The sequence below is a fragment of the Triticum urartu genome, chromosome 7 (assembly GCF_003073215.2).
Source record: "Triticum urartu cultivar G1812 chromosome 7, Tu2.1, whole genome shotgun sequence".
Classification (NCBI taxonomy): domain Eukaryota; kingdom Viridiplantae; phylum Streptophyta; class Magnoliopsida; order Poales; family Poaceae; genus Triticum; species Triticum urartu.
The window spans coordinates 523,332,284-523,476,462 of NC_053028.1; the positions used below are offsets into that span (position 1 = coordinate 523,332,284).

Here is a 144,179-nt window from a genome sequence, read left to right on the forward strand (position 1 = left end):
GGCTCAAAGCGTCCGCCGCTTCGTTCTTTCGCCGGTCCACATGATCAACCTGATAACCTTTGAAGTGACCAGCAACAATATCCACCTCTCGACGATATGCTGCGATGAGCGGGTCCTTGGAATCCCATGTACCAAACACCTCGTGGGGAAGTTAACACGACTCTAGCCCCCGAGCCCTCCAATTGCCTGGATCCATCGAAATGAATAGTCCAATAAGTATGATCCGCCTTTTCCTCCGGGGCTTGTAATTCCATCCAATCATTGATGAAATCCACAAGTGCTTGGGACTTGATTGTCGTCTGAGGCACATATTTTAACCCGTCAGGTCCAAGCTCAATGGCCCACTTCGCAACCCGGCCAGTTGCTTCCCTATTTTGGATTATATCTCCCAAAGGGGCAAAACTGACCACAATGATGGGATGACCCTGGAAATACTGCTTAAGCTTCCGGCTTGCCATGAAAACTCCATACACTAGTTTCTGCCAATGTGGGTATCTCTGTTTGGACTCAATAAGCACCTCACTGATATAATAAACCGGCCGTTGAACCGGATATTCCTTCCCAGCCTCCTTGCGCTCCACTACAATGGCCACGCTGACAGCCCGGGCATTAGTAGCCACATATAACAACAATGGCTCTTTATTGACCGGAGCAGCAAGGACAGGCGGCTCAGCTAACTGTGTCTTCAAGTCCTCAAACGCCGCATTAGCAGCATCACTCTAGAAAAAATTGGCTGTCTTTTTCATCATCTGATATAGAGGGATAGTCTTCTCTCCCAATCGGCTTTTAAACTGGCTCAGCGCTGCAGTACGACCCGCCAGACGTTGAACATCGTTGATACACGCCGGTTTAGCCAGAGACGTAATAGCTTTGATCTTCTCCGGTTTAGCTTCAATGCCCCTGTTAGACACCAGAAAACCCAAGAGCTTGCCTGCCGGTACACCAAAAACACATTTGGCCGGATTAAGCATCATCTTATAAACCCGGAGATTATTAAAAGTTTCCTTCAAATCATCTATTAACGTCTCCTCCTTCCTGGACTTCACCACAATATCATCCACATAAGCATGAACATTGCGCCCAATTTGATTATGAAGACAATTCTGCACACAGCGCTGATAAGTCGCCTGGGCACTCTCGAGCCCAAAAGGCATAGATACATAGCAGAAGGCTCCAAAGGGAGTTATAAAAGCTGTCCTTTCCTGGTCTTAACTGCCATTTTGATTTGATGATAACAAGAATAAGCATCCAGAAAACTCAAACACTCACAACCCGCCGTAGCATCAATAATTTGATCAATACGAGGGAGAGGAAAGGGATCACCCGGACAAGCCTTGTTTAAATCTGTGTAATCCACACACATACGCCAAGTGCCGTTCTTTTTAAGTACCAACACCGGATTAGCCAACCACTCAGGATGAAATACTTCAATGATAAACCCAGCCGCCAAGAGCCCGGCTACCTCCTCACCAATGGCCTTGCGTCTTTCTTCATTAAGCGGTGGAGAAACTGCTTGACCGGTTTAAACTTGGGATCGATATTAAGAGTGTGCTTAGCGAGTTCCCTCGGTACACTTGGCATGTCAGAAGGTTTCCATGCAAAGATGTCCCGGTTCTCATGGATGAACTCGATGAGCGCGCTTTCCTATTTCGGATCTAGGTTAGCGCTGATGCTAAACTGCTTGGATGAATCGCCAGGAATAAAATCAACCAGCTTAGTCTCATCAGCCGATTTAAACTTCAAGGCCGGATCATGCTCCGTAGGTGGCTTTTTCAAAGAAGTCATATCCGCCGGATCAAAATTGTCCTTGTAGAACATCAACTCCTCTGTTGCACAAACCGACTCAGCATAGGCCGCATCACCTTCTTCACATTCCAAAGCGATGTTATGGCTCCCATGTACTGTGATGGTCCCCTTATGACCCGACATCTTGAGCTGCAGATAAACATAACAGGGCCTTGCCATGAACTTAGCATAAGCCGGTCATCCAAACAAGGCATGATACAGGCTCTTGATTTTTACCACTTCAAAAGTCAAGGTCTCTGATCTTGAATCATGCTCATCTCCAAAAGAAACCTCCAGAGCTATCTTACCAACTGGATACATTGATTTACCAGGCACCACACCATGGAAAACAGTGTTTGATGGTTTAAGATTTTTATCTATTAACCCCATGCGATGGAAGGTTTCATAATAGAGGATGTTGATACTGCTCCCCCCATCCATGAGCACCTTGGTGAACTTATACCCTCTAAACTGAGGCACCACCACCAATGCCAGATGACCCAGATTATCAGCCCGGGCTGGATGATCCTCTCAACTCCACACAATGGACTGTTCAGACCAGCGCAAGTAACGGGGCACCGCCGGTTTAACGGAGTTCACTGCCCTTTTATGAAGCTTTTGATCGTGCTTGCATAGGCTAGTGGTGAAGACATGATACTGCCCACTATTCAACTGCTTCGGGTTGCTCTGGTAACCCGACTGTTACTACTGCTGACTCCCCTGATGATTATAACCACCCTAGTTGCCCTAACTGCCCTGATAGCCATACCTGCTTTGATTACCTTGAAATCCTGAACCAGAACTGCCTCCACCATAACCCGACCCATGAGTACCGGGCCCTGAACCACCGGACAGTCCGTGATCATATTGGAAAAGATCCGAATTTTTGAACTCCCGCATGATAAAGCAATCCTTCCAGAGGTGCGTAGCTGGCCTTTCTTTCGTCCCGTGCCTTGGGCAAGGCTGATTTAACAGGCGCTCCAGATTGACACCTGATCCTCCACCCTGCGGGGGAGGTTTACCCTTACGACGCTGACCATTATTCTGCGTGTTGGTGTTAGCTACAAAATCTAAACTGTTATCCGCTTTACGCTTACCATTGTTTCCATGGCCCGCCGGGTTATGTTGCTGCCCTTTAGTGCTGCTGCTCTTCTTTCCCTTTCCCGACTTTTCATCTTCAGACCCAAGGTCCTTGGTACTATCAGAGTCGGCATACTTGACCAGAGCTGCCATAAGCGCCCCCATGTCATTGCAGTGACGCTTGAGCCGTCCCAACTTCAGCTTCACAAGCGCGAACCAGCAATTGCCTTCCAATGTTAAAGCTGTTGTATCAGCGTTGATGCTGTCTGATGAATGCAAGATTTCTAAAACCCGGCGCACCCAATGGGTTGTCGATTCATCTTCCTCTTGGACACAGACATCTAAGTCCACAATTGACATGGGCTGCTTGCACGTGTCTTTGAAATTCTGGATAAACCGACTCTTTAACTCAGCCCATGACCCAATGGAGTTAGCTGGTAAATTTTTCAGCCACGTGCGAGCTGTTCCTTCCAACATCATGGTGAAGTATTTAGCACACGCTGCATCATCCACATCCAGCATCTCCATTGCCATCTCATAGCTTTCGATCCATGACTCGGGGGGTAAATCGGCAAGGTAATTGGGCACTTTACGTGGACCCTTGAAATCCTTGGGTAGCCGTACATTACGTAGGGCCGGGGGGAGACACGGCACCCCCAAAGAACTGGAGGTAACTCCTGGCTCCACCGAAGTTGTTGGACGAACCGGAGTAAGCTGACGGGCCGCGTACTGCGCCGCTAACTCAGCTTCTCGACGTGCCCTACCAGGATCCACCACATCCTGAGCATTAGCACCACCACCCGCTGGGTTATGTCTTCGAGGCGGATTACGGTTCCGTGGACTGGTCGACACAGCCGGTTCCTCAATACACCTGCTGTAACTTTGGCTAGGGAGGGGAGTAGAATGAATCCTCTCGCGGCTGTATGAATAAGCCTGCTGCTGAGTCAAGGCTGTCTAAAAGAGCTCCCTAGCCCGTCGTGTCTCAACCGCTACTGGGGAATCACCTTCTATCGGGAGAGCTGCCAATCGTGAAGCGGCAGCGACTATGTTATCCAACGGCTTAGAGTAATGACCTGGAGGCGTTGAGACGTACTGCGACAGGAAATTGTTCTGCCGAGGCGGATCCATCGGGCGCGGTTGAACCGGCGCCCCTGTTCCAGGTGCCTCCTCTCGGTTAACCACTGGCTGGTTACTGGTTCCTGCCCCTAGCATGTTAAAGAGATTCCTTCCCTCATAAACCGGAGGCAGGTGAGATCGGTACCTTCTCCTCATGACATCATTTGACGCGATCTGATCCAACATAAGTCGGTAAGCCTGTGCATCCAACTCGGCCCGCTCTGCAGCCATCCTGGTGTTTTCAGCTGCCAAGTCTGCCTTGGCTTGAGCTATCTAATCGTTTACCTTCGCCACTTCTATGTTATGCTGATCCTGATCCGCCGGATTAACCTCAGCTGCCAACAGTGCTGCCAAAGTGTCGAATAAATCGGATAAAACCTGAACTGGTGGTTGCGTAGGGCCTCCTGCCCCAGCAGCTGCCGCCGGTGTTGAACCGGAGATCATCGCCATTGCGGTCAAAGAGTGTTGCACTGACTACATACCGGCCATGAAGATCGCAACCCGACTCGGCGGATCGAGGGGGTCCGGAATACTGTCACCATCGGAACAGCCCCCAAACCGGCCATCTTGCAGTTGGTACAATGACTCAGTCTCTCCGGTGGATGACTCGTCATCAGAGTAGACGACGGTTTCCCCACCAGACGCCAATCCATCCTCAGATTCCACTCCGTGGATGACTGCCATGAAGGCACGCTTCATGACAGGCCGAACCCGGGAAGATCTCGCACGCTGAGTCGTTTCGACGATGTCGGTGCAGATGTCCGGCTCAGGGCCTGGTCTGCCAATCTTGCCAATGAAGACATGAATACCACCAAAGGGGACCCGGTACCCGTACTCAATTGAGCCGGCCTCGGGGCCCCAGCCTGCATCGTCGATGTAGAGCTTGCCGGGACGACTCTTGGTCATCTGGCCTACCGCGTATTCCTTGAGCCCTTCGAAGCTGCCCTCGAAGTACTTGAAACCATCGTCCGATAGCCACACGGTGGGCGCCAACTATCGTGGGTTTGTCTCGGCAGATGTCCAAATGTGAGGACTTAGTCGTGGAGCCATCGCAACGTAGTTATCTTAAAGGGGTTAAAGTGGACAAAGGACACAAGGAGTTTATACTGGTTCGACCCCTTGCGGTGAAGGTAAAAGCCTAATCCAGTTGTGGTGGAATTGATAGGGTTTCGATGACCAGGAAGCGAATCTGCTTGACCTGGCTCTCGAGTTGTTGTTTGTTGTCCCTAAACCACCGTCTGGTCGTCCCTTTATATACACAGGTTGACGCCCGGCAGTTCACAGAATCCCGACCGGCTCATAAACGTGTCCGGGTCGGTTTCTACCCTTTCCTATCTTACAACACAAGTTACATATCATATGGCGGTTTAAGTCTGTGGGCCCTAATCCGCCTTTGGGCCCTAGGACTTCGTGTAGATCTCCTCCGTAAAGCGCCATAGTCCTTATCTTCATGGGCTTCAATATGAATAATTCATTATGGGTATAACCCGGCCCCTCCTGGCCGGTTTATACTCAGTGGCTATATCCCTAACAGTCACCAAGGGGACCACAAGGTAAGGGGCACCCCCTAGGGCGTGCCCTCCACCCTTGTCGCTGCCTCATGGCTCCTCTGACTTGCACTCCAAGTCCCCTGGGTGTCTTCTGGTCGAAGAAAAATCATCATGAAGTTTTAGTCCGTTTGGACTCCATTTAGTATTCCTTTTCCGCGAAGCTCAAAAACAAGGAAAAAACAGAAACTAGCACCGGGCTCTTGGTTAATAGGTTAGTCCCTAAAATAATTTAAAATAGCATATTAATGCATTTAAAACATCCAAAATAGATAATATAATAGCATGGAACAATCAAAAATTATAGATACGTTGGAGACGTATTAGCGCCCCCCTCCAGCGTGATCTGGTGGGTAGTGCCCACCTCGTGGCCCCGCAGACCCTAATTCCAACTCCATAAATACCTATTTTCAGAGAAATAGTAAGAGAGGAAGTTTCATCGTGTTTTACGATATAGTGCCGCCGCCACCTACTGTTCTTCATCGGGAGGCCAGATCTGGAGCCCGTTAGGGGCTTCGGAGTGGGGAATCTTTGGTCTTCGTCATGACCAACACTCCTTCATCACCAATTCCATGATGCTCCCCACCGGGAGTGAGTAATTCCTTCATAGGCTCGCTTGTCAGTGAGGAGTTGGATTAGCTTCATCATGTAATCGAGTTAGTTTTGTTAGGGCTTAATTCCTAGTATCCAGTATGTTCTGAGATTGATGTTGTTATGACTTTGCCATGCTTAATGCTTGTCACTAGGGCCCGAGTGCCATGATTTCAGATCTGAACCGTTCATGTTTCACCATTATATCTATGTTCTAGATCCAATCTTGCAATTCATATTCACCAATTACGTGTTATCATCCGTAAACCCCAGGGTAACAGTAATTGGGATACTTTTCGGTGATGACCGTAGTTTGAGGAGTTCATGCATTCACTATGTGTTAATGCTTTCTTCCGGTTCTCTATTAAAAGGAGGCCTTAATATGCCTTTGTTTCCTTATAGACCCCACTGCCACGAGAGGGTAGGACAAAAGATGTCATGCAAGTTCTTTTCCATAAGCACGTCTGACTTTTACGGAATACATGCCTACATTATATTTATGAACTGGAGCTAGTTTTGTATCGCCCTAGGTTATGACTGTTATATGATGAAAATCATCCAATGAATTCACTGATCCAACGCCTATGAATTTCCCACATATTGCTCTTGCTAAGTTCCTATTGCTATTGCTACTGTTACACTTGCTACAAAATCATTGCTGTCACAGTTATCGCTACTACTACTATTACCACTACTATCAAAACTATCATATTACTCTTGTACTGATCACATTGCTGCAGATATTTAATCTCCAGGTGTGGTTGAATTGACAACTCAACTGCTAATACTTACAAATATTCTTTAGCTCCCCTTGTGTCGAATCTATAAATTTGGGTTGAATACTCTACCCTCAAAAACGGTTGCGGTCCCCTATACTTGTGGGTTATCAAGATCTTTTTCTGGCGCTGTTGCTGGGGAGCATTGCTATATTTCTTGAGTCACCCGGGATTATTATCTATTTATCAATATGAAGAATCTGAAGGATACAAAGACTAAGATTTTTCGACGAGGGGAGGTAAGGAACTGCCATCTAGATCTGCACTTGATTCACCTTCTATTTTGAGTACACGTGCAACACCACCACATGCTATTAATCCTGACATGTCGCAAGTTATTGATGATGCTACTTCTGCTATGGATCATGCTTGCCTTGCTTGATGATAATGTGCCACTAGGTGAATTTCTAGATGAACAAATTGCTAGAGCTAAAGATATTGAGAATGCTGAAACTGATCAAGTACTTGAAACTGAAAATATTGAAACGCCTATTAGACCTAGTTCTCCAAGATATGAAATGCCTCAGAAACCTGAAGGTTATGTTATGGATGAGGAGATAGCTAGAGATTTTCTTGTTTGCAATGATAGGAATGATCTTAAGAAATTACTATGAAAACTAAAAGAAAAATCTTTGAATGCTAGAATGAAATGTGATCCTAAGTTTCCTACTTCACCTATCTTTGTTACTAATAAGGATTATGAATTCTCTATCGACCCAGAGCTAATTACTTTGGTTGAATCTGATCCTTTCCATGGCTATGAAACTAAATTTGTAGTGGCACATCTTACTAAATTAAATGATATAGCCACCCTATTTTCTCACGATAAGAAGATTCGCTACTATTATATTCTCAAATTATATCCGTTCTTATTAAATGGTGATGCATAGATATGATACAATACTCTTGCTCCTGGTTATATGCGTAGTCCCCAGGATATGATTTATTACTTCTCTGAAAATATTTTCCTGGTTATAAGGAACGAGTTGCTTTACAGGAAATATTTAACTTTGTGCAAATTGAAGAAGAGAGTCTCCCACAAGCTTGGGGGAGGCTTCTCCAATTGCTTAACGCTTTGCCTAATCATCCTCTTCAGAAAAATGAAATACTTGATCCTCTATAATGGACTAACCGATTCTTCTAGGGACTTCCTAGATAGTTGTGCTGGTTGTGTTTTTAGGGAACAAACTGTCGAACAAGCTGAAGAATTATTGAATAATATTTTTAAGAATTATGATGATTGGACTCTTCCTGAATCACCGCCTAAACCCACTCCAAAGAAGAGGGGTATCTTATTTCTCAGTCTTGAAGATATGCAAGAGGCAAAGAAATGTATGAAGGAAAAAGGTATTAAAGCTGAGGATGTTAAAAATATACCTCCTATTGAAGAAATACATGGACTTGACACACCACCACCACCAAAGGTGGTAGAGGTAAATTCCTTATTTAAGTTTGATGAAGGTGATATCCCTTACAATAAACATCCTAGTCAATACCTTTATGAGTTTGACAATTACATTAGAAAACAAGATCACTTCAATGCAAATGTTATGAAACAATTGAAATAAAACTCTGACATGATTGCTCGCTTGAGTGTCATGTTATTTAGAATCACTAATGATGTTAGAGGTGTCGGAAAACATTCCTCTATGGTTCAAACTCAGCTAGAACAAGTTGCTAGATCTCAAAGAGAATTGCTTAGTGAAATGAAAAATAATAATATAAATGATTTTGATGTTAGAGTAGCAACTAGAGGAGGCAAAATAACTCAGGAACCACTTTATTCTCAGGGACACCCTAAAAGAATTGAACAAGACTCAAAGAATTAACACTGATGCACCTAGTCCTTATATAAGGAAGAAGAAAAATAAAAATGATAGGACTTTGCATACCTCTAGTGAACTTGAAATAGAAAAACCTCCTGAAAATAATAATGATGTTTCTATTTCTGATGCTGAAAGTCAATCTGGTAATGAACATTCACCTAGTGATAATGAAAATGATGATGATAATGTTCATGAAGACACTCAACTAGGCAATGATAAAGAACAAGATAATGATGTTGAGATAGAACCTGCTATTGATCTTGATAACCCACAACCTAAAAATAAAATATATGATAAAAGAGACTTTGTTGCTAGAAAACGTGGAAAAGAAAGAGAACCATGGGTTCAAAATCCCGCGCCCTTTCCACCTAAACCAAATAAGAAAAAAGGTAATGAAGAATTTGAATGCTTTGCTGAAATGCCTAGGCCAGTCTTCTTGCGCACTCGCTTGACTGATATTTTAAAGATGGCCCCTTATGCAAAATACATGAAAGACATCATCACTAATAAAAGATAGATAACTCAAGCCGAAATCTCCACCATGCTTGCTAATTACTCTTTTAGGGATGGAGTACCCAAAAAACTTGGAGATCCGGGATACCTTACTCCATCAAAATAAATTATGTTAAAACTACTTTGTGTGATTTAGGAGCTAGTGTTAGTGTTATGCCTTTCTGCTTATATAAAAGACATGATTTGAATAAACTCACACCTACTAAAATATCTCTGCAAGTGGTTGATAAATCAGCTTCCATACCTATTGGTATTTGTTAGGATGTGACCATTGTTGTTGCAAATGTTACTATCTTAACAGACTTTGTTATACTTGAGATGCCCGAGGACGACAACGTGTCGATTATCCTCGGTAGACCCTTTTTGAATAGCATAGGGGCTGTTTTTGATTGCAATAAAAGCAAGGTCACTTTTCATATCAATGGTAATGAACATATGGTGCACTTTCCGAAGAAACAATTCCAAGTCAATGGTATTAATATTATTGAAAAATCTCTGACACTCACTATTGGAAGTTTTCAACTACCTCTACCTACTGCCAAAAATAAAATATGAAATGCTTATTGTTGGGGACATGCATATCCCCTTTGAGGTAACTTAGTGTTTTACGAAAGTTCTTTGGCATGCTAATCGAAGGTGGTTGTTAATAAGACTTGATCAACCTTATTAATGGACCATTTTTGAGAGGTATGAAGTTGATGAATTTAGTAGGCCCAACCTTATTCTCCCAAGTTTTGTTTTCTGTTTTTCTTAGTTAAGTAAAATAAAATGCCATGTTTATCCTGTTTTCTAGATTTTTCGTGCAATAAAAAATTCACCCAAAAATAATAGTTCTTTAAAATTTAATATGATTTTTTTCCTGAATTTTTGGTATAAATAACATCAGAGGGGGTGCTGCTGGTAACCACAATACACCAGGGCGCGCGGAAACCCTAGGCGCGCCCTGGTGGGTTGTGGTCCCCACGTTGGTCCCCTCACTTACTTCTTTAGCCCATGTCATCTCCTACCTCCAAAAAAATCACCATAGCTCTCTCTCTCTCTCTCACTCGTGTTCTTGCTCTCAAACCCGCGCATTTCTATCTCTTTGCTCGAAGCTCCATTTCTGAAACTGTTTTGGCGGATTGCTACTTGGTATGTGACTCCTCCATTGCTCCAATTAGTTTTTGCTTTAGTGGTTTATATTTTGAATAATTAGCTACTCTTGGTGCAACTGTAAATGAGCTTGCATGCTGAATTCTTAGAGTTCTAAGTAGTTTGGATGATTGATATAGCCTCTATGCATCCTTATGAGTAGCTGCTATAAACCTTGTGAAGTTTTGTTGACTAAAATTTTGTGGACTAAAATTTTCAGAATTTCATCTATAGGAATAAGATGAGTTTCTTTAGGAAGTTTGCCTGCAAAAAAATGCTAAAGGAATCATTGGGGAACCATCAGACAATGACCTCAACACTACAAGATGGGCGGAGGTGCGGCGGTGCGAATGGCCGCATAATACCTTCATGGAGGGGGTCGGGATTCATCAAGAGTTCACCCAATTCGTTCCAAATGCTGGGCTGACCGACTTCATCGCAACTGAGTGTGATCAATACCAACTCCTTACAAATTCCTTTGTGCAAAATTTCCATTTTCTGAGTAGGAATAATCCTCGTGAGGTGCAGTTTAATTTATACTCTGAAACTCATCGGATAGCGCTCACTGATCCTAGACCTGCAGAGTTTGCGGACTTTTACCGCACTCTGACAGTGGGGGATGAGAGAGGTGTCTCAAATGTTATTGCCACTAGTTTGCAGTTTCCTTCTGTGCATTAATTTGGTTTATTTATGGCGAAGTGTTTAACTGCTAGGGAGAAGGTTGGTGCACTCAGTGCCCCCGACATCGCCATTTTATGTCGTGCACTATACAATGACCACACCATTAGCCTAGGGGCTATGATCGCACGTTGTCTGCACCTTAATAGAACTAAGGGCAAAATTAATGGTTGTATTTATGCTATTCGCTTAGCGAGTCATTTCAACGTTCAGATACGCCAACACGATTATCCTTTCCCCCGAGCTTATCTAGATCACCAGGCAATGGTGGCTCACCAGTTTACTAATGATGCTGAATCTCTTCATAATATTCGTTACAACCTGATTTTCAATGTGGATTCCCGTGATATTATTCCGTTGCCTGCACCTGCTTTGTTTGATTCTATTGCCAGGGGCGGATACAGGATCATGCCAACAGACATTATTGCCTACCGCCCAGGAGTGGGACGTTCAGGTGCCGCTGCCACAACACATCGACATGGGACCGGATGGCCACTACGAATGGTGATTACCAAGCTAGGCAAAAAGCCTAAGCTTGGGGGAGTATGTATTTCCACCGGCATTACATTCATGTTCACACATTTCATTCTAGTTGTCGGTGTTCACACTTTTTCATTGTATTATCCATGATAGATTTATTTTCTTGTTTTCTTCTTGTGTGTTTGAAAAACTTTGAGGACACCCAAAAATATTTATCGCCTCTTTTCGGTTTTTCTTTCTAGCTTAAATTAGTTGTAGTGTTAAAAAGAAAACCCAAAAATATTTCCATGTTCTTCTTTTGCCTGTTGGGAGCTTTCCCATGTAAATAGTTTTTCTCATTTTTGTTTTCCCTTCTTTAATTTGCTTTCTTCAAGAAAAACTAAAAACTCCAAGAATATCCTAGTGTGTTTCTCTGAGATTCTTTTCTTTTTTTTGAGTCATACCAAGGAGAAGACCACGATGAAAATGTTGAGTGGCTCTCATATGTATTACGATTGATCTAGCAAAGAGCCCAAATTACCTTGTCTTCTCCTTTTGAATAAAATGTTTGCAGATTCCATCTTAGTCCACGACACTCTTGCACTATTATTATTTTCATACCATTCGGTCATGCAAGTGAAAGGCAATAAGGACGATATTTGATGAACTGGTTGTGGTAGAGAGAAACGGCTATGAACTCAACTTGTTCTGTTTTTGTGAATATGCTTAACCTAGTATCCATGATTCAACATATCCTGTTCAAACATGTTTTCAATGACAATTAGATATTATAGTTCCTCATGCCATTCCTAAGTAGCTAGGAGTGGATAATGATTTATCTTGGATGTCTACATGCATTAAAATGATTGTGATGTAGTATGAAGATATGGTATCCTCCTCTAAATGTTTCAAGTGGCTTGACTTGGCACATGTTTATGCATGTAGTTGATTCAAAACAAACATAACATCTATGATATTTATGTTCATGGTGTTCATATCCTACTCATGCTAGTATTCAAGGTTAATTATGCATAACACATGTTCATGACCATTTTCGCTCTCTAGCTGGCCGCTTCTCAACCTATTTGCTAGCCTTTGCCTATACTAAGCGGGAATACTGCTTGTGCATCAAAATCCTAGAACCCATGTTATTCCAGATGAGTCCACCATATCTACCTATATGCTCTATTACCGTGCCATTCCAAGTAAATTTTCATGTGCCACCTCTAAAATTTCAAATGAACATCTGTTTTGTGTGCCTGGACCGCTCATGGAGTGATAGGACGCGGTCAGTATATTCCATGCTAAGTGGGTTATTCTCATGATGAGTGTTTATTCACTCGTCCTTGCACGAGAGGGGCGGTAATAGGGATGCCTTGTCCCAAAATCAAAAATTGCAAATAAATTAAACAAAACTCACCCAGGATTGTTGTTGGTATGATGATACCTGTGGATTTGGCTAGCCATGGTGTTTATTTGTTGGTGGAGGGGGAGTAAACCTTTACTATTATCGCTTGGGAACCGCCGTTAATGCGTTTAGCATGGAAGATGTTGGTAACTCTTGGTCGTAACGTTGACAGGAAGGGTGTACCTCCCAAAATTATATTTATCTCTATTTTTAAAAATTTGAGTTCTGGCACTTCTGCAAATCCCTGCTTCCCACTATGAAGGGAATATCTATTTAATTTCATGTTGAGTCATCACCTTCTCAAATGAGCGCCAGATATGAGAGCACTATTGTCATCCTCATGCATTGTGTACAGTTAATGTTGGAAGCATCATGACTGGATCTTTTCTACCATTAATTACAATGTTTAGTCGCTGCTTGAACTTTGGAGGTGCTCGGCATTTATGTTTTGCGGTCTCTGAAAGGGCTAGCGAGATACCATTATTTTCATATTATACCATGGTTGTTTTTTTTTCAAAGTGTTGTCATTTGAGATATCTTATTATTGCTCGCTAGTTGCTTATGGTATTGATATGAGTTAATACATTTTAAGCGTTATTGTTGACATGGCTAGTCATAATCATTGCAAAAAACCTGGGTGCTACTTAATCTTATTTATGTAAACAAGCAAAAGAGTTTGTAAAAGTTTTTCTTTTTCACTTTCAGTTTGTCAACTGAATTGCTTGAGGACAAGCAAAGGTTTAAGCTTGGGGGAGTTGACACGTCTCCGTCGTATCTAATTTTCCTAATGCTTTTGCTCTTGTTTTTTACTCTAATTTGCATGACTTCAATGAAACTAACCCGGACTGACGATGTTTTCAGCAGAACTACCTTGGGGTTGTTTCTATGCAAAAATAGAAGTTCTCGGATTTGGATGAAACTTTTTGGAGAATTATTTTAGAATAAATAAAAAATACTGGCACCAAGAATCACCGGAGGGGGGGGGGGCTAGGCACAAGACACCAGGGCGCCCCCCTCTGGCGCGCCCTAGTGGGTTGTGCCCACCTCGTGGCCCCGCAGACCCTAATTCCAACTCCATAAATACCTATTTTCGGAGAGAAACATAAGAAGGAAGTTTCATCGTGTTTTACGATAGGGAGCCGCCGCAACCTCCTGTTCTTCATCGGGAGGCCAGATCTGGAGCCCGTTCGGGGCTCTGGAGAGGGGAATCTTCGGTCTTCCTCATCACCAACCCTCCTTCATCACCAATTCCATGATGCTCCCCACCGGGAGTGAGTAATTCCTTCATAGGCTCGCTTGTCAGTGAGGAGTTGGATTAGCTTCATCATGTAATCGAGTTAGTTTTGTTAGGGCTTAATTCCTAGTATCCAGTATGTTCTGAGATTGATGTTGTTATGACTTTGCCATGCTTAATGCTTGTCACTAGGGCCCGAGTGCCATGATTTCAGATCTGAACCGTTCATGTTTCACCATTATATCTATGTTCTAGATCCAATCTTGCAATTCATATTCACCAATTACGTGTTATCATCCGTAAACCCCAGGGTAACAGTAATTGGGATACTTTTCGGTGATGACCGTAGTTTGAGGAGTTCATGCATTCACTATGTGTTAATGCTTTCTTCCGGTTCTCTATTAAAAGGAGGCCTTAATATGCCTTTGTTTCCTTATAGACCCCACTGCCACGAGAGGGTAGGACAAAAGATGTCATGCAAGTTCTTTTCCATAAGCACGTCTGACTTTTACGGAATACATGCCTACATTATATTTATGAACTGGAGCTAGTTTTGTATCGCCCTAGGTTATGACTGTTATATGATGAAAATCATCCAATGAATTCACTGATCCAACGCCTATGAATTTCCCACATATTGCTCTTGCTAAGTTCCTAGTTTTGTTAGGGCTTGATCCCTAGTATCCACTATGTTCTGAGATTGATGTTGTTATGACCTTGCCAGTCTTAATGCTTGTCACTAGGGCCCGAGTGCCACGATTTTAGATCTAAACCGTTCATGTTTTCACCATTATATCTATGTTCTAGATCCGATCTTGCAAGTCATATTCACCTATTACGTGTTATGATCCATAAACCCCAGGGTGACAGTAATTGGGATACTTTCCGATGATGACCGTAGTTTGAGGAGTTCATGTATTCACTATGTGTTAATGATTTGTCCCAGCTCTCTATTAAAAGGAGGCCTTAATATCCCTTAGTTTCCTTATGGACCTGATACGTCTCCAACGTATCTATAATTTATGAAGTATTCATGCTATTATATTATCCATCTTGGATGTTTTATGGGCTTCACTATGCACTTTTATATTACTTTTGGGACTAACCTATTGACCCAGAGCCCAGTGCCAGTTTCTGTTTTTCCCTTGTTTCAGTGTTTCACAGAAAAGGAATATCAAACGTAGTCCAAACGGAATGAAACCTTTGGGAAAGTTATTTTTCAACTAGAAGCAATTCGGGAGACTTGGAGTGCACGTCAGGGGATCAACGAGGAAGGCATGAGGCAGGGGGGCACACCCACCCCTGGGCACGCCCTCCACCCTCGTGGGCCCCACGTGGCTCCCCTGACGTATTTCTTCCTCCTATATATACCAATATACCCTAAAACCTTCGGGGAACAGAATAGATCGGGAGTTCCGCCGCCGCAAGCCTCTGTAGCCACCAAAAACCAATCGGGACCCTTTTCCGGCACCCTGCCGGAGGGGGGAACCCTCAACGGTAGCCATCTTCATCATCCCGGTGCTCTCCATGATGAGGAGGGAGTAGTTCACCCTCGGGGCTGAGGGTACGTACCAGTAGCTATGTGTTTGATCTCTCTCTCTCTCTCATGTTCTTGAGGTGATACGATCTTGATGTATCGCGAGCTTTGCTATTATAGTTGGATCTTATGATGCATCTCCCCCTCTACTCTCTTGTAATGGATTGAGTTTTCCCTTTGAAGTTATCTTATCGAATTCAGTCTTTAAGGATTTGAGAACACTTGATGTATGTCTTGCCGTGCTTATCTGTGGTGACAATGGGATATCACGTGATCCACTTGATGTATGTTTTGGTGATCAACTTGCGGGTTCCCTCCATGAACCAATGCATAGGGGTTGGCACACGTTTTCGTCTTGACTCTCCGGTAGAAACTTTGGGGCACTCTTTGAAGTACTTTGTGTTGGTTTGAATAGATGAATCTGAGATTGTGTGATGCATATCGTATAATCATACCCACGGATACTTGAGGTGACATTGGAGTATCTAGGTGACATTAGGGTTTTGGTTGATTTGTGTCTTAAGGTGTTATTCTAGTACGAACTCTTGAATAGATCGATCCGAAAGAATAACTTTGAGGTGGTTTCGTACCCTACCATAATCTCTTCGTTTGTTCTCCTCTATTAGTGACTTTGGAGTGACTCTTTGTTGCATGTTGAGGGATAGTTATGTGATACAAAAACCTATATCTACCATCCGTATTGCACTTGTATCACCATCTCTTCGCCGAACTAGTGCACCTATACAATTTACCATTGTATTGGGTGTGTTGGGGACACAAGAGACTCTTTTTTGTTTGGTTGCAGGGTTGCTTGAGAGAGACCATCTTCATCCTACGCCTCCCACGGATTGATAAACCTTAGGTCATCCACTTAAGGGAAATTTGCTACTGTCCTACAAACCTCTGCACCTGGAGGCCCAACAACATCTACAAGAAGAAGGTTGTGTAGTAGACATCAGGACCCCACTACCACGGGAGGGTAGGAAAAAAGATGTCATGCAAGTTCTTTTCCATAAGCATGTATGACTATTTACGGAATACATGCCTACATTATATTTATGAACTGGAGCTAGTTTTGTATCGCCCTAGGTTATGTCTGTTATATGATGAATATCATCCAACGAATTCATCGATCCATGCCTATGAATTTCCCACATATTTCTCTTGCTAATTTACTATTGCTATTGCTACTGCTACACTTGCTACAAAAGCATTGCTATCACTGTTACCATTACTGCTACTGTTACCACTACTATCAAAACTATGATATTACTATACTACTGATCACCTTTCTGCATATATTTAATCTCCAGGTGTGGTTGAATTGACAACTCAACTGCTAATACTTAAAAATATTTTTTTGACTCTCCTTGTGTCAAATCTATAAATTTGGGTTGAATACTCTACCCTTGAAAACTGCTACGATCCCCTATACTTGTGGGTTATCACCAGGACTGATCCTGGTCGTCCTTGCAATGCGCAAGATGGCAAAGGATGATTGGCCCATGAGCCTTTCGCATTTAAGATGTAGACCGGCGTGCTAGCCTCTCTGTTGAGCCTAGGTAGGACTACGGCGTGTCGACCAGACTTGCCGAGGCCAAGCATGACCCAGGAAAGTGTGTTCGGCCAGAGTTAATCGAGTGTGTTGGGTAAGTTTGTGCACCCCTACAGGGAACTTAATCTGTTCGAATAGCTGTGTCCACGGTAATGAACGATCAGAGTTGTATCCCAATCTATACAACTAGAACTAGATAATGGAGATATGAAATGGATATGATGGCTCTGGGATCACTTTCTCACAGGGAGTCGACAAAGGATCTTGGGCGATAATGCAACATACTTGCTACTTATAATATGCTAATCTATGCTACCTCTTGAGCACTGCATTGGATTTCCTTGAAGAGGAAAGGGTGATGCAGTAGAGTAGATTAAGTATTTCCCTCAGTTTTTGAGAACCAAGGTATCAATCCAGTAGGAGGCTACGCGCGAGTCCCTCGTACCTACACAAAACAAATAGCTCAATGCAACCAACATCATTAGGGGTTGTCAAGCCCTTCACGGTCACTTACGAGAGTGAGATCTGATAGAGATGATAGATAATATTTTAGGTATTTTTGGTATAAAGATGCAAAGTAAAAAGTAAAAGGTAAAGTAAAAAAGCAAAGGAATAATAAAGTGATAGGAGATTGATATGATGAGAATAGACCCGGGGGCCATAGATTTCACTAGTGGCTTCTCTCAAGAGCATAATTATTTTACGGTGGGTGAACAAATTACTGTTGAGAAATTGACAGAATTGAGCATAGTTATGAGAATATCTAGGTATGATCATGTATATAGGCATCACATCCGAGACAAGTAGACCGACTCCTACCTGCATCTACTACTATTACTCGACTCATCGACCGCTATCCAGCATGCATCTAGAGTATTAAGTTCAAGAAAACAGAGTAATGCCTTAAGCAAGATGACATGATGTAGAGGAATAAATTCATGCAATATGATAAATACCCCATCTTGTTATCCTCGATGGCAACAATACAATGCGTGCCTTGCTGCCCCTACTGTCACTGGGAAAGGACACCACAAGATTGAACCCAAAGCTAAGCACTTCTCCCATTGCAAGAAAAACCAATCTAGTAGGCCAAACCAAACTGATAATTCGAAGAGACTTGCAAAGATAACCAATCATACATGAAAGAATTCAGAGAAGATTCAAATATTGTTCATAGATAATCTTGATCATAAACCCACAATTCATCGGTCTCAACAAACACACCGCAAAAAGAAGATTACATCGAATAGATCTCCATGAGAGAGGGGGAGAACATTGTATTGAGATCCAAAAAGAGAGAAGAAGCCATCTAGCTACTAACAATGGAGCCGAAGGTCTGAGGTAAACTACTCACACTTCATCGAAGGGGCTATGGTGATGATGTAGAAGCCCTCCGCGGTGGATTCCCCTTCCGGCAGAGCTCCGGAACAGGCCCCAAGATGGGATCTCGTGGGTATAGAAGGTTGCGGCGGTGGAATTAGGTTTTTGGCTCCGTATCTGATCGTTTGGGGGTACATAGGTATATATATGAGGAAGGAGTACGTCGGTGGAGCTTCGGGGGGCCCATGAGGCAGGGGGGCGCGTCCTATGGGGGGCGCGCCCTCCACCCTTGTGACCGACTCGTGGCTTTCTTGATAGAGGGTCCAAGTCTCCTGGATCATATTTGTTGGGAAAATCACGTTCCCGAAGGTTTCATTCCATTTGGACTCCGTTTGATATTCCATTTCTTCGAAATGATGAAATAGGCAAAAAAATAGCAATTCTGGGCTGGGCCTCCGGTTAATAGGTTAGTCCCAAAAGTAATATAAAAATGGAAAATAAAGCCCAATATAGTCCAAAACAGTAGATAATATAGCATGGAGCAATCAAAAATTATAGTTACGTTGGATACGTATCAGGCATCCCCAATCTTAATTCCTGCTCGTCCTCGAGTAGGTAAATGATAAAAAGAGAATTTTTGATGCGGAGTGCTACTTGGCATAATTTCAATGTAAATGTTCTTAATTGTGGTATGAATATTCAGATCCGAAAGATTCAAGACAAAAGTTCATATTGATATAAAAATAATAATACTTCAAGCATACTAACAAAGCAATTATGTCTTCTCAAAATAACATGGCCAAAGAAAGTTATCCCTGCAAAATCATATAGTCTGACTATGCTCTATCTTCACCACACAAAGTATTTAAATCATGCACAACCCCGATGACAAGCCTAGCAATTATTTCATACTTTTGACATTCTCAAAACCTTTTCAATCTTCATGCAATACATGAGCGTGAGCCATGGATATAGCACTATATGTGGAATAGAATGGTGGTTGTGGAGAAGACAAAAAGAGGGGAAGATAGTCTCACATCAACTAGGCGTATCAACGGGCTATGGAGATGCCCATCAATAGATATCAATGTGAGTGAGTAGGGATTGCCATGTAACGGATGCACTAGAGCTATAAATATATGAAAGATCAACAAAACAAACTAAGTGGGTGTGCATCCAACTCGCTTGCTCACAAATACCTAGGGCATTTTGAGGAAGCCCATCATTGGAATATACAAGCCAAGTTCTATAATGAAAAATTCCCACTAGTATATGCAAGTGACAAAATGAGAGATTCTCTACCATGAAGACCATGGTGCTACTTTGAAGCACAAGTGTGGTAAAAGGATAGTAACATTGCCCCTTCTCTCTTTTTCTCTCATTTTTTTATTTTTTTTATTTGGGCCTTTTCTCTTTTTTTATGGCCTCTTTTTTTCCTTTCTTTTTTCTATTTTTTTATTTTTCGTCCGAAGTCTCATCCCGACTTGTGGGGGAATCATAGTCTCCATCATCCTTTCCTCACTTGGGACAATGCTCTAAAAATGATGATCATCACACTTTTATTTTTCTTACAACTCAACAATTACAACTCGATACGTAGAACAAAATATGACTCTATATGAATGCCTCCGGCGGTGTACCGGGATATGCAATGAATCAAGAGTGACATGTATGAAAGAATTATGAACGGTGGCTTTGCCACAAATACGATGTCAACTACATGATCATGCTAGCAATATGACAATGATGGAGCGTGTCATAATAAACGGGACGGTGGAAAGTTGCATGGCAATATATCTCGGAATGGCTATGGAAATGCCATGATAGGTAGGTATGGTGGCTGTTTTGAGGAAGGTATATGGTGGGTGTATGATACCGGCGAAAAGTGCGCGGTATTAGAGAGGCTACACTAGTGCAGAACCGGACAATAACACCTGTTCGTAAAGGCCTTTAGTGCCGAATCCATAACCGGCACTAAAGGGTGGGCACTAAAGCCCCCCCCCCCCCCTTTAGTACTGGTTCGGCACGAAGCGGCGCTAAAGTGCCACCACGTGGCACGAGCCAGCTCCGGGGCCAGGGAGCCCTTTAGTACCGGTTGGTGACACCAACCGGTATTAAAGGGTTGGGGGGTTTTGGGTTTATGATTTCTTTTTCATTTAATTTTGTGTTTTCCATTTAATTCTTTCTCGTTTGCTGGTATTTTATGATACTACATATTGTACACGTTATGCATATATATAAATAGAATTTTAGTAGAATCGATCATATATATATATATATCATCGAATGTCTCACAACCACCATTAATTCACACATATATACACACATGTATATATATATACAATTAGCTAGCTATATACAATTTCTCCTAATTGGTTCCTTCAGAGCCAGTGGCATTAGCCTAATTGGTGCCTTCGGAGCACGATGACAATTGGGAGTGGTTCATGGGGGCGGTAGCGGGTAATAATATTCTCCTTTGGGATCTATGACCTAGTCGAGCAAAAATCCCGCTATTTCCTCTTGAATTGCTTGTATGCGCTCCTCTGGTAGGAGCTGCTCCCGCACCTCTCTGAACTGTTAAGAAGGAGATCAATATGCATGTGTATTAGTTGTGTGAATAGATATTGATAATGGTGTAAAAATTGCGAATAGTGTTCTGACAAACGTACCCAGTCCTGTCTTTGAGATCTGCTCCTTTCGGACGCCATCATGCGAATGTTCTCGCGAACGTAGTATGCACACATATCAGTCCCCGGCGCCTGCTTTAGGGCCTTTACGAGAATGGAATTTGATCAGATAATAATTAATCAAGCATGATAATTAAAGAGATGGCAGCTAGCTAGCTAGTACTACTTAATTACTTACCTTGGGTCGATACCACTTCAGCTTTCGTTTCCATTGGCCTGCAGTGACGCTGATGAACTTTGCCCAAGCCCTGCCCGCCGACAAAGAAAATGAATAAAGGGGTTATTAAATAGTTCATATCAGGAAATGACGAACTAAATAGGCCGAGATATAGTTAATAATGATTGAAATTACCTGTTGACTATCCCAAACAAGATGGTGTAGTCGCTTTCTTTTTTAAGTAGTGAGTCCAGTACTTCAACTGTTCCTTCATCAACTTTAATGATTACCAAGATCCAATAAAATTTGCATGCACACACGTTTGCATGTCTTAATTAAGCGGGCATATGTAAGCAAAAACATGTAGCTAGCTAGTAGGCAAAAACAGAATTTGTAGTACAAGACAGTGTGACTCACTCGAAGTTGTAAGGAAGTAGTATATCTTCATTGGTATTAAGGCACTTGAAGAACTCTAGCATACTTTCCTCTACACTTTTTTCATAATATTCATCTAATTTCCATGTGTATTCATTAATGGTATTTGGGTCAATGAACCCAATGCCATAGCATCCACCTTTTTTCATTTCATACATCTTCATCCTGCATAATACCATAGAAAAGAATATAGTGAGGATAATTACAGGTAATGATTGATCAAAATGATCACTACAGCTAGCTTGAGACTTAAATTATAGAAAGAAATCACTTACAGACAATAGCAACTGACGATATATTTGTCGAGTGCATCTTGATTGTATAACTGAAATAGTTTTGAGTACTCAACGAACACAACTTTCTCATGGAAGTAATGATCCTTCTTGACATTCACCATGAGGGACTCTCGATTGGAAATCTTGGTAATGTTCATGTACCATTGATGCAATTCATACATTCTCGTTGAGAGCTTCTTGACCTCGTCTGGCTCGACCAAAGGTTGGCCCCGGACATATTTCCGTTGTATTTCCTCCTCTCTAAGAGGAGACATGGGCTCGCTCTCGAGGAGTTGTCCAACAGTGATCTTGAGGATTTCAGCCTGCCTTATATGCTCCTCGGTTATTACCACATCACCCAGCTGGGGAACGTTAACGGTTTGCCCACAATAATATTGGGCGCGCGTACTCTCATGTGTTGTTGGCACAACAAGCGGGGGGATTGATTGCGCCGCCTGTTCTCCCAGCTAGGGAACGGTTTTACCGCATTTTTTGCTAGCTGATTTGCTTGAGCTCGAGCTCGCCTCTTTCTGTAGACATGCTCGATTTAACTTCCTAAGGTGGCGCTCATAGTCTGTGTCAACAGGCTTGGGAGCTGGTGGTCTAGCCATACGAATGAAGTGGTCAATCTTTTCCTCAGGCACTTTCTCCCTTGGCGGCGGTGGCGGTTTTGGTGCAAAATGGGCTTCCACCTGGGCCTTCGCTATGGTTGTGTTTTCCTCCTCGGACTTGTCGTAAGGCCTCTGCGGAAGAGGCGCGAGGCTTCTTGGACCATATTGAAATTGCTTGCCTCCGCCTGTACCTCCCGTAGTACCTCGACTTGTACCTCTACGCACCATAGCTACGGTGGCTCTCTTCTGTGATTGCTGAGGCGGCGGAGACGGCTGACGTGGCTGAGTTGGAGGAGGAGGAGTGGCCTGAAGCTATGCTGGACTTGGCGGAGGAGTGGCCTGAAGTTGTGCTGGACTTGGAGGAGAAGTGGTCTGACATTGTGTCGGACTTGAGGAGGAGTGGCCTGGCGCTTTGCCGGACTTGGAGGAGGAGGAGTGGCCTCACGCGTTGGTGGACTTGGAGGAGCGGGAGTCTGCTGACTCGGTGGCGGACTTCGACGAGGAGTCGGCTGACGCGGTGTCGGTGGCCTTCGAAAGATATTGCAATCCTTTCTCGATAGGATGATACGATGTTTGGCCTCTCCCAGTGTGTGCTCCTCGTCACCTCCAGGAATATCAAGCTGTAGCCCCGAATATTGGTCCACCACCTCATGAACCAAGACACGAGCATAGCCCGCTGGAATCGGGTTGCAATGGAAGGTTGCCTCAGGGGGATTTGTTAAAGCAACATCATCCGCCACCTTCATGGATATGTTCTTCATTTTGAAGTGTAGCTCGCAGTTAGTGTTCTCCATGATGTCATCCACGGGGTATCTATCCAGCATTGCGTCGCCCGGGGCGGAACCCACGCTGCTTCTCGGCATGGATGGGACGGTGCTATCCAATGTTGGATCATCCGCTAGCTGCTGCAGCTGCTGAGACCCCCTTTGCTGGCTAACTGAGTCGATCTGCTCCTGCTGCCGCTGGAATTTGACTGCCAAGTCTGCGTGTGCTGATTCTAGGCCTTGAAGGCGTTCATAGTCCAGCTTCCTCTGCTCCTCCTCCATCTTCCTCTTCTTCTTCTCCGCAATCTTCTTTCTTGCATGGGTTCTGTAGTCGGCGTTCTATTCCGAAGACCCCTCATACCACGGAATTGCGCCCTTGCCTCGTGTTCTTCCCGGGTGTTCAGGATTTCCCAGGGCATGCGTAAGCTCGTCGTTCTCTCTGTTGGGCTGGAACACCCCCGATCGAGCCTCTTCTATTGCGACAAGTAGCTTATCTTCGGCTCCGTTCAAACATGCCTTCTTCGAAACTTTGCTTGTCTTTGGGTCCAACTCCCCCCATGCGCATAGAACAAAGTCCTGCACCTGGGGGCCAGCTCAATGTTTCTGGAGTGACACCTGCATCCTCCATCTCTTTCTCAGACTTATCCCACTTAGGCATTGCCACCGCATAGCCACCTGGCCCCAACTTATGGAACTTATCCTTTTTTTCGGCATTGGCCTTGTTTATTCTCGACCGTTCCTTAGATAATTCCGAATTCTTGAATTTCACGAAATCGTCCCAATGAGCACTTTGCTTCTCTAGTGTCCCCTCGAATACTAGAGTCTTCCTTCCTCCCTTGACGTACTTGTCCTGTACATGATTCTTGTGGTTGTTGAATGCAACCGCCATCTTCCTAAGAGCAGCATCCTTGAATTTCTCCACATCTGCATCTGTGAAATGATCTGGTAGGGTGAAATGTTCCATGAGAGTTTCCCAAAGCAGAACTTTTTGTCTTTCGTCGACATAAGTAAGATCTGGACGTGGCTTTGCTGGCTCTCTCCATTCTTGAAGGGAGATCAGGAGTTGGTCCTTCACAAGAACTCCACACTGATGAATGAACTTGTCCGCAATCTTCTTAGGCACTAATGGTTCGCCATTAGGTTTGATGGCCTCGATATTGTACTTTACGCCCTCCTTCAACTTTTTGTTCGGGCCTCGTGTCCTCTTTCCCGAAGATTTGCTCGATCTGGATGGGTGAAAGAAGAAAGATCGATTCGTTAATATATCTTCAAGTCATTTAAAACATGTGATGATCACCAGATGCCTGCTTATATAAATATACCTCGCCAGTCTTTGTTGTTTCAAGATCAACATTTTCTTTGTCATCATCATAATCATAGTTCATGACTTCATCAATTCGGTCGTCGCGATCGAATATCATATCACCCTCCCCGGTGTTGTTTAGATATTCGAAGCCGTCATAATCTTCTTCATTCTGATCATCATCTAGCCCGTGAGGATGGCGTATGATATCGAACGGGGCCTATTCTCCCTCTCTGCCGGTATTGTCCGCCATAGCTTTTATTTAACTAATCCAAAAGAAATAGAAAACAATTTAGTATTAAAATTACAATGCATGGATGCAATCAATTAATAAGGAAAAACTGAATCAATCATAGTACATAATAAGCATCATCGAATATAATCTCGAATACATCGTCTTGAATAATAGATATAATCTCGAATACATCGTCTTGAATAATATATATAATCTTGAATATTATATATCGAATACATCACTAGCTAGCTAGCTAGCTAATAAAGATCGAATACTACAGAAGAATTTAGGCCACTCGTAGTTCCTAGGGCGCGAGCTGGGTCATCTGCCCAAAGAACCTGCCAGGTATTCGAGAACCTGACATCCATAGCAGCCATGTAGCGATGGACGTGCTCGTCCTCCTCCCTGACATGACGACACACCACCTCCGGCGAGGTCGGCTCCCTCTGCACCAAATGTGGCCCACGTGAACGCCACCCAAGGTGATTAGGGTCGACGAAGGTACCCGAGGCTGGGTTCCTCACCAATCAGCGCGCCCCTCCAGGTAGCACCTCCCAGTGCCAGCCCGGCAGAGCCCAGTCCCGGACATGTGTCAGCAGGACGTCGTGGCGAACGGGTCGACGACGAGGATGCGGGCCGGGCATCATCGAGAACAAATACTATATGCCCGCAAAAAGTAACATTTTTTAAATGTGATTGGATTGTGATAACTAAAATTCTATATGCAAATTCTAACAATTTGACATTAATCTAATTCATATAGCTAAAACTAACTCTAAAATTTCTAACATTTCTATATATATAACTAACATTTCTAATATTTCTATAACTAAAAAACAGAAAAATTGGTAACATTTCTATAAATATTTCTATAACTAAAATACAGAAAAATTTGTAACATTTCTATATAACTAACATTTATAATATTTCTACAACTAAAAAACATTTCTAATATTTCTATAACTAAAAAACAGAAAAATTGCTAACATTTCTATAACAATGTGTGTGTGTGTGTATGTGTGTGTGTGTGTGGACATGGCGGCCGGGTCACAGGAGCTCACCGGCGAGGCGCAACGATGGGGGGTGGCGATGGGGACGGAGACGGGCGGTGAGGACGGCGATGGGGACGGGGCGGCGATGACGGGGACGGGGACGACGGGAGGCCGGGGCGAGGCGCGGCGACGGGGAGAATGGGGATGGGGACGGCGACGGCGACGGCGAGGCGACGGGACGACGACGGGGACGGCGACGGCGACGGGGGCAGCGACGAGGGGCGGCGGCGATGGGGCAGAGGAGAAGAAGTAGAGGGAGAACGAAACTGACGAATTTTTTTGAAGGGTTTTCTTATATAGAACACCCCTTTAGTACCGGTTGGAGCCACCAACTGGTACTAAAGGTCTGTTTTGGCCAGGCAAAGCGGCGGGAAGCGCTCAATTTTAGTACCAGGTGGTAGCACCAACCGGTACTAAAGACCCCCCCTTTAGTACCGGTTGGAGCCACGACCCGGTACTAAAGGGTGTGCGCTGCCAGGCGAGGGGCGCAGAAGTTTTGTCCCACCTTGCTAGTTTAGGAGCGCCAGGACCAGTTTATAAGCCCCGGCGCGGGCACTGCATTGAGCTCCTCTCAATAGCAGGCCTTCTGGGCCTACCTCTCCTACTCTGCTTGTGGGCCTACTGGGCTTGCGGGCCTGCATCCCGGCCAAACTACAGGTTGGGTTTCTAGTCGTATGCAGGCCGTTGTGGCGCAGTAGGCGGGCTTTTTTATTTTCTTATTTTTTTGCTTTATCTATTTTTGTTTTATTTATTTTGAGTTGTCTTTTGCTGTATTTAGAGTTTCTTTGTGAATATTACCGCAAAAAATTACAAACTTTCTATTAGTGCCGGTAGTTTACAAATTTGAATAGTTTACAATTTGAATTATTTGAAATTTGTGTGAACCACTAGTTTGTGAATAACTTAACTTTGAAAATAGATTTTTCAGTGATTCTTTTTTCTTATGTTTAATATTAGTGTGTTTTATCATTATATTCAATTTGGTAATGCTTAGGTTATTTAAAAAATGAAATGCCTTTGTAACGAAGTGCATCCAGTTTTTGCGGTAACCCTCTCTACTTTTTTGCACGTGCTATGTGGGTGAAATTATGATACCATGCCAACTTTCAACCTTTTCTGAGTTCATTTGAAATGCTTTTCAATTTCAGGGTCATTTAGCTGAAAAGATCAGTAAATTATGAAAAAATTTGTTTGCACATAAAATTTCTTCGCGTTTCAAATGCCAAAACACATAACTAGCTACCCTAACTATTACAGAGATTCCCTCCTGGGTGTGAAACACAGAAGAAAGTGATGATAGTGAAGCCGATCACATCCCAGATCTTTGGGTGTGAAACTTTTTCTTCGCGTGTGTCCCTTTGTGCCGTAACCATGGAAAATCTTCATCATTTAACGGGATGCTTGTGTCAATATTCACTGTGAATGGAGCAATTTCATCAAACTTTTCATAATCTCCTGACATGTTTGTCTTGTCATCCACTCCCATGATGTTTCTCTTCCCAGAAAGAACTATGTGCCGCTTTGGCTCATCGTATGATTCATTCACTTCCTTATCTTTTCTTTTTCTCAGCTTGGTAGACATGTCCTTCACATAGAAAACTTGTGCCACATCATTGGCTAGGACGAATGGTTCGTCTGCATACGCAAGATTGTTGAGATCCACTATTGCCATTCCATACTGCGGGTCTTCCGTTACCCCGCCTCGTGTCATATTGACCCATTTGCACCGAAACAAAGGGACCTTCAAACCACGTCTATAGTCAAGTTCCCATATGTCCTGTATATAACCATAATATGTTTCCTTTCCCATCTTGGTTTCTGCATCAAAGTGGACACCACTGTTTTGGTTGGTGCTCTTCTTATCTTGGGCGATCGTGTAAAATATATTACCATTTATCTCGTACCCTTTGTAAGTCATTATATTTGAAGATGGTAACTGGGACAGCAAGTACAGGTCATCTTCAATAGAGGCGTCATGCATGGTACGTGTCTGCAACCAGTTGGCGAAACTCCTGGTTTGTTCACGTGTAATCTAGTCATCAGACCGCTTCGGGTGTTTGGAGCGTAGCAAATTCTTGTGTTCGTCCATATACGGAGCCACCAAGGCGGAATTCTGTAGAACTGTGTAGTGTGCTTCGGTGAGAGAATGTCCGTCCATACATATAATTTGATCCCCTCCTAGCGTGCCTTTTCCATCTAGTCTGCCTTTATGCCGCGATTCAGGAACACCAATCGGCTTAAGGTCAGGAATAAAGTCAATACAAAACTCAATGACCTGCTCATTTTCATGGCCCTTGGAGATGCTTCCTTCTGGCCTAGCACGGTTATGAACATATTTCTTTAATACTCCCATGAATCTCTCAAAGGGGAACATATTGTGTAGAAATACAGGACCCAAAACGTTAATCTCTTCGCATAGGTGAACTAGGAAGTGCGTCATGATGTTGAAGAAGGATGGTGGGAACACCAACTCGAAACTGATAAGACATTGCACCAAATCATTCTCTAACCTTGGTATGATTTCTGGATCGATTACCTTCTGAGAGATTGCATTGAGGAATGCACATAGCTTCACAATGGCTAATCGAACGTTTTTCGATAGAAGCCCCCTCAATGAAACCGGAAGCAGTTGCGTCATAATCACGTGGCAGTCATGAGACTTTAGGTTCTGGAACTTTTTCTCTGCCATGTTTATTATTCCCTTTATATTCGACGAGAAGCCAGATGGTACCTTAATACTGAGCAGACATTCAAAGAAGATTTCCTTCTCTTCTTTGGTAAGTGCGTCGCTTGCATGACCCTGATGTATGCCGTCTTTTCCGTGCATACGTTGCTGGTCCTTCCGTGCCTCAGGTGTATCTTTTGTCTTCCCATACACGCCCAAGAAGCCAAGCAGGACCACACAAACATTCTTCGTCACGTGCATCATGTTGATTGCGGAGCGGACCTCTAGGTCTTTCCAATAGGGCAGGTCCCAAAATATAGATTTCTTCTTCCACACGGGTGCGCGTCCGTCAGCGTCATTCGGAACAGGTTGTCCACCAAGACCCTTTCCAAAGACCACCTTCAAATCCTTGATCATATCATGTACATTAGCACCAATACGGTGGCGAGGCTTTGTCCGGTGATCCGCCTCACCTTTGAAATGCTTGCCTTTCTTTCTTACGGATGTCTGCTCGGAAGAAATCGACGATGTCCCAGGTACACATTCTTCTTACAATTAGCCAAATATATACTGTCGGTATCGTCCAAACAGTGCGTGCATGCGCGGTATCCCTTGTTTGTCTGTCCTGAAAGGTTACTGAGAGTAGGCCAATCATTGATGGTCACGAACAGCAACGCCTTTAGCTCAAATTCTTCCCCCATGTGCTCATCCCACGTACGTACACCGGTTCCATTCCACAGTTGTAAGAGTTCTTCAACTAATGGCCTTAGGTACACATCAATGTCGTTGCCGGGTTGCTCAGGGCCTTGGATGAGCACTGGCATCATAATGAACTTACGCTTCATGCACAACCAAGGAGGAAGGTTATACAAACATAGAGTCACAGGCCAGGTGCTATGGTTTCTTCTCTGCTCCCCAAAAGGATTAATGCCATCTGCGCTTAGACCAAACCATACGTTCCTTGCGTCATATGCAAACTCCTTCCCGTACTTTATTTTGATTTTTCTCCACTGCGACCCGTCAGCGGGTACTCTCTACTTTCCGTCTTTCTTACGGTCTTCTCTGTGCCATCGCATCGCCTTGCCATACTCTTTGTTTTGGAACAAACGTTTCATCCGTGGTATTATAGGAGCATACCACATCACCTTGGCAGGAATCTTCTTCCTGGGGCGCTCGCCCTCGACATCACTAGGGTCATCGCGACTGATCTTATAGCGCAATGCACCGCATACCGAGCAAGCGCTCAAATCCTCGTACTCACCGCGGTAGAGGATGCAATCATTAGGGCATGCATGTATCTTCTGCACCTCTAACCCTAGAGGGCAGACAACCTTCTTTGCTTCGTACATACTCTCAGGCAATTCGTTGTCCTTTGGAAGCATATTCTTTATCATTACCAACAACTTTCCAAATCCCTTGTTAGATACATAATTCTCTGCCTTCCATTGCAGCAATTCCAGTGTGGTGCCCAGCTTTTTCTTATCACCTACGCAATTCGGGTACAACAATTTTTGGTGATCCTCTAACATGCGCTGCAACTTCTTCTTCTTCAAATCACTTGCGCAGTTTCTCTTTTCATCGGCAATGGCCCGACCTAGATCATCAATGGGCTCATCTGATGCCTCTTCTTCATCTTCTTCCCGCATTGCCGGCTCAGGTTCTTCCCGCATTACCGGCTCATCTTCTTCCCCCATTGTTGTATCATCGTATTCAGGGAACCCATGGCCAGGATAGCTGTCGTCGTCCTCTTCTTCTTCATTGTCTTCCATCATAACCCCTCTTTCTCCGTGCTTAGTCCAAACATTATAGTGGGGCATGAAACCGGACTCAAACAGGTGGACATGAATGGTTCTTGACATAGAGTAATTGTGACCATTCTTACAGCTAGCACATGGACAAGGCATAAGACCATCCGCCCGCTTGTTTGCCTCAGCCGCAAGCAGAAAAGTATGCACACCATTAATGTACTCGGGAGAGCATCGGTCATCGTACATCCATTGCTGGCTCATCTCCAATACACAGCACCGAAAACACCAAATTAATACAATACATAATGTTCATACATAAAGTTCATACAACACTTAAATGCAACAAATAAATAACTCTCTAGCTAAAGCATTTAAATGCAACAACAAATGCGATCAAGATCGCAACTAAGGTAACAATTGATCCAACAGCATAATGACACCAAGCCTCACTATCAATGGCATATTTTCTAATCTTTCTCATCTTCAAGCGCATTTTCTACATCTTGATCTTGTGATCACCGACGACACCGGCAACATGAAACTCCAATTCCATCTTCTCCCCCTCAATTCTTTTCAATTTTTCTTTCAAATACTCATTTTCTCTTTCAACTAAATTTAACCTCTCAACAATAGGGTCGGTTGGAATTTCCGGTTCACATACCTCCTAGATAAAAATATCTATGTCAACTTGATGGGCATAATTTGTCATAAACACGAAATGCAACAAATAGTTTTAAAAGAGAATATACCACATTCGAATCATAACAAGGACGAGGGCCGACGGGGACGGATATCAAAACCATGGCACTATGTATAACAAACAACGTACGGGTAAGATAATTATACGAGTAACTATATATCCAAATCACACAAACATCAATTTTTTATATAAAATTTCATGAACAAGAGGCTCACCACATGGTGGTGTCGGTGACGGGACGGTGCGGGCGATCGACGGTGGTTACGATGGAGATTTAGAAGGCACTGAGTAAACCACACCTACATATGCAAACTAAGTGTTATTTTGACCTCAATTTGCATATAAATCAAATACTACCACATATAATTCTTCCCAAATTAATAAAACCCACAATTAATCACTATATGAACCAATGCAAGAGCTATTCTAGAAATGAGAGATGAAAGGACAAAGTTGCAAACCTTTGTGATCATTTGAATGGATGGGGGCCTGCAAATCTTGACAAATTTTGGGACAAATTTGTGATGAACTCGAGAGGAAGAAGGGAAGAACAGAGGAGAGGGAGAGGGGAAAGGGGGAAGAACAGAGTGCGGGTGGACGAAGGGTTTATATAGGACGACCTTTAGTATCGGTTCGTGCCACGAACCGTTACTAAAGGTGCTTGAGGGGCCCCAGTCTGACAACATCCTGCCACCACTTTCTTTAGTACCGGTTCGTGGCACGAACCGATGCTAAAGGTTCGCCACAAACCGGTGCTAAAGAGCTCCTCCCGCCTAGCCATTGGAACCGGCACTAATGGACACATTAGTGTCGGTTCTGTTACAAACCGGGACTAATGTGTCTCACATTTGACCATTTTTCTATTAGTGCTAGCAATGGTGGAAGGAAAAAAAGTGCATATAATCCATGGACTCAACATTAGTCACAAAGAACTCATATACTTATTGCGAAAGTCTAGAAGTTATCAAAGCAAAGTATTACGCGCATGCTCCTAGGGGGATAGATTGGTAGGAAAAGACCATCGCTCATCCCGGCCGCCACTCATAAGGAAGACAATCAATAAATAAATCATGCTCCGACTTCATCACATAACGGTTCACCATACGTGCATGCTACGGGAATCAAAAACTTTAACACAAGTATTTCTCAAATTCACAACTACTCAACTAGCATGACTCTAATATCACCATCTTCATATCTCAAAACAATTATCAAGCATCAATCTTTTCTGTATTCAACGCACTCAAAAGAAAGTTTTACAAATCTTGAATACCAAGCTTATTATTATTATTAATCAATTTACCATGCTATTTAAGACTCTAAAAATAATCTAAGTGAAGCATGAGAGATCAATAGTTTCTTTAAAACAAATCCACCACCGTGCTCTAAAAGATATAAGTGAAGCACTAGAGCAAAAACTATATAGCTCAAAAGATATAAGTGAAGCACATAGAGTATTCTATCAAAATCCAATTCATGTATGGCTATCTCAAAAGGTGTGTACAGCAAGTATGATTGTGTTAAACTAAAAAGCAAAGACTCTAATCATACAAGACGCTCCAAGCAAAACACATATCATGTGGTGAATAAAAATATAGTTCCAAGTAAAATTACCGATGGAAGTAGACGAAAGAGGGGTTGCCTTCCGGGGGCATCCCCAAGCTTTGACTTTTTGGTTTCCTTGGATTATCTTGGGGGTGCCATGGGCATCCCCAAGCTTAGGCTCTTGCCACTCCTTGTTCCATAACCCATCAAAAGATTTCACCAAAAACTTAAAAACTTCACAACACAAAACTCAACAGAAATCTCGTGAGCTCTGTTAGCAAAAGAAAACAAAAGACCACTTCAAGGTCCTGTAATGAACTCATTCTTTATTTATATTGGTGTTAAACCTACTGTATTCGAACTTCTCTATGGATTATAAACTATTTTACTAGCCATAGATTCATCAAAATAGGCAAACAACACACGGAAAACAGAATCTGTCAAAAATAGAACACTCTGTAGTAATCTGTAATTAACACACACTACTGCAACTCCAAAAAATCAGCCAAAATAGGACGACCTAGGCAATTTGTTTATTGATCAGTAGCAATTGGAATAAGTATTTTATCACGTACTGGTAATTTTTAATAATTGTTTTCGTGAACAAAAAGTTTCTGAAAATTACAGCAAGATCAAATAACTATCATCCAAGAAGAACCTATGTCAGCACCCCGATTCCAAGTCACTTCGATCTAGCCGGTAACACCTCATATCACATTGCGGCCTCACGCATGGTATCCCACGAGTGTCACCTTACCATGGCCCGGGACCATTTGCGCCTTTTGGCTCACATATATGATAGTGTCGCTAGCATCCATATGACAGAGAACCCGGGCCGACATGGCTAGTCATGAACCAAAAGCGGCACAGACCTATGGAGACAGGCATACATGAATCACATCGAACATGTCGGTCATCAGCGAGTGAATCCGGGCTGTAGCACTGGGCTAACAGGACTCCGGGGAACCCGGGCTGTAGCAGGCTAGGCAGGACTCCGGATGTCACCGCGTGACATTTCCCCGAAGGGACAGACATAGGAACAAAGTGAAACACATGCCGGCCAGTCAAGTGTCCAGAGCAGTAGTTCCGGGCTAGCAGGACTCCGGTGAACCGGTCTGTAGCGGACTACTATCGCTCAGGAAGCACTAGACTACATTTCCCCATATGAGAGGCTGGCAAGGATAAACAACTAGATTGTCGGATCCCGCTCATACCGAGCATTTCAATCATACACACAATATGCCCGATATGAGTGCATACAACATGGCATCACAACAAAACTCTACAACTCAAGTACTTTATTTAAAAGCTCCAGAGAGCCATACATAACATGTTCATACAGGTAGGGGTCACACGACCCGACACTCAAGTCATACAATCATACAAGCACATGCGGAAGCAACTAGTCTGAGTACAGACACTAGAAAGAAAGAAGGCTTCTCGAAGCCTGTCTATCTACATAGGGCCCTCCATGGCCAGGATCACCACCTGGGTGGCTAGTCACTCGTCGACATAAAGTTCTACGTAGAACCCATCGGAGGGGGCGGTGTTGTTGTCTGAAAACAGTAATTAAGCAAACATGAGTACAAAGGTACTCAGCAAGTCTTACAACAGAACCTACTATACATGCTCATTCTCAAGAAGGTGGTGGAGTTATTGCAACAAGCCAGCTTTGACTCTTGGCTAAGCTATCCTATGAGACTCCACTAGTAAAATAGTTTTCGCACACGAGTCCACTAATCACCAACACAATACTCCACCGGGGATCCTCCCTCGTCATCCTACGAGAGGGCCATCCTCGGTACTCACACTTACCTTGAGTCTTTTAGTAGTATCCATTAACTTGTCTATGAACTGTATAGGCAACCAAGTAGTTCTTTACCGTCGACATGGCTATTCAAATAGTTTTATACCCTGCAGGGGAGTACTTCATCACACATGTTTCCACCACTTAGCGTCTGCACACGACATGTGCTTGGCAGACTTTAAGCGAAAACCGACGTGGGTGTAGACCACGACCTGACTAACTGCACAAGTCTCTAGTCCAAGTTTATCGCCTATTCAGGTTTCATCCGCAAGGAAATCCGGCTGGGGTGTCCTCAACGGCCCCAAACGATGTGTACAGGGTCTCGAGATGCCAAACGGGTGCCCGGCATACCCGGCCACAGTGTATCTACCGCATCATAGCCCACCCCTAGGGCCAACGCTACGCACGGCCGCCAACACATAACCTACAAACACCAGAAACTAGTTGCAACTCCTGGACAGAGGGCGAGAGGGGTCAGTAAGTCGAGCGCGGTCATATTTCAGGGCCCAATGTGTGGTAGTAGCTGAATCTTAAATCACGCATACAGATCTCAGTTCCTACGAACGGTCTCAATGAAACAACCCACCATGTACTCCTACATGGCCTCTCATCGATACCTTTACCAAAACATGTTCAACACATCCCTCACATTACCGACATAATCATTTCACTCTAGCCCATCACCTAGATGAACCAGACCTGACACAACTCTAATCATAGCAGGCACAGCAAGGTAGGAATCACACACATGGCTCAATCAACTCCTACACATGCTAGTGGGTTTCATCTAGTTACTGTGGCAATGACAGGTCATGCAGGGGATAAGGGTTCAACTACCGTAGCACACAGTAGTTTAAATCGCGTTGTCTTAATGCAGTAAACAAGAGCAGAAGCGAGAACATGGGATTGTATCAGAATGATCAATGGGTTGCTTGCCTGATGTAGTGGTAGTAGGGTACTGCCCTTCAGACGGATACTCGGGGTTATCCTCGGAGGCAAAACCTACCACGAAAGACACACCGAACATAATCAACACAAGACAATATGCAACAATATGATGCATGCTATGACATGGCAAAATGAATGTGTCTTGGCCTAATGCAAGCTAAAACAGAAAGGAATGAACCCATTTGAATCAAGATTCAAATGATAGTTCATTTAACTTAGCCTTATTGGTGCATTATCTTATTTTTCTTAAACAGCAAGGTTATCTTGTTTTGTCATGCATGAAACCATTACAGATGGATAGATTGAATTTTTCTGATCATTTTTTCATATATAAAACTTTGCATTTGGAGTTATGGTTGATTTTCTATTATTTTTAGAAGTTTTGGCTATTTTCTGGAATTTCCTATTAAAGAATAAATCCAGTAATTGAATTAATGCGTCAGCATGACATAAGTGTGACGTCAGCGGGTCAACTGGGTCGGCCAGGTTAAACCTGACTGGTGGGCCCTGTCTATCAGTGACTCAGCTAACTAACATGATTAAATTAACACTAACTAATTGTCAGTGGGGCCTCAGCCCACATGTTAGTGACTAAACTAATTAATATTAGTTAGTATTAATACTAAACTAATTAACAGGCCGGCCCCACCTGTCATAGACTCAGGGGAAAGTCAACTTGGGCCCACACGGGGTCAAACAAGGTCAAACTCGCCGGCGTTTAGCCGCCGGCGAGGCCAGACGCGGCGGAGCAGCGCGGGTTTTGCACTCCGGTGACCAAATGGACGGCGGAGACCATCTACGTGATGCGGGGAGTGAGCCGCATCGAGTGGTGGCAGTGGGTGGAGCTGGGGTGGCCGGAAACGACGCCGACGACGAGTTTGGCGGTGGCCGGAGCTCGGGTGAGGTCGAACTAGTCGCTAGGGGCATAGAGAGGCGCATGGTTTAGTGCGTTGAGCTCCTGGGGGTGCGGTAGGGCTAGTGGATAGGGTGGCGCGGCCATTGGGTGGCCGGAGCCTCGTCGGCGACGAGCTCCACGGCGGCGCGTGCGGGTGAGCTACGTGCAGTCGCTACGGGGCTCGAGAGAGGGAACAGAGAGGTTGGGGCGGTGGCTGAGCTCACGGGGGTCACGTTGAGGCAGTCGGTGAGGTCGGGGATGAGCTGATGCGGCGGGGACGGCGAAGGGGATCTCCGGTGGCCGGAGTTGAAGACGAGCTCGGTGCAGCGTCTCCGGGGCGAGCGAGCACTCAGGGATGGGTCGGGGCGAAGCAGTGGACGACGGCGGAGCTCGTGGACACGATGGCGCGGCGCGAGGACGACGGAGGGTGCGGCTACGACGACGGTGCGGCGGCAGGGGCGTCGGCCATGGTGGGGAACGGCAAGGGAGAGAGGCACGGGGGAATGGCGTGTCCAGGGGCTTCGGTGCGCGACGTGGAGGCGTCCAGGCGTCCAGGGGCGCGGGCGGCAAGCAGGTGGCGCCGTGGAGAGCTCAGGCACGCCGGCGTCACCTCCCTGCCTGCCTGGCGGGGAAGAAGAAGCTGGCTGGCGCGTGCCAGCACAGTGCTGGGCCGCCAGGTGGGCCGGCTGGTGAGCTAGGTGGGCTGCGCCAGGTAAGTTCCTCCCTCTCTCTCTCTTTTTGTTTTTTTATTTATTCTATTATTTCTGTATCTTCAGGGCTTTATTAAAAATGCCAGGGCATTTCCAAAAATCATAAAACTAATCATGGCTACTGCTTAGAATATATCCAACAGCAAACATTTTAGTTTATGATTATTTGAGCATTTAAAATATTTTATAGTATTTAAATGCCCAAATGCAAATACTATAAGAATTAATCCAATGACCTTAAGATGTCCTAGAAAAATGTGCACCATTTTTGTCAAAGGTTTTAACCCAGAACAAAAAGGGTGGGCTTTTTAGAAGGGCATTTCAGGTTCATTGAAAAAGTTTTCAGTAAACCCTAGTTGTTCCAAGGGGGGGTGCTGGGGGTTCTGTCATCCCCATTTCAGTTTTCTGGGAATTTAAACATTATGCACATGTTCAACCAATCCTAATGCATGACTAACACAGGGATGTGACAACTCACCCCCACTCAAAAGAATCTCGTCCCGAGATTTAGGATCCTCCGGGAAGAAGGTGGGGTACTCGAGTCGAAGACGATCCTCCCTTTCCCAAGTGGCTTCTTTCTCGGAATGGTGTGACCATTGAACCTTGAGAAACTTGATATTATGGCGTCGAGTGGTACGTTCGGCTTGATCAAGGATACGAATAGGATATTCCCGATATGAGATTTTATCTTGTAGATCAAGCGTTTCGTGGTCCACTCCATGGATAGGATCCGTGAAGCAACACCTGAGTTGAGAAACGTGGAAGACATCATGAACTCTGGAAAGATGTGAAGGTAATTCCAATTGGTAGGCAACTTCTCCTCATTTGGCAAGAATGCGAAAGGGTCCGATGTAACGAGGAGCCAATTTGCCTTTGATACCGAAACGATGGGTTCCCTTTAACGGAGTAACCCGAAGGTAAGCCTTCTCGCCGACTTCATAAGTCATGAGCTTATGTTTACGATCATATTGGCTCTTTTGACGAGATTGGGCTGTTTTCAATTTCTCACGAATAACAAGAACCTGCTCCTCTGCTTCCTGAATCATATCCGGGCCAAAGAGTTGTCTTTCCCCAGTTTCTGACCAGTTAAGAGGCGTTCGACATTTTCGTCCATAGAGAACTTCGAAAGGAGCTTTGCCCAAGCTAGCTTGATAACTATTGTTATAAGCAAACTCCGCGAATGGAAGGCATTTCTCCCAACCCATTCCGAATGAGATGACAGAAGCTCGGAGCGTATCTTCTAGAATTTGATTGACTCGCTCTACTTGACCACTTCATTGAGGATGGAAGGCGGTGCTAAAAGAGAGACGAGTTCCCATAGCATTTTGGAAACTTTCCCAAAATCGAGAGGTGAAGAGACTCCCATGGTCTGAGTTAATTTCCAATGGAACACCATGAAGAGACACTATTCGGGAGATGTATAAGTTAGCTAGCTGGCTAGCGGTGATACTCTCACGAACAGGTAGAAAGTGGGCTACTTTGGAAAGACGGTCGATCACGATGAAGATGGCATTATTCCCTCTCTTGGTCCTGGGAAACCCAGTAATGAAATCCATACTGATTTTTTCCCATTTCCACTCAGGAATATCCAAAGGTTGAAGGGTGCCAGCAGGCCGTTGATGCTCTGCTTTAACACGACGACAGACGTCGCAGCTAGCAATGTATTGAGCAATTTCTTTCTTCATCGTAGTCCACCAAAACCTCTGGCGTAGGTCTGGATACATCTTGGTACTACCGGGATGAATGGTGAGAGGGGAGTCATGAGCTTCCTTGAGAATCAACTAGCGTAGATGTTGTTTCTTGGGAACCACCAAGCGGTTCTCGAAGAAGACATCACCTCGCTCATCCATGGAAAAACATTTAGCAACTTCACTAGCAATCTTTTCCTTAATCCGGAATATGCCCTTATCACGCTTCTGGGCAGCTATGATTTGATCCGTAAGGGTAGGTTTCGCCACCAGGGTGGATAGGAATCGTCAAGGAACAATGTGAAGATTAAGCTTACGAAATTCCTCATGGAGAAGTGGTTGACTTTGTTGTAACATCAGATTGTTACAATAGGACTTACGACTTAGTGCATCAGCCATGACATTGGCTTTGCCCGGGGTGTAAGTTATTCCTAAGTCGTAATCCGAGATCAACTCGACCCAACGTCATTGCCTGAGATTCAAATCCGGTTGGGTGAATATATATTTCAAACTTTGGTGATCGGTGAAGATCTCGCGACGATTACTGAGAAGGTATTGTCGCCACGTTTTGTGTGGATGGACTACAGCTGCAAGCTCTAGATCATGTGTGGGATAGTTTTCCTCATGTGGGTGTAATTGCCGTGAAGCATAGGAAATTACCTGACGATCTTGCATGAGTATGCAACCTAGTCCTTGTCGCGAGGCATCGCAATAGATAATAAAGTCCTTGGAGAAATCTGGTGGTACCAGTACGGGAGCAGATGGCAGGCGTCTTTTCAGTTCCTGAAAGCTGAACTCGCACCGTGGAGTCCACTCGAACTTTTTATCTTTCTTAAGGAGTTCAGTTAGAGGTTTAGCAACCTTGGAGAAATTCTCGACGAAGCGGCGGCGGCAACCTTGGTTGTTTTTCCTCCTTTATTTAGATTAGCTTGATTACCCCTTGTAATCCCCCTTGTACTTGTACTTGTCTTGCCTTTTAATAAAGTTTTGATATGCTGTGGGTGTTTTTCCCTACAGTCCCTAGTCAAAAAAAGAAGCTCCGAACTTGCTTGACCATCTCAGGTGGAGTCCAATCAAGGACGGCTTGAACTTGCTCGGGATTGACAGCAATACCCTTACCAGAGATTACATGGCCTAGATAGGTCACTTCTCGCAACCAAAATTCACACTTGGAGAATTTGGCATAAAGGCGATGCTCTCAAAGTTTCGTCAATACCAGCCTTAGATGTTCGGCATGTTCCTCTTCATTCTTGGAGTAGATGAGTATGTCATCGAGGTATACTACGACGAATTTATCCAAATACTCCATAAAGACCGAGTTCATTAACCGAGAGAAGGTGGCTAGGGCATTGGTTAGACCTAAGGACATAACAGTGTACTCATATTGGCCATAGCGAGTAACAAAGGCCGTTTTTGGAATGTCCCCGTTTCTGATTTTGATTTGATGGTAGCCCAATCTCAAATCCATCTTGGAAAAGACTGAGGATCCAGCGAGCTGATCATACAGATCGTTGATCCTGGGAAGCGGATACTTGTTCTTGATGGTGACCAAGTTGACAAGTCGGTAATCTACAACCATCCGATCCGTTCCATCCTTCTTCTTGACAAAGAGGACGGGGCAAGCCCAAGGAGAGGAACTAGGACGGATGAAACCCTTTTTCAAGGACTCATCGAGTTGGTTCTTAAGCTCGGCTAGTTCTAAGGGTGCCTTCTTATAGGGTCTTCTAGAAATTGGAACGGTTCCTGGAACAAGGTCTATCACAAACTCGACATCCCTGTCAGGTGGAACACCTGGCAGTTCTTCTGGAAAGACATCCGGAAAGTCTCAGACTATCGGAACATCCTCAAGGTCTGGAACGGGGTTGGCATTTAGGGAGTAAAGCTGGCGCTTGGCCACTCGAGTTAAGACATTGACTGTCTTGCCCAATGGGTGAGTAAGTTGAACGGTTCTAGTGGCACAATCAACCTTAGCATAATGAGCTGACATCTAGTCCATACCCAAGATGATGTTTATGTCCAAGGACTTGAGAGCTATTAAGGATGCAAGGAAGACAAGTCTATCGACAAGAATTTCGTTCCCATGGCTTACTCTAGAAGTTTGCCATCTAGAGCCAGGGGTTTGAATTTCCATGGTAGCGGGCATGTCACAGAATGTCGTGTTATGCAATCGAGCATAGTTCTCGGATATGAATGAATGAGATGCTCCAGTATCGAAAAGAACAGATGCTGGATGGAAATTAACAAGGAGGGTACCAAGGACGACGTTAGGATCCGCATGAGCCTCCTCGGCTGAAACATAGTTGACATGGCCACGTGCAGTGGTGACCGTCTTGGCGTAGATTGTCTTTCCCGCTATCTTACCACGACCAACGGACTTTCCAGACTGATTGGGGTTGTTGTTCTGAGGACACTCTCGACTATAGTGACCCAGCTCTCCACACTTGAAACATGTCACAACATTGGGGCGTGGAGCAGCATTAGCAGCGGGGCCACCATAGGGCTTTGATGGTGCAAACTGCTGGTTGGGACGAGGTGCCTCAAAGGATGGCCTCGGAATGAACCTGGGTGGCAGTGCCGTGCTTGGAATCCACACCCGGCGCTTCTGAGATCCAGAGCCGGATGAAGAGCCAAAATCACGAGAGTGCTTGCGTGAAGCGTCATAATCAGACTGGCCTGTCTCAGCACTGATGGCTTTATTGACCAACTTCTGAAAGGAGGTGCACTCGTGCAGACGAAGATCATGGCGAAGCTCAGGGCTAAGTCCCTTGCGGAACCTTGCCCGCTTCTTAGCGTCGGTGGATACGTCTTCAGGAGCATATCGTGCCAGATTCCCAAATTCACGACTATATGCATCCACAGTCAGTCTTCCTTGGGTGAAATTGCAGAACTCTTCTCTCTTGCGATCTATGAGACCTTACGGAATGTGATGCTCACGGAAAGCCTCACTGAATTCAGCCCAAGTAGTGATTTGGCCGACCGGGCGCATAGCTTCAAAATTTTCCCACCAAAGGCTAGCAGGGCCTTCGAGGTGATAGGCAGCATAAGTAACCTTATCAGCTTCAGCTACGTTGGCAGAACGTAGCTTGTGGGTGATGCTGCGGAGCCAGTCATCCGCGTCGAGGGGCTCGACGGAATGGTTAAACTTTGGTGGGTACAGCTTGATAAAGTCATTGATTGACACCAAGTCATTTCGCTGATGGCGTGCAGTGTTCTGCTCAATCTGCTCTAGCAAGCGGTTAGTCTCACGCTTGTGTCTTTCCGCCTCCAGCATCACTTCGGCCAGAGAAGGCGGGTGAGGCAGATTTTCACCCCTAACTGCACTGGCTTCCCCCTGCTCCGGGGCAGCAGGGTTGCTGCGGGTGTTGACCATCCTAGGGGAAAACAAGACAACGGTTTAGATAAGGATGGCACAAACTTAGCAAGGAAGTGCAGAATGTAATGGATAACACGGAATTTAGAGATGTTCATCCTGTTGGGGAACGTAGCAATAATTCAAAATTTTCCTACGTGTCACCAAGATCAATCTAGGAGATGCTAGAAACGAGAGAGAGTTGCCCCCCAAGCCAAGCAGGTGGAGGCTTGCCTCCCAAGCCTGGTGGAGCGCCCCACCTCCCCAAGTAACGTGGGAAAGGGTGTGGGGGGCGCACCACCCCTTAGTGGGCTGGTTTGCCCCTTCCCCTTTGGCCCATGAGGCCCTCCAACACTTGCCGGGGCTCCCGAAACACCTTTCGGTCATGCTCGCCATAGCCTGGTACCTCCAGAACACTTCCGGACTCCAATACCCTTCGTCCAATATATCAATCTTCACCGCCGGACCATTCCGGAACTCCTCGTGACGTCCGAGATCTCATCCAGGACTCCGAACTACCTTCGGTAACCACATACTATTTCCCATAACAACTCTAGCGTCACCGAACCTTAAGTGTGTAGACCCTACGGGTTCGGGAACCATGCAGACATGACCGAGACACCTCTCCGGCCAATAACCAATAGCGGGATCTGGATACCCATATTGGCTCCCACATGTTCCACGATGATCTCATCGGATGAACCACGATGTCGGGGATTCGATCAATCCCGTATTCAAATCCCTTTGTCAATCGGTATGTTACTTGCCCGAGATTCGATCGTCGGTATCCCAATACCTTGTTCAATCTCGTTACCGGCAAGTCACTCTACTCGTTCTGTAACGCATGATCCCGTGACTAACTTCTTAGTCACATTGAGCTCATTATGATGATGCATTACCGAGTGGGCCCAAAGATACCTCTCCGTCATACGGAGTGACAAATCCCAGTCTCGATTCATACCAACCCAATAGACACTTTCGGAGATACCTGTAGTGCACCTTTATAGCCACCCAGTTATGTTGTGACGTTTGGTACACCCAAAGCACTCCTATGGTATCCGGGAGTTGCACAATCTCATGGTCTAAGGAAATGATACTTGACATTAGAAAAGCTTTAGCATACGAACTACATGATCTTGTGCTAGGCTTAGGATTGGGTCTTGTCCATCACATCATTCTCCTAATGATGTGATCCCGTTATCAATGACATCCAATGTCCATGTTCGGGAAACCGTAACCATCTATTGATCAATGAGCTAGTCAACTAGAGGCTTACTAGGGACATGGTGTTGTCTATGTATCCACACATGTATCTGATTTCCTATCAATACAATTCTAGCATGGATAATAAACGATTATCATGAACAATGAAATATAATATAATAATAACCAATTTATTATTGCCTCTAGGGCATATTTCCAACAGTCTCCCACTTGCACTAGAGTTAATAATCTAGTTCACATCGCCATGTGATTAACACTCACAGGTCACATCACCATGTGACCAACATCCAAAGAGTTTACTAGAGTCACTAATCTAGTTCACATCACTATGTGATTAACACTCAATGAGTTCTGGGTTTGATCATGTTATGCTTGTGAGAGAGGTTGTAGTCAACGTGTCTACCTTATTCAGATCCCTATGTATTTCGCAAAACTTTATGTCATATCGTAGATGCTGCTACCATGTTCCACTTGGAGCTATTCCAAATTTTTGCTCCATTATAGGTATCCGGTATCTCTACTCAGAGCTATCCGGATAGGTGTTAAGCTTGCATCGACGTAACTCTTTACGTCGAACTCTTTATCACCTCCATAACCGAGAAACATTTCCTTATTCCTCTAAGGATAATTTTGACCGCTATCTGGTGATCCACTCCTAGATCACCTTTGTACCCTCTTTCCAGACATGTGGCAAGGCACACATCTAGTGCGATACTCAGCATGGCATACCGTATAGAGCCTATGACAAAAGCATAGGGGACGACCTTCGTCCTTCCTCTTTCTTCTGCTGTGGTCAATCTTTGAGTCTTACTCAACTTCACACCTTACAACTCAGGTAAGAACCCCTTCTTTGACTGATCTATTTTGAACTCCTTCAAAAACATGTCAAGGTGTGCGTTCTTTGAAAGTATCATTAGGCGTTTTGATCTATCTCTATAGATCTTGATGCCCAATATGTAAGCAGCTTTATCCAGGTCTTCCTTTGAAAATCACTCTTCAAACAACCGTTTATGCTTTCCAGAAATTCTACATTATTTCGAATCAACAATATGTCATCCACATATACTTATCAAAAATGTTGTAGTGCTCCCACTCACTTTCTTGTAAATACAAGTTTCTAGCAAACATTGTATAAACCTAAAAGCTTTGATCACTCCATCAAAGCATATATTCCGACTCCGAGATGCTTGCTCTAGTCCATAGAAGGATTGTTGGAGCCAGCATACCTTTTAGCATCCTTAGGATCGACAAAACCTTTTATTGTATCACATACAACTTTTTCTTACGGAAACTGGTAAGAAAACTTGTTTTGACATCCATCTGTCAGATTTCATAATCGAAAAATACAGCTAATCCTAACATGATTCCGACGGACTTAAGCATCACTACGGGTGAGAAATTCTCATTGTAGTCAACTCCTTGAACTTGTGAAAAGACTCTTTCCCACAAGTCGAGCTTCATAGACGGTAAAATTACCGCCCACGTCCGTCTTCTTCTTAAAGATCCATTTATCTCAATGGCTTGCCGATCATTGGGCAAGTCCATCAAAGTCCATACTTTGTTCTGATACATGGATCCTATCTCGGATTTCATGGCTTCTAATCATTTGTCGGGACACGGGCCCACCATCGCTTCTCCATAGCTCGTAGGTTCATTGTTGTCTAACAACATGATATCTAAGACAGGATTACCGTACCACTCAGGAGTAGTACATATCCTTGTCGACCTACGAGGTTCGATAGCAACCTGATCCGAAGCTTCATGATCACTATCATTAACTTCCTATTCAACAGAGGTAGGCGCCACAGAAAACATCTTTCTGTGTTGCATCACTCTCTGGTTGAAGTAAAGGTTCAACAACCTCATCAAGTTCTATCTCCCTCCCACTCAATTCTTTCGAGAGAAACTCCTTCTCGAGAAAGGACCCGTTCTTAGTGACAAACAATTTGCCCTCGGATCTGAGATAGAAGGTGTACCGAACTGTCACCTTTGGGTATCCTATGAAGATGTGTTTGTCTGCTTTGGGTTCGAGCTTCTCCGGCTGAAGCCTTAAGCATCGCAGCCCCAAACATTAAGAAATGACAACTTTGGTTTCTTGCCAAACCAATGTTCGACATCGTCTCAATGGACTTAGATGGTGCCCTATCTAAAGTGAATGCAGTTGTCTCTAACGCATAACCTCAAAATGAAAACGGTAGATCGTCAAGAGACATCATAGATCGCACCATATCTCATAGGGTTTGATTACGACGTCCGGACACACCATTACCCTGTGGTGTTCCAGGTGGCTTCAACTGTGAAACAATTCCACAATGTCTTAAGTGTTTGCCAAACTCATAACTCAGAAATTCTCATTGATCAGATCGTAGGAATTTGATCTTCTTGTTATGATGATTCTTAACTTCACTCTGAAATCGCTTGAACTTTTCAAACGTTTCAGACTTGTGCTTCATTAAGTAAATATACCTATATCTACTCAAATCGTCAGTGAAGATGAGAAAATAGTGATATCCACCGCACGCTTCAATTCTCATTGGATCACACGCATCAGCATGTATGATTTCCAACAAGTCACTTGCCCATTTCATTGTACCTGAAAACGGGGTCTTAGTCATCTTGCCCATGAGGCATGGCTCGCATGTGTCAAGCGATTCAAAATCAAGTGACTCCAAACATCCATCGACATGGAGTTTCTTCATGCATCTTATGCCAATATGACCTAAGCGGAAGTGCCACAAGAAAGTGGTACTATCATTAATAACTCTACATCTTTTGGCATGAACATGTGTATTACCACGACCGAGATTCAATGACTGATTCACATAGGGTGCATGACCATGAAAGGTATTATTCATGTAAACAGAATAACCATTATTCTCTAACTTAAATGAATAACCGTATTGCAATGAACATGATCTAATCATATTCATGCTCAACGTAGACACCTGATAACATTTATCTAGGTTCAATACTAATCCTGAAGGCAGATGGAGCGTGCAATGGTGCTCATCAACTTTGGAAACACTTCCAACACACATTGTCACCTCGCCCTTAGCCAGTCTCCGTTTGTCCGTAGCTTTTGCTTCAAGTCACCAATAATAGCAACTGAACCGGTATCCAATACCCAGGTGCTACCAGGAGTACTAGTGAGGTACACATTAATAACACGTATATACTTTGTTGAAGTTGCCAGCCTTCTTGTCTACCATGCATTTGGGGTAATTCCGCTACTAGTGACCGTTCCCCTTACAATAGAAGCACTTAATCTCGGGTTTGGGTTCAACCTTGGGTTCCTTCACTTGAGCGGCAACTGGTTTGCCATCCATGAAATTTTCCTTCTAGCCCTTGCCCTTCTTGAAACCAGTGGTCTTGTTAAACCATCAACACTTGATGCTCCTTCTTGATTTCTACCTTTTGCGGTCTTAAGCACCGCGAACAGCTCCGGGATCAACTCCATCCCTTGCATGTCATAGTTCATCACGAAGATCTAGTAGCTTAGTGATAGTGGCTAGAGAACTCTATCAATCAATATCTTATCTGGAAGTTTAACTCCCACTTGATTTAAGTGATTGTAGCACCCGGACATTCTGAGCACATGCTCACTAGCTGAGCTATTCTCCTCCATCTTGTTGGCAAAAGAACTTGTCAGAGGTCTCATACCTCTCAACACGGGCATGAGCCTGAAATCCCCATTTCAGCTCTTGAAACATCTCATATGTCTTATGGCGTTCAAAACGTCATTGGAATCCCGATTCTAAGCCGTAAAGTATGGTGCACTAAACTATTAAGTAGTCATCAGGATGTGTCTGTCAGGTGTTCACAACATCCACAGACGACGTTGTACGGGTTTGCACATCGAGCGGTGGATCAAAGACGTAAGCCTTCTGTGTAGCAGTGATGACACTCCTCGGACTACGGTCCCAGTCCGCATCATTGCTTATAATATCTTTCAACTTGGTCTTTCTCTACGAACGTATTGAAACAGGGAGCTACAACGTGAGCTATTTATCTACAACATATTTGCAAAGACAATTTAGACTATGTTCATGATAATTAAGTTCATCTAATCAAATTATTTAATGAACTCCCACTCAGATAGACATCCCACTAGTCATCTAAGTGAAACATGATCCGAGTCAACTAGGCCATGTCCGATCATCACGTGAGACGGACCAGTCAACATCGGTGAACATCTTCATGTTGATCGTATCTTCTATATGACTCATGCTCGACCTTTCGGTCTTCCGTGTTCCAAGGCCATGTCTGTACATGCTAGGCTCGTCAAGTCAACCTAAGTGTATTGCGTGTGTAAATCTGGCTTACACCCGTTGTATTCGAACGTTAGAATCTATCACACCCGATCATCACGTGGTGCTTGGAAACAACGAACCTTCGCAATGGTGCACAGTTAGGGGGAACACTTTCTTGAAATTATTACGAGGGATCATCTTATTTAAGCTACCATCATTCTAAGAAAATAAGATGTAAAACATGATAAACATCACATGCAATCAAATAGTGACATGATATGGCCAATATCATTTGCTCCTTTTGATCTCCATCTTTGGGGCTCCATGATCATCGTTGTCACCGGCATGACACCATGATCTCCATCATCATGATCTCCATTATCGTGTCTTCTTGAAGTTGTCTCGTCATCTATTACTTCTACTACTATGGCTAACGCTTTAGCAATAAAGTATAGTAATTACATGACGTTTAAGTTGACACGCAGGTCATAAATAAATTAAGACAACTCCTATGGCTCCTGCCGGTTGTCATACTCATCGACATGCAAGTCATGATTCCTATTACAAGAACATGATCAATCTCATATATCACATATATCATTCATCACATCCTTTTGGCCATATCACATCACAAGGCATATGCTGCAAAAACAAGTTAGACGTCCTCTAATTGTTGTTGCCAGTTTTTACGTGGCTGCTATAGGTTTCTAGCAAGAACGTTTCTTACCTACGCCAAAACCACAACGTGATATGCCAATTTCTATTACCCTTCATAAGGACCCTTTTCATCGAATCCGATCCGACTAAAGTGGGAGAGACAGATACCCGCTACCCACCTTATGCAACTAGTGCATGTCAGTCGGTGGAACCAGTCTCACGTAAGCGTACGTGTAAGGTCGGACCGGGCCGCTTCATCCCACGATGCCGCCGAATCAAGATAAGACTAGTAATGGCAAGTAAATTGACAATATCGACGCCCACAACTTCTTTGTGTTCTACTCGTGCATAGAAACTACGCATAGACCTAGCTCATGATGCCACTGTTGGGGAACGTAGCAATAATTCAAAATTTTCCTACGTGTCACCAAGATCAATCTAGGAGATGCTAGCAATGAGAGAGAGGGAGTGCATCTTCATACCCTTGAAGATTGCTAAGCGGAAGCGTTACAAGAACGCGGTTGACGGAGTCGTAATCGTGGCGATTCAAATCGCGGAAGATCCGATCTAGCGCCGAACGGACGGCGCCTCCGCGTTCAACACACGTACAGCACGGGGACGTCTCCTCCTTCTTGATCCAGCAAGGGGAGAGGAGAAGTTGAGGGATAACTCTAGCAGCACGACGGCATGGTGGCAATGGAGCTCGTGGTTCTCCAGCAGGGCTTCGCCAAGCACTATGGAGGAGGAGGAGGTGTAGGAGGAGGGAGGGCTGCGCCAGGGAAGAGGTGTGGCTGCCCTCCCACCCCTCCACTATATATAGGGGCAAGGGGAGAGGGGGAGGCGCCCTAGGGTTTCCCCTAGGGGGCGGCGGCCAAGCAGATTGGATCTCCCTAGGGAAAATCCTAGGGAGACTTGCCCCCCAAGCCAAGCAGGTGGAGGCTTGCCAAGCCTGGTGGAGGCGCCCCACCTCCCCAAGTAACGTGGGAAAGGGTGTGGGGGGCGCACCACCCCATAGTGGGCTGGTTTGCCCCTTCCCCTTTGGCCCCTGAGGCCCTCCAACACTTGCCGGGGCTCCCGAAACACCTTCCGGTCATGCTCGCCATAGCCTGGTACCTCCAGAACACTTCCGGACTCCAATACCCTTCGTCCAATATATCAATCTTCACCGCCGGACCATTCCGGAACTCCTCGTGACGTCTGAGATCTCATCCAGGACTCCGAACTACCTTCGGTAACCACATACTATTTACCATAACAACTCTAGCGTCACCGAACCTTAAGTGTGTAGACCCTACGGGTTCGGGAACCATGCAGACATGACCGAGACACCTCTCCGGCTAATAACCAATAGAGGGATCTGGATACACATATTGGCTCCCACATGTTCCACGATGATCTCATCGGATGAACCACGATGTCGGGGATTCGATCAATCCCGTATTCAATTCCCTTTGTCAATCGGTATGTTACTTGCCCGAGATTCGATCGTCGGTATCCCAATACCTTGTTCAATCTCGTTACCGGCAAGTCACTTTACTTGTTCCGTAACGCATGATCCCGTGACTAACTGCTTAGTCACATTGAGCTCATTATGATGATGCATTACCGAGTGGGCCCAGAGATACCTCTCCGTCATACGGAGTGACAAATCCCAGTCTCGATTCGTACCAACCCAACAGACACTTTTGGAGATACCTGTAGTGCACCTTTATAGCCACCCAGTTACGTTGTGATGTTTGGTACACCCAAAGCACTCCTACGGTATCCGGGAGTTGCAAAATCTCATGGTCTAAGGAAATGATACTTGACATTAGAAAAGTTTTAGCATACGAACTACACAATCTTGTGCTAGGCTTAGGATTGGGTCTTGTCCATCACATCATTCTCCTCATGATGTGATCCCGTTATCAACGACATCCAATGTCCATGGTCACGAAACCGTAACCATCTATTGATCAATGAGCTAGTCAACTAGAGGCTTACTAGGGACATGGTGTTGTCTATGTATCCACACATGTATCTGAGTTTCCTATCAATACAATTCTAGCATGGATAATAAACGATTATCATGAACAATGAAATATAATATTATAATAACCAATTTATTATTTCCTCTAGGGCATATTTCCGACACATCCGTATGTCATGGTAATATAGAACTGCCATATATATACCAACGGTCTTACATACCATACATAGTTTAGTACAAGCCCGGGCTACAGTACAACTATGATGAAAGACGTTACATCTCATCGGAGGCATTCCAAGCTCCTATACATTATTTGTCTACACCTCCGGGATTGATTACACACAAAGTCATATTCCACAAATCACGCAGGACAGTGGAGATACAACTATTACAATGCTAGTGATACTACTACTAACTCAGACAGCTCCGTAGTAGTCCTCATAGAAGTCACCTCCATAGCCTGGAAGTTCAACGTGATCATCTGGGAACAGACGGTCCTGAGGAGCTTGTGGACCAAAGGGGCTAGTATGAGGTCTTGGACCAACCACTACTAGGGAAAAGGCTAGCAGCAGCGTGGGTTTTAGGCCTATCAGCAACGCGAGTACCCGCGCTACCAATAAGGCGCTACAGCTAACTCTTAGTAGTAGCGCTGCCTGTACCCGCACTACCACTATTGACTATAGAAGCAACGCTTTTCAGGAACGCGCTGCTATTACTTAGTTGTAGCGATTTCCCGGTCCAGCGCTACTATTATATCTTTCACCATTTCCCCATTCCGGCTTCGATAAACTGCAATTTCCAGATACTAGGTACTACTAGATATCAATTTCATAAAGCATTATAGGTACTAGGTAGTACTCCCTCGGTTTGAAATTACTCGTCGTGGTTTTAGTTCAAATTTGAACTCAAACCACGACGAGTAATTTGGAACCGAGTGAGTACTAGATAACAATTTCATATATACTCAACATGCATCCTCAAGCAGTACAAGGTGACATCGACGACAATCATCATATTTAGTTCTAGATGATATCGACGATGATCATCATATGTAGTTCTACATGATATCGACGACGATCATCATATGTAGTTCTAGTTGATATAGCCACATACACATATGTAGTTCTAGATGATATCGACGACGATCATCATCCTCAAGCCTGGGCGGTGGGTGTTCCTGATAGTAATTAGGATGGCCTGTCCAGCACGAAGATTCTTGCCAACGAGGAATCTCTTCCACCCAACCGAGTTCAAGTGTGTGCGACCATCTGTGCCCATGCGGTAAGTACATGTGGTGACGGAGCCCCTTGCGGTAAGGCGTAGTCCAACTGAGCCTTCCTCATCAGGCTCGATACCACAACTCACAGATAGGTTCTTTGGCAATCTCTGAATAAGAAAAACATATCAATTAATAAAATAGCCTAAGCATGTGATCAGACTCTACACTAAAGTATATCATCGACTAGATTCCACAAAGCATATCATTGGACTCTACACTAAGCATATCGTCAGATTCACTAAGCATACAATCGGATAATTTGCATTTGTAAGTATAACAATAAAGCATATATATATATATCATCAAATTACTACATGCACTACATATAACATACCATTTCATGCCGATCGACCATGGTGCTTGTTAGGCGGGTCACGAATGGCACCCCGACAAAGTCATCACGTGGCGGAATTATGTCCCATAGGTTGCACACCTCCTCCTCGCTCAGCCTCATTCTTTTGAGCTCTGACGGCTTCATGAAGTGGGTTCTCATCATCTTCATTGAGTGGGTCCTCATTATCTTCATCATCTTCGTCATCTTCATCATCTTCCACTAGGTTGATATAAATGACAACCAACTTGGGTCTTTCTGCTATGAAGGAGAATCGGATCAACTGACCACCAGTAAGACGCATGCGAGCGAGGAAATGGGCCCATCCATCTCCTCCAATATGCGACATATTGCGTCCTTTCTCGACCTCCATAGTGTACGGCCCCACAGGAGCCTCAAATGTCACAGTGTCTCCTGTCAGCTTGTTGAATTTCCACCTCACATTGCATGGGACGATCTGTGTAAGAAAAGCAAAATGACACAATGCAGTAATGCCAACACTAAAAATAAAATAGTTGTTACATTTCATCTAATTTCTTACCGCCGCATGACGAAAACTCGGATGGAAGTAGATGCCGAATAGCTTGCCAGTTGCAAGGCTGCTGGCGCACCTTGACTTGCATAGTCGACATAGTGGTGCTGGTGGTGGCGCCATTTTACTAAATCAACTAAATCAAAATGTTCTAAATCAACTAGCCTAGTAAATCAACTAAATCAACTAGCCTACTAAATAAACTAAATCAAAATGTTCTAAATCAACTAAATCAACTAGCCTACTAAATCAAAATGTATCAGGGAGGAGGGACAAGGAGGGGCGACTCGAGGAGGGAGAAGATAGTAGGACGGAGGAGGAAGGCGGAGCGAGGAGGGGCCGGCCGGCGGCGAGTGGAGGGAGGACGGATCGAGGAGGAAGGCGGAGCGAGGAGGGGGCAGCCAACGGTGAGTGGAGGGAGGACGGAGGAGGAGGCCGGTACCGAGTCCAGCGAGGAGGATGAGGCGACAGCGGCACAGATCGGGGGAGGGGCGACGGGGGAGGGGCGACGGGGGAGGACCGGCGGCGCGGGGGGTGAGGAGGAGACCGTGATCGAGTGTGTGTGAGTGTGATCTGTGGATGAGGCTAGTGAGATCTATAGTTAATTTAGCAGTAGCGATTATTGCCTGAATGCGCTGCTGCTACGTTACGTAGCAGTAGCGCTGTCTATTTTAATGCGCTACTGCTATAACTGGCCTCACGGCGGCAGCGTGGGAATTTTAGCCGTAGCGCCGCTTGGAGTGCGCGCGCTACTGATAAACTTGTTTCAGCAGCGAGTTTCCACAGCCCGCGCTACTGCTACTTAGCAGCAGCGCCTGATTTTATAGCACGCTGCTGGTAAGATTTTGTGTATAGGATTTTCCCTAGTAGTGAACAAACGGTGGCCTGCGGGGACCACGGGGTGGGGTGATGCCTCCCACATCACGCAAATCCACCATTTTTATCAAAGCAGATCTCACAGGATACAGATCCCTTGTATCCATACATCCAGCTTGCACCGCAGGTGCAAACCGAGTCAAAGTGGCCCAATGATCAGCACGGGTGTTGAAAAGCTCCAGTCTCAAGGCCCAATTCACTCGGTCTTTATCCTCGAGCATCTCGGTAGTGGTACGCGTTAGTGAGTCCTCCTGAGTGGAGTCAGCATAGATAGCCTAGAGATACCCTTGCGCTCCCGGAAGTGAAGCTGGCATATAACGGAAGTTGGTGTTCCGAAGCAGGCCAGTCCGAACACGCATGATGCTCAGCATGGAATAGGCAACATCCTGCACAGCCATCTCAATAGTAACCCCGAGTCCATAGGAACAGTGGAGGGGCTCGGTAGATCCAGGATAAGAAGGAAATACCCTGACGGTGCATAAATATTGGCTTTGATTAAAGTCTCGGAATTGCTCTTCGACAGTGTATTCGGGATACCAACGGTATGACCGGGCACATCGAGGCACCGGGTCAGGCGAACCACTTGGTTTTGAGCACGAGTGGCCATCTGAAAGCAAAACCACAATGCAAGACATTAGAATTTCTAGGGAAAATTGGACTGCATAACGGCTGTAAATGCTCAGAGAAAGATTTGAGACATCCACAACAGTTTGCAATACCACTCAACAACATCATATCAAGGTTCTGATTCAACTGGCAACATACTAAAAGTGGTAGAAACTGTACTGAGGCTTGTAACAACAATCCTATAAGCTATTATGGATTAGTAACACGTGAACCTGATAGAAGAAGAGAGCCTAGTCCTTAACCCACGTTGAATGAGAAGAGAATGACTCAGATCAGAGGGCATAAGGTAAAGGAGTAAAAGAGCCTTAAGTTCCCTCCCACAATCAATTCCCCTACATATAACTAAAGCATTTCTAGACTCGACATCGACCATTTTGGCTCAACGAAACTACAGGCAGTCCGGCTCTGATGCCAACACTGTCAGCACCCCGATTCCAAGTCACATCGATCTAGCCGGTAACACCTCATATCACACTACGGCCTCACGCATGGTATCCCACGGGTGTCGCCTTACCATGGCCCGGGACCGTTTGCGCCTTTTGGCTCACATATATGATAGTGTCGCTAGCATCCATATGACAAAGAACCCGGGCCGACATGGCTAGTCGTGAACCCAAAGTGGCATAGACCTATGGAGATAAGCATACGTGAATCACATCGAACATGTCGGTGATCAGCGAGTGAATCCGGGCTGTAGCACTGGGCTAACAGGACTCCGGGGAACCCGAGCTGTAGTAGGCTAGGCAGGACTCTGGATGTCACCGCGTGACATTTCCCCGAAGGGACAGACATAGGAACAAAGTGAAACACATGCCGGCCAGTCAAGTGTCCAGAGCAGTAGTGCTGGGCTAGCAGGACTCCGGTGAACCGGGCTGTAGCGGACTACTATCGCTCAGGAAGCACTAGACTACATTTCCCCATATGAGAGGCTGGCAAGGATAAACAACTAGATTGTCGGATCCCGCTCATACCGAGCATTTCAATCATACACACAATATGCCCGATATGAGTGCATACAACATGGCATCACAACAAAACTCTACCACTCAAGTACTTTATTTAAAAGCTCCAGAGAGCCATACATAACATGTTCATACAGGTAGGGGTCACACGACCCGACACTCAAGTCATACAATCATACAAGCACATGCGGAAGCAACTAGTCTGAGTACAGACACTAGAAAGAAAGAAGGCTTCTCGAAGCCTGTCTATCTACATAGGGCCCTCCATGGCCAGGATCACCACCTGGGTGGCTAGTCACTCGTCGACATAAAGGTCTACGTAGAACCCATCGGAGGGGGTGGTGTTGTCGTCTGAAAACAGTAATTAAGCAAACATGAGTACAAAGGTACTCAGCAAGTCTTACAACAGAACCTACTATACATGCTCATTCTCAAGAAGGTGGTGGAGTTATTGCAACAAGCCAGCTTTGACTCTTGGCTAAGCTATCCTACGAGACTCCACTAGTAAAATAATTTTCGCACACGAGTCCACTAATCACCAACACAATATTACACCGGGGATCCTCCCTCGTCATCCTACGAGAGGGCCATCCTCGGTACTCACACTTACCTTGAGTCTTTTAGTAGTATCCATTAACTTGTCTATGAACTGTATAGGCAACCAAGTAGTCCTTTACCGCGGACACAGCTATTCGAATAGTTTTATACCCTGCAGGGGTGTACTTCATCACACATGTTTCCACCACTTAGTGTCTGCACACGACATGTGCTCGGCAGACTTCAAGCGAAAACCGACGTGGGTGTAGACCACGATCTGACTAACCGCACAAGTCTCTAGTCCAGGTTTATTGCCTATTCAGGTTCCATCCGCAAGGAAATCCGGCCAGGGTGTCCTCAACGGCCCCAAACGATGTGTACAAGGTCCTGAGACGCCAAACGGGCGCCCAGCATACCCGGCCACAGTGTATCTACCGCATCATAGCCCACCCCTAGGGTCAGCGCTACGCACGGCCGCCAACACATAACCTACAAACACTAGAAACTTGTTGCAACTCCTGGACAGAGGGCGAGAGGGGTCAGTAAGTCGAGCGGGGTCATATTTCAGGGCCCAATGTGTGGTAGTAGCGGAATCTTAAATCACGCATACAGATCTCAGTTCCTACGGACGGTCTCAATGAAACAACCCACCATGTACTCCTACATGGCCTCTCATCGATACCTTTACCAAAACATGTTCAACACATCCCTCACATTACCGACATAATCATTTCTCTCTAGCCCATCACCCAGATGAACGAGACCTGACACAACTCTAAGCATAGCAGGCATAGCAAGGTAGGAATCACACACATGGCTCAATCAACTCCTACACATGCTAGTGGGTTTCATCTAGTTACTGTGGCAATGATAGGTCATGCAGAGGATAAGGGTTCAACTACCGTAGCACACAGCAGTTTGAATCGCATTGTCTTAATGCAGTAAACAAGAGCAGAAGCGAGAACATGGGATTGTATCGGAATGATCGATGGGTTGCTTGCCTGATGTAGTGGTAGTAGGGTACTGCCCTTTAGACGGATACTCGGGGTTATCCTCGGAGGCAAAACCTACCACGAAAGACACACCGAACATAATCAACACATGACAATATGCAACAATATGATGCATGCTATGACATGGCAAAATGAATGTGTCTTGGCCTAATGCAAGCTAAAACAGAAAGGAATGAACCCATTTGAATCAAAGATTCAAATCATAGTTCATTTAACTTAGCCTTATTAGTGCATTATCTTATTTTGCTTAAACAGCAAGGTTATTTTCTGGAATTTCCTATTAAAGAATAAATCCAGTAATTGAATTAATGCATCAGCATGACATAAGTGTGACGTCAGCGGGTCAACTGGGTCGGCCAGGTTAAACCTGACTGGTGGACCCTGTCTGTAAGTGACTTAGCTAACTAACAGGATTAAATTAACACTAACTAACTGTCACTTGGGCCTGGGCCCACATGTCAGTGACTAAACTAATTAAAATTAGTTAGTATTAATCCTAAACTAATTAACAGGCCGGCCCCACCTATCATAGACTCAGGGGAAAGTCAACCTGGGCCCACACGGGGTCAAACAGGGTCAAATTCGCCGGCGTTTAGCCGCCGGCGAGTCCAGACGCGGCGGAGCAGCGCGGGTTTTGCACTCCGACGACCAAAAGGATGGCAGAGACCATCTACGTGACGCGGGGAGTGAGCTGCGTTGAGTGGTGGCAGTGGGTGGAGCTGGGGTGGCCGGAAACGACGTCGGCGACGAGTTTGGCGGTGGCCGGAGCTCGGGTGAGGTCGAACTAGTCGCTAGGGGGCATGGAGAGGCACGTGGTTTAGTGCGTTGAGCTGCTGGGGGTGCGGTAGGGCTAGTGGACAGGGTGGCGCGGCCATTGGGTGGCCGGAGCCTCGTTGGCAATGAGCTCCGCGGCGGCGCGTGCGGGTGAGCTACGTGCAATCGCTACGGGGCTCAAGAGAGGGAACAGAGAGGTTGGGGAGGTGGCTGAGCTCACGGGGGTCACGTCGAGGCAGTCGGCGAGGTTGGGGACGAGCTGATGCGGTGGGGACGGCGAAGGGGATCTCCGGTGGCCAGAGTTGAAGATGAGCTTGGTGCAGCGTTTCCGGGGCGAGCGAGCGCTCGGGGATGGGTCGGGGCGTAGCAGTGGACGACGGCAGAGCTCGTGGACACGATGGCGCGGCGCGAGGACGACGGAGGGCGCAGCTACGACGACGGTGCGGCGGCAGGGGCGTCGGCCATGGTGGGGAACGGCGAGGGAGAGGCAGGGGGAATGGTGTGTCCAGGGGCTTCGGTGCGCGACGTGGAGGCGTCCAGGCGTCCAGGGGCACGTGCGGCAAGAAGGTGGTGCCGTGGCGAGCTCAGGCACGCCGGCGTCACCTCCCTGCCTGCCTGGCGGGGAAGAAGCAGCTGGCTGGCGCGGGCCAGCACACTGCTGGGCCGCCAGGTGGGCCGGCTGGTGGGCTGCGCCACGTAAGTTCCTCTCTCTCTCTCTCTCTCTCTCTCTTTTTCTGTTTTTTATTTATTCTATTATTTCTGTATCTTCAGGGCTTTATTAAAAATGCCAGGGCATTTCCAAAAATCGTAAACTAATCATGGCTACTGCTTAGAATATATCCAACAGCAAACATTTTAGTTTATGATTATTTGAGCATTTAAATGCCCAAATGCAAATACTATAAGAATTAATCCAATGACCTTAAGATGTCCTAGAAAAATGTGCACCATTTTTGTCAAAGGTTTTAGCCCAAAACAAAAAGGGTGGGCTTTTTAGAAGGGCATTTCAGGTTCATTGAAAAAGTTTTTAGTAAACCCCAGTTTTTCTAGGGGGGTGCTGGGGGTTCTGTCATCCCCATTTCAGTTTTCTGGGAATTTAAACATGATGCACATGTTCAACCAATCCTAATGCATGACTAACACAGGGATGTGACAATCTATAAGTTTAACTTGGCACAAACACTAATAAAAACATAAAACCACATCTAAACAAAAGCTAGATGGATTATTTATTGGATAACAGCAAGTAAAAATATTGGGTTGTCTCCCAACAATCGCTTTTCTTTAAAGCCTTTTAGCTAGGCATTGATAATTTTAATGATGCTCACATGAAAGACAAGAATTGAAGCGCAAAAGGAGCATCATAAAACACATGACAAACACATCTAAGTCTAACATACTTCCTATGCATAGGCATTTTATAAGCAAGAAAATTATCATAGCAAGGAAAAATTGGCATATGCAAGGAAGAAGAAAGAGATGATAGCAATCTCAACATGACGAGAGGTAATTTAGTAACATGAAAATTCCTACAACGTTATTTTCCTCTCTCATAATAATTACATGAAGGATCAAAAGCAAATTCAACAAAATAGCTATCACAAAGTATATTCTCAATACGATCCACATGCATGCAAAGTTGACACTCTTCCAAACTAGTGGGATTATCATTAACTAAAGTCATGATCTCTCCAAACCCACTTTTATCAAAAACTTCATAAGATTGAACATTCTCCAAATATGTGGGATCTAAAGTTGACACTCTTCCGAACCCACTTTCAATATTATTGCAAACAATATTATCAATCTCATATTCATCATGGGGCTTAAATAAATTTTCAATATCATAAGAAGAATCACCCCAATCATGATCATTGCAACAAGTAGTAGACATAGCAAAACTAGCATCCCCAAGCTTAGGGTTTTGCATATTATTAGCACAATTGACATCAAGAGAATTTATAGTAACATCATTGCAATCATGCTTTTCATCAAAGGAACTACCTAGTATGGGTGTAATAGCAACGAGCTCATGTTTAACATAAGGAACTATAGCAAATTCATCTTCATAAATATTGGCATCATGGCCACAAGAATAGCAAGCATCATGTTCATCAAGGGATATTTCAATCAAATCATCGGAATCATTATTATCTATAGATTCATGCATATCATTATTTTATTCCAAAGGAACGGTCATTCTTTCAATAAATTCTTGGACATAGACATTGTGAGCAAGGTTTTCATTGCCATATTTAAGTATGACGGAATTTTCAGATTTGTTGAGAGTAAAATCATATTTTTCAATCAAATAAGCAACTTCATGAGCACCTTTAAAAATGACAAATTCTTCAATTTGTTCGATATCATAGTAACTATAAACACCTTTTGCATAAGAAGATAAGATTTCATTATCATTGAACTCACATCGGTAGGGAAGGTGTTTGTTAGGGTTCTTAGAGCAACAAGTAAAATCACACATTTCACAAAGATTCCAAGCATAGCATAGCAAACTATTTATGTGATACCTTAAGAGCTTCCCTTTTTCAGACAAACGATGACGCACAAAATGAGCATGCTCATCTAAAGATTTCCCATCAACTAGGCTAGTTGGGGTTTCAGCACGAGCACATAAGGATCGAAGATGATCCAGGTAGAACACTTTAAGTGGATCCATATCAATAGATTTTCAGCAAGCGAAGATGCAAGCATATAGAAGGCACGAGGAAACACAAACAAAGATACATACGGGAAGAAGGCGAACGGAAAAGAGAGGGCGAATAAAACGGCAAGGGTGAAGTGGGGGAGAGGAAAACGAGAGGAAAATGGCAAATAATGTAATGCGAGAGATAAGGAATTGTGATGGGTACTTGGTATGTTGACTTTTGCATAGACTCCCCGGCAACGGCGCCAGAAATCTGCCTGCTACCTCTTGAGCACTACATTGGATTTCCTTGAAGAGGAAAGGGTGATGCAGCAGAGTAGAGTAAGTATTTCCCTTAGTTTTTGAGAACCAAGGTATTAATCCAGTAGGAGGCTACGCGCGAGTCCCTAGTACCTACACAAAAAAATAGCTCAACGCAACCAACACGATTAGGGGTTTTGTCAAGACCTTCACGGTCACTTATGAGAGTGAGATCTGATAGAGATGATAGACAATATTTTTGGTATTTTTGGTATAAAGATGCAAAGTAAAAAGTAAAAGGTAAAGTAAAAAAGCAAAGCAATAATAAAGTGATAGGAGATTGATATGATGAGAATAGACCTGAGGGACATAGATTTCACTAGTGGCTTCTCTCAAGAGCATAATTATTTTACGGTGGGTGAACAAATTACTGTTGAGCAATTGACAGAATTGAGCATAATTATGAGAATATCTAGGTATGATCATGTATATAGGCATCATGTCCGAGACAAGTAGACCGACTCCTGCCTGCATCTACTACTATTACTCCACTCATCGACCACTATCCAGCATGCATCTAGATTATTAAGTTCAAGAAAACAGAGTAACGCCTTAAGCAATATGACATGATGTAGAGGAATAAATTCATGCAACATTATAAATACCCCATCTTGTTATCCTCGATGGCAACAATACAATGCATGCCGTGCCGCCCCTACTATCACCGAGAAAGGACACCGCAAGATTGAACCCAAAGCTAAGCACCTCTCGCATTGCAAGAAAAACCAATATATTAGGCCAAACCAGACTGATAATTCGAAGATACTTGCAAATATAACCAATCATACATGAAAGAATACAGAGAAGATTCAAATATTGTTCATAGATAATCTTGATCATAAACCCACAATTCATCGATCTCAACAAACACACCGCAAAAAGAAGATTACATCGGATAGATCTCCACGAGAGAGGGGGAGAACATTGTATTGAGATCCAAAAAGAGAGAAGAAGCCATATAGCTACTAACTATGGACCCGAAGGTCTGAGGTCAACTACTCACACTTCATCGGAGGGGCTATGGTGATGATGTAGAAGCCCTCCATGGTGGATTCCCCTTCCGGCGGAGCTCCGGAACAGGCCCCAAGATGGGATCTCGTGGGTACAGAAGGTTGCGGCGGTGGAATTAGGTTTTTGGCTCCGTATCTAATCGTTTGGGGGTACGTAGGTATATATAGGAGGAAGGAGTACGTCGGTGGAGCTTCAAGGGGCCCACAAGGCAGGGGGCGCGCCCTAGGGGGGCGCCCTCCACCCTCGTGACCGCCTCGTGGCTTTCTTGACGGATGTTCCAAGTCTCCTGGATCATATTTGTTGAGAAAATCACGTTCCCGAAGGTTTCATTCCGTTTGGACTCCGTTTGATATTCCGTTTCTTCGAAACACTAAAACAGGCAAAACACAGCAAGTGTGGGCTGGGCCTCCGGTTAATAGGTTAGTCCCAAAAGTAATATAAAAGTGGAAAATAAAGCCCAATATAGTCCAAAACAGTAGATAATATAGCATGGAGCTATCAAAAATCATAGATACGTTGGAGACGCATCAATCTACACTCTTCTAATGCTGCAAGATACTTCAAGATGCTAGTCTTTGTTAGGTTTGTCTTTCCCTTCTCTTCTGGCATTTCTGTAGTTTAGTCCAAACATTTAACCCCATTCCTTTGATACTGATTCATACTTAGTTTAGTTCTGATGTAAGTCTTGCAAGTACTTTGGATGAGTACGCATGCTTACTTTGCTACCCCCTTTTCCTCTATACCCGATTGCTGCGATTAGATGATGGATCCCAAGAGCCAGATGCCACCATCGATAACTTCTACTACCCTGAGGTTGCCTAATACTACGTGGAGGCCGCCAACCACCAGGAGTAGTTAGGAGGGTCCCAGGCAGGAGGCCTTGTTTTGCAATCGTTGTTATCATTTGTGCTAGCCTACTTAAGGCAGACTTGTTTACCTTATGTCTATACTCAGATATTGTTTCTTCCGCTGACTCATTTCTATTCAAGCTTATGTATTTGAGCCCTTGAGGCCCATGGCTTGTAATATAAAGCCTGTATGACTTAAATTTGTGTCTAGAGTTGTGTTGTGATATCTTCCCGTGAGTCTCTGATCTTGATCGTGTGCATTTCCTTGTATGATTAGTGCATGATTAAGTCGGGGCATCACAAGTTGGCATCAGAGCTGACTGCATGTAGGTAGCCCCCTTTCCAACACCTTGGCCGAAGTTGAGTCAAGTCTTTGGAAAAGCTATTTTTACTAACATTATTGTGTGGCTTACAGGCCCACATCACAAATGGGTGGTATTAGGATATTTTATTCCTCTCCTTTACTCTGGGATTTTGATGTCTCCTCTATTTAGGCTAAAGATTTTACTAACTCTAACTCTAGGTTCCTGTAACTACTTACTCTCGAAGAGCCCTTCATTCCAGATGATCGCCTGCTTCATCAGAAGATTTTGAAGATACTATTCGATGTCTTCCTGAGACCCTTGTGCCACTGCCTTTGCAATTCCTAAAGGAAATATGCCCTAGAGGCAATAATAATGTTATTATTTTATTTCCTTATATCATGATAAATGTTTATTATTCATGCTAGAATTTTATTATCCGGAAACATAATACTTGTGTGAATACATAGACAAACCAAACGTCACTAGTATGCCTCTACTTGACTAGCTCGTTAATCAAAGATGGTTATGTTTCCTAACCATAAACAAAGAGTAGTTATTTGATTAACGGGATCATATCATTAGACGAATGATGTGATTGACTTGACCCATTCCGTTAGCTTAGCACTCGGTCGTTTAGTATGTTGCTATTGCTTTCTTCATGACTTATACATGTTCCTATGACTATGAGATTATGCAACTCCCGTTTACCGGAGGAACACTTTGTGTGCTACCAAACGTCACAACTTAACTGGTGATTATAAAGGAGCTCTACAGGTGTCTCCAAAGGTGAATGTTGGGTTGGCGTATTTCGAGATTAGGATTTGTCACTCCGATTGTCAGAGAGGTATCTCTGGGCCCTCTCGGTAATGCACATCACATAAGCCTTGCAAGCATTGCAACTAATGAGTTAGTTGCGAGATGATGTACTATGGAACGAGTAAAGAGACTTGCCGGTAACGAGATTGAACTAGGTATTGAGATACCGACGATCGAATCTCGGGCAACTAACATACCGATGACAAAGGGAACAACATATGTTATTATGCGGTCTGACCGATAAAGATCTTTGTAGAATATGTAGGAGCCAATATGGGCATCCAGGTCCCGCTATTGGTTATTGACCAGAGAGGTGTCTCGGTCAAGTCTACATAGTTCTCGAACCCGTAGGGTCCGCATGCTTAAACGTTCGTTGACGATATAGTACTATGTGAGTTATGTATGTTGGTGACCGAATGTTGTTCGGAGTCCGGGATGAGATCACGGACATGACGAGGAACTCCGGAATGGTCCGGAGATAAAGTTTGATATATGGGATAATAGTGTTTGGTCACCGGAAGGGTTTCGGAAATCACCGGAAGGGGTTCCGGATATTTCCCGAAATGTTTGGGTATGATCACACTTTATTTGGGCCAAAGGGGAAAGCCCACAAGGTTTTTGGAAAGTGCAAAAGGAAGTTTTGCGGAGTCCAGGGGCCAGACGCCAGGGTCTCTGAAGTCTGGGTCCAGACGCCGGGAACCCTGGCGTCTGGCCCTGGAGTCCGAGAAGGACTCTTGCCTTTCGGGTGAAACCGACTTTGTGGAGGATTTTACTCCAAGTTTCGACCCCAGGGCTCAACATATAAATAGAGGGGCAGGGCTAGCACCAAAGACACATCAAGAAACACCAAGCCGTGTGCCGGCAACCCCGTCTCCTCTAGTTTATCCTCCGTCATAGTTTTCGTAGTGCTTAGGCGAAGCCCTGCGGAGATTGTTCTTCACCAACACCGTCACCACGCCGTCGTGCTGCCGGAACTCATCTACTACTTCGCCCCTCTTGCTGGATCGAGAAGGCGAGGACGTCACCGAGCCGAACGTGTGCAGAACTCGGAGGTGCCGTGCTTTGGGTACTTGGATCGGTCGGACGTGAAGACGTGCGACTACATCAACCGCGTTGATATAACGCTTCCGCGAACGGTCTACGAGGGTACATAGACAACACTCTCCCCTCTCGTTGCTATGCATCACCATGATCTTGCATGTGCGTAGGAAATTTTTGGAAATTACTACGTTACCCAACAGTGGTATCAGAGCCAGGTTTTATATTTTGATATTATATGCACGAGTAGAACACAAGTGAGTTGTGGGCGACATAAGTCATACTGCTTACTAGCATCTCATACTTTGGTTCGGCGGTATTGTTGGATGAAGCGGCCCGGACCGACATTACGCGTAAGCTTACGCGAGACTGGTTCTACCGACGTGCTTTGCACACAGGTGGCTGGCGGGTGTCAGTTTCTCCAACTTTAGTTGAACCGAGTGTGGCTACGCCCAGTCCTTGCGAAGGTTAAAACAGCACCAACTTGACAAACTATCGTTGTGGTTTTGATGCGTAGGTAAGATTGGTTCTTGCTTAAGCCCGTAGCAGCCACGTAAAACTTGCAACAACAAAGTAGAGGATGTCTAACTTGTTTTTGCAGGGCATGTTGTGATGTGATATGGTCAAGACATGATGCTAAATTTTATTGTATGAGATGATCATGTTTTGTAACCGAGTTATCGGCAACTGGCAGGAGCCATATGGTTGCCGCTTTATTGTATGCAATGCAATCGCGCTGTAATGCTTTACTTTATCACTAAGCGGTAGCGATAGTCGTGGAAGCATAAGATTGGCGAGACGACAACGATGCTATGATGGAGATCAAGGTGTCGCGCCAGTGACGATGGTGATCACAACGGTGCTTCAAAGATGGAGATCACAAGCACAAGATGATGATGGCCATATCATATCACTTATATTGATTGCATGTGATGTTTATCATTTATGCATCTTATCTTGCTTTGATTGACGGTAGCATTATAAGATGATCTCTCACTAAATTTCAAGATAAAAGTGTTCTCCCTGAGTATGCACCATTGCCAAAGTTCGTCGTGCCCAGACACCACGTGATGATCGGGTGTGATAAGCTCTACATCCATCTACAACGGGTGCAAGCCAGTTTTTGCACACGCATAATACTCAGGTTAAACTTGACGAGCCTAGCATATAGAGATGTGGCCTCAGAACACGGAGACCGAAAGGTCAAGCATGAATCATATAGTAGATATGATCAACATAGTGATGTTCACCAATGAAACTACTCCATCTCACGTGATGATCGGACATGGTTTAATTGATTTGGATCATGTGATCACTTAGAGGATTAGAGGGATGTCTATCTAAGTGGGAGTTCTTAAAGTAATATGATTAATTGAACTTAAATTTATCATGAACTTAGTCCTGGTAGTATTTTGTAAATCATGTTGTAGATCAATAGCTCGCGTTGTTGCTTCCCTGTGTTTAGTTTGATATGTTCCTAGAGAAAATTGTATTGAAAGATGTTAGTAGCAATGATGCGGATTGGATCCGTGATCTGAGGTTTATCCTCATTGCTGCACAGAAGAATTATGTCCTTGATACACCGCTAGGTGACAGACCTATTGCAGGAGCAGATGCAGACGTTATGAACGTTTGGCTAGCTAAATATGATGACTACTTGATAGTTTAGTGCACCATGCTTAACGGCTTAAAATCGGGACTTCAAAGACGTTTTGAACGTCATGGAACATATGAGATGTGCCAGGAATTGAAGTTAATATTTCAAGCAAATACCCGAGTTGAGAGATATGAAGTTTCCAACAAGTTCTATAGCTAAAAGATGGAGGAGAATCGCTCAACTAGTGAGCATGTGCTCAGATTGTCTGGGTACTACAATTGCTTGAATCAAGTGGGAGTTAATCTTCCAGATAAGATAGTGATTGGCAGAATTCTCTAGGCACCATTACCAAGTTAGTAGAACTTCGTGATGAACTATGATATGCAAGGGATAACGGAAACAACTCCCAAGATCTTCGTGATGCTGAAATCAACGAAGGAAGAAATCAAGAAAAACATCAAGTGTTGATGGTTGACAAGACCACTAGTTTCAAGAAAAGGGCAAAGGGAAGAAGGGGAACTTCAAGAAGAACGGCAAGCAAGTTGCTACTCAAGTGAAGAAGCCCAAGTCTGATCCTAAGCCTGAGACTGAGTGCTTCTACTGCAAAGGGACTGGTCACTGGAAGCGGAGCTACCCCAAGTGATTGGCGGATAAGAAAGATGGCAAAGTGAACATAAGTATATTTGATATACATGTTATTGATGTGTACTTTACTAGTGTTTATAGCAACCCCTCAGTATTTGATACTAGTTCAGTTGCTAAGATTAGTAACTCGAAACGGGAGTTGCAGAATAAACAGAGACTAGTTAAGGGTGAAGTGACGATATGTGTTGGAAGTGGTTCCAAGATTGATATGATCATCATCGCACACTCCCTATAATTTCGGGATTAGTGTTGAACCTAAATAAGTGTTATTTGGTGTTTGCGTTGAGCATGAATATGATTTGATCATGTTTATTGTAATACGGTTATTCATTTAAGTAAGAGAATAAATTGTTGTTCTGTTTACATGAATAAAACCTTATATGGTTACACACCCAATGAAAATAGTTCGTTGGATCTCGATCATAGTGATACACATAATCATAATATTGAAACCAAAAGATGCAAAGTTAATAATGATAGTGCAACTTATTTGTGGCACTGCCATTTAGGTCATATTGGTGTAAAGCGCATGAAGAAACTCCATGCTGATGGGATTTTGGAATCACTTGATTATGAATCACTTGGTGCTTGCGAACCATGCCTTATGGGCAAGATGACTAGAGACACCGTTCTCCGAAATAATGGAGCGAGCAATATATTTGTTAGAAATCATACATACTGATGTATGTGGTCCGATGAATATTAAAGCTCGCGACAAGTATCATTATTTTCTGACCTTCACAGATGATTTAAGCAGATATGAGTATATCTACTTGATGAAACATAAGTCTGAAAAGTTCAAAGTATTTCAGAGTGAAGTAGAAAATCATCATGAAAAGAAAATAAAGTTTCAATGATCTGATCGCAGAGACAAATATTTGAGTTACGAGTTTGGTCTTCAATTAAAACAATGTGGAATAGTTTCACAAACTCATGCCACCTGGAACACCACAGCATAATGGTGTGTCCGAACGTCATAACCGTACTTTATTGGATATAGTACAATCTATGATGTTTCTTACCGATTTACCAATATCGTTTTGGGCTCATGCATTAGAGACAGCTGCATTCACGTTAAAAAAAATGGGGCACCATCTAAGTCCGTTGAGATGACACAATCTGAACTGTGGTTTGGCAAGAAACCAAAGTTGTCGTTTCTTAAAGTATGGGATTGTGATGCTTATATGAAAAAGTTTCATCTTGATAAGCTCAAACCCAAATCGGAGAAATATGTCTTCATAGGATACCCAAAGGAGACTGTTGGGTACACCTTCTATCACAGATCCGAAGGCAAGACATTCGTTGCTAAGAATGGATCCTTTCTAGAGAAGGAGTTTCTCTCGAAAGAAGTGAGTGGGAGGAAACTAGAAAACTTGATAAGGTAATTGTACCTTCTCCCTTATTGGAAAGTAGTTCATCACAGAAATCTGTTCCTGTGACTACTAGACCGATTAATGAGGAAGCTAATGATGATGATCATGTAACTTCGGATCAAGTTACTACCGAACCTCGTAGGTAAAACCATAGTGAGCTCCGCACCAGAGTGGTACGGTAATCGAGTTCTGGAGGTCATGCTACTTGACCATGACGAGCCTACGAACTATGGAGAAGCGATGGTGAGCCCAGATTCCGCGAAATGGTTGGAGGCCATGAAATCTGAGATATGATCCATGTATGAGAACAAAGTATGGACTTTGATGGATTTGCCCGATGATCGGCAAGCCATAGAAATAAATGGATCTTCAAGAGGAAGACGGATGCTGATAGTAGTGTTACTATCTACAAAGCTAGACTTGTCGAAAAGGTTTTTGACAAAGTTCAAGGTGTTGACTACGATGAAATTTTCTAACTCGTAGCGATGCTTAAGTCTGTCCAAATCATGTTAGCAATTGCCGCATTTTTATGAAATCTGGCAAATGGATAAACAAAACTACATTCCTTAACGGATTTAAAGAAGAGTTTTATATGATGCAACCAGAAGGTTTTGTCAATCCTAAAGGTGCTAACAAAATATGCAAGCTCCAGCGATCCATCTATGGACTGGTGCAAGCATCTCGGAGTTGGAATATACGCTTTGATAAGTTGATCAAAGCATATAGTTTTATACAGACTTGCGGTGAAGCCTGTATTTACAAGAAAGTGAGTGCGAGCACTACAGCATTTCTGATACGTATATTTGTATGACATATTGTTGATCGGAAATAATGTAGAATTATTCTGCAAAGCATAAAGGAGTGTTTGAAAGGATTTATCAAAGAAAACCTTGGTGAAGCTGCTTACATATTGAGCATCAAGATCTATAGAGATAGATCAAGAAGCTTGATAAGTTTTTTTCAATGAGTACATACCTTGACAAGATTTTGAAGTAGTTCAAAATGGAACAAGCAAAGAAAGAATTCTTGCCTGTGTTACAAGGTGTGAAATTGAGTAAGACTCAAAGCGTGACCACGGTAGAAAATAGAATGAGAATGAAAGTCATTCCCTATGCCCTGGCCATAGGTTCTATAAAGTATGCCATGCTGTGTACCAGACCTATTGTATACCCTACACTAATTTTGGTAAGGGAGTACAATAGTGATCTAGGAGTAGATCACTGGACAGCGGTCAAAATTATCCTTAGTGGAATAAGGATATGTTTCTTGATTATGGAGGTGACAAAAGGTTCATCGTAAAAGGGTTACATCGATACAAGTTTTGGCACTGATCCGGATGACTCTTAGTCTTCATCTGGATACATATTCAAAGTGGGAGCAATTAGCTAAAGTAGCTCCATGCAGAGCATTGTAGACATAGAAAATTGCAAAATACTTGCGGATCTGAATATGGCAGACCCATTGACTAAACTTCTCTCACAGGCAAAACATGATCACACCTTAGTACTCTTTGGGTGTTAATCACATAGCAATGTGAACTAGATTACTGACTCTAGTAAACCCTTTGGGTGTTGGTCACATATCGATGTGAACTATGGGTGTTAACCACATAAAGATGTGAACTATTAGTGTTGAATCACAAGGCGATGTGAACTAGATTATTGACTCTAGTGCAAGTGGGAGACTGAAGGAAATATGCCCTAGAGGCAATAATAATGTTATTATTTTATTTCCTTATATCATGATAAATGTTTATTATTCATGCTAGAATTGTATTATCCGGAAACATAATACTTGTGTGAATACATAGACAAACCAAACGTCACTAGTATGCCTCTACTTGACTAGCTCGTTGATCAAAGATGGTTATGTTTCCTAACCATAAACAAAGAGTTGTTATTTGATTAACGGGATCACATCATTAGAAGAATGATGTGATTGACTTGACCCATTCCGTTAGCTTAGCACTCGATCGTTTAGTATGTTGCTATTGCTTTCTTCATGACTTATACATGTTCCTATGACTATGAGATTATGCAACTCCCGTTTACCGGAGGAACACTTTGTGTGCTACCAAACGTCACAACGTAACTGGGTGATTATAAAGGAGCTCTACAGGTGTCTCCAAAGGTGAATGTTGGGTTGGCGTATTTCGAGATTAGGATTTGTCACTCCGATTGTCGGAGAGGTATCTCTGGGCCCTCTCGGTAATGCACATCACATAAGCCTTGCAAGCATTGCAACTAATGAGTTAGTTGCGAGATGATGTATTACGGAACGAGTAAAGAGACTTGCTAGTAACGAGATTGAACTAGGTATTGAGATACCGACGATCGAATCTCGGGCAAGTAACATACCGATGACAAAGGGAACAACATATGTTGTTATGCGGTCTGACCAATAAAGATCTTCGTAGAATATGTAGGAGCCAATATGGGCATCCAGGTCCCGCTATTGGTTATTGACCAGAGAGGTGTCTCGGTCATGTCTACATAGTTCTCGAACCCGTAGGGTCCGCACGCTTAAACGTTCGTTGACGATATAGTACTATGTGAGTTATGTATGTTGGTGACCGAATGTTGTTCGGAGTCCGGGATGAGATCACGGACATGACGAGGAACTCAGAAATGGTCCGGAGATAAAGTTTGATATATGGGATAATAGTGTTTGGTCACCGGAAGGGGTTCCGGATGGTTCTCGAAATGTTTGGGTACGAGAACACTTTATTTGGGCCAAAGGGGAAAGCCCACAAGGTTTTTGGAAAGTGCAAAAGGAAATTTTGCGGAGTCCAGGGGCCAGACGCCAGGGTCCCTGGCGTCTGGGTCCAGACGCCGGGAACCCTAGCGTCTGGCCCTGGAGTCCGAGAAGGACTCTTGCCTTTCGGGTGAAACTGACTTTGTGGAGGCTTTTACTCCAAGTTTTGACCCCAGGGCTCAACATATAAATAGAGGGGCAGGGCTAGCACCAAAGACACATCAAGAAACACCAAGCCGTGTGCCGGCAACCCCGTCTCCTCTAGTTTATCCTCCGTCATAGTTTTCGTAGTGCTTAGGCGAAGCCCTGCGGAGATTGTTCTTCACCAACACCGTCACCACGCCGTCGTGCTGTCGGAACTCATCTACTACTTCGCCCCTCTTGCTGGATCGAGAAGGCGAGGATGTCACCAAGCCGAACGTGTGCAGAACTCGGAGGTGTTGTGCCTTCGGTACTTGGATCGGGCGGACGTGAAGACGTACGACTACATCAACCGCGTTGATATAACGCTTCCGCGAACTGTCTACGAGGGTACGTAGACAACACTCTCCCCTCTCGTTGCTATGCATCACCATGATCTTGCGTGTGCGTAGGAAATTTTTTGAAATTACTACGTTCCCCAACAATTCCCTACCACTGATATATCCATCTAGATAAGGACATACACTTGTCATACATACAATCATACCTAGTTGTTGTTGTTAATACAAGATACATTGAAATATTCTCTGACTTTTTAAGAATCCTTTGTGCCACTGCCTTGCAGTTCTTTACCACATGAATACCCCTACGGATAATTCCTCGCACTAATCGACTATCCTTTCATCCCCAGTTGCTCATATGTTTGATAAGATACTTTGAAATACTATCCGATCTTCCGACAATCCTTTGCAACCTATTGCTCTGGAAAGTCTTGCCTTCCCACATAATGGGTACATCCAGATGTGTAGCAATATTCATTAGCATCCTTTGTCATCATAATTTTGTGCATTTGATTAGATATGTTTTTGAATGCTCGCAATCATCAGTTGCAATTAGAATTCTTCCCTTCGGCTCAGACGTCACTCTGGACATGAGCTGGTGTTCGACAAATCAAACCCTGATTGATTGTTGTTCTGATTCTATCCAACTTACATATCTTTTGATCAGAGCATCCTCTCCTGCCCCCATTTGAAAATCTTAATTCCTTTAATTTGATGCCTTTGCATTCTTTCTTCTTTTTGGTTGAGCACCATTACTCTCACGAGATCCTTTGGTGGATTATTATCCTATAGTTCTACATATTCAAAATCCTTGTGAGTTCTTCGCTGTTACAAATGCCTTCGGCAATAATGTGGTATCATTTAATTCTTTCCATCTGTATTCTATTTTGAGATGTTATCTGTCACTTCCATAAGTGTGTGGTATAGGTTCGTAAAATGTCCTATGGGTTGTCTCTACGCCTTCGCTATCTGTGCAAACCCAAAAATCTTAATGGGACATACCCTTCTGGTATCCCACCAGTTAAACTTTAGGTTCATGCCCATTGACACGATGTAGATCTTAACGTGGAAGCTTTTCGTAAAAATAATTACCCCCTTTTTTAAGTTCATCTTGTATCTGTGGTTTGGTCATTTGCAACTGTGGTTCCGATCAAATTTTTCATCTTTGATCCCATTTCTCGGACAAGTTAAAGTACTTGTGTTTTGTAGATCAATACATTTGTCCAACCTCAATCATGCTCCACCTTCTAGTATTACCCTCTGTTATCTCGATTATATCACAGGACAATGTTGTTTATTATGAGTCTTCATCAAGTATTATTCCTCACCGATTCCAATTTTTCCTGGGTCATGAGTTGTACTCACTCGAGGACACCGATAAGTGAATTGAGACTACACCGCGATTAAACAACTCTTGGTGATCTTCATTACTTTTGAGATTGTACTCGACCATTTTCCTAGTCAATTGTGTGTATCATCATTGTCATGCTGAAGCTTGACCATGCTCTCTATGTCCATCATCCCCGGAACACAATTTCAATAGTACACTAAGCTTACATCTAGCTTTCAACATCTTATTGCTTATCTTGAAAAGCAAATTTGACGCTGAGCTTGCAATCCTATGTGTGGTTCCGATAACCTTTCACTTCACCATTTCTTTAGCTTGATGTCATCGCCAATCGATTAAATCTTCAAGAAACCTCTCAACAAATGAGTTGTGATCATCATCAAAATTTTGAGCTCTTCAGGATATCAATCGAATTCATGATGAGAAATACCATCCTTGCCCCCTCGATGATTTGTGTTAACATCGACAACATTCTTGCATTCCCTCCAACACAAACTTGTCCATGTTATCGGTGCTCCTTGCTATCTAGCTTATGCTATGTTCTACCTTGGAGTATTTCCATCTTTTATGTCAAGGATGTTGTGAGAATTGCTCCACCTCTTAAGAATTCTTGATATAGTGATACTTCTCACCATCACCATTCTTTTCTTGGTCCCCGTGTTGTTTCTAACTAGAATGACGACAAATGGACTGTGATGTGTAAATTCAAAACATGCAGCAACCCTATTGCTGGTAAGTTAATGAATGATAGATTCATTCTTCGTGTGTTGGTTTTTCACTCATCATCCTAACATTGATCGTGCTACTTAGTCCATATTTCCTGTGAAACTTTCAATCACTAGTGCAAAATCGGGCTATTGTCCCGGTTCGTAAGGACCTTTAGTGCCGGTTCTGCAACCAGCACTAAAGGGTGGGCACTAAAGGCCCCCCACTACAAAAAAAGACACATCCGTGAAATTTTGGGCTGAACAAATTTTTTTCTGTCATGCTTATGACACTTCTATGACGATAATTGTGACAAAACCCGGTATCATCATAGATGTGGTGAGCTCCTACTTCTATGACAAAAAATCATGACAAAAAATGGGCTTTTCGTCCTAGGAGGGCCGGAGACCAGCCGCATGACATTCTTTGGGCCGTCCATGACGGAAAAAACCGTGGTAGAAGCGAGGGTGAGGAAAATACCGGGGTGTGCCCGGTTACGGTGGGTGGTCAGGGCCAAGCGATGCACGGAGGTTTGCGCGTTTCTCTCATACACGTACGCGCATGTGTGCGAGGCGTTGTGCTCTAACTGAACCCGAGCGATGCGTTGGTATCTAATTGAACCCGAGCGATTGCACTAGCTACGTTACTAAACCCGAGCAATCGATCCTTGTTGTTAACTGAACCTGAGTGATTCCTTCACTACTGCTGCTAACTGAAGCCGATCGATGCTGCCTCTGGATGAACACTGAGTGTTGTTGGTGGGTTTGGATGAACAGTTCCCGTCGGGGGGTTGGATGAAAAGGACCCCGTGGTAGTAGAGGCCGTTGCCGCAGGATGAACCGGACTCCGATCGAGCCAGTTGGGGGTGGATGAACAGGACCACGTGGAGGGCTGGATGAACAGGACCCCGTGGAGGGCTGGTTGAACAGTAGCCGGTGGAGGGCTGGATGAATAGTAGCCCGTGCAGGGGTGGTTGAACAGGACCCCGTGGAGAGGGCTGGTTGAACAATAGCCGGTGGAGGAGCGGTGGAGGCTGAATGAACAGGAGCCTGTGGATGAACAGTCGTAGGTGGAGGACGGAGGAGGTCGACGGTGGATGAACAGTAGCTCATGCAGGCTGGAGGAGGTCGACGGTGGATGAATAGTAGCTCATGCAGGCTGGAGGAGGTCGACGGTGGAGATGAACAGTATCCCATTGAGTCCCTTTTTGCGGTACCCCACACCCCTCCCGATGAACAGGACCCCCGTTTCGACCGTAGCGCTCCAACACAAGTCCGTTTCCTCTGTCTTGCGGTATGCCACACCCCTCCCGATCAACAGGACCCCATTTCGACCGTAGGAGGTCCAAGAGAAGTCCGTCTCCTCCGTTTTGCGGTACGCCAGCCCCCTCCTAATGAACAGGATCCCGTTTCAACCGTGGCCGGTCGAACACAAGGCAGTTTCCTCCGTTCTGCGGTACGCCAGGCCTCGTTTCGATCGGCTGTTCCTTCCAAGCCGGTTGGCTCCCGATGAACATGACGTATTCCGTTGCCTCCCCAAGAACACAACGCATTCCATTGTCTCGCCATGAACACGACGACGCAGTTTCTCCGTTCGAACCCAGCCATGTACACAAGCCCTGGTCGTACGTATGCGCGAGTAGGAGTTCGAGACCCCGCCCGTATGTACGTATGTGGCCGTATTTACTTTCTTGCACCCTGGCCGCTGTACATACGTGTGCACGATATTAACGGGACTACGTGACATGCTACGTGCGCGCCTCTACTACGACACGTGCGCACTTCTACTACGACATGTGCCCTTCCTTGAATGGCCATGGTTCATCGCTGCAGCCTGCAGACAGACCGATCGACCAGTATGTACGTACACGTTCGCGACCAGAATGACAACGCTACGTACGCTTCGACTAGGTGGGTCCCGACTGTGTGCGAAGATGTAGTTGGTGGGTCCCAGCAGCTAGGGGCGAATCATTTTTTCCTCGTAATATGGACGCACTTCCTCGCATGCAAAGATGTAGTTGGTGGGTCCCACCAGTCACGGGGGAAATATTTTTTTGCGAAATACGGTGGCCCGTCCGGTGGGTCCCTGTAGTCAGGTGGAGGAATAATTATTTTGCACATAATCAGGAGGCACTTCCTTGCTGTGGCCGTGGACCCAGCTCTTAGCCTCTGTATGTACAGTACTCTTCCGATGGAAGTCGTTCCTTGACCACGTTGACCACGCCGCGCCGAGAGCACCAGGGCGGTGGACGACGGTGAGGCCTAGGAAGGGGACGACGCGGAGCCGGGGAAGACGCGACAGTGGATGCCCACGCGGAGAGGAGTATGAGGGTTCACTGGTTTGGCTGAAGTGTGAGGCTGCTGTCGCCGCAGAATAACAGGGGGTGTGTGTGAGTAGAGGGATGGCCTGGCCAGCGGTGGGAGTAGTAGGGGGTGGTGAGGCCTCCGTAGCAGCACAGCCGGCCACAGGAGGCAGGAGCAGGCGACACGACCGATGCTGCTTTGGGCGGATGGAGCAAGAAGACAAGAGGTTGAAGAAGCACGATGGCTGTTGGATGGACATCGTATGGTCACTGCAGCTAGAATCGTTTATATTCACTAAGTTGACAAAGCCCTTGGTATGCGTCAAGTTAGTAGGCTCACAGGTCAGCCTCCAAAACGATGCGCCCCAGATGTCAGGGGGAGGAATCATTTTTGGGCGGCTGAAGCTAAAATATCCGAGATTAAAGAAGAAGCACGACATTCGTTGGATGGACATCCAACGGCCACAGCTGCTAGAACCGTGTGTTGACTATAAGTTTACAAAGCCTTGCATACGTGTCAACTTACTTTTTTTAGAGGACACGTCAACTTAGTAGGCCCACAAGTGTGTGGCAGAGAACTTATAGCCCATTTGCGATTTGTAAGAATGTACAGCCCATTGTTGAATTGTAATGGAATTTACTATAGCCCATTTATAGTTTGTTAAAAGTACAACCCATTTTCTAGCTAGGACAACGATTAATAATTTCAACCAACTGTTCAAAACAGAATTCAATAAAATTTCCCACATTTTGATGGGATCGAAATATTTTTATCCCCAAATTTCTAGTCAGATTAAATACAATTTCAATATAAATTTGTATTACCACTACAAGAGATTAGGCCTACTATGATGAGTCAAAATATGTCATCGAATTGCTAATAACGTGACAAATTACCCCCGGGTGACGTTTTATGGGCATCACAAGCATCGTCACAGAATCCCCGTCACAGATTACTCCTCGTGACGGCGTGCGCAAAATAATGTCACCGAATATGGGACGTTCGGTGACATTTTCTAGAACGTCAACAACTTGCTATTTCTATGACGGGCAATTAATGTCACGTGTTAGGAGCAAATATGCCATATTATACCATATTCAGCAAATATGCCATTTATACCATATTCAGTGACGGGGCATCAACACCCACACATATTCCCACTACTAGCATCACTACTTCCATTATTGATGAAGACTACATCATTAAATTTCAAATAATTTGCAATGAATTATCGAATCCACTATATTGCAAATGCATATCACATAAAGTATTCAATTCACATCACATCACATTATACAAATAAGTTAAGAGACAAATTTCATTATAATTGCAATTAAAGACAAATCATAGTATTATTTATTCCATCTGTCAGCCTAATCATCTTCTAAATAGAAATGACAATAAAAAATATCACAGACTCAAGTTTGACACAAGAATCAATAAGATAAAAAGTAGTATTTAGATAACTAAAAGACCACTTATGTTGTCCTGATGATTGCAATGTATGATTAAATAACGATCTTTCTTTCACAAAATGATGGCCTTCATGCACCATTAGGCTGGACTGATTTGCTTGTTGAGTTGCTTGAGCCCTTAAAAGAAATCCAATCAGGTTATCCATCTCATGTTGCTTCTTTTGCCAGACTTATTCTTCTCTTGGTTGTTCTTCTTTGCATCTCTTCAAATTCTCTATCTTGTGCTTCATGTCTCGCGGCTAAATCCTCATGGTGCCTATAAATTGATGAAACATAACAACGTATTGCACCTTAATGAGATGAAAACATATATATAACAAGGTATAAGAGTACCACTAAGAAACATACAATCTATCGAATTATGAATCTAAGTACATTATTAACAAAATCTGCTTGTATGTGGATGGGTCAATAAAACATTAAGTTAGTTTAGCGGAACAAGAAGACACAAACTTGTATAAAAAATTGTCAGTCAAAATATTTTACATGGATCACTGCTGCACTTTTAACTAGATTGCCACTTATAGTTTAGGTAGCATTTGAATGGCTAGTGGGGCACTAGGGCAGCTGATGGTAATGCACTGTAGTGATCTGCTAAAGATATTTCGTACTTAGTTGCATAAGTATAGTTGTTTAACGCTTTGGTTACCACAGAAGTTTAGATCAGCAAATCACAAAAAAAAGATCATTAATGTACTACAAAATCAAGAGCAAAACACAAAAATGTTTCTTTAGCAAGGAGTGACATCCATTCATCCATTCAATATATTGAACAATCTCAAAACGATGCAATATCCAAAGGTCATCACCCAACCATAGTAGGCAACCGTATTCTTATTAAATGTGCGTTTCTCATCTCTGAATTGATTCAAACATGCTATGAATTTGGTAGATCATCACCATATGTACAACTAAGTGCCATAAGCAACTAGTACTAGTACTGTAAACTACACTATTTGAATCGGTTGTGTGCTTACACATCTTCTTCTACAGCTACAGCTAATTGTGTACTCGCACTGCTGATGTATGATGCTTCCTCAATATAAATATAAGAAATAAAAATATAATTTATGGGCAAAGGAAGTACACGATGAGCTTAAATGTTAGGCATACACAACCAGGTAAGGAATTATCCCGTATTGCAAATTGTATGCAAATAGAAAGTGGAGAAGCAAGTAGTACTAAGAACAAGCTCCAGACTATACCAACATAGCAAGGCCAATAAGATTATCTTGATATTGTAAACCCAATCTGCTACCTACAGTAAGAAATCGGCTAATGCACTTACGTTTACAGAATAAAACAGAGAAGACAAAAAATATACTGACAAGTGTTCACATGGAGAAAAAATATTATAGAATAACAAAATTATTTTCTCTTTCACCGAGCAGTATTAGCCCATGATAGGGTCCCTCAACATATCTTTAGCTTGTTAACTTTTATCACAGAATATGAATGTATTGTCCATAAATACTAATAAAAGGAAATTCCTAGTACAGTTTCATTGTTAAATGTTAATACTCTGAACGTAGAGTCTAGTCACATATTAAATGTTCTGGAGTCTGCATGATCTTGCAGCTTAAAGGGGAAACGTGAGTTGAAATTATTCATTGTAGAAATTTAGAGACAGAGAGGAACATATACGTATCAACCATACCTTTGAGAAGAGCAAAGGGCATTGATCTTACTCCTTATCTAGATGAACTGCAACTAGGAAAAGGAGATCTTAAATAGGTGGTTAGAAGAATCAAATTACAGATCACAAATCTTACATCCAGAAATTATGGAAGAAATAAGGAAGCAGCGATATATACCCTCGAATAGTTGGAAGGGGACCAGATCTAATGGTATTGCAGCTGGGTTCCTCGCAGAGTTTCTCACCCATCCCCTAGCCTCACTGCATCATCGGGTTGCCTCTTCCAAACATGTTGTCTCCAGCCGCCGCCATCTTGTTGGTCACTGGACGAAACCAAACTTCTAAATCAGAATCTAATCTCAAGTAGTGGGTGATGGAGGGGTGGTGAGGTAACGTCCAGATCTTGGTAAAGCACGAGGTGAGAAAGAAAGCTGGGGAAGGCGTTGGAGTGGGCGATGGTGAGGATGAGGCGAGCGGCTATGATGTTGCCCATCGAGGCTGGCGACTTCGACGTCGCGGGTTGGCGGATCCGATCTTGGTCGGCGAGGGGCGTGGCGGCCGTTCCTTGTGGAGAGCGAGCGCGGCGGCCGGGGCTTGATGGGAGGGCGAGCGAGCAGCCGTCATTGGAGAAGGATTAAGCGGCTAGTGCTGCAGGGTGCATCGGCGGCGTGATCCTGAAATTTTGCCGCTGGATGCAGTCGTGGGGGAGAGGGGGTGGAGATGGGGATAGAAATTGGAGGGAGTTGGTTCCGCGCAGCTAAAAAACAAGTTCGTAATTAATTGGATGCGGCAAAAATTTAGAAAAGTGGAGCGAAACATGTTTTTTAGTGGACTTATAGAGACATTTGTATGACACAGATATAGGCTAATGCTGAAATATATGAGATAAATGGCCTGAAATTCATCAAATTTGAAATTTTGAGATAAAACGAAACAACTGATGAGCCATATGCATCATCTCACGAACATCCACACCACAAAAATTCATCCACTCTTATTTTCCATTTTCTTGAGATAGAACGAAACAACTATAGCGCCATGGGCACCAGTTCACGAAAACACAAAATAACTTTCTTCCCGACCACTATTTACTTCCATTAGACAGAATAAAATAAGTTAAGTGTTCAAAAACATATGAAGAAACTGGGACAAGTCCCATTACACACACCATCACGTGGGTCCTATCACTCAATAACTCGTGACGCAGTTATGGTAGGCCCCACTGCTAGACATTACATGATGAAATAAAGAACGGCACACATTCGTTAATATTCGTGACTCTAGTGGACCAATCATGAAAATTACCGAACCGTCACAGAAATTGGTAGCCATGTGAGGCTCAACGGCTGCGTGATTTAGTGACATTAAACGTCACCGATTTGCTGTAATAAGTGACGCCACTTACAAAATGTCACATATTAAGAATTTCCGTGTTGTTCTCAACCAACGTCATCAGGAATTTCGTCACAGTATCTCAATGTTCTTGTAGTGTACGTAAAAATCCAAGAAAACATTTCGCGCGCAACAATTAATGAAATTAAACTTTTCAAAATCGAAAATATTTTATAAACTAATTACATGTTTGGTGCATTTTTTTATAGTTACTGCTCCGTTTTTATAGCTACATCCCATTTATTATTTCCTAAAGCCCATTTTCTTGTTAAGCCTAATGCATACCTCCTAGGAAAGATTTGCAGCCCAGCGGGGCGGATAATAACAAGTTAACCTTGCCTGGGTATTCCTCAAAAAAAGTATAGCTGCGCTAGCCATTTTCAGCTTGAAAAAAATTAATATCTGGCCTGGGCTAGACGGGCCACAGCCTGCGCAGTTAATACCCTGCTCTCCTCTGAACAACAATGAAAACACCGCTCAAGAAAAACTCTGCAGCCTCACACCTCAAAAACACAAATACTGCTTGAGCTTCTTGGTCTCAGCTTTCGGCTGCTCCTTGTGCAATTCTCTCATTTATTGACTACATAGGTTGACAATGGTGTGGGAACGTGATGTCAGGAAACCAGGAGGAAGCAAAAAAATTATAGTTGTATATAATAAGGAGGCACTTGCGTATGTGCGGCTATGGCCCTGGTGGGTCCCCACTGTCATCCTCGCCAAGTAAAGTCATCTCCTCATCTCCTCATGTCCGTTGACTGTGTTGACAACACGAGACACTGGCGCCACGGCAAGTGCAACTACTCGAAGGACGACGGAGAGGGCCTCACGGGCCCTACGGATGGTCTGATACAGCGCCCGCTGCTCATTCGGGAAGCCAGGATCATAGGGCCACATGTTCGCGACGGCATTATCGCTCGCTTGTTCATCGTTGCTCGTTGAGGAGACGGAGGTTGCAACACAGGTCCTCCTGTGCTGGTAGCTCTTCCGCCATTAGGGCGTCGTAGTGCGGCCGCACCTGCTCTATGGCGAACATGGCATGAACCGGCATGGACAGTGGCGCCGGCTCCTGGCCAGAAGCTTCGTCCATCGTCTGATTGTCGTCGCTTAGCTTGGCGAGCTTGCCAGCAAGCCAGCATGTCCGGCTACTGGACCGACCCGCTGTCAAGCACGAGTCTGACTGCCTTGGCTCACCCAGACCGCCTCCCTCGCCCATGCGCTCTCCGCCCGAAACGGTCAGTGCCGCCCACCTTGAAACGGTCGGTGTCGGCGATTGCTCTACCTTCAAATGACACAAGTGCCGTCCGTCCAGCTGTCTGCCGCCCACATTAATGATACGCAGTTGCAGAGGCGGCTACTCCGGCACCATACGCCCGTCCCTCCGCCGCCCACCATTGCTATATAAACTGCTGCACCGGCCATAGCCGCAGCCATCCGCCTCCGTTCCCTTTCTCTTGTCCACACACTACTGCCCACCATGGCTTCCTTGCGCTCCAGCGCTCTTCAAGACGGGCGGACGACGGACCACAAGGAGATGGCGGCCATTGCTGCTGACTAGCTGGCCGGCAGGCATCTGGAGGACGATGACGTCCCAATGGAGAACATGGTAGTCGACGATCCGGCGCCAACCCCCTCCTCCGCGCCATCCTCGCCGGTGCATTGCACCATGACCATCGGCGAGGTCCGTGCCCAATACATGGACATGGTGAGGCAGAAGCGTCAGGAACAATTTCGGGAGGCACAGGATGATGCTGCCTACAACCAACATCTCCTCCAGGAGCACCTGTAGGTGGAGGAGTAGATCGCCGCGGAGCGGCCGGAGCAGGAGGTGCTGCTCGACTCATACCGCTCGACCCGCGAGGGCCGCCTCAAGCGCTGGCGGTACCGCATGCGGGTGGCGAGTCTACGGCCCCCTACAAAGAGGGCGATGAAGCGGTCGAGGAGCTGTTTAGCGAGACTGAGGACGAGGCAGAGGAAAATACCGGCTCTGACGAGTCCCCGCTCCGCTGGCGTCGACGAGGCCCTGCTCCGCCGAGGCCCCACGGTGCCAATAAGGAGGAAGAGGAAACCGCCGGCTCCGCCGAGGCCCCGCCCCGCCGGCACCGAGGCGGAGGACCTTGCCGGCTTCAGCGAGGCCCTACTCTGCCGAGGCCTCTCCCCGCCAACAACGAGGCAGAGGACATCGTCGGCTCAGCCGAGGCCCCACCCTGCCGGTGATGTCTACTGCGCAACTTTATTCTCGTAGACTTGTGTTGGGCCTCCAAGCGCAGAGTTTTGTAGGACAGTAGCAAATTTCCCTCAAGTGGATGACCTAAGGTTTATCAATCCGTGGGAGGTGTAGGATGAAGATGGTCTCTCTCGAACAACCCTGCAACCAAATACAAGAAATCTCTTGTGTCCCCAACACACCCAATACAATGGCAAATTGTAAACAACGTATGTTGTTATCCGGTTTGACCGATAAAGATCTTCGTAGAATATGTGGGAGCCAATATGAGCATCCAGGTTCCGCTATTGGTTATTTACCGGAGACGTGTCGCGTTCATGTCTACATAGTTCTCGAACCCGTAGGGTCCGCACGCTTAATGTTTGGTGACGATCGGTATTATGAGTTTTTGTGTTTTGATGTACCGAAGGTAGTTCGGAGTCCCGGATATGATCACGGACATGACGAGGAGTCTCGAAATGGTTGAGACATAAAGATCGATATATTGGATGACTATGTTTGAACACCGACAGTGTTTCGGGAGGTTTCAGACATTTACCGGAGTACGGGGGGTTATCGGAACCCCCCAGGGAGTATATTGGGCCGAATGGGCCTTAGTGGGAGAAGAGGAGGGGTAGCCAGGGCAGCCGCGCGCCCCCTCCCCCTCTAGTCTGAATTGGACAAGGAGGGGGCGACGCCCCCCTTTTTCTTTCTCCTCCTCTCTCTTCCGTCCCTTCTCCTACTCCAACAAGGAAATGAGGAGTCCTACTCCCGGTCTCCTCTCCCCCTTTCTCCTTTATATATTGGGGCAGGGGGCACCTCTAGACACACAAGTGGATCAGTTGATCTCTCCCATCCTTGTGTGGTGCCCCCCTCCACCATATTCGACCTTGGTCATATCGTAGTGGTGCTTAGGCGAAGCCCTGCGTTGGTAGCATCATCATCACCGTATTCACGCTGTCGTGCTGACGGAACTCTCATGTGAAGCTCTGCTGGATCGGAGTACGTAGGACGTCATCGAGCTGAACGTGTGCTGAACCCGGAGGTGTCATACGCTCGGTACTTGGATCGGTCGGATCGTGAAGACTTATGACTACATCAACCGCGTTGTGCTAACACTTCCGCTTTCGGTCTACAAGGGTACGTGGACAACACTCTCCCCTCTCGTTGCTGTGCATCACCATGATCTTGCGTGTGCGTAGGAATTTTTTTGAAATTACCACGTTCCCCATCAGTGGTATCAGAGCCTGGTTTTATGCGTAGATCTTATATGCACGAGTAGAACACAAGTGAGTTTTTGGCGAAACAAGTCATACTGCTTACCAGCATGTCATACTTTGGTTCGGCGGTATTGTTGGATGAAGCGGCTCGGACCAACATTACACGTACGCTTACGCGAGACTGGTTCTACCAACGTGCTTTGCACATAGGTGGCTGGCGCATGTTAGTTTCTCCAAAATTAGTTGAACCGAGTGTGGCTACGCCCGGTCCTTGAGAAGGTTAAAACAACACTAACTTGAGAAACTATCGTTGTGGTTTTGATGTGTAGGTAAGAACAGTTCTTGCTTAGCCCGTAGCAGCCACATAAAACTTGCAACAACAAAGTAGAGGACGTCTAACTTGTTTTTGTAGGGCATGTTGTGATGTGATATGGTCAAGGCATGATGCTATATTTTATTGTATGAGATGATCATGTTTTCTAACCGAGTTATCGGCAACTTGCAGGAGCCATATGGTTGTCGCTTTATTGTATGCAAATTGCCCTGTAATTGCTTTACTTTATCACTAAGCGGTAGCGATAGTCGTAGAAGCAATAGTTGGCGAGACGACAACGATGCTACAATGGAGATCAAGGTGTCGCGCCGGTGACGATGGTGATCATGACGGTGCTTCGAAGATGGAGATCACAAGCACAAGACGACGATGGCCATATCATATCACTTATATTGATTGCATGTGATGTTTATCCTTTATGCATATTATTTTGCTTTGATTGACGGTAGCATTATAAGATGATCTCTCACTAAATTTCAAGATAAAAGTGTTCTCCCTGAGTATGCACCGTTGCCAAAGTTCGTCGTGCCGAGACACCACATGATGATTGGGTGTGATAAGCTCTACGTTCATCTACAACGGGTGCAAGCCAGTTTTGCACATGCAGAATACTCGGGTTAAACTTGACGAGCCTAGCATATGCAGATATGGCCTCGGAACACTGAGACCGAAAGGTCGAGTGTGAATCATATAGTAGATATGATCAACATAGTGATGTTCACCATTGAAAACTACTCCATCTCACGTGATGATCGGACATGGTTTAGTTGATTTGGATCACGTGATCACTTAGATGATTAGAGGGATGTCTATCTAAGTGGGAGTTCTTAAGTAATATGATTAATTGAACTTAAATTTATCATGAACTTAGTACCTAATAGTATTTTGCTTCTCTATGTTGTTGTAGATAGATGGCTCGTGCTGTTGTTCCGTTGAATTTCAATGTGTTCCTTGAGAAAGCAAAGTTGAAAGATGATGGTAGCAATTACACAGACTGGGTCCGTAACTTCAGGATTATCCTCATTGCTGCACAGAAGAATCACGTCCTGGAAGCACCGCTGGGTGCCAGGCCTGCTGCAGATGCAACTAACGACGTTAAGAACATCTGGCAGAGCAGAGCTGATCACTACTCGATAGTTCAGTGTGCCATGCTTTACGGCTTAGAACCGGGACTTCAACGCTGTTTTGAATGTCATGGAGCATATGAGATGTTCCAGGAGTTGAAGTTAATATTTCAAGCAAATGCCCGGATTGAGAGATATGAAGTCTCCAATAAGTTCTACAGCTGCAAGATGGAGGAGAATAGTTCTGTCAGTGAACATATTCTCAAAATGTCTGGGTATAACAATCACTTGATTCAACTGGGAGTTAATCTTCTGTATGATAGTGTCATTGACAGAATTCTTCAGTCACTGCCACCAAGCTACAAGAGCTTCGTGATGAACTATATGAAAGGAAATATGCCCTAGAGGCAATAATAAAGTTATTATTTATTTCCTTATATCATGATAAATGTTTATTATTCATGCTAGAATTGTATTAACCAGAAACATAATACATGTGTGAATACATAGACAAACAGAGTGTCACTAGTATGCCTCTACTTGACTAGCTCGTTAATCAAGATGGTTATGTTTCCTAACCATGGACAAAGAGTTGTTATTTGATTAACGGGATCACATCATTACTTGAATGATCTGATTCACATGACCCATTCCATTAGCTTAGCACCCGATCGTTTAGTATGTTGCTATTGCTTTCTTCATGACTTATACATGTTCCTATGACTATGAGATTATGCAACTCCCGTTTGTTGGAGGAACACTTTGTGTGCTACCAAACATCACAACGTAACTGGGTGATTATATAGGAGCTCTACAGGTGTCTCCAAAGGTACATGTTGGGTTGGCGTATTTCGAGATTAGGATTTGTCACTCCGAATGTCGGAGAGGTATCTCTGGGCCCTCTCGGTAATGCACATCACTTAAGCCTTGCAAGCATTGCAACTAATAAGTTAGTTGCGAGATGATGTATTACAGAACGAGTAAAGAGACTTGCCGGTAACGAGATTGAACTAGGTATTAATTGGATACCGACGATGACAAAGGGAACAACGTATGTTGTTATGCGGTCTGATCGATAAAGATCTTCGTAGAATATGTAGGAGCCAATATGGGCATCTAGGTCCCGCTATTGGTTATTGACCGGAGACATGTCTCGGTCATGTCTACATTGTTCTCGAACCCGTAGGGTCCGCACGCTTAAGGTTTCGATGATAGTTATATTATGAGTTTATACGTTTTGATGTACCGAAAGTTGTTCGGAGTCCCGGATGTGATCACGGACATGACGAGGAGTCTCAAAATGGTCGAGACATAAAGATTGATATATTGGAAGCCTATGTTTGGATATCGGAAGTGTTCCGGGTGAAATTGGGATTTTACCGGAGTACCGGGAGGTTACCGGAACCCCCAGGAGCTATATGGGCCTTAGTGGGCCTTAGTGGAAAGGAGAAGAGGCAGACTGAGATGGGCCGCGCGCCCCTCCCCTCCCTTGGTCCGAATAGGACAAGGAGAGGGGGCCGGCCCCCCTTTCTCTTTTCCCCCCTACGCGAATCCTATTCCAACTAGGATTGGGGGGGAATCCTACTCCCGGAGGGAGTAGGACTCCTCCTGGCGCGCCACCTCTAGGTCGGCCGCACCCCCCCTTGAGCCTTTATATACGGAGGCAAGGGGCACCCCAGAGGAACACAAGTTGATCCACATGATCATATTCTTAGCCGTGTGTGCGGCGCCCCCTGCCACCATAGTCCTCGATAATATTGTAGCGGTGCTTAGGCGAAGCCCTGCTACAGTAGTACATTAAGATCGGCACCACGTTGTCGTGCTGACGGAACTCTTCCCCGACACTTTGCTGGATCGAAGTCCGGGGATCGTCATCGAGCTGAACATGTGCTAAAACTCGGAGGTGCCGTAGTTTCGGTGCTTGATCGGTCGGGCCATGGAGATGTACGACTACATCAACCAAACGCTTCCATTGTCGATCTACAAGGGTACGTAGATCACACTCTCCCCTCTCGTTGCTATGAATCACCATGATCTTGCGTGTGCGTAGGAAATTTTTTGAAAATTACTACGTTCCCCAACACTGGCATCCGAGCCTAGGTTTTATGTGTTGATGTTATATGCACGAGTAGAACACAAGTGAGTTGTGGGCGATATAAGTCATACTGCTTACCAACATGTCATACTTTGGTTCGGCGGTATTGTTGGACGAAGCGGCCCGGACCAACATTACGCGTACGCTTATGCGAGACCGGTTCTCCCGACATGCTTTGCACATAGGTGGCTTCGGGTGACAGTTTCTCCAACTTTAGTTGAACCGAGTGTGGCTACGCCCGGTCCTTGCGAAGGTTAAAACAGCACCAACTTGACAAACTATCGTTGTGGTTTTGATGCGTAGGAAAGATTGGTTCTTGCTTAAGCCCGTAGCAGCCACGTAAAACTTGCAACAACAAAGTAGAGGACGTCTAACTCTTTTTTGCAGGCCATGTTGTGATGTGATATGGTCAAGACATGATGCTGAATTTTTGTATGAGATGATCATGTTTTGTAACCGAGTTATCGGCAACTGGCAGGAGCCATATGGTTGTCGCTTTATTGTATGCAATGCAATCGCGTTGTAATGCTTTACTTTATCACTAAACGGTAGCGATAGTCGTGGAAGCATAAGATTGGCGAGACGACAACGATGCTATGATGGAGATCAAGGTGTCACGCCGGTGACGATGGTGATCATGACGGTGCTTCGGAGATGGAGATCACAGGCACAAGATGATGATGGCCATATCATATCACTTATATTGATTGCATGTGATGTTTATCTTTTATGCATCTTATCTTGCTTTGATTGACAGTAGCATTATAAGATGATCTCTCACTAAAATTATCAAGAAGTGTTCTCCCTGAGTATGCACCGTTGCAAAAGTTCTTCGTGCTGAGACACCATGTGATGATCGGGTGTGATAGGCTCTACGTTCAAATACAACGGGTGCAAAACAGTTGCACACGCGGAATACTCAGGTTATACTTGACGAGCCAAACATATACAGATATGGCCTCGGAACACGGAGACCGAAAGGTCGAGCGTGAATCATATAGTAGATATGATCAACATAGTGATGTTCACCAATGAAACTGCTCCATCTCGCGTGATGATCGGACATGGTTTAGTTGATTTGGATCACGTGATCACTTAGAGGATTAGAGGGATGTCTATCTAAGTGGGAGTACTTAAGTAATATGATTAATTGAACTTAAATTTATCATGAACTTAGTCCTGGTAGTATTTTGCAAATTATGTTGTAGATTAATAGCTCGCGTTGTTGCTTCCCTATGTTTATTTTGATATGTTCCTAGAGAAAATTGTGTTGAAAGATGTTAGTAGCAATGATGCGGATTGGATCCGTGGTCTGAGGTTTATCCTCATTGCTGCACAGAAGAATTATGTCCTTGATGCACTGCTAGGTGACAGACCTATTGCAGGAGCAGATGCAGACATTATGAACGTTTGGCTAGCTCATTATGATGACTACTTGATAGTTTAGTGCACCATGCTTAATGGCTTAGAATCGGGACTTCAAAGACGTTTTGAACGTCATGGACCATATGAGATGTTCCAGGAGTTGAAGTTAATATTTCAAGCAAAATACCCGATTGAGAGATATGATGTCTCCAACAAGTTCTATAGCTAAAAGATGGAGGAGAATCGCTCAACTAGTGTGCATGTGCTTAGATTGTCTGGGTACTACAATCGCTTGAATCAAGTGGGAGTTAATCTTCCAGATAAAATAGTGATTGACAGAATTCTCTAGTCACCATCACCAAGTTAAAAGAACTTCGTGATGAACTATAATATGCAAGGGATAACAAAAGTAATTCCCAAGCTCTTCGTGATGCTGAAATCGACGAAGGAAGAAATCAAGAAAAACATCAAGTGTTGATGGTTGACAAGACCACTAGTTTCAAGAAAAGGGCAAAGGGAAGAAGGGGAACTTCAAGAAGAACGGCAAGCAAGTTGCTACTCAAGTGAAGAAGCCCAAGTCTGATCCTAAGCCTGAGACTGAGTGCTTCTACTGCAAAGGGACTGGTCACTGGAAGCGGAACTACCCCAAGTGATTGGGGGATAAGAAAGATGGCAAAGTGAACATAAGTATATTTGATATACATGTTATTGATGTGTACTTTACTAGTGTTTATAGCAACCCCTCAGTATTTGATACTAGTTCATTTGCTAAGATTAGTAACTCGAAACGGGAGTTGCAGAATAAACAGAGACTAGTTAAGGGTGAAGTGACGATGTGTGTTGGAAGTGGTTCCAAGATTGATATGATCATCATCGCACACTCCCTATAATTTCGGGATTAGTGTTGAACCTAAATAAGTGTTATTTGGTGTTTGCGTTGAGCATGAATATGATTTGATCATGTTTATTGTAATACGGTTATTCATTTAAGTAAGAGAATAAATTGTTGTTCTGTTTACATGAATAAAACCTTATATGGTTACACACCCAATGAAAATAGTTCGTTGGATCTCGATCGTAGTGATACACATAATCATAATATTAAAACCAAAAGATGCAAAGTTAATAATGATAGTGCAACTTATTTGTGGCACTGCCGTTTAGGTCATATTGGTGTAAAGCGCATGAAGAAACTCCATGCTGATGGGCTTTTGGAATCACTTGATTATGAATCAGTTGATGCTTGCGAACCATGCCTCATGGGCAAGATGACTAAGACTCTGTTCTTCGGAACAATGAAGCAAGCAACAGATTTGTTGGAAATCATACATACTGATGTATGTGGTCCGATGAATATTAAGGCTTGCAGTAGGTATCATTATTTTCTGACCTTCACAGATGATTTTAGCAGATATGGGGATATCTACTTGATGAAACATAAGTCTGAAACATTTGAACAGTTCAAAGAATTTCAGAGTGAAGTGGAAAATCATCGTGACAAGAAAATAAATGTTTCTACGATATGATCGCAGAGGTAAAATATTTGAGTTACGAGTTTGGACTTCAATTAAAACAATGTGAAATAGTTTCACTACTCACGCCACCTAGAACACCATAGTGTAATGGTGTGTCCGAACATCATAACCGTACTTTATTAAATATAGTGCGATCTATGATGTCTCTTACCGATCTACCACTATCGTTTTGGCTTTATGCATTAGAGAAAGCTGCATTCACGTTAAATAGGGCACCATCTAAATCCGTTGAGACGACACCGTGTGAACTATGGTTTGGCAAGAAACCTAAGCTGTCGTTTCTTAAAGTTTGGAGTTGCGATGCTTATGCGAAAAAGTTTCATCTCGATAAGCTCAAACTCAAATCGGAGAAATATGTCTTCATAGGATACCCAAAGGAGACAGTTGGGTACACCTTCTATCACAAATCCGAAGGCAAGACGTTCGTTGCTAAGAATGGATCCTTTCTAGAGAAGGAGTTTCTCTCGAAAGAAGTGAGTGGGAGGAAAGTAGAAAACTTGATAAGGTAATTGTACCTTCTCCCTTATTGGAAAGTAGTTCATCACAGAAATCTGTTCCTGTGACTACTAGACCGATTAGTGAGGAAGCTAATGATGATGATCATGTAACTTTAGATCAAGTTACTACCGAACCTCGTAGGTAAAAACCAGAGTGAGATCCGCACCAGAGTGGTATGGTAATCCAGTTCTGGAAGTCATGTTACTTGACCATGACGAGCCTACGAACTATGAGGAAGCGATGATGAGCCCAGATTCCGCGAAATGGCTTGAGGCCATGAAATCTGAGATGAGATCCATGTATGAAAACAAAGTATGGACTTTAATTGACTTGCCCAATGATCGGCGAGCCATTGAGATTAAATGGATATTCAAGAGGAAGACGGACGCTGGTAGTAGTGTTACTATCTACAAAAGCTAGAATTGTCGCAAAAAGGTTTTTGACAAGTTTAAGATGTTGACTACGATGAGAGTTTCTCACTCGTATCTATGCTTAAGTCTTTCCAAATCATGTTAGCAATTGCCGTATTTTATGAAATTTGGCAAATGGATAAACAAAACTACATTCCTTAATGGATTTAAAGAAGAGTTGTATATGATGCAACAAGATGGTTTTGTCAATCCTAAAGGTGCTAACAAAATATGCAAGCTCCAGCGATCCATTTATGTACTGGTGCAAGCATCTCGGAGTTGGAATATACGCTTTGATAAGTTGATCAAAGCATATAGTTTTATACAGACTTGCGGTGAAGCCTGTATTTACAAGAAAGTGAGTGGGAGCACTACAACATTTCTGATAAGTATATGTGAATGACATATTGTTGCTCGGAAATAATGTAGAATTATTCTGCAAAGCATAAAGGAGTGTTTGAAAGGAGTTTTTCAAAGAAAGACCTCGGTGAAGCTGCTTACATATTGAGTATCAAGATCTATAGAAATAGATCAAGACGCTTGATAAGTTTTTTCAATGAGCACATACCTTGACAAGATTTTGAAGTAGTTCAAAATGGAACAGTCAAGGAAAAAGTTTCTTGCCTGTGTTACAAGGTGTGAAGTTGAGTAAGACTCAAAGCCCGACCATGGCAGAAGATAGAAAGAGAATGAAAGTCATTCCCTATGCCTTAGTCATAGGTTCTATAAAGTATGCCATGCTGTGTACCAGATCTATTGTATACCATACACTGTGTTAAGAGAGGGATTACAATAGTGATCTAGGAGTAGATCAATGGACAGCGGTCAAAATTATCCTTACTGGAATAAGGATATGTTTCTCGATTACGGAGGTGGCAAAAGTTTCGTCGTAAAGGGTTACGTTGATGCAAGTTTTGACACTGATCCAGATGACTCTAAGTCTCAATCTGGATACATATTGAAAGTGGGAGCAATTAGCTAGAGTAGCTCCATGAAGAGCATTGTTGACATAGAAATTTGCAAAATACATGCGGATCTGAATGTGGCAGACCCGTTGACTAAACTTCTCTCACAAGCAAAACAAGATCACTTTTTGGGTCTTAATCACATAGCAATGTGAACTAGGTTATTGAATCTAGTAAACCCTTTGGGTGTTAGTCACATGGAGATGTGAACCAATCAAATAAAGATGTGAACTATTGATGTTAAATCACATGGCGATGTGATCTAGATTATTGACTCTAGTGCAAGTGCGAGACTGAAGGAAATATCCCCTAGAGGCAATAATAAAGTTATTATTTATTTCCTTATATCATGACAAATGTTTATTATTCATGCTAGAATTGTATTAACCGGAAACATAATACATGTGTGAATACATAGACAAACAGAGTGTCACTAGTATGCCTCTACTTGACTAGCTCGTTAATCAAAGATGGTTATGTTTCCTAACCATGGACAAAGAGTTGTTATTTGATTAATGGGATCACATCATTAGTTTAATGATCTGATTGACATGACCCATTCCATTATGTTAGCACCCGATCGTTTAGTATGTTGCTATTGCTTTCTTCATGACTTATACATGTTCCTATGACTATGATATTATGCAACTCCCGTGTGCCGGAGGAACGGTTTGTGTGCTACCAAACGTCACAACGTAACTGGGTGATTATAAAGGAGCTCTACAGGTGTCTCCAAAGGTACATGTTGGGTTGGCGTATTTCGAGATTAGGATTTGTCACTCCGAATGTCGGAGAAGTATCTCTGGGCCCTCTCGGTAATGCACATCACTTAAGCCTTGCAAGCATTGCAACCAATGAGTTAGTTGCGAGACGATGTATTACAGAACGAGTAAAGAGACTTGCCGGTAACGAGATTGAACTAGGTATTGGATACCGATGATCGAATCTCGGGCAAGTAACATACCGATGACAAAGGAAACAACGTATGTTGTTATGCGGTCTGACCGATAAAGATCTTCGTAGAATATGTAGGATCCAATATGGGCATCCAGGTCCCGCTATTGGTTATTGACCGGAGACATGTCTCGGTCATGTCTACATTGTTCTGGAACCCGTAGGGTCCGCACGCTTAAGGTTTCGATGACAGTTATATAATGAGTTTATACGTTTTGATGTACCGAAGGTTGTTCGGAGTCCCGGATGTGATCACGGACATGACGAGGAGTCTCAAAATGGTCGAGACATAAAGATTGATATAATGGAAGCCTATGTTTGGATATCAGAAGTGTTCCGGGTGAAATCGGGATTTTACCGGAGTACCGGGAGGTTACCAGAACCCCCCGGGAGCTATATGGGCCTTAGTGGGCCTTAGTGGAAAGGAGAAGAGGCAGCCTGAGATGGGCCGCGCGCCCCTCCCCTCCCTTGGTCCGAATAGGACAAGGAGAGGGGGCCGGCCCCCCTTTCTCTTTTCCCGCCTCCGCGAATCCTATTCCAACTAGGATTCGGGGGGGGGGGAATCCTACTCCCGGAGGGAGTAGGACTCCTCCTGGCGCGCCACCTCTAGGCCGGCCGCACCCCCCCCCCTTGAGCCTTTATATACGGAGGCAAGGGGCACCCCAGAGGAACACAAGTTGATCCACGTGATCATATTCTTAGCCGTGTGCGGCGCCCCCTGCCACCATAGTCCTCGATAATATTGTAGCGGTGCTTAGGCGAAGCCCTACGACAGTAGTACATCAAGATCGTCACCACGCCGTTGTGCTGACGGAACTCTTCCCCGACACGTTGCTGGATCGGAGTCCGGGGATCGTCATCGAGTTGAACGTGTGCTAAAACTCGGAGGTGCTGTAGTTTTGGTGCTTGATCGGTCGGGCCGTGGAGATGTACGACTACATCAACCAAACGCTTCCGTTATCGATCTACAAGGGTACGTAGATCACACTCTCCCGTCTCGTTGCTATGCATCACCATGATCTTGCATGTGCGTAGGAATTTTTTTGAAATTACTACGTTCCCCAACACTATAATATGCGAGGGATGGATAAGACAATTCCCGAGCTCTTCGCAATGCTAAAGGCTGCGGAGGTAGAAATCAAGAAGGAGCATCATGTTTTGATGCACTAGTAGAAAACAGGGCTTTGGTCACGGGGCAGTTTTCACATTAGTCCCGGTTCAGTCAAGAACCGAGACTAACGTGAGCATTTATCCTGGTTCGTGCAGCTAAGGCATTAGTCCCGGTTCACCTGGGCCCTTTAGTCCCGGTTCGTGCCATGAACCGGGACTAAAGGGTGCGATGCGCATTAGTCCCGGTTAGTGGCACCAACCGGGACTAAAGGTTAGACCTTTAGTACCGGTTGGTGCCACCAACCCCGGTACTAATGGGTTTTGAGGCATTAGTACCAGTTCATGGCATGAACCGGTACTAAAGGTCCCATTTTCAAACTCCCCCCCCCCCCGTGGACCGCCTTTTCAGTTTTAGAAAAAACAAAAGAAAATGATGGAAATGTCAAAAAAAAAAATAAGTTTCCCATGTGATATGTGGTCTACTTGTTGGGAAAACTTATAAATATGAATTTCGACTTTATTTGCAAAATCTCTCTGGAATTTGTAAAATGGGCATAACTTTTGCATACGAACTTGGATTAAAAAGTTTTTTATATGAAAAATCATCTACTCGAAAAGTTACATCCGAATTTAAAGTGTTACTAAATAATTATTTCAGTTATTTTGAATTTTGGTCAAATCTGGTCAAACTATGGTCAAACAATGGTCAAACTAATTATTCAAGAAATATTAGTGTTACTAAATAATTACTGTATTTTAAAACAATAGTTTCAAACTCAAACAGTGAAATGTGTCACTTCATGGTCAAGCAAAATTCATGAAGGTTAATAGGATTGACATCTTACTATTGTCAAGAAAACAACAAGTGCAGACTTGGAAACGAGAGAGAATAGAACCCGGAAGTTAAGCGTGCTCAGGCTGGGGGAGTGGGAGGATGGGTGACCGTTCGGGAAGTTAGATGATTTGGAATGATGAGGGGTGATTAGAGGATAAATTGAGCAGTGATGAGGGGTGGTGATTACACACTAGAGGTTAAAATAATTCAAAAATTTGAAAATCAAAAAAAAATTCAAAAAAAATTTTCAAAAAAAATCATAAAATTTCCTTTAGTCCCGGTTGGTGTTACCAACCGGGACTAAATGTGGAGCTCCACGTGGCCGTGCCCTTTAGTCCTGGTTCGTGTAAGAACCGGGACTAAAGGGGAGAGGCATTAGTACCGACCCTTTAGTCCCGGTTCGAAAACCGGGACTGAAGGGGACTTACCAACCGGGACAAAAGCCCCCTTCTTCTACTAGTGATGGTCAGCAAGACCACCAGTTTCAAGAAAAAGGGTAAAGGGAAGAAGAAGGTGAACTTCAAGAAGAACGGAAAACAAGTTGCTGCTCAAGAGAAGAAACCCAAGTCTGGACCTAAGCTTGATACTGAGTGCTTCTACTGCAAGCAAACTAGTCACTAGAAGCGGAACTGCCCCAAGTATTTGGCGGATAAGAAGGATGGCAAGGTGAACAAAGGTATATGTGATATACATGTTATTCATGTGTACCTTACTAGAGCTCGCAGTAGAGCACCTGGGTATTTGATACTGGTTATGTTGCTAATATTTGCAACTTGAAACAGGGACTATGGATTAAGCGAATACTGGCTAAGGATGAGGTGACGATGCGCGTGGGAAATGGTTCCAAAGTTGATGTGATCGCCGTCGGCACGCTACCTATACATCTACCTTCGGGATTAGTTTTAGACCTAAATAATTGTTATTTGGTGCCAACGTTGAGCATGAACATTATATCTGGATCTTGTTTAATGCGAGACGGTTATTCATTTAAATCTGAGAATAATGGTTGTTCTATTTATATGAGTAATATCTTTTATGGTCATGCAGCCTTGAAGAGTGGTCTATTTTTGTTGAGTCTCAATAGTAGTGATACACATATTCATAATGTTGAAGCCAAAAGATGCAGAGTTGACAATGATAGTGCAACTTATTTGTGGCACTGCCGTTTGGGTCATATTGGTGTAAAGCGCATGAAGAAACTCCATACTGATGGACTTTTGGAATCACTTGATTATGAATCACTTGGTACTTGTGAACCATGCCTTATGGGCAAGATGACTAAAACGCCGTTCTCCGGAACAATGGAGCGAGCAACATATTTGTTGGAGATCATACATACTGATGTATGTGGTCCGATGAATATTGAGGCTCCCGGCGGGTATCGTTATTTTCTCACCTTCACAGATGATTTGAGCAGATATGGGTATATCTACTTAATGAAACATAAGTCTCAAACATTCGAAAAGTTCAAAGAATTTCAGAGTGAAGTGGAAAATCATCGTAATAAGAAAATAAAGTTTCTATGAGCGGATCGTGGAGGAGAATATTTGAGTTACGATTTTGGTCTACATTTGAAAAATGCGGAATAGTTTCGCAACTTACGCCACCCGGAACACCACAGCGTAATGGTGTGTCTGAATATCGTAATCGTACTTTACTAGATATGGTGCGATCTATGATGTCCCTTACTGATTTACCGCTATCGTTTTGGGGTTATGCTTTAGAGACAACTGCATTCACGTTAAATAGGGCACCATCGAAATCCGTTGAGACGACACCTTATGAACTGTGGTTTGGCAAGAAACCAAAGTTGTCATTTCTTAAAGTTTGGGGTTTCGATGCTTATGTGAAAAAGATTCAACCTGAGAAACTCGAACCCAAATCAGAGATATGTGTCTTCATAGGATACCCAAAGGAAACTGTTGGGTACACCTTCTATCACAGATCCGAAGGCAAGACATTCGTTGCTCAGAATGGATCCATTCTAGAGAAGGAGTTTCTCTCGAAAGAAGTGTGTGGGAGGAAAGTAGAACTTGATGAGGTAACTATATCTGCTCCCTAATTGGAAAGTAGTTCATCACAGAATTCTGTTTCTGTGACTCCTGATAATCCCCAAGTGCAGGGAATCATCGTACCAATTTCCAAAGGTGGAAGTGATAAGTATGGAGTGTTGAACCCACAAGGAGCTAAAGGTAAGACCAATATTCTCTCAAGCCCTATCTGCCACTGATACGACTCTACATACACCGAAAGTTTGCTTCCAACTAGCAACGAGAAATAAAAGTAGGTTGTGGGTATGAAGTGGATAACTTTGTATGGTATCGGAGAGCTAAAATATCAAAGTAGGTATTGTTATCATAAAGTTAGAATATATTACTAAATATTATAAATAGCGAGTGTGGAATAATGATGGGTCGGTATGCGGAATTATCCTAGGCAATCGTTAACAAGACCGGTAGTCGTCATTGCAATTTCATATGAGGGAGAGGCATAAGCTAACATACTTTCTCTACTTGGATCATATGCACTTATGATTGGAACTCTAGCAAGCATCCGCAACTACTAAAGATCATTAAGGTAAAACCCAACCATAGCATTAAAGCATCAAGTCCTCTTTATTCCCATACGCAACAACCCCCTTACTCGGGTTTGTGTTTCAGTCACTCACCAACCCACTATAAGCGAATCGTGAACGTATTGCAACACCCTAGAGCGGGAATCCCTCACGCTTGCGTGACACGGAGGGCACAATAGGACAGCACCAAAATAAAACATACAACTCGTACCAATCTAGATCATCAATCAACCCAAAGACAAAGGATATCTACTCAAAACATCATAAGATGGCAACACATCATTGGATCATAATATGTGGCATAAAGCACCATGTTCAAGTAGGGATTACAGCGGGGTGCGGGAGAGTGGAGCGCGTAAAAGAGATGAGGATGGTGATGATGGTGGTGATATTGATGAAGACGATCACCGCGGCGATGATTCCCCTCCCGATGGCACTTCGACGCCACCAAGAGAGAGGAGGAGAGGTTCTTCCCCTTGTTCTTCCTCCTCCATGGCCTCCCCCTAGATGGGGAGAGGTTCTCCCTCTGGTCCTTGGCCTTCATGGCGATGATGGCACCTCCGGGATCCTCCTCCATGGCCACCCGTGATGATGGCCCCCTCCGGCAGGGTGCCAGAGAGGGACTAGATTGATTTCTCCTGGCTACAGAGGCTTGCGGCGGCGGAACTTTCGATCTAGGTTAATTTTCCGAGGTTTCTGTACTTATAGGAATTTTTTACGTCGGTCTCACGTCAAGGAGGTGCCAGAGGCGTCCACGAGGCAGGCCCATGCGCCTGGGGGGTGGGCGCGCCCCCACCCACATGGGCGCCCTGGGACTCTCCTAGCCCAACTCTTTTACTCCGGGGTCTTCTTTTGGTCCATAAAAAATCGTCAAAAATTGGCACGTCAATTGGACTCCATTTGATATTCTTTTTCTGTAAAACTCAAGAACAAGGAAAAAACAGGAACTGGCATTGGGCTCTAGGTTAATAGGTTAGTCCCAAAAATCATATAAAATAGCATATAAATGCATATAAAACATCTAAGATGGATAATATAATAGCATGAATACATCATAAATTATAGATACGTTGAAGACGTATCAGCATCCCCAAGCTTAATTCCTGCTCGTCCTCAAGTAGGTAAATGATAAAAGAAATAATTTATGAAGTATGAATGCTAGCAAGTGCACAAGTTTGATCAATGTTAGTTACAACCACTTTTTCTAGCATCATTATATGGATCTTCATAAAACTTTTCATGATCAAGTAACAAGCTATTCACATGTTAAAGTATAGATCATAAACTTTCTTGAAAACTAACAAACAGTGCCCTTAGTCATCCAACAATTGCAATTCATCTTATTTTCAGGAAGGGTCTATGTTAGAGCTTTGATTCAGCAAACTCCACATACTCAACTATCATTTAATCTTTCATAGTTGCGAACACTCATGTGATATTTATGGTTCAAAGTTTTAATCGGACACAGAGAAAGATAGGGGCTTATAGTTTCGCCTCCCAACCTTTTACCTCAGGGGTAGTGTCAACAATAATAACTCATGAAAACCTACATCCAGGTAGATATATATATCCGGATCGCTCCAACACAAAGTGCTTGCCAAAGGAAAAAGTGTAAAAAGGAAAGGTGATGTTCACCATGACTCTTGCATAAGGTAGAAGATAAAAGTAAAATATAGGCCCTTCGCAGAGGGAAGCAGAGCTTGTCATGCGCTTTTAAGGTTGGATGCACAAAATACTAATGCGAAAGAACATCACTTTATATTGCCTCTTGTGATAGAGACCTTTATTATGCAGTCCGTCGCTTTTATTTCTTCCCTATCACAAGTTCGTATAAAGCTTATTTTCTTCGCACTAATAGATCATACATATTTAGAGAGCAATTTTTATTGCATGCACCGATGACAACTTACTAGGTAGTATCTCTACTTGGTGCAAAGAATTTGGCTAGCATGAGGGGGAAAGGCAAGCTCAGCATGTTGGATGATCCAAGACAATATACTTTATTTCGGATATAAGAAAGCATAACCCATTATGTTGTCTTCCTTGTCCAACATCAACCTTTTAGCATGTCATATTTTAGTGAGTGCTCACAATTACTCCCTCCGTTCCTTGATATAAGGTGTATAGATTTTTGAGAAAAAAACCCAAAATATAAGGTGTATTGCGTTGCATCACTCGTTTGGATAATTTTTTTAGGGATTTGATTACATTTACCTATATTAGGCAATATCCTCTATTTTATCATGCCAATTAGTCAGTTGTAATATCGCCCAAAACTTGTGAAATTTTCCCTCCATGTGCGTTCTTTAATTTCCGTGCCAGAAACTATACACCCTATATTTAGGAATGGAGTGAGTACAAAAGATGTCCAAGATAGTATATTCATATGTGAAACCTCTCTTCCTTCAATATTCTTTCATGAATTGTTTAAGTGACCAATTCTACGTTTGCTAACTTTCAGTGAGTTTACTACCTATGCTTATTATGTGTGAAGTCATTACTCCCCATGTTGTAAGCATATGAAACATATATAAATTCAGGTTTATGACATTCAATTCATTCAACCATTTACTCATAGGATATACATGAAGCACGTGAGTTATTAACAAACTGCTCCAAAAAGATACGAGTGAAGAACACTGAGTAGTCAAATAAATAGCTAGCCTTAGGAGGATTCTTTTCATTCAATAATTCAGAGCCAATGATTTTATTCAAACAACAAGTAAAATTGAAAATACGCTCCAAGCAAAAGACAAATCAGGGGACGAATAAAAATATAGCTCCGAGTAAGGTATACAAAGCTTAGTGTATTTCCACTCCTTATTCTCCTCATATCGATATTTCACCCAAAGCTTGAAAACTTCAATCACACAAAACTTAACAAAACTTCGTGAGATAGGTTAGTATGATAAAGAGTAAACCATTCACTTTGGTACTGTCAAGGACAAGTTTCATAATTGTTCTCACACAACGCCTACTGTACCATATCATTTCTACAATTTATATTGAGAAATATAAGTCATGGAAACCAGAAAACAAGCAAACTATGCAATGAAAACAGAATCTATCAGAAACAGAACAGTCTGTAATGATCTGAACATAAACCATACTTCTGCTACTCCAAAAATTATGAAATCAATTGGTAGACGTGAGGAATTTGTCTATTAATCTTCTGCAAAAAGAATCAACTCAAAATCACTCTTCTTTAAAAAATGACAGCTAATCTCATGAGCGCAAAGTTTCTGTTTTTTACAGCAAGATCACAATAACTTTCTCCCGAGTCTCCCCAAAGGTCTTACTTGGCACTTTATTGAAACAAAAGCTATAAAACATGATTAATACAGTAGCTTAATCATGTAAACACACGAAAACAGTAAGGGTAAATATTGGGTTGTCTCCCAACAAGCGCTTTTTTTTAATGCCTTTTAGCTAGGCATGATTATTTCAATGATGTCGCATAATAGAGAAGCATTGAAACACAAAGAGAGCATCTTGAAGAATATGAATAGCACATTTAAATCTAACCCACTTGCTATGCCTAGGGATTTTGTGAGCACACAACTTATGGGAACAAGAATCAACTAGCATAGGTAGGCAAAACAAGTATAACTTCAAAACTTTAAGCACAGAGAGAGGAAACTTGATATTATTGCATCTCCTACAAGCATTTATTCCTCCCTCATAATATTTTCCAGTAGCATCATGAGTGAATTAAACAATATAACCATCACATAAAGCATTCTTTTCATGATCTACAAGCATAGAAATTTTTCTACTCTCCATATAAGCAAAATTCTTCTTATTCGGAATAGCGGGATCACTAGTTCCCAAAGTTGACACTCTTCCAAACCCGCTTTAGATGATAGTATTATTCATACTCCAAAAGATATAAGTGAATTTCATGGAGCATTCTACAATTAATATAGACTAACCAATATCCAAGCTCAAAATGTATAAGTGAAGCACACGAAGCATTCTATAAAACCATACTCAAAAGATTTAAATGAAGCACAAAGAGCAATTCTATAAGATCATACTTAAAAGATATAAGTGAAGCACATGAAGTATTCTATAAATTTATGAAGGGAAATCTCATACTAGCAGGGTTCTTAAAGAAAAAGAAAAACACAAAGGACACAAATCATGTGAACAAAACAAAAACCAAGGTATACCGATAATTGTTGAAGAAGAAAGATGGGATGCCAACTGGGGCGTCCCCAAGCTTAGATGCTTGAGTATCCTTGGAATATTTACTTGGGGTGCTGAGGGGGTCCTGGATTAGGGGGTCTCCGGACTGCCGGACTATATCCTTTGGCCGGACTGTTGGACTGTAAAGATACAAGATTGAAGACTTCGTCCCGTGTCTGGATGGGACTCTCCTTGGCATGGAAGGCAATCTTGGCAATAGGGATATGTAGATCTCTTCCCTTGTAACCGACTCTGTGTAACCCTAGCCCCCTCCGGTGTCTATATAAACCGGAGGGTTTAGTCCGTAGGACAACAACAATCATACCATAGGCTAGCTTCTAGGGTTTAGCCTCTACGATCTCGTGGTAGATCAACTCTTGTAATACTCATATCATCAAGATCAATCAAGCAGGAAGTAGGGTTTTACCTCCATCGAGAGGGACCGAACTTGGGTAAACATTGTGTCCCCCGCCTCTTGTTACCATCCGCCTTAGACGCACAGTTCGGAACCCCCTTCCCGAGATCCACCGGCTTTGACACCGACATTGGTGCTTTCATTGAGAGTTCCACCGTGTTGTCACCGTAAGGCTTGATGGCTCCTTCGATCATCGATAACGATGTAGTCCAGGGTGAGGTTTTCCTCCCCAGACAGATCTTCGTATTTGGCGGCTTCGCACTGGGGGCCAACTCGCTTGGCCGTCTGGAGCAGATCGAGAGCTACGACCCTGGCCACCAGGTCAGGTTCGGAAACTTGAACTACACTGCCGACATCCGCGGAGACTTGATCTTTGACGGATTCGAGCCCATGCCAGGTGCACCGCACGATCACGACGAGCATGATTTAGCTCTGTCGTCGGACAGTGTTCGGGAAATCACACCTGCAGCTACTCCGGCCCTCGAACCGGAGCAAATTGCGCCATCCGAGGACGGGTGGATAGACCCCGCCATGGTGATAGAGCCGGATACTGACTTCACCCCTCACGAGAGCCGTGTTGCCGAACCACTAGATTCATCCCCGGCCATGGACTCCGAGCCGCCTGCGTCCGTGCCTATCAAATCTGATTGGGCGCCGATCATGGAGTTTACCTCCATGGATATCTTTCAACACTCGCCTTTCGGTGATGTGCTTAATTCATTAAGGTCTCTCTCCTTGTCAGGGGAACCTTGTCCGAACTATGTCCGGCTAGAATGGGATGCAGACGATGAAGAAATTCACTCCCCACCCACCACCCACTTAGTAGCCACTGTCGACGATTTAACCGACATGCTCGACTTCGACTCCGAAGACATCGACGGTATGGAGGACGATGTATGAGACGAATTGGAACCACCGCCTATAGGGCACTAGACCGCTACCTCATCATATGATATATACATGGTGGATACCCCCAAAGAAGGCAATGGCGATGAGACAGCGAAGGATGACCCCTCCAAGAAGCAACCTAAGCGCCGACGTCAGCGGCGCCGCTCTAAGTCCCGCCATAGCAAAAGTAGCGATACCGGCACAAGAGACAATGACACTCCGGATAGTGCCGAAGATGAAGACAATCCCCTCCAGCAAAATTTAAAGCGGGAGGACGAACTAGCTAACCCTCCAGAACGCACAGCAGATGATGAGGCGCAGGACAACAATTACATGCCTCCCTCTGAAGACGAGGTGAGCCTCGGCGACGAAGAATTTATCGTTCCTGAGGATCCCATCGATCAGGAGCGCTTCAAGCGCCGGCTTATAGCCACAGCAAATAGTCTGATGAAAAAGCAACAACAGCTTCGAGCTGATCAAGATTTGCTAGCAGACAGATGGACCGAATTCCTTGCGGCTGAGGAATACGAACTCGAATGCCCAACAAAAAGTTATCCAAAGCGCAGGTAGCTACCTCAACTAGAGGAGGAAGCATTGAAACCTACATCACCAACGTATGATGCGGCTGATCAGCCACCTCGTGGCCGAGACAGAGAGGCATTCCAGCCAGAAGTCCAGCCCGCACCCCGCGCCAATCAAACAAAAATACCAAGGCCCGGGGTAATACGCGGGACCTGCGAGGTGTATTGGAAAACAAAGCAAAACATGCAAGATCAATCTATGGATCACGGGGCGCGCACCAACACATGACGATGATCGTCACGCCGGATACACTACTAGTAAATCCGGCCGAGCCAAACACGGCAGACAAGATTCGTATGAACTGCGTCATGACATAGCCCGGCACAGAGGCGCCGCACACCCCCTATGCTTCAGTGATGAAGTAATGGACCATGAATTCCCAGAAGGGTTTAAACCCGTAAACATTGAATCATACGACGGTACTACAGACCCCGCGGTATGGATCTAAGATTTCTTCCTCCACATTCACATGGCCCGCGGGGATGACCTACATGCCATCAAGTATCTCCCGTTAAAACTCAAAGGGCCGGCTCGGCATTGGCTCAATAGCTTGGCGGCAAAATCCATCGGAAGCTGGGAGAACCTGGCAGAGGCATTCTTGGACAATTTCCAGGGCACTTATGTGCGGCCGCCGGACGCTGACGATTTAAGTCATATAACTCAGCAGCCAGGGGAATCGGTCAGGAAATTCTTGACCCGGTTCCTAACCAAGAAGAACCAAATAGTCGATTGTCCGGATGCAGAGGCCTTAGCGGTATTTAAGCATATTATCCGTGACGAATGGCTCGCCCGGCACCTCGGCCAAGAGAAGCCAAAATCCATGGCGGCCCTCACGACACTTATGACCCGCTTTTGTGCGGGTGAAGATAGTTGGTTGGCTCGTAGTACCAATACAGCAAGCAAACCTGGCATATCAGAAGCCAGGGATAGCAACGGCAAACCACGAAGCAACAAACACAAGCGCCACAAATATGGTGAAAACGCCGAAAATATGGCAGTTAATGTCGGGTTCAGGGGCTCAAAGTCCAGTCAGCGGAAAGGGCCACACAAAAATAAAAATCCAGGTCCATCCAGTTTGGACTGCATACTCGATCGTCAATGCCAAATTCATGGAACCCCAGAAATGCCAGCCACCCATACAAACAGAGAATGCTGGGTCTTCAAACAAGCCGGCAGGGCAGGCGCTAAAGACGAAAGGGGGTCTCAAAGCGACGATAGCGACGAAGAGCCCAGACCACCGAACACAGGAGGGCAAAAGAAATTTCCCCCGCATATTCAATCGGTGAATGTGGTAAATACCACCCAAATTACCAACTCGGACCAGATATGCATCCTTAGGGATAGCGACTCAATGGAACTAGTCACCCCATAATATAAACTGGGGCCGGTTACCTTCAACCGCACGGATCGCCCGGTTAGCGCCCATCAGGGCAATCCAGCCGCATTAGTCCTCGACCCAATAATAGACGGGTTCCACCTCACTCGAGTCCTCATGGACGGTGGCAGCAGTCTAAATCTACTTTACCATGAGACAGTGCACAAGATAGGCATCGATCATTCGGCGATCAAACCCACTAAAGCCACCTTCAGAGGAACTATACCAGTGATTATCAAGCACTGCTCGGACGAACCGCATTCGCTCGATTCAACGCGGTGCCACATTATGCCTACCGTAAGCTCAAGAAGCCCAGTCCACGCGGCGTCATCACGGTTAATGGCAAGGCCGAACCTTCTCTCGGCACCAACATATACACCACTGCCTTAGCAGGAAAAACAACGAGCAACAGCTTGCAGCCGAACCTTGAGTGGATGCCCAGGCCTTCGGACACCGCCAAGGGACTCCGAACTACTTTGCGGAAGGATAGCCCGGCCCGTCTAGGGCTCAACTAAAACACTCCGGCGAAGGCCAGGACAGGCCGAACTCAGCGGCTCAACCGCCCTCCGGCACAAAAATATTTCTTACATTTCCTTCGCAGGTTCACCTTTGTGCCGACCAGGACGGGCTACACGAAGGCAGCTTGAACGCGTAAGGGAATCCTTAGACATCCCCGGAAGTGACCGTCTGGCTATACTACGGATCCACACTCAGCCTCTTCCCCCTGGTCTCAGTAGTGGCATCCGTACACAGTGATATGCCTTAAAATATGCTAGAGGCTTCGTTTTACCCATAATACGGCAGTAAAGTCCGAACACCTTCATGGAAGTTCGGCACCCCGAACTTATAGCATTATATGCATCAGCTCCGAATCATGTCTTGGGTCAATAGTTGGGTTTGCCCGGCCCATGTTTTGGTACCTTACGTTCCGCTATATCGGCTAAGGTAGCACTGGGAGAACTACTGCGATTGTGTCCCGGTTCTTCCGGATGAGCACCTCAGTAGAGAAAGCCGAAAACTAACTGTCATGACACGGCGAGAGCTGGTCAGCTGTTCGAGAGGTCATAAAATCTTTAAGGATTTCGCCCGCATAATGCCATAACCAATGCAGCGTGCGATGGATCGGTTTTTTCTCCGATGAGGTGCTTATAGAGCCCCCAGTACGGTATTCCGAACACCAGGGGTTGCGCCGACCATACTAAAGCTCCTATGGCTAAGTGAGAGCGATAAAGCCCTACAGTCCGAATGGCTGGTTCATTGTGCTGAGCACCTCCTTTGAAGGACCCAAAACTGGGATAAAGAGTGCTCAGGTTCGTCCCGAACACCCCCGTACTTCATATGTGGGGGCAGAGGCCGATGACTGGCCAACTCTCAGATTTAATATATAAAACAGCCGCACAGGAGGGTAAACTTTCATATAATAGGCAATAAATAATATAATTGACCTTGTTTAAGCATTACAAAGGACAACATGATTTGCATTCATGGAAATATAAAGTCCTTGGTGCATAGCTCTGCGGCAAGGTAGGATCCTTTCAGGACACTCTCATAATATAACTCGGGCTTGTGGTGATCCTTCCCCTCCGGCGGTCCTTCGGTCATCAGCTTTTCAGCATCCATCTTCCCCCAGTGCACCTTTGCGCGGGCGAAGGCCATTCATGCACCCTCTATATAGAACGACCGCTTGATGACGTCAAGTCGAGGACAGGCACTCACAAGCCGCTTCACGAGCCCGAAGTAGCTAGTTGGAATCGGCTTAGCAGGCCATATCCGAATAACCAAATCCTTCATGGCTAGTTTCGCTGCCTTCTGTAGTTCGATCAGCTCTTTCAGTTGATCGGGAAAAGGCACCGGATAATTCGGTGCCAAATACTGCGACCAGAAGAGCTTATCCGCAGTATTCCTTTCTTTGGCTCGGTAGAATTGCGCGGCATCTGATATGCTGCGAGGCAGCTCGGCAAATACCCCTGAGAAATCCGGATTCAAAATAAGACACATAAGTCTCCACCCCCAAATACTTACTCTACAAGGGAAAAGCCTTACCAGCCGCGATCTCTCTCGCCTCTTGGATCTCCTGCAGGGCGCTTCGGGTCTTCCCCCGGGCATCGCTCGTGGCCTGATGAGCTTTGGTAAGTTCGGATTTTTTTCTCCATTAAACTCTGCTCCAAGGTCTCGCATTTCCTTACGACCTCTTTTAGCTCCCGCTCAGCTTCAATAACCCTGGCCTCGTGCTTCTCACGAAGAGCCTGCTCAGTGGCTGCCTTTTTCTTGGCCTCGGCCATAGCCTTCTTGAGGGCTTCGACTTCGGTCGCAATTCCTACCGCAATGACATACAGCTCAGTTCATACTGAAAATTCATTCGCAATAAACGCGAACAAGAATTGTGCATACCCTATTTATCCCTCAACTGCATTTTCAACTGGCCAAGTTCTTCTTTGGCCTGCTCATAAGAGAAGGGAAATATCTGTCATTCAATGAGTCTTCCTACGAACATATATATTTGATCCTCTGTCCGGTTTCTTCTTTCACCGGACAGTGTATCAGGGGCTATTGTCCATACTATTACACTCTTCGAATAACATACCTCATAACCTTTTATAAGGCTGATACAGGCTCCACTCAGTCCACTCTCGGTAGACTGAATCTTCTCAATCATCGAAAAATATGGCTTAGGTTAAAATACTAAGCCGCGATGATTCTGGACGCCTAAAATATCCTTCTCTTGGACGGTAGAGTTCACCAGGGGCTGGGCCCTGGGATCCCATGCCGGGCCGCTGTCGGCGGCGGCAGTGGACTCCTCCGAAAGAGGAGCCTTTCCCCTTTTGGGCAGCTCAGCCTCCAAGTGTACGGAGGCCGTCCTCTTCTTTCTTCCCCCCACAGGGGGTTCATCCTCCTCCTCGTCATCCTCTTCAGAGGCGAGATGGGCATTGGAGCCTTCAGATACTGCGTCCGAAGCGCCGCGGCGACGAAGGCCGCCCCGGGTCTTTTTTGCCTCCTTCTCGGCCATCTTCTTCGGCACCTTGTAAGGCATCGGGACCAACATCTTCGTCAGAAGTGGGATGGCCAGTTCTTTGAGCAACGGGGCCGGACAATGGATCCGCTCCACCTTCTTCATCCAGCCCTAGGAGAATCGTATAAAACACGTTAAGCGTTTCTTTTGGGTTACGCGGATAGACAAGTTCAATAACTCAACGAACTTGCCGGGCGGGACAGTTGGTACGCACGGTCTTCGGTGCAGTCCGGCCACGATTTGCTGGACTTGAAAAGCACCTTCCAGATGTCGTTGTGCGAGGAGCCAAAAAGCTCCCGCAAGGTTTGGTGCCTGGCCGGATCAAACTCCCATAAATTGCAAGTCCGGTGCTGACAAGGCAAGATCCGGCGAATTAACATCACCTGGACCACATTGACAAGCTCAATGTTCTTGTCTCCCATATCTTTAACGCGCGTATGGAGCGTCGATAGTTCATCGGATGAGGACCAGTCCAGGCCTTTCTTGACCCAGGATGTAAGCCGCAGGGGGGCGCCGGATCGGAACTCGGGAGAGGCGCCCCACTCTGTGCCGCGCGGCTTAGTGATATAAAACCACTGTTGTTGCCACTCCTTGACAGAATCATTAAAGGTTCCCGTTAGCCATATGACGTTGGGCATCTTGCTCACCATGGCGCCCCCCGCACTCGGCATGCTCGCCGCCCACCACCTTGGGCTTCACGTTAAAAATCTTCAGCCATAAACCAAAGTGCGGCGAAATGCGGGGAAAATCCTCACACACGACAATGAATGTCAAGATGTTGAGGAAGGAATGAGGGGACAGGTCATGAAGATCGGTCCCATAATAGTACATGATGCCGCGAACGAATGGGTGGATGGGAAATCCTAGCCCGCGGACAAAATGAGGAAGGAATACAACCCTCTCGTGGGGTTCCGGAGTAGGAACGATTTGTCCCGCCGTTGGAAGACGGTGGCTGATTTTCTTGGCCAGGTACCCGGCCTTCCGAAGCTTTTTAATATCCTTCTCTTGGATGGTAGAGGCCATCCATTTGCCTCCCGCTCTGGATCCGGACATCTTCAGAGGACCTTGTGTGAGCGGAGAAGAGGAACGCTTGAGCGTTGGATCTCGAGAAAAAGGGAATGAGCCGGGAAGAAGGCGTGGGTGAGAAGAGTAGATCCTTGTCCCTTTATAAGGACGGAAGAGGCGGTGCGCCTCCCCACTTACCTGGTAAAACCTCTTATTCCACAAATGTCGTATTTTATGGCGCGGTTGGGTTACCCACACCCGTATTGATGAGAATCCCGTGATAAGGGGACACGATCTCTGCTTCGACAAGACGTGCCAGGAAAACCACCTCGTGATATGTACGGGGGTTAGTTGTGAAAACGGTTCGAATGATGACCGGGCCGTGGTTTGATGTCATACTGTGAAGTACGTCAGAAGATTAGATTTGTGGAAATATCATTCTCTCTACGATGTTATGTGGAACATGTTTTGTAGAGATGGACACTATCCTTGTGTTCAAGATCTTCTATGGAATATTCGGAGGAAGAACACGCCTTGCAATGCCAAAGACAAATCTGCGCGCCGGACTCATTGTCATTGAAGCCTGGTTCAGGGGCTACTGAGGGAGTCCTGGATTAGGGGGTCTCCGGACTGCCGGACTATATCCTTTGGTTGGACTGTTGGACTATAAAGATACAAGATTGAAGACTTCGTCCCATGTCCGGATGGGACTCTCCTTGGTGTGGAAGGCAAGCTTGCCAATACGGATATGTAGATCTCCTCCCTTGTAACCGACTCTGTGTAACCCTAGCCCCCTCCGGTGTCTATATAAACCGGAGGGTTTAGTCCGTAGGACAACAACAATCATACCATAGGCTAGCTTCTAGGGTTTAGCCTCTACGATCTCGTGGTAGATCAACTCTTGTAATACTCATATCATCAAGATCAATCAAGCAGGAAGTAGGGTTTTACCTCCATCGAGAGGGCCCGAACCTGGGTAAACATTGTGTCCCCCGCCTCCTGTTACCATCCGCCTTAGATGCATAGTTTGGGACCCCCTACCCGAGATCTGCCGGTTTTGACACTGACAGGTGCCTTGGGCACCCCCAAGCTTGAACTCTTGCCTCTCTTTATGCTTCTCACATCGGTAACTCCTCGTTCTTCGAACACTTCATCCACACAAAACTTTAACAAAAACTTTGTGAGATCTGTTAGTGTAATAAAGCAAACTACCACTTTAAGGTACTGCTTTGAACTAATTCTTTATTTATATTGGCGTTACAACTACTGTATTCCAACTTCTCTATGGTTCATACGCCCCGATACTAGCCATAAATTCATCAAAATAAGCAAACAACACGTGAAAAACAGAATCTGTCAAAAACAGGACAGTCTAGTAATCTGGAAGTTTAGTAAACTTCTATAATTTATAAAATTATGAAATAAATTTGAAAATTTGAACAATTTGTACAGAAGTAATGTGCAAAAGTTTCAGACCCATTTGACCTTCCAGTAAAAAATGTAAATTCATGCACTACAGCCAAAGTTTCTGTTTTTGTTCTGCACATAGTAAACAAGAATCTAATCATCCTAAAACCAAAGCTTGGCACATTATTTTTATAGTACAATGGATATATACAAGGGGATAATTATTTACAGAGAAACTTCCATGACAAATTCTACATTGTTTCTGTGAGCATGAACACAAGTGCTCAAGGTCGACCCTCACTTCTTCAATGCATAACTTTCCAATCACTTCTCTTTTTGAAAAACCTTTTAGGCATGAGAGGCAATTAATAATTTTTTGTATTTTAATTCTTAAAAAAAATTATATGTTTCACCCACAGCTAAACAGAAACAAAAAGTAAAAACAAAATCTACTTAGTGAAGAAATCAAACAAGCACACACGAGAATAGCAACCCCACGCTATTGCTCCCCGGCAACGGCGCCAGAAAAGAGCTTGATAATCCCCAAGTGGAGGGAATCATCGTAGCAATTTCCAAAGGTGGAAGTGATAAGTATGGAGTGTAGAACCCACAAGGAGCTAAAGGTAAGATCAATATTCTCTCAAGCCCTATCTGCCACTGATACGACTCTACGTACATCGAACGTTTGCTTCCAACTAGCAAGGAGAAATAAAACTAGGTTGTGGGTATGAAGTGGATAACTTTGTATGGTATCGGAGAGCTAAAATATCAAAGTAGGTATTGTTATCATAAAGTTAGAATCTATTACTAAATATTATAAATAGCGAGTGTGGAATAATGATGGGTCGGTGTGCGGAATTATCCTAGGCAATCGTTAACAAGACCGGTAGTCGTCATTGCAATTTCATATGAGGGAGAGGCATAAGCTAACATACTTTCTCTACTTGGATCATATGCACTTATGATTGGAACTCTAGCAAGCATCCGCAACTACTAAAGATCATTAAGGTAAAACCCAACCATAGCATTAAAGCATCAAGTCCTCTTTATTCCCATACGCAACAACCCCCTTACTCGGGTTTGTGTTTCAGTCACTCACCAACCCACTATAAGCGAATCGTGAACGTATTGCAACACTCTACAGCAGGAATCCCTCACGCTTGCGCGACACAGAGGGCACAATAGGACAGCACCAAAATAAAACATACAACTCGTACCAATCTAGATCATCAATCAACCCAAAGACAAAGGATATCTACTCAAAACATCATAAGATGGCAACACATCATTGGATCATAATATGTGGCATAAAGCACCATGTTCAAGTAGGGATTATAGCGGGGTGCGGGAGAGTGGAGCGCGTAAAAGAGATGAGGATGGTGATGATGGTGGTGATATTGATGAAGACGATCACCGCGGCGATGATTCCCCTCCCGATGGCACTTCAACGCCACCAAGAGAGAGGAGGAGAGGTTCTTCCCCTTGTTCTTCCTCCTCCATGGCCTCCCCCCTAGATGGGGAGAGGTTCTCCCTCTAGTCCTTGGCCTTCATGGCGATGATGGCACCTCCGGGATCCTCCTCCATGGCCTCCGGTGATGATGGCCCCCTCCGGCAGGGTGCTAGAGAGGGACTAGATTGATTTCTCGTGGCTACCGAGGCTTGCGGCGGTGGAACTTCCGATTTAGGTTAATTTTTCGAGGTTCCTATATTTATAGGAATTTTTGGTATCGGTCTCACGTCAAGGAGGCGCCAGAAGCGTCCACGACGCAGGCCCATGCGCCTGGGGGGGGGGGCGCCCCCACCCTCGTGGGCGCCCCGGGACTCTCCTCGCCCAACTCTTTTACTCCGGGGTCTTCTTTTGTTCAATAAAAAACCGTCAAAAATTGGCACGTCAATTGGACTCTGTATGATATTCCTTTTCTATAAAACTCAAAAACAAGGAAAAAACAGGAACTTGCACTGGGCTCTAGGTTAATAGGCTAGTCCCAAAAATCATATAAAATAGCACATAAATGCATATAAAACATGTAAGATGGATCATATAATAGCATGAATACTTCATAAATTATATATACGTTGAAGACGTATCAACTCCTACAACAATTAGTGAGGAAGCTAATGATGATGATCTTATGACTTCAGATCAAGTTACTACTGAACCTCGTAGGTCAACCGGAGTAAGATCAGCACCAGAGTGGTACGGTAATCCTATTTTGGAGGTCATGTTACTTGACCAAGGCGAACCTACGAACTATGAAGAAGCGATGGTGAGCCCAGATTCCGCAAAATGGCTTGAGGCCATGAAATCTGAGATGGGATCCATGTATGAGAACAAAGTGTGGAATTTGGTTGACTTGCCGATGATTGGCAAGCCATAGAGAATAAATGGATCTTCAAGAAGAAGACTGACGCCAACGGTAATGTTATTGTCCACAAAGCTCAACATGTTGCAAAAGGTTTTTGACAAGTTCAAGGAGTTGACTACGATGAGACTTTCTCACCCGTAGCGATGCTTAAGTCTGTCTGAATCATGTTAGCAATTGCCGCATTTTATGATTATGAAATTTGGCAAATGGATGTCAAAACTGTATTCCTGAGTGGATTTCTGGAAGAAGAGTTGTATATGATGCAACTGAAAGGTTTTTTCGATCCAAAGGGAGCTAACAAAGTGTGCAAGCTGCAGCGATCCATTTATAGACTGGTGCAAGCCTCTCGGAGCTGGAATAAATGTTTTGATAGTGTGATCAAAGCATATGGTTTTATACAGACTTTTGGAGAAGCCTGTATTTACAAGAAAGTGAGTGGGAGCTCTGTAGCATTTCTAATATTATATGTGGATGACATATTACTGATTCGAAACGATATAGAATTTCTGGATAGCATAAAAGGATACTTCAATAAGAGTTTTTCAATGAAAGACCTCGGTGAAGCTGCTTACATATTGGGCATCAAGATCTATAGATATAGATCAAGACGCTTGATAGGACTTTCACAAAGCACATACCTTGACAAAGTTTTGAAAAAGTTCAAAATGGATCAAGCAAAGAAAGGGTTCTAGCCTGTGTTAAAGGTGTGAAGTTGAGTGAGACTCAATGCTCGACCACTGCAGAAGATAGAGAGAAAATGAAAGATGTTCCCTTTGCTTCAGCCATAGGCTCTATCATGTATGCAATGTTGTGTACCAGACCTGATGTGTGCCTTGCTATTAGCTTAGCAGGGAGGTACCAGAGTAATCCAGGAGTGGATCACTAGACATCGGTCAAGAACATCCTAAAATACCTGAAAAGGACTAAGGATATGTTTCTCGTTTATGGAGGTGACAAAGAGCTAGTCGTAAATGGTTACGTTGATGCAAGCTTTGACACTGATCTAGATGATTCTAAATCGCAAACTGGATATGAGTTCACATTGAACAGTGGAGCTGTTAGTTGGTGCAGTTCTAAACAAAGCGTCGTGGCGGGATCTACGTGTGAAGCGGAGTACATAGCTTCTTCGGAAGCAGCAAATGAAGGAGTCTGGATGAAGGAGTTCATATCCGATCTAGGCGTCATACTAGTGCATCGGGTCCAATGAAAATCTTTTGTGACAATACTGGTGCAATTGCCTTGGCAAAGGAATCCAGATTTCACAAGAGAACCAAGCACATCAAGAGACGCTTCAATCCCATCCGGGACCAAGTCCAGGTGGGAGACATATAGATTTGCAAGATACGTACGGATCTGAATGTTGCAGACCTGTTTACTAAGCCTCTTCCACGAGCAAAACATGATCAGCACCAAAACATAGATTATTGACTCTAGTGCAAGTGGGAGACTGAAGGAAATATGCCCTAGAGGCAATAATAAAGTTATTATTTATTTCCTCATACCATGATAAATGTTTATTATTCATGCTAGGATTGTATTAACCGGAAACATAATACATGTGTGAATACATAGAATAACATAGTGTCACTAGTATGCCTCTACTTGACTAGCTCGTTAATCGAAGATGGTTGAGTTTCCTAGCCATGAACATGAGTTGTCATTTGATTAACAAGATCACATCATTATGAGAATGATGTGATTGACTTGACCCATTCCGTTAGCTTAGCACTTGATCGTTTAGTATGTTGCTATTGCTTTCTTCATGACTTATACATGTTCCTATGACTATGGGATTATGCAACTCCCGTTTACTGGAGGAACACTTTGTGTGCTACCAAACATCACAACGTAACTGGGTGATTATAAAGGTGCTCTACAGGTGTCTCCGAAGGTACTTGTTGAGTTGGGGTATTACGAGATTAGGATTTGTCACTCCGATTGTCAGAGAGGTATCTCCGGGCCCTCTCGGTAATGCACATCAATATAAGCCTTGCAAGAAATGACACTAATGAGTTAGTTGCGGGAGGTTGCATTACGGAACGAGTAAACGGACTTGCCGATAACGAGATTGAACTAGGTATTGAGATACCGACGATCGAATCTCGGGCAAGTAACACACCGATGACAAAGGGAACAACGTAGGTTGTTATGCGGTTTGACCGATAAAGATCTTCGTAGAATATGTGGGAGCCAATATGAGCATCCAGGTTCCGCTATTGGTTATTGACCGGAGACCTGTCTCGGTCTTGTCTACATAGTTCTTGAACCCATAGGGTCCGCACGCTTAAAGTTTGGTGACGATCGGTATTATGTGTTTTTGTGTTTTGACATACCGAAGGTAGTTCGGAGTCCCGGATATGATCACTAACATGACGAGGAGTCTCTAAATGGTCGAGACGTAAAGATCGATATATTGGATGACTATGTTCGGACACCGAAAGTGTTTCGGGAGGTTTCAGACATTTACAGGAGTACCGGGGGGTTACCGGAACCCCCGGGAAGTATATTGGGCCTAATGGGCCTTAGTGGGAGAAGAGGAGGGGCGGCCAGGGCAGCCGCGCGCCCCCTCCCCCTCTAGTCCGAATTGGACAAGGAGGGGGCGGCGCCCCCCTTTTTCCTTCTCCTCCTCCTTCCCTTCCTTCCCTTCTCCTACTCCAACAAGGAAAGTAGGAGTCCTACTCCCGGTGGGAGTAGGACCCCCCATTGGCGCGCTCTCCTTGGCTGGCCGCCTCTACCCCCTTGCTCCTTTATATACGGGGGCAGGGGGCACCTCTAGACACACAAGTTGATCTGTTGATCTCTCCCAACCGTGTGTGGTGCCCCCCTCCACCATATTCCACCTCGGTCATATCGTAGCGGTGGTTAGGCGAAGCCCTGCGTCGGTAGCATCATCATCACCATCATCACGCTGTCGTGCTGATGGAAATCTCCCGTGAAGCTCTGCTGGATCGGAGTTCGCAGGACGTCATCGAGCTGAACGTGTGCTGAACTCGGAGGTGCCGTACATTCGGTACTTGGATCGGTCGGATTGTGAAGACGTACGACTACATCAACCGCGTTGTGCTAACGCTTCCACTTTCGGTCTACAAGGGTACGTGGACAACACTCTCCCCTCTCGTTGCTATGCATCACCATGATCTTGCATGTGCGTAGGAATTTTTTTGAAATTACTACGTTCCCCAACAACTTTGGGGCAGGCGGAGATGACCAGTGATCCCATCGCCCCGTCTCGAGGACTTACGGCAAGGGACATACCCATCCCTCTCTAGTGTAGTCTTCCTGCGTGGCCGTGCCTCATAATTATCTCATCGGTACCCTCCCGGTCGGCCCGACTTCGGTAACTCTCGCGGGTACCCCTCAGGGCCAACCCAAGTTCAACAAAGGACTGAGGTATAGTCAAGGTATCCATGTGTCCATAACATCAAGGTGAAATCTGAGGAATCACCCTCGATGGATTCCCACTAGATGTAACCGTCAAGGTGAACTTCGAGGACTCACCCTTGATAGGTTCACACTTGAGGGGCTGCACGACAGAGGCATCACCAGAGGTGGTGAAAGAGGAATCACCCTCGATAACCCATAACTTACTAGCTACGCTACAAAGGTATCGTCAGGAGATATCACCCTCGACACTCGCTAGTAGCTCAGTGTGCGGTGATGTGTCGGTCTCTGCACATCGATCACGTTAATCGAATCACCGGTAACATAGCGGGGCAGCAAGGACACGGATGAGGGGTCACTGATGGATCACTAACCAACCTATACTAAGCTTATAGAAAACATGTAAGATATATAACAACAACAGGTTACAAAAGTAGGCTATGCTTTAGAATAGGAGCTATCGAACAACAGTAGAAAAATCTAATGCAAGCATGAGAGAGAAAGAATGGGCGATATAGGAATGATCAAGGGGGTTTTGCTTGCCTGGAAGCTCTTCTGAAATGGGCTGGTCGTCAGGAGTGTAGTCGTACTCGGAGCAGCGTTGTTTTCAGGGTCTGCCGGAGAGAAGAGGGGGAAGAAACAATAAATACAAAGCAAACAACTGCATCATTATGTATGACATGTCAATGGGTTGTGCTAGGGTGACCTATCGTAGTGCTACGTATTACAGACGGGGCGAGAAAATATCTGGGGATGTTTTCCCGTCTTTGGGCACTTATTGGATAGATGAACCAGAGGAGAAGGTTCCATGTTTCCTAGGTCAGAGGCATTTGACAGGTATGTGGACAACATATTCGGATTCCTAATATTTTTCTGAGCAACTTTCATATATAAATTATTCTCATCTGAGTTATAGATTATTTTATATGATTTTTCAAAGATTTAAACAATTTCTGAAATTTTCTTGAATTTATTATTAATTCGAAATTAATAGCAAAATGCTATATGTACAAAGAAGTGTACCCAACCAGGCCAGTCAGGGGCTCACCAGTGGGCCCTGTTGACTGGGTCAATAGCCCAGTCAGCAAAGGCTAACTAGTGAGCCAGCTACCCAATGAGTAGGCTGACTGGGTCACCCTTATCCACTAAAACAGTGGAGGGACCCACATGTTAGTGTCTAGGGCTAATCCCTCTTTTTAAATATAAACTTTGATTAATTAGGGGGGCAGGACCCACCTGTCAGTGACACATTAAATTAAATTAATTAATTTAATTAGCAGTTTAGTTGATTAGTTAGCAGGGCCTACGTGTCAGTGACTGTGGGCTGCCCAGTCAGCATTGTTAACTGGGTCAACGCAATCAACGGGGCCATGGGACCCACTAGTTGTGACCCAGGGTAGGCCCAGCGGTCGGCCACGTCAGCGGCTCCGGAGCTTCACCGCTGGCGACCGAAAATGTGGCAGAGGGCACTGGAGGCGATTGGGATTCGGTTGTGGTGGACTAAATCGAGCGCGGTTGGGCTCGTTCGAACGAGGGCTCAAGGCCAATTCCATTGGTGGCAGTAGCGTGGTTGGAGATGGTCGAAGTCGATGGCGGCGATGAGCTAGGGTGGCGGCCAAAGCACGGGGTGGACGGGGCCGATGCTAGGGAGCACGGCAAGCGACGTTGGGGGCAGCATAGGCCTCCTGGAAGCGTGCTGAGCACGACGCGGGGCTCGGACGCGAATTGCGCGTGCGGTGGCCACGACGGTGAAGCAAAGCAACGGCTGCGAGCTCACGGTAAGGCGGGGAAGGAGCTAGGGGCACGAGGAATGAAGCGAAAGGGGCGAGGGGGAGCGTGTGCTCACTGTGAATCGGTAGGGGAGGGCAGCAGGCTCGGGGAGGATCAACGGCGCCGGAGTTTGCCGGAGTTTTCCGGATCAACGTCGCCGGACCTGCGTACCTTTGTATTGATAGAAGAAGAGTACATGCATGGGGTTACAACGCATACAAGGCCATGTACGCACTAGGCATGGTGTACAAGCGAAGGAGCACAAGAGAAGGGGGTATGCTCAGCCCCGCTACAGAACTAGAGACTAAGCGCCGGGGATGATGTGTTGCAGTCCGATGGCGCCTGCCTTGGCCCATAGGCGTGCCTCATCCTTGATGGTCTCAGAGGTGAAGGTGATCGATGGTGTTGCTCCTTCGAAAATGCAGGCGTTGCGGTGCATCCAAATCCACCAAGCAGAAAGGATGATGAGGGAGGATAGACCCTTGCACATAGAAGCGGGCGCGAGGTCGACAGAGGATTGCCACAATAGCTGGAATGGTGTGTCAGGGGAGGGGAGGTCGATGGGCACACGTGCCCAACCGAGGATCTCGTGCCAAACTTGTCGCGAGAAGGAACATCCGGCAAGGAGATGGTGCATGGTCTCCTCCTCTTGGTCGCAGAGGGCGCATGCATCGTCATGTGGCAGCCCACAGCGTGCAAGGCGCTCCGCGGTCCGGCAGCGGTCTTGCATGGCCAGCCATAAGAAAAACTTCATGCGGAGAGGGGCCCAGGTTCCCAAGTGAGCCGCCAGAAAGGATCTTCACAAACTCCAATGAAAAGAGCCTTGTAGCAGGAACTTGCAGAGTATGTAGTGGAAGAAGTCCAACGCCAACGTAGCGTGTCCGGCTCACTTGTGAGATCATTGTGCTGTACCAGGCACCAAAGCTCGATGTACTGCACCATGGCCGTCGGCCCAAGCGCGCCTCTGATGTCCCGCACCCAAGAGCGCTGGTGCAGGCCGTCACGCACACAACGATCCTTCCGAATGTGCCTGGGGACAAGAGCGAGTGGAGAGATCTCGGCCACGGACCTGCCATCGATCCAGTGGACGGTCCAAAATCTGCAAGCATCTCTAGCAACGAGCTGCCAAGTCGTGGAGGCTCTGAAAATTGCACTCGCATCCGCGTCATGGGGGATATGGAGGTGGCTCCAGGGGCAAAAAGCATCGGTACGTTGCAGCCAAAGCCAACGAACACGGAGAGAAATTCCCGTATGTTGAATATCACGGATACCTAGGCCACCGAGAGAGATGGGCCGTCAGACACGCTGCCAGTTGAGAAGGCACTGGCCACCGTTGGCCTTGTCGGATCCTGCCGATAGAAATCCTGGGATGATCCGGTTCACCTTCTTGATGGCAGTGCCGTTGAAGGCAATGGTGGTGAGGAAGTGCGTGGGGATGGCAGTGAGAACATGGCGCACAAGGGAAAGGCGGTCTCCCTTGGAAAGCATGGATGCCCGCCATGTGGAGAGCTTGCGTCCATGCTTGTCGATGATCGGTTGCAAGCTCGTGGAAGAAGCCTTGCGAACGGAGAGGGGCAGCCCAAGGTAGGTGATAGGGAAGTGAGCGACGGGGCACTACATCTCCGCGGCGATCGCAACAATGTGGTCGTCAGAGCATTGGATCGGAGTGGCCGAACACTTGTTGAAGTTGGTTTGCAGCCCAGAAGCGAGGCCAAAGACATGAAGGAGCCTGCGAACCGTGGCGAGGTCGTGGGAGTCTAGGTGGCAGAAAATGACCACATCGTCCGCATAAAGGGATATGCTCGAAGCCGCATGACGGGTGGTCAGACGATATAAGAGCCCGAGATCCACTGCACGAAGCAAGATGGAGTTCAACACATCGATGACCAGGGTGAAGAGCATTGGAGAGACCGGGTCTCCCTGTCGAAGGCCGGGATCGTGTTCGATCGGAGGCCCTGGGTGGCCATTGATGAGAACTCTCGTCGAGGCCGTGGAAAGGAGCATGGAGATCCACTCGCTCCAACATGGGCCAAACCCAAGGTGCTGCAGCAGTTGGAGAAGAAAGGGCTAGGACACGCTGTCGAATGCTCTAGCAATGTCCAACTTGAGAAGAATGCGTGGCGCCTTGAGGTTATGCAAGAGGCAAGCCGTCTGCTGCACAAGGAGGTAGTTGTTGTGGATACAACGTCCCACGATGAACGCACTCTGGATGGTGGAGACCATGTTGCTCAGACGTGGAGCAAGGCGGAGGGAGAGAAGCTTCGCAACCAACTTGGCGAAGATGTGAATGAGACTGATGGGTCTATAGTCGAATAGGGAGTGCGCATCTGCACGCTTGGGGAGTAACGTGAGGAGGGCTTCATTGAGTTTTTGCAGGCCTCTACCATTCATGGCATAGAAGTTGTCAAACTCCGCGAGGAATTCAGGCTTGATCGTGTCCCAACAAGCAACTAGAAACTCGGAGGTAAAACCATCGGGGCCAGGCGCCCTCCCAGTTGGCAGACACTTGACGGCATTCCAAATCTCCTCCTCGGTGAATGGCGCGTCGAGCGCGAGCAAATCAAACTGCGGCACACGAAGGGCGTGAAGATCGAGCGTGATATCACGTTCGGAGGTGCTGCCAAGGACATTGGAGAAGTGGGCAAAGGCGGCCTCGGTCATCTCATCGTGGTCAGAGATAGTGCGGGTGCCGACGTGCAAACTCGTCATGAGGTTTCTTTGCTTGCGATGAGCGGCAGGCACTTTGAGGTAGGAGACAGCCGCGTCGTCGCTCCGGAGCCAGGAGAGGCGCACCCGCTGCCTAGCGATAGACCTCTCAAGGGAGGCAAGCACAAGGTAAGAAGCCTTGAGCTCTCGACGGAGCCAGGTCTTGAGGAGTGATAGTGGCCGCGAATCTTGAGCAGCGTCAAGCCTAGAAATGAGCTCGCGGGATACCTTAAGCTGCAAGGACACGTTGCCGATCGAGCACGCACTCCAGCTTTGCAGCCTCCTTCCCGTCGCCTTAAGACGTGCCACGATCCGCCGGAATGGATCGGCGTCAGGCGGAATAGAAACCCAGGCCTCAGAAACCACCTGGTAGAAGCCTTCCAACTTCGGCCAAAATCTCTCAAAATGGAAACGCCACGCTCCCGCAGGGCGGGCCACGCAGTCCACTAGGAGCGGGCAATGGTCGGAGGCTGCGGAGGAGAGGCAGAGGAGTAAGAAGTGCGGGTGGGCGATCTCCCATCCAGAGGTGCAAAGGATGCGGTCATTACGGACCAGCGTCGGGGAATCTCGTTCGTTAGACCAAGTGTACCGCCGGCCATGCATATAGAGATCACGAAGCTCCTCATCGGCTGTGAAGCGCCTAAATCTGTTCATGGTGCTACGGTTGATGTTCGAGTTGCTCTTCTCCAAGGCCGAAGCGATTATATTGAAGTCTCCACCAATAAAACAAGGGCCAATGCAGGACTCAGGCACATCATGTAACTCAGCAAGGAACTCAAGCTTGGCGTCATCGTCTTGCGGCCAGTACACCCCGGTAAGCCACCAATGACCATCGCCGGCCAAGGAAGAGACCAAGGTCGTAACATGGTGCTCACCGATGAGGGGATTAGAGAGGGAGATGGTAGAGCGTTGCCAAGCAAGGAGGATGCCACCGCGTGTGCCATCCGCGGGGAGGAAGAAGTAGTCCTCGAAGGACGAACTAAGCGTGTCCAAGACAATGGCGTTGGAGACGTGAGCGAGCTTTGTTTCTTGAAGACACACGATGGTAGGAGCGGCAGCGGTGATTACGCTGCAGACGGTCGTGCGTTTAGCGCCAGAGTTAAGACCACGGACATTCCAAAAAAAATTTTGAGGTTACAATCCATAGGGAAGGGGGCACGTTAGAGACGTCGCAAGGCAGCCAACTAGGCCTCAATGATCTGCCCCTGGGTAGAAGGCAGCATAGTGGGGAGGTGCCATCCGAAGAAGTCGGCGAACGCCTGCAGCACGTCTAAAGCCAGGGGCTGCTCGAAGAGGAAGGCATATTTGCTAAGCACCTCGTCGGAGATTGGCGCATCATCACTAGAGATGAGGCCGAGACGTCGAAGCAAAACTCTTTTGGCTTTCATCTCGGAGTTGAGCCCCTAGTCCGCGCGCGCGATGCGGAAGCTGCGGCGAGGCGTGAAGTTGGCTGGCAGCTCCTTCCCGCGTCATCGAGGCTTAGGCGCAGGTGTCGGTGTCAAAACCGGCGGATCTCGGGTAGGGGGTCCCGAACTGTGCGTCTAAGGCGGATGGTAACAGGAGGCGGGGGACACGATGTTTACCCAGGTTTGGGCCCTCTCGATGGAGGTAATACCCTACTTCCTGCTTGATTGATCTTGATGATATGAGTATTACAAGAGTTGATCTACCACGAGATCGTAGAGGCTAAACCATAGAAGCTAGCCTATGGTATGATTGTTGTTTTCCGACGGACTAAACATTTCGGTTTACATAGACACCGGAGGGGGCTAGGGTTACACAGAGTCGGTTACAAGGGAGGAGATCTACATATCCGTATTGCCAAGCTTGCCTTTCACGCCAAGGAGAGTCCCATCCGGACACGGGACGAAGTATTCAATCTTGTATCTGCATAGTCCAACAGTCTGGCTAAAGTATATAGTCCGGCCATCCGAGGACCCCCTAATCTAGGACTCCCTTAGTAGCCCCTGAACCAGGCTTCAATGACGATGAATCCGGCGTGCAGATTGTCTTCGGCATTGCAAGGCGCGTTCTTCCTCCGAATACTCCATAGAAGATTTTGAACACAAGGATAGTGTCCGGCTCTGCAAAACAAGTTCCACATACTACCGTAGAGAGAATAATATTTCCACAAATCAAATTTGCTGACGACTTTTCATAACGTGACATCACACCATGGCCTGATCATTATTCGAACCGTTTTTCTCAATCAGCCTGCCACTGCACGTTTTGCGAGGTGATTTTATTGGCACGTCTTGTCGAAGCGGAGATCGTGTCCCCCTTATTACAGGATTCTCATCAATACAGATGTGGATAACCCAATCGTGCCCGTTGGTATGACTCCTCGATTTTAGGCAAGTCCCAAACGGCCACGAGGAGGACGCTTGATATTCACCCTCTTTATAAAGAGGCCAAGGTCTGTCCTTTTTCTTCTTGTACTCAATCGAATCCTCCCCCTGCCTCGAGTTCCAACACCCAAGGCTCAGGTCAGGTGCTTCGGACCTTCAACCACGTCCAGATCCAACCTTCAAGGTCGGTGGATTCCCTCCTCTATCACAGAGTAAGACATCAAGAAGCGAAGAGAGGCTAGGTATTTGACCGCCGAAATCTCGCACAGGAAACCTGCTCGAGGGCAGGTCATTCCCACTCCCGAACCCGGCGAGAGCGTTGTATTCATCTCTCACTTCCTCTGAGGGCTAGGCCTTGTTCTAGATCCCTTTGTTAGGGGGCTCATGTTCTATTAGGGGCTGGATTTCCATGACCTGGCCCCAGATTCCATCCTTCACATCTCGTCGTTCATCGTCGTGTGTGAAGCCTTCCTCCGCATTACCCCACACTTTGGCTTATGGCTCAAGACCTTCAATGTGAAGCCGAAGATGATTGAGGGGCGACACGCAGAGTGCGGAGGTGCCGTAATAAGCAAAGGCGCCGACGTTCCATGGCCAAAGGGTTCCTTCCCGGAGGTGTCCAGTTTATGACAACGGGAGTGGTTTTACATCATAGCCCCCCGTGGTACTAAGTGGGTGGCCTCCCCTGCCTTTTGCTCGGGCCCCCCGCCACAACTGATGTCATGGATCAACAAGGGGCTGGAGTGGGGGCCAGTAAATGATGTGCCGATATTGCAGAGTCGCATCCGAGATCTCTTCGAGAGAGATGTCAGTCTGGTCACGGTAATGCAAGTCATGCTAGTTCGTCGAGTCCCGCCTTGCAAACGTCGACCCCTCCGTATGTGGGAGTTCAACCCGGAAGGACCGCGAGCTATTCAGCACTTCCTCGGCATGACGCTCGAAGAGATGCACAAATTGTTCTTTGGACCACAAATAAGGTGTCCGGATACCACCAAGGATGCGGGTCTGAGCTACAATCGTCCAGATACCCAAGTAAGTAGTCCCTCGGCCGAACACGTTGTCTCTTTATTTATCACAACAACATTTTGAAAAGTCGCTCTTTGACCAAGACTGAGTAAAAAAGGCGAAGATGATCAGGTGTTCGGCCCCCCTTCCCGATGGCTCGGCAGATCCAGTACTGGTCAGAATGCTTGAGCTTGCACCTTATCAAGCACCCTCCGGGGAAGATAAAGGGGGGAATAAAGAGGCTGAAAGCGGGCCTCGCTCATTATTCATCAAAACCGGGGGAATTAGCGCCTCCGCGAAGGAGGATAACCGGGGGAGAAGAATCTGAAATTCCCTTTCCCCAGGGAAGGAAGAGGACCGCCTCTGAAGACTTGGAAACAATGGTTTCCAAACGAGGGAAGAAATCTTCGCCAAAGGGTCCTGCCCGGGGGGGGTACCCTTACCGCACAATGCCCGCAAGCGGATCAGCCCTCCACCGAGTTGTAAGTAAACAAAAATTACTTAATAGTAAAAATATCCTGCTTTACTTCCGAGGACAATAACCGAAGCATATATCTTGTAGTTCGGATCATAGCCTTTCTCGATAGAGTTCGTCTTCGGGGAATTTGCTTCCGGAGATGATGGAGAGCGAAACACCTCCCCATGCCTCCCCGCCTCATGAGGCGGGCGACCCTGAGGTGTCGTCACAGAGGATTTCTCTTGATCCGCCAAGGCCAGAGGGTAATCCTTCGGCCACCCAAAGTCCGGAGTATTCGGCTCCTAAGGAGGGCAACAAAAAGAGGCCGGGACCGTCCGGTGCGTGACCTCACGCACTAAAGGATCTTCTGGAGCAAGAGGCTATCTCAGAAGCGCATCGTACGCTAATGGGTACGGTGGTTGAGAGGATTTTATCCGCCGAAAGCGGGCTGCATGAAGCTTTTATGAGCCTGTTGAGAGGCTTCGAGGTACGCAAAGTAGTATATGCTTTTGATGGTACTGCACACGCTAGGTGTGCTATATGCAGATAGTAGCCCCTGAGACTCTGGTTGCTGTCGAAAACGGCGGCAAACAGAGGATCATAGTCCCAGGTAATAATCATGCTGCCCTCATGTGCAGGTGGCGAAAGGTCTGGTGGGTAGCCCGACTAGTGACTTTGCCGAGCTGAAGTGGCAACTTGATGCGACAGATGCCGACATCATGCTTGTAAACAAGCGGCTCGACAAGGCACACGGTATGTGATTTCTCCGGTGATCAATACATAGTAAGAGGAGCATGATGCTAGTATCTTTAATATGTTGTGACTGCAGATGGAGCTGCCGCCGTGGAGACCCTTCGGGCGGAACTTGCCCGAACCAAGGAACAAGCCAGGAAGAGTGACGCGGCCTCTCTAAAGGCGGTAGAAGAGCTGAGAGCCGAACAGGCTACGCATTGCCAAAGCAAGGATAGAATAGCCAAGATGGCCGTTGAGTTGAAAGATGCCACCGATCGTTACGAGCTTCTTGAAAAGGAAAGTCGAGGGAAGGCGGCGGACCTGGAGAAGGCCATGGTAGCAGCCCAGGAAGCCCGCTCTAAAATCAGAGCGGCGAAGGAGGAGATGCGTCAAGCTGGAGATATCGCCGCTGGGAAGCCCTTTTTGTTGCGGACGAAGTTCGGATATCAGAAGTATGCCCTTCTAAATCAATTATGGAGTACTGCGGATGCATACGTGGATTTGGCAGCGAGTGCTGCTAATACGGCCGAGTTTTTCAAAGATAAAAAAGATCGTGAAGTGGAAAAGCTGTTCTGGTCACAGTTCAATGTTCCGGTGCGGCCGCTGTTGTTAAATGAGCGAATGACCGAGTGGGCCGAGCTCCATAGGTTGTCCAGGCTTGCCATGAGGTCCGTTGTGGATCATATTTAGCCGGAAGGACCAAGGCCGAATAGTTATTTTGTCTTAGTGCAACGACTCCTTGGTGTTGTGCCGCATATCGACGCCATGAAGAGGTCGGTGTGCATAGAGGGTGCGGATGGCCCTTGCCCGTGTCAAGACATACTGGGCAGAGATGGAGGCCACCGCTATTACAACCCAGAGTTCGGCCGTAGGCCGAGTATCGATCGAGCACTACTTTGAAGAAGTTCTCGAAGGCGCTCGTTTAATAGAGGCTCAGTGCTCTAAGAGTATCATGTTCTAGTGACATGTAAGGACGATGTTATTTGAATTGTAAAGGCTGTGTTTATACTTTTGCCTAAAAGTATTATTATGCCTCATGTGCGGTCGTTTATGCATACATATATATATATATATATGTGTGTATATATATATATATATATCCCTAATAATAAAGCACGGATTAAGTCTCCGGGTTCACCGTCGCGGCAATTTTGTGAAACAATCCCTATGTTATTAAGGAATTTACCCCCCTCTAGTAAACAAGTGAAAAACGTTTCGTATTTGATAGAAAAAGAAAAAGGAACCCCACCCCGAGTCAAGCAACCCCTCCTGTCACCCCCATCTGGATCCGCCGCCGGCCCGGATACTCCGCCGCGCCGTCCTCCCCAAACCCTGGACTGCCTACTCTCCACCTCGCCCTCCTTCCCGCGCCATCTGAGTCCTTCGCGCATGGTTTGCCAATGCCGAGGCCCAGGCCGCCGCACTCCAGGCTCGAGCGCGCGCCGCCAACCGTGACGGGCTGCTCAACACGCTACTCGCCGTCAGGGGCAAAAGACGGGAGGAGGAGGAGGAGGCGTGGGAGGAGGTGCAACGTCAGAATCAGCGCACCTCGGATCCGACCGAGGTTTACGGCGACACGGACGCGGAAGCTCTGGCCGCGGCCGCCCCGCTCTATGCCCAGCTCCTTCCAGATCAGGGCTGCACGTCAGAGCTGGAGGATGAGTCCCGTCCTACAGGATCAACAGCGGCCAAGATGAGGACAGAATCAGCCTGGTTCCCGACGACCGCATCCTCGTAATCATCCAGTGCCCTCATCCTCATCTTCAATGTGCTCCATGCCACCAGCGAAGAATAGTTGCAACCAAAGAATTGGCGATCTGTAGGCTACATACAATTGTTGACTACAAACTAGATCTCCTCCAGAGCAATATTTCAACACCATATGCAAAGGTATGATGCATGTGCCTGGAATCAACATTTATTTTCTTTGAAACCGTCTTCATAATTCATACTGTATTGGAAAGATCCAAATTAGGCCATTAATTTCCCTTTATGTCCATAGAAACATACTTTAGAAGTTAGTTTCCATCATTTTGATGATTCAGAGTTGATTTGAGATATAGCGATTGAAGACCAACATATCCAAATTGTAATGTTTGAAGATGACATATATGCAATTCAATGCTCTGTACACAATGACGTGGCACAAAATCAGGACTGCAAGCATCCCAATGCGATAAACAACTCGGTAATTTTCCTTTTAGTTTATTTTCATGTTAATCCGTTCTAAAAATGATGTTAGATTAAGAGCAAGTGGAATTTTTATGGCAAAGCTGAGATATCTGCACAACGGGTCTTTGATGCATATTGTAGGCTGATAAAATCAAAACCTTTTCGATACACTATAGAGTAGCTAGATAATTGTTTTGGTAACTGAATAATAAAGAATAGAAAATTGTTTCGGTTACTGGATAATACAAAGTAGTTTAGTTCTCATGGTAACAGAAAAGGCCTCAGTTGTATTTTATTTGAGTTTTCATTTTCATTATATGTTTGGTCAAGATTGAGCTTACTTTTTGTCCATGTTTTGCTGGTATAATGCATCATCAAGCTTTAATTTTTATAAGATGATATTGTGTAATTCAGCATATGGATAAGGAATATGGTGTATTGTCTCGGAATAGTAAAACACCATCTGTAATCAACTGTAATGGTCTTTGTTTCATTTTTTGCCAAAAATAGGTGCCGAAAGTGGGAGATGGCTCGCAGAAGAAAATTGTTGGTTGTGCTAAACGAATAGCAGACAGCGTCATGGTGTTGTGCTGTGGTGCTAGAACCCTAGGACAACACTGGTACGAGGCTATTCCTATTTAACATTGTTACTTGGATCATATAATTGTCTTCTGTAGTAGTGCACACGAACATATAATTGGGGATTTATTCTAGCTTAAAATTTCTAACCAGGAATGGTTTGCTTCACATTTCAACTGGCAGTACTGCTGCCATGGGAATACGCGAACCTGGGAGTGAGCCGACGTTCTACTCCAAGTGGTTCAAGGCGGCGACCCCGCTGTCTACAGCTATATCTATGACAACCTAGGAGCATATTCACCCACGACCAGTCACCCGACTAAACCATCACCTTCTGCTCCAACAAGTTGTAGTCTTATATTCTTATCCTCTCTAAAATTCCTTCATGTTTGTGTATCTTGTGGTCAAAGAATTCAATTCTTAACACAATCATATGTGTGTATGGTCCATCGGTGAGCTTGTCCAGATTCTGGATCCCAAACAAAAAGAACAATTTTTTGAATCAGAATAAAACTGCAGCAATCATATACACTATCAATGTTCTTCCCTATGCTGTCAATTCTGAATGGCTTCCTGCTGAAATTTTCTTATGTGATTGTTCAGATCTGTAAGGGCATGTTTATTCCATTTTCTATGGGTGCTATGGTGTTAACTATTAAGTTTCCAAGGATGGCCCTAATCAACAATTTATGAAGTTGTCTTCTCCCTTCATCGATTGTGCTTTCTTTTGTTTGTCATGGATTACCTGCAAAAACATGTGAAATACAATTCACTATTTGTCATTATAGTTGGCATGTGATATATTTTCTCAAGTTTATGACTTTTTTTAAGAAATGTTTTGGGTATACATGCATTTTTATCTTTGGTCAATTTAATTATTTTACCCTTTTTCTTAAAACAGATTAATGTTGTACATGGTGACCATGTCACCACAGGTAGTTCTCACCTTTATTGTATTTATGTGTTATTTCTTATGAAATTCCATCTTAATGCTTATGTTGTATCTTAACTATGCGATAATAGTCCAATGCACCAAATAGTATGTTGTGATTCTCCAAGCATGGTTGACATACTTGCTTTGTCCATTGCCCAGGTGACAATTTTATATGCAATGTGTAGGTCAAGCTCCCCGAAGAAGAATTTGGTGGCCTTGTTAGACTAGAATTTTGGAACCATTGGTCGTGTATTGTTCAGTTTCATTTATCTAGTGTCATTTGTGAGCCTCATGGGTTGTACATACCAGAACTACATTTTTTAACTCATATATACCAAATTATGTTTTGTACAGTTTCATATTTTATCTTTTATTAGTACTTCCAAGCCATCAACAGAAAAAGCCTTGATGTACATTGTGGGCAATCATGGAGAGCTGATATAGATGTTGTTAGATAACAGTTATTCATGTGATCCTCTTTTGCCATATTTTCCATTCCCACTAAATTATGTATGTCAGTTGGTAGAGAAAATAGACCAATATCTACGGGTTACTCCTACACATGCTTCGCTATTTGGGAACGACTTGACTAACCATCCAGGTTGATTTAGTTTCCAGTGACATGTAATCCTTTTTGCATAATAGTCACTATAGCGCTCTTTTACATGTTTCTTTCCACACCCTGCTTTTATTTCTAACTATCTTCTGACATAGGGACGAATCACATCACAAGCGATACAAGACTGGTTCCTAACTTACGAAAGACAAAACTTATACGGGTACATAACTGGGCAGTGTGTTTAACTTCGCTATTTCATATACATGGAAAATTTCATTCAGATCTGAGTTGCAATCATGCCATGTATGCAAAGTGGGTTTTTTCTTCAAACTTCGAAGCACACACATGTATTTATTTTGTACCCGTTGCAAGGCACGGGCATTTTTCCTATATATATATATATATATATATGTATATATATGTCCTGAAAGTTTGCAGTCGTCGGCTTCAGCCCCCACGCATATAATGCGGGGGTGTTCGCAAAAGCGCGTCTTCACACTTGATCCAACGTCTTGGTCCATGAAGGAGGTGGTAGCGCGGCGAACGAGGCAATCAGACTATATTGCTTTAACACTTTCACTTGAACATAGGAGTTTGACAGTGGGGCTACTATATAGCCCCTGGTATTTCCGCACTCATCCGAATTCAGGGCGCGTACGTACATGACCAGGAAAACCGGCCCTTCGTTAATGTGGAGGAATCCCGAAGATTGCGTAAAGTCATCGAGTGGTTGACCAGGGCACAATCAGGATGAACCGGCTTTATCATGACAGTCAGTTTTCGGCTTTCTCTACTGAGGTGCTCGTCAGGATGAACCAGGGCACAATCGCAGTAGTTCTCCCGGTGCCACCTTAGCCGATAGAGCGGAACATAAGGTAGCAAAAGAGGGAGCCTGTCAAACCCAACATTTGACCAAAGACATGATTCGGAGCTAATGCATATAAGGCCAAACTCGTGACGCCGAACACTCCCTAAGGTATTCTGTCTTTCTAACATATACCGGGCTGAGCAATGCCCTTGATAATGAACCCCAAGTGTCCAGGTACGTGCAATGTTCTGACGTGGCGAAATGCCAATAACGTCAGCATCCTTCTCGGTTATACTGAGTATACGGAGGATGTGAAGTAACAAAAGACAGTAAAAAAAGGTTTAAACAGGGTCTTAATCTAAAAAGAAACCTTTGAGCGGGTCCCTGCTGCACGTCTGCGCCAGTGTCTCCGTTGTGCCGTATCCTGGAAGGGTGTAGCACGGTTGTCATCTATAAAAGTGAAGAACTTAGGTGAAAGTTGTCGTGCGAAAAATTGGTTATTCTCAATAAACCATTAAAATTCAAGGTAAGTAAAATTGAGCCGAACTAGTCCTTTTTACACGCAGGAAGCCCCTGGTACCGCCTATGGGACAATAATCAGCAAACCGATCTCAGGTATATCTAGGATGTTACCACTAGTGATGCGCCGGACTCGTCTAGCCGGGTCCACGGTCTTGACGACCGATCATTTATTCTGGTTGGGGAGGCCGTCTAGTGTTCGGCTGTTAAAGTCGTCGCACGTTCTTCTGCACATAAGGAACGCTCAATATTTCCACTAATTATGATGGTGCCACGTGGACCGGGCATCTTAATCTTAAGAGAAGCGTAATGCGGCACTGCATTAAAACAAGCGAAAGCTGTTCTTCCAAGTAGTGCTTGATAGCCGCTTCGGAATGGAGCGATGTCGAAGGTTAACTTTTCACTTCGGAAGTTGTCAGGTGAACCGAATACAACCTCTAGTACTAGAGAGCCCGTACAACGGGCCTCTGGGCCTGGTATTACCCCTTTAAAGGTAGTGGTACTTTGGCAGATTCTTGTCGGGTCTATCCCTATTGTGTGGACTGCGTCCTGATAAATCAGATTCAGGCTACTGCCGCCGTCCATGTGGACTTGGGTGAGATGGTATCCGTCGATAATTGGGTCTAGCACCAAGGCAGCCAATCCTCCCTGCCGGATACTTGTCAGGTGATCCCTGCAATCAAAGGTGATTGGGCGGGCCGACCAAGGGTTGAAATTGGTGGAGACGGGCTCTACGACGCATTTGTCTTGGAGTGCATGTTTGCCCTTTCTTTCTGTTAGGTGAATCATGTTCACTATTTTGACCTCTGGTGGGAATTTTTTCTTTCCTCTAGTGTTTTGCTGATGAGGCACATCCTCGTCTTCACTTGATGTCTCCCTCCCCTTGTGTTCAGCGTTTAGCTTACCGGCCTCCTTGATGACCCAGCATTCTCTGTGGGTGTGATTTGCAGGCTTGTCGGAGGTGCCGTGAATCTGACATAATTTGCCTAGAATCTTGTTGAGGCTGGATGGTCCATCTCTGTTGCCTTTGAAAGGCTTCTTCCGCTAACCGGGTAGAGAGCCCCTGAATCCGGCGTTTACTGCCATGTTGGCTGGGCTGTCTTCGTTATTTCGACGCTTACTTTTATTGCGTCGTGGTTTTCCATTACCGTCCCTGACTTCAGATGTGCCTGGGTCGTTGGTGCTACTACGAGCCAGCCAGCTATCTTCGCCCCCGCAGAAGCGGGTCATGAGGCTTGTTAAGGCTGCCATTGTCCTTGGTTTTTCTTGACTGAGGTGTCTGGCAAGCCATTCATCGCGAACGCTGTGTTTGAAAGCTTCTAGGGCTTTGGCGTCCGGGCAGTCGACGATTTGATTCTTCTTAGTGGAAATTTGTTCCAAAGTTTTCGGGCTGACTCTTCGGGCTGTCGAATTATGTGACTCAAATCATGTGCCTCCGGAGGTCGGACATAAGTCCCTTGAAAATTGGCCCTAAAAGCATCCTCAAGCTCCTCCCAACTTCCTATTGAATTTTCGGGGAGGCACTTCAGCCTGTGCCGAGCTGGTCCTTTCAGCGTGAGGGGTAGGTATTTAATGGCATGGAGATTGTCTCCGCAAGCCATATGGATATGGAGGATGAAGTCCTCAATCCAGACCCCAGGGTCTGTCGTTCCGTTGTACGCCTCTATGTTCACGGGCTTGAATCCCTCTGGAAATTCATGATCCAGTACCTCATTGGTAAAGCATAGGGGGTGTGCGGCACCCCTATATTTGGATGTATTGTGGCGTTCGGACGGTTTTAGTGTTTGGTTTTGATTTTGTGCCAGAGCGCGCTTCCTAGCACTACTAGGGAAAAGCCTAGCAGTAGCGCCGGTTTTTGGCCTATCAGTAGCGCGGGTAGGCGCGCTACTGATAAGGCGCTACAGCTAATGCTTAGCAGTAGTGCCTACAGGCAGTCGCTACTGCTATATCTACTTAGTAGTAGAGCTTGCCTAGTCAAGCGCTACTGCTAATTACTAGTAGCGCTTTCGAAAACAATCGCTACTACTATCATTCCCTATTCCATTTCTCTTGAATTTTAGGTCGTATTCATATACCTGTATACAATTTTTCATACAATAGCAACTTAGAGATTGTTTTTACATCATAATGAGTTATTAAATCACTAGGTGAAAGAACCTTGGATTAGTTTCAAGTGCATGGATCCAAAGTAACCAATGGTCACTTTGGATCCATCCATTTGAAACTAATCGGCGGTTCTTTCACCCAATGACATAATAACTTATCATCATCATCATCATAATATCATTAACAACTTATCATAATAATACATCATTGTCACATAACTCCTCATAATCATCATTTTCATCCAATGTCATATAACAACTTCGTCACTAGTTATAATAACAACTCTTCCTCATCATCATCATAGTAATCATAATCACTACTCCTACTCAGCATCACCATCAAGTCTAAGACATTGTAGTCCTATATAATCAACACTAACTAATTGTTCTTAATACTTAGGACCTACTCCTCTCTCCTAGCTAAAATACCATAAAACAGATAAACCGGTCCTTCACCATAATGGATAATGGACATAAACCTATCTCTAACTTGTGGCTTGCGCACATTCATTTTGTCTCCAATTATTTGCGTGTGCGCATTCATCACTTTGCTCCATTCTTTTATTTTGAGGCTTCCATCATTTTAAGAAGTCGAGTATGCAGTATGGTAAGCCTCCGAAGGAGTTGGTCGTAAGCTAACCATATGCATATCACCTTCAGTAAATAGCATATCAGGCACAACCTGCTTCGGGAGCCTCTGTGTATGTGTTGTCTACTACCTTCCGAGTATTTCTTGAAGATAAGAAATAAGCTGAAAATTATAAATAAATAAGTTTAGTACGGACGAACACCAAATAGTTTTAAATTAACAACATAAATTACTGAACTTAACAAATTAGTTTGGCAAACTCACATCTAGGCAAAACTGGAGGCATATCCCCATCCACCCAGATGTCGATATTATCATCATCATCATCATAATCTTCGGGACGAATATCAAATCTTATTCGCATTCCCTCCTCAAATCCATATGACTTGCAGAGAGCTTCCCAATTAGAGCAACCAAAATCGGAGCGATCGACTGCATTGTAGAACTTAACCAGAAACTCATAACCATGTTTAGTTCTTAAGTGAGCCCTCCTCGTCTCCACATTCTCAAAGTCATCTAAACCAAAACCAAGCTTCTCCAATACATCTGGTCTAGCATGGCACGGGATGTACTAATAGAATTGAAAAAAATCCATAAATTACACGTTGAACAAAAGAAGCACAAGTGATGATATTAATTACGATGAAATGCTTGTCGTTGCGTACCGTACAAACATCGAAGGTCTCTTCCAGCTTCACGGTGAAAAACCTATCGTTTTGCAGGTGAGGAAACCTATCGCACACACTTCGGTCATCGTAGCAGTACACACACTCCAGGATCCCATCGTCATCAAACATCTCCTGTGTTCAAAATTCAAAGATTATAACTCGACGGGAAAACCCAAAAAATCCGGCATGACCTTTGCTAAAAAAGGACATATCATGCGCCTGAAATTTGCCGGAAGGGAAATTAATCAACACTCCGGCAAAACATAGGCCACTTATTGATGGTCATTGCATTTCAATGGTTCAAAATATGAAAAAAAACATTTGAAAATATCTTATATATAATCCTAACACTAAATAAACTAGTTTTATTAACTACTTACTAAATAAACTACTTCTATTAAGCACTTACTAAATAAACTAGTTCTATTAAGCACTTAATATAAATAAACTAGTTATAATAATCACTTACTAAATAAACTAGTTACCTATGATTTGCAAAAACAGAGACAAGGGAGGGAGGGAGGGAGGAGAAGGGGAGGGGCGGCCAGAGGAGGAGGAGGAGGGGCCGACCGGAGGAGGAGGAGGGAGGGGAAGTCGGAGGAGGAGGGAGGGGTTGTGGGAGGAGGGGGTGGCCGCAGGCGGAGGGAGGAGGGGGTGGCCGCAGGCGGAGGGAGGAGGGGGAGGAGGGCACAGTGCGAGGAGGAGGGACGGAAGGAGGGAGTACCTCGGTGGCGAACGGACGACGGCGGCCGGCGGTGGCGACGAACGACGACGGTTATCGGCGCGGGCGGGAGTGACTGAGAGAGGGAGAGTGAGTGAGAGAGACAGGATCGACCGTACGTGTGGGGATTAGGTAGGCTTAGTAGTAGCGCGGGCATGAGAAAGAGCTACAGCTAAGGAGAGTAGCAGCAGCACCATAAGGCATAAGGCGCTACTGCTATAACTAGCTGGACGGCGAGGTCATGGCAATGGGAGCAGCAGCGCGGTTTAGAGATGACACGCTAGTGCTATTTTCTATTCAGCAGCGTGTTTTCAGGGAACGCGCTGTTGCTAAATAGCAGTAGTGTCGTATTTTGAAGAGCGCTGCTGGTAATATTCTGTGTATAAGGTTTTTCCTAGTAGTGTAGATCCATAGATGGATCTGGTCAAACCGGATTTTTGGCGCGAGTCCTCACGTAAATCGTGTGTCGACTTATGTGCGGCCCCATTAGCTGCCCTATCGCGGCCACGAGGTGGTCGATCCGGCTGATCGGTCGTTTTATTCTTTGGCTGTATAGGCTCTACAGCCTCATCGTCAAACTCAGGCAACAGCTTGCGCTTTGGATAGCTCTTTGTATGGCAGCTACCACCATACTTTTCTTCAGTGTCGAGCACTTTGTTCCATCTACTGTTGAGTGTATTCTGCGCGGCCTTAAGCCTTTGCTTCTGCTTCTTCAGACTCCTCGTGGTGGCATTCAGCCTTCTACGGAGGTTCTCTTGTTCCAAGTGTCTTTCCGGGATGACGTGTGCATCCTCGTCCGAACTGTTTTCCTCTCCGGAGGGAGGTTGATGAGCTTTATCCTAGGGGTCTGTCGGTGTCAAAACCGGCGGATCTCGGGTAGGGGGTCCCGAACTGTGCGTCTAAGGCGGATGGTACGTAACAGGAGGCGGGGGACACAATGTTTACCCAGGTTCGGGCCCTCTCGACGGAGGTAATACCCTACTTCCTGCTTGATTGATCTTGATGATATGAGTATTACAAGAGTTGATCTACCACGAGATCATAGAGTCTAAACCCTAGAAGCTAGCCTATGATATGATTGTCGTTGTCCTACGAACTAAACCCTCCGGTTTATATAGACAACGGAGGGGGCTAGGGTTACACAGAGTCGATTACAAGGGAAGAGATCTGCATATACGTATTGCCAAGCTTGCCTTCCACGCCAGGGAGCGTCCCATACGGACACGGGACGAAGTCTTCAATCTTGTATCTTCATAGTCCAACAGTCTGGCCAAAGGATATAGTCCGGCTGTCCAGAGACCCCCTAATCCATGACTCCCTCGGTAGCCCCTGAACCAGGCTTCAATGACGATGAGTCCGGCGCGTAGATTTGTCTTCGGCATTGCAAGGCGGGTTCTTCCTCCGAATACTCCATAGAAGATCTTGAACACAAGGATAGTGTCCGGCTCTGCAAAACAAGTTCCACATACCACCGTAGAGAGAATAATATTTCCACAAATCTGATCTGCTGACGTCTTTTCATAACGTGACATCACACCACGGCCTGACCATTACTCGAACCGTTTTTCTCAATTATCCTGCCATCACACGTTTCGCAAGGCGATTCCATTGGCACGTCTTGTCGGAGCCGAGATCGTGTTCCCCTTATTATGGGATTCTCATCAATACGGACGTGGGTAACCCAATCGTTCCCGTTGGTATGACTCCTCGATTTTAGGCAAGTCCCAAACGGACACGAGGAGGACGCTTGATATTCACCCTCTTTATAAAGAGACCAAGGCCCGTCCTTTTTTCCTCCAGCACTCCATCGAATCCTTCCCCTCCACCTCGAGTTTCAATACCCAAGGCTCAAGTCAGGTGCCTCGGACCTTCAACCATGTCCGGATCCAACCTTCAAGGTCGGTGGATGCCTTCCTCTGTCACAAAGGAAGACGTCAAGAAGCTAAGAGAGGCAAGGTATTTGACCAGCGAAATCTCGCATAGGTTGCCCGCTCGAGGGCAGGTCATTCCCACTCCTGAACCCAGCGAAAGCGTTTTAGTCGTCTCTCTTTTCCTCCGAGGGCTAGGCCTCGCTCTGGATCCCTTCGTCAGGGGGCTCATGTTCTATTATGGGCTGGATTTTCATGACCTGGCCCCGGATTCTATTCTTCACATCTCGTTGTTCATCGTCGTGTGTGAGGCCTTCCTCCGCGTTACTCCACACTTCGGCCTGTGGCTCAAAACTTTCAATGTGAAGCCGAAGATGATTGAGGGGCGACACGCAGAATGCGGAGGTGTCGTAATAAGCAAGAGCGCTGATGTTCCGTGGTCGGAGGGTTCCTTCCCGGAGGTGTCCAGCCTATGGCAACGAGAGTGGTTTTATATCACAGCTCCCCGGGGTAACAAGTGGGTGGCCGCCCCTGCCTTTCGCTCGGGCCCCCCACCACAACTGACGTCATGGATCAACAGGGGGCTGGACTAGGGGGTAGTAAGTGATGCGCCGATATTGCAAAGTCGTATCCGAGATCTCCTTGAGAGAGACTTCAGCCTGGTCACGGTAATGCAAGTCATGCTAGTTCGTCGAGTCCCGCCTTGCAAACGTCGACCCCTCCGAATGTGGGAATTCAACCCAAAAGGACCGCGAACTATTCAGCACTTCCTCGGCATGACGCTCAAAGAGATGTACAAATTGTTCTTCGGACCACAAATAAGGTGTCCGGACACCACCGAGGATGCGGGTCTGAGCTGCAATCGTCCAGATACCCAAGTAAGTAATCCCATGGCCGAATACGCTGCCTTTTTATTTATCACAACCTCATTCTGAAAAGTCGCTCTTTGACCAGGACTGGGTAGCAAAGGCGAAGATGATCAGGTGTTCGGCTCCCCTTCCCGAAGGCTCAGTAGATCCAGTACTGGTCAGAATGCTCGAGCCGGCACCTTATGAGGCGCCCTCAGGGGAAGATAAAGGGGGGGATAAAGAGGCTGAAAGCGGGCCTCACTCATTACTCATCCAACCCGGGGGAATTAGCGCCTCCACGAAGGAGGATAACCGGGGAGAAGGATCTGAATTTCTCCTTCCCCAAGGAAGGAAGAGGACCACCTCTGAAGACCCGGAAACAAAGGTTCCCAAACGGGGGAAGAAATCTTCGCCAGAGAATCCTGCCTTGGAAGGCACCCTTGCCGCACAGTGCCCGCCAGGGGGTCAGCCCTCCACCGAGCCGTAAGTATGCATTTAATAATAAAAATGTCCTGCTTTACTTCTGAGAACAATAACTGAAGCATATATCTTGTAGTTTGGATCGTAGCCCTTCTCGACAGAGTTCGTCTTCGGGGGATCTTCTTCCGGAGATGATGGAGAGCGAAACACCTCCCCATGCCTCCCAGCCTCGTGAGGCGGGCAACCCCGAGGTGTCGTCTCGGAGGACTTCTCCTGGTCGGCCAATGCCAGAGGGTAATCCTTTGGCCGCCCGAAGTCCTCAGCATTTGGCTCCCGAAGAGAGCAACAGAAAGAGTCCGGAACCGTCCGGTGTGCGACCGAACGCACTGAAGGATCTTCTGGAGCAAGCGGCTATCTCAGAAGTGCATCATATGCTGATGGGTACGGTGGTTGAGAGGATTTCATCCACTGAGAGTAGGTTGCATGAAGCTTTTATGAGCCTGCTGAAAGGCTTTGAGGTATGTGAAATAGTGCATTTTTGGATAGTACCGCACACATTAGGTGTGCCCTATGTAGATAGTAGCACCTGAGACTCTGGTTGCTGTTAAGAACGGCAGCAAACAGAGGATCATAGTCCCAGGGAATAATCAGGCCGTCTTCATGTACAGGTGGTTGAAGGTCCGGTGACTAGCCGGACTGGTGAGTTTGCCGAGCTGAAGCGGCAACTTGATGCGACAAATGCCGACATTGTGCTTGTCAACAAGCGGCTCGACGAGGCACGGGGTATGTGATTTTTCCGGTGAACAATACATAGTAAGAGGAGCATGATGCTAGTATATTTAATATGTTGTGATTGCAAATGGAGCTGCCACCGTGGAGACTCTTCGAGCGGAACTTGCGCGAGCCAAGGAACAAGCCAGGAATAGTGATGCAGCCGCCCTAAAGGCGGTCGACGAGTTGAAGGCCAAACAGGCCGCCCATTGCCAAAGCAAGGAAAAAATAGCCAAGATGGCTGTTGAGTTGAAGGATGCCTCCGACCGTTACCAGCGTCTTGAAAAGGAAAGCCGAGCGAAGGAGACGGACCTGGAGAAGGCCATGGTGGCAGCCAAGGAGTCCCGCTCTAAAATCAGAGCGGCGAGGGAGGAGTTGCGTCAAGCTGGAGATATCACGGCTGGGAAGCCCTTTTTGTTGCGGACAAAGTTCGGGGATCCGAAGTATGCCCCTCTTGATCAACTATGGAGTTCGGCAGACACATACGCAGATTTGGCAGCCAGCGCTGCTGATGCGGCCGCATACTTCAAGGATCAGAAAGATCATGAAGTGGAAAGGCTGTTCTGGTCATAGTTCCATGTTCCAGTGCGTCCGCTGCTGTTGAACGAGCGAATGGCCGAGTGGGCCAAGCTCCATAGGTTGTACGGGCTTGCCATGAGATCCAAGTTATTTTGCTTTAGTGCAAGAGTTCCTTGGTGTTGTGCCACACATCGATGCTATGAAGAGGTCGGGGTGCATAGAGGGTGCGCGGATGGCACTTGCCCGTGTTAAGACATACTGGGCGGATATGGAGGCCACCGCTATTGCAACCCAGAGTTCGGCCGTGGGCCGAGTAGCTGCCGAGCACTACTTTGAAGAGGTCCTTTAAGGTGCTCGTTCAATAGAGGCTCAGTGCTCGAAGAATATTATGTTCTAGTGACATGTATTCCCATTGTAAAAAAAATGTTCTATTAAATTATAAAGGCTATGTTTATACTTGTGCCTGAAAGTATTATGATGCCTCCTATGCGGCCGTTTATGTATATATTTATATAACCAGAAAGTTTGCAGTCGTCGGCTTCAGCCCCCATGCATATAATGCCGGGGTGTTTGTAAAAATGTGTATTCACACTTGATCCAACGTCTTGGTCCATTAAGGAGGCGATAGCGTAGAGAACTAGGAAATCGGACTATATTGCTTTAACACTTTCACTTATCCATAGGAGTTTGACAGTGGGGCTACTATATAGCCCCTGGTACCTCTGTGCTTGTCTGAATACGGGGCGCGTACGCACATGACCGGGAAACGGCCCTTCGTTAATGCGGAGGAATCCCGAAGATTCTGCTAAGTCATCGAGTGGTTGACCAGTCTCGTGCTTTATCATGACAGTCAGTTTTCAGCTTTCTCCAGTGAGGTGCTCGTCCGGATGAACTAGTGCACAATCGCAGTAGTTCTCCCGGTGCCACCTTAGCCGATAGAGCGGAACATAAGGTAGCAAAACACGGGAGCCGGGCAAACCCAACATTTGACCAAAGACATGATTCAGAGCTGATGCACATAAGGCCAAACTCGCAACGCCAAACACTCCCTAAGGTATTCGGTCTTTATTACATATGTCGGGCTGAACAGTGCCCTTAGTAATGAACACCGAGTGTCCAGGTACAAGCAATATTCTGACGTGGCGAAATGCCAATAACGTCAGCATCCTTCTCGGTTATACTAGGTATCCGGAGGATGTGAAAAACAAAACAGTAAGAAAGGTTTACGCAGGGTCTTAATCTAAAAAGAAACCTTTGAGCAGGTCCCTGCTACACGTCTGCGCATGTGTCTCCGTTGTGCCGTATCCTGGAAGGGTGTAGCACGAGTGTCATCTGTAAAAGAGAAGAACTTAGGTGAAAGTTGTCATGCCGAAAAATTGGTTATTCTCAAGAAACCATTAAAATTCAAAATACATCAAGTTGAGTCGAACTAGCCCTGATTGTACGCGGGAAGCTCCTGGTGCCGTCTATGCGGGTATAACCACCGAACCCATTTTGGGTTTATCTGAGCTGTTATAGCTAGTAATTTGCCGGACTCGTCTAGCCGTGTCCGCGGCCTTAACGACCGATCCTTTATTCTGGTTGGAGGGGCCATTTAATGTTCGGCTGTTAAAGCCGTCGCACATTCTTCCGCTTGTAGGGAACGTTCAATGTTTCCACTAATGGTGATGATGCCACGTGGACCGGGCATCTTAAGCATGAGAGAAGCGTAATGTGGTATTGCGTTAAAACAGGCGAACGCTGCTCTTCCGAGCAGTGTTTGATAGACACTTCGGAATGGAGGGATGTTGAAGTTTAACTTTTCACTTCGGAAGTTTTCGGGAGAACCGAATACAACCTCTAGTAATAGAGAGCCCGTGCAGCGGGCCTCTGGGCCTGGTATTACTCCCTTGAGGGTAGTATTACTGTGGCTGATTTTTGTCGGGTCTATCCCCATTTTGCGGACTGTGTCCTAAAATATCAGATTAAGACAACTACTGCCGTCCATAAGGACTCGTGTGAGATGGTATCCGTTTACTATTGGGTCTAGCACCAAGGTAGCCAATCCTTCATTCCGGATACTTTTCAGGTGATCCCTGTGATCAAAGGTGATCGGGCAGGTAAACCATGTGTCGAACGTAGGGGTGATGGGCTCTATGGCGCGTGTGTCTCGGAGTGCATGTTTGCTTCTCCTTTTCATCACCTAGATCATGTTTACTATTTTAACCTCTGGTGGGAATTTTTTTTGTCGCCAGTGCTTTGCTGGGGAGGCTCGTCCTCGTCTTCACTTGGTGTCTCCCTCCCCTTGAGTTCGGCATTTAGCTTACCGGCCTGCTTGAAGACCCAGCATTCTCTGTGGGTGTGATTTGCAGTTTTGTCGGGGGTGCCATAAATCTGACATAGTTTGTCTAGAATCTTGTTAAGGCTAGATGGTCCATCTCTGCTGCCTTTGAAAGGCATTTCTGCTGACCTGGTCGAGAGCCCCTGAATCTGGCGTTTACCGTCGTATTATCTGGGCTGTCCTCTTTATTTCGACGCTTGTTTTTACTGCGTCGTGGTTTTCCATTCCCATCCCTAACTTCGGATGTTCTTGGGTCGCTGGTGCTACTCCGAGCCAACCAGCTATCTTCGCCCGTGCAAAAGCGGGTCATGAGGCTTGTCAGGGCTGCCATTGTTCTTGGTTTTTCCTGGCCGAGGTGTCTGGCGACCCATTCGTCTCGGACGCTGTGCTGAAAAGCTACTAGGGCATCGGCGTCTGGGCAGTTGATGATTTGGTTCTTCTTAGTGAGGAACCTGTTCCAAAGCTTTCGGGCTGACTCTCTGGGCTATTGAATTATGTGACTTATATCGTCTGCATCTGGAGGTCAGACATAGGTCCCTTGAAAATTGGCCCGAAAAGCATCCTCGAGCTCCTCCCAACTTCCAATTGAATTTTCGGGGAGGATTTTCAGCCAGTGCCGAGATGGTCCTTTAAGCTTGAGGGGTAAGTATTTGATGGCATGGAGATCATCTCCGCGAGCCATGTGGATATGGAGGATAAAGTCCTCAATCCAGACCCCAGGGTCTGTGGTCCCGTCGTACGCCTCTATGTTCACTGGTTTGAATCCTTCCGGAAATTCGTGGTCCAGCACCTCATCGGTGAAACATAGGGGGTGTGTGGCACCCCTGTATTTGGATATATCATGGCGTTCGGACAGTTGGAGTATTCGGCTTTGATTTTGTGCCGGAGCGCGCTTCCTGGATCCGTAGATGGATCTGGTCATGCCGGTCTTTTGATGCAACTCATCATGTGAGGCGTGTGCTGACTTATGTGCGGCCTTGTTGGCCGCTCTATCGTGGCCACAAGGTGGTTGATCCGACCGATTGGTCGTTTTATTTTTCGGCTCTGTGGGCGCTAAGGCCTCATCGTCGAATTCAGGCAGTAGCTTGCGCTTTGGATAGCTCTTTGTGTGGTAACTTCCACCATACGTTTCTTCATTGTCAAGCACTTTGTTCCATCTGTTGTTGAGCGTTTTTTGTGCGGCCTTAAGCCTTTTCTTCTGCTTCTTCAGACTCCTCGCGGTGGCAATTAGCCTTCTGCGGAGGTTCTCTTGTTCCAAGTGCTTTTCCGGGATGATGTGTGCATCTTCGTCTGGACTGTTTTCCTCTTCGGAGGGAGGTTGATGAGCTTTATCCTCGGCGTCGCCGTGTTCGGACAGCGGATCCGTACTATGTTCTCCATTTGCCGGTTCATCCTGCTCTGCCGCTAGGTTGATGTGGTCGTCGTTTCCTCTGGAATCGACTGGGGTGTTATTTTCTCTTTCCTTGTTATCGCTGTTTTTGCCGAGGCGGGATTTTCAGCGGCGCCTACGCTGACGCTTTGTTTGCTCCTCGATGGAGCTGTTCTTCATTGCATCCTTCCGTTCCTCATCACTTTTTTCTTTGGGTGTATCCACCATGTATATGACATGTGATGAAGTGGCGGTCCAGCGCCCTATGAGCGGTGGTTCCTGTTCATCTCCCGCATTGTCGTCCATACCGTCGATGTCTACAGAGTCGAGGTCGAGCATGTCGGTTAAGTCGTCGACAGTGGCTACTAAGTGGGTGGTGGGTGGGCAGCAAATTTCTTCGTCGTCCGCATCCCATTCTAGCCGGACACAGTTCGGCCAAGGTTCTCCTGACAATGAGAGAGACTTTAATGAATTCAGCATGTCGCCAAAAGGCGAGTGCTAAAAGATATCCACGGAGGTAAACTCCACGATCGGCGCCCAATTAGATTCGATAGGCGCGGACGCAGGCGGCTCGGAGTCCGTGGCCGGAGACGAATCCAGTGGTTCCACGACATAGCTCTCGTAAGGGGTGAAGTTAGTATCCGGCTCTATCGCCGCTGAGAGGTGCAGCCTCCATGGCGGGATCTATCCACCCGTCCTCGGATGGCGCAATTTGCTCCGGATCGAGGGCCGGAGTAGCTGCAGGTGTGATTTCCCAAACACTGTCCGACGGCAGAGCTAAATCATGCTCGTCGTGATCGTGCGGTGCACCTGGCATGGGCTCGAATCCGTCGAAGATCAAGTCTCCACGGATTCGGCAGTGTAGTTCAAGTTTCCGAACCTGACATGATGGCCAGGGGCGTAGCTCTCGATCTGCTCCAGACGGCCAAGCGAGTTGGCCCGCAGTGCGAAGCCGCCGAATACGAAGATCTATCCGGGGAGGAAAACCTCACCCTGGATCGCATTGTTGCCAATGATTGAAGGAGCCATCAAGCCTTACGGTGACAACACAGTGGAGCCCTCAATGAAAGCACCAATGTCGGTGTCAAAACCGGCGGATCTCCGGTAGCGGGTCCCGAACTGTGCGTCTAAGGCGGATGGTAACAGGAGGCGAGGGACACAATGTTTACCCAGGTTCGGGCCCTCTCGATGGAGGTAATACCCTACTTCCTGCTTGATTGATCTTGATGATATGAGTATTACAAGAGTTCATCTACCACGAGATCGTAGAGGCTAAACCCTAGAAGCTAGCCTATGGTATGATTGTTGTTGTCCTACGGACAAAACCCTCCGATTTGTATAGACACCGGAGGGGGCTAGGGTTACACAGAGTCGGTTACAAGGGAGGATATTTTCATATCCGTATTGCCAAGCTTGCCTTCCACGCCAAGGAGAGTCCCATCCGGACACGGGACGAAGTCTTCAATCTTTTATCTTCATAGTCCAACAGTCCGGCCAAAGGATATAGTCCGGCTGTCCGGAGACCCCTTAATCCAGGACTCCCTCACCGTCACCGTGTTCGGACAGCAGATCCATACTATGTTCGCCGTTTGCTGGTTCGTCCTGCTCTACCGCTCGTTCAATGTGGTCGTCGTTTCCTCTGGAGTCGACCGGGGTGTTATTTTCTCTTGCGCTGTTATCGCTGTTTTTGCCGAGGCGGGATTTGGAGCGGCGCCTACGCCGTCGCTTTGGTTGTTTCTCGAGGGAGCTATCCTTCAC

The 144,179-nt window shown here is 45.4% G+C and overlaps 1 long non-coding RNA gene across 1 annotated transcript; it reads right to left on the reverse strand.

Annotated features, from left to right (window-relative positions):
* Positions 1–76,823: 76,823 nt before the first annotated feature.
* On the reverse strand, positions 76,824–78,911 carry LOC125525156. The gene is made up of 3 exons (XR_007291168.1): positions 78,641–78,911; positions 78,484–78,530; positions 76,824–77,082 (listed from the first exon to the last, which is right to left on the reverse strand). It is a non-coding gene; the product is annotated as an uncharacterized LOC125525156 (long non-coding RNA).
* Between the last annotated feature and the right edge of the window lie 65,268 nt (positions 78,912–144,179).